At 37.7% G+C, this 144,179-nt stretch overlaps 2 long non-coding RNA genes and 2 pseudogenes across 2 annotated transcripts; 2 read left to right on the forward strand and 2 right to left on the reverse strand.

Moving 5' to 3' along the window:
* Positions 1-22,177: 22,177 nt before the first annotated feature.
* On the reverse strand, positions 22,178-22,676 carry LOC129053234 (testis-specific XK-related protein, Y-linked 2-like; annotated as a pseudogene).
* Positions 22,677-34,799: 12,123 nt separating this feature from the next.
* On the forward strand, positions 34,800-58,299 carry LOC129053235 (centriole and centriolar satellite protein OFD1-like; annotated as a pseudogene).
* Positions 58,300-58,839: 540 nt separating this feature from the next.
* Positions 58,840-78,178, forward strand: LOC129053173 (uncharacterized). The gene is made up of 3 exons (XR_010139070.1): positions 58,840-58,947; positions 59,670-59,814; positions 78,021-78,178. It is a non-coding gene; the product is annotated as an uncharacterized LOC129053173 (long non-coding RNA).
* LOC129053172 (uncharacterized) lies at positions 77,892-116,645 on the reverse strand. Its single transcript, XR_008518250.2, has 5 exons — positions 115,381-116,645; positions 112,890-112,979; positions 94,661-94,790; positions 80,017-80,160; positions 77,892-78,297 (listed from the first exon to the last, which is right to left on the reverse strand). It is a non-coding gene; the product is annotated as an uncharacterized LOC129053172 (long non-coding RNA).
* Between the last annotated feature and the right edge of the window lie 27,534 nt (positions 116,646-144,179).

Here is a 144,179-nt window from a genome sequence, read left to right on the forward strand (position 1 = left end):
CAGAATAGACAGCCCACACACAGGCCCAAGTCAACTGATTTTGTCAGAAATGTAAAAAATATTCTTTGGAAACCATAAGTCTGTTCCACAAGTGGCAAGAAAACAGCTGGAAACTATATGGAAACAAATGGACATAGACACGAATTTCATAGCTAAAAAAGTAGTCAGAAATAGCCACACATTAAGATTTTTCAATGCAAAGTTGTAATTGGAAAATATCTTCATGGGCTTGGGTTTGGTAATGAGTTATTAGCAAGTCCGTGTTAAAAAAAAGGTAATGGGGCTTTATTGAAAGCTGAAATGTCTACTCTGTGAAATACCCTTTTACAGTTGGGTATGGCAGTTCAAGCCTGTAATCTCAGCACTTTTGGAAGTCGAAGCAGCCAGGTCACCTGAGGTCAGGAGTTCCAGATCAGCATGGAAAACATGGTGAAAACCCATCTCTACTAAAAATACAAAAAATTAACTGGAATTTCTGGCAGCTGCTCAGGAGTCTGAGCCAGGAGAATCCCTTGAACTTGGGAGATAGGTGTTGCAGTGAGCCTAGATTGGGTCATTGCACTCCAGCCTTGGCAACAGAATGAAACTCTGCCTCAAAAAAAAAAAAAAAAAAAAAAAAAAATCTGGTTAAGAGAACCAAAAAACCAGCCACAGATAGAAAAATGTAGCAAACTTACCTGAAAAGTGACTTGTATGCACAAAGTTCACAGAAACTCTAAAACTGAAAAAAGCAACCTAATTCCAGGGTAAAAACCTGAGTAGATACATCACATAGAGATGGAAAACAGGCAGGCACACCAAACACTGCTTGCTGAAAGCCTGCTGCTTCTGCTGAAGGCTGAGACTCCAACCTGTCCCATGGGTAGCCGCAGTGGCTCCAAAGACCACCCTCACCTATCCCACCTCCGCCCTTCTTGCAGGGTCCAGGGGTCCCCAAGTTACTGGACATGCTCTCCCAGAAAGAGCCGGAGGCTGGATACTTTATTTCTTGGCTTTTCTTAAAGTTCTAGAGGCTGCCAAGTGTCCTTAGTTTGGAAGTTTTATTTTTATCCTAAGCACCTTGAGGCACTGACAAGCATTAGGAGAGTTGGTTTTTAACCCGCGCTTGTTTTCATAAAGAGATAAAAGAATTGGCTCTAATTGCTTTTTAGTAAGTTCTTTTAAAATGTTTGGTACAATGCATTGTTATTTTGCTTTCTTGGAGACACAAAACACAGAAAAAGTATTTAGTAAATACCAAATAGGGAGTCATCATAAATTCATGGATACTATTTGATTTGTTATTTATTCTGACTTCTTTTATTAATTATACTTTAAGTTCTAGGATACATGTGCAGATCAGGCAGATTTGTTACATTGGTGTACATGTGACACGGTGGTTTGCTGCACCCATCAACCCATCATCTAAGTTTTAAGCCCTGCATGCATTAGGTATTTGTCCTAATGATCTCCTTCCACTTGCCCCCTACTCCCTGACAGGCCCCATTGTGTGATATTTCCCTCCCTGTATTCCCATTGTTCAATTCCCACTTATGAGTGAGAACACATAGTGTTTGCTTTTCTGTTCCTGTGTTAGCTTGCTGAGAATGATGGTTTCCAGAATCATTCATGTCCCTGAAAAAGACATGAACTTATTCTTTTTAATGGCTGCATAGTATTCCATGGTGTATATGTGCTACATTTTCTTTATCCAGTCTATCATTGGTGGGCATTTGGGTTTGTTCCATGTCTTTTTCGTCTGCGAGTAGTGCCATAAGAAACATACATGTGCATGTTTCCTTATAGCAGAATGGTTTATAATCCTCTGGGTGTATACGACATAATGTGATTCCTGGGTCAAATGGTATTTCTGGTTGTAGATCCTTGAGGAATCACCACACTGTCTTCCAAAATGATTGAACTAATTTACATTCCCACCAGCAATATAGAGCATTCTTATTTCTTTACAACTTCAATAGCATCTGTTGTTTCCTCACTTTTTAATGGTCACCATCCTGACTGCTGTGAGGTGATATCTCATTGCAGTTTTAATGTGCATTTCTCTAATGACCAGTGATGCTGGCTTTTTTTATGTATGTTTGTTGGCTGATTAAATGCCTTCTTTTGAGAAGTGTCTGTTCATATGCTTTGCCCACTTTTTGATGGGGTTTGTCTGTTTTTTATTTTCTTGTAATTTTTTTTAAGTTTCTTGTAGATTTTGGATATTAGATCTTTGTCAGATGGATAGGTTGAAAAAATGTTCTCACATTCTGTATGTCACCTGCTCACTCTGACAATATTTTCCTTTGCTGTGGAGAAGCTCTTTAATTTAAGTAGGTCCCATTTGTCAATTTTGGATTCTGTTGCCATTGTTTTTGGTGTTTTTGTCATGAGGCCTTTGTCCATACCTATATCCTGAATGGTATTGTTTAGGTTTTCTTCTAGGGCTTTATGGTTTTAGATTTAAGGTTTAAGATTTTTTTAAAATTATACTTTAAGTTTTAGGGTACATGTGCACAATGTGCAGGTTAGTTACATATGTATACATGTGCCATGCTGGTGTGCTGCACCCACTAACTCGTCATTTAGCATTAGGTATATCTCCTAATGCTATCCCTTCCCCCTACCCTACCCCACAACTGTCCCCAGAGTGTGATGTTCCCCTTCCTGTGTCCATGTGTTCTCATTGTTCCATTCCCATCTATGAGTAAGAACATGTGGTGTTTGGTTTTTGTCCTTGCGATGGTTTACTGAGAATGATGATTTCCAATTTCATCCATGTCCCTACAAAGGACATGAACTCATCCTTTTTTATGGCTGCATAGTATTCCATGGTGTATATGTGCCACATTTTCTTAATTCAGTCTATCATTGTTGGACATTTGGGTTGGTTCCAAGTCTTTGCTATTGTGAATAGTGCCACAATAAACATACGTGTGCATGTGTCTTTATAGAAGCATGATTTATAGTCCTTTGGGTATATACCCAGTAATGGGATGGCTGGGTCAAATGGTATTTCTAGTTCTAGATCCCTGAGGAATCGCCACACTGACTTCCACAATGGTTGAACTAGTTTACAGTCCCACCAACAGTGTAAAAGTGTTCCTATTTCTCCAAATCCTCTCCAGCACCTGTTGTTTCCTGACTTTTTAATGATTGCCATTCTAACTGGTTTTGATTTGCCACTCATTGTGGTTTTGATTTGCATTTCTCTGATGGCCAGTGATGGTGAGCATTTTTTCATGTGTCTTTTGGCTGCATAAATGACTTCTTTTGAGAAGTGTCTGTTCATATCCTTTGTCCACTTTTTGATGGGGTTGTTTGTTTTTTTCTTGTAAATTTGTTGGAGTTCATTGGAGATTCTGGATATTAGCCCTCTGTCAGATGAGTAAGTTGTGAAAATTTTCTCCCATTTTGTAGGTTGCCTGTTCACTCTGATGGTAGTTTCTTTTGCTGTGCAGAAGCTCTTTAGTTTAATTAGATCCCCTTTGTCAATTTTGGCTTTTGTTGCTATTGCTTTTGGTGTTTTAGACATGAAGTCTTTGCCCATGCCTATGTCCTGAATGGTAATGCCTAGGTTTTCTTCTAGGGTTTTTATGGTTTTAGTTTTAATGTTTAAGTCTTTAATCCAACTTGAATTAATTTTTGTATAAGGTGTAAGGAAGGGATCCAGTTTCAGCTTTCTCCATATGGCTAGCCAGTTTTCCCAGCACCATTTATTAAATAGGGAATCCTTTCCCCATTGCTTGTTTTTCTCAGGTTTGTCAAAGATCAGATAGTTGTAGATATGCGACATTATTTCTGAGGGCTCTGTTCTGTCCCATTGATCTATGTCTCTGTTTTGGTAGCAGTACCATGCTGTTTTGGTTACTGTAGCATTGTAGTATAGTTTGAAGTCAGGTAGCGTGATGCCTCCAGCTTTGTTCTTTTGGCTTAACATTGACTTGGCGATGAGGACTCTTTTTTGGTTCCATATGAACTTTAAAGTAGTTTTTTCGAATTGTGTGAAGAAAGTCATTGGTAGCTTGATGGGGATGGCATTGCATCTATAAATTACCTTGGGTAGTATGGCCAATTTCACGATATTGATTCTTCCTACCCATGAGCATGGAATGTTCTTCCATTTGTTTGTATCCTCTTTTAATTTCATTGAGCAGTGGTTAGTAGTTCTCCTTGAAGAGGTCCTTCACGTCCCTTTTAAGTTGGATTCCTAATTATTTTATTCTCTTTGAAGCAATTGTGAATGGGAGTTCACTCATGATTTGGCTCTCTGTTTGTCTGTTATTGGTGTACAAGAATGCTTGTGATTTTTGTACATTGGTTTTGTATCCTGAGACTTTGCTGAAGTTGCTTATCAGCTTAAGGAGATTTTAGGCTGAGACAATGGGGTTTTCTAGATATACAATCATGTCGTCTGCAAACAGGGACAATTTGACTTCCTCTTTTCCTAATTGAATACAATTTATTTCCTTCTTCTGCCTAATTGCCATGGCCACAACTTCCAACACTATGTTGAATAGGAGTGGTGAGAGAGGGCATCCCTGTCTCATGCCAGTTTTCAAAGGGAATGCTTCCAGTTTTTGCCCATTCAGTATGATATTAGCTGTGGGTTTGTCATAGATAGCTCTTATCATTTTGAGATATGTCCCATCAATACCTAATTTATTGAGAGTTTTTAGCATGAAGTGTTGTTGAATTTTGTCAAAGGGCTTTTCTGCATCTATTGAGATAATCATATGGTTTTTGTCTTTGGTTCTGTGTATATGCTGGATTACATTTATTGATTTGTGTATATTGAACCAGCCTTGCATCCCAGGGATGAAGCCCACTTGATCATGGTGGATAAGCTTTTTGATGTGCTGCTGGATTCAGTTTGCTAATATTTTATTGAGGATTTTCGCATCAATATTCATCAAGGATAATGGTCTAAAATTCTCTTTTCCGGTTGTGTCTTTGCCCGGCTTTGGTATCAGGATGATGCTGGCCTCATAAAATGAGTTAGGGAGGATTCCCTCTTTTTCTATTGATTGGAATAGTTTCAGAAGGAATGGTACCATTTCCTCCTTGTACCTCTGGTAGTATTCAGCTGTGAATCCTTCTGGTCCTGGACTCTTTTTGGTTGGTAAGCTATTGATTATTGCCACAATTTCAGATCCTGTTATTGGTCTATTCAGAGATTCAACTTCTTCCTGGTTTAGTCTTGGGAGAGTGTATGTGTCAAGGAATTTACCCATTTCTTCTAGATTTTCTAGTTTATTTGCTTAGAGGTGTTTGTAGTATTCTCTGATGGTAGTTTGTATTTCTGTGGGATTGGTGGTGATTCATCTTGCATTAATTTTTGTATGAGGTATAGGAAAGGGATCCAGTTTCAGCTTTCTGCATATAGCTATCCAGTTTTCCCAGTACCAGGGAATCCTTCCCCCATTGCTTGCTTTTTTTAGGCCTGTCGAAGATCAGATCATTGTAGATGTGTGAATTACTTTAAGCAGTATGGTCATTTTCACGATATTGATTCTTCTTGTCCATGAACATAAATTTTTTTCCATATTTTTGTGTCCTCTGTTATTTCCTTGAGCAGCGGTTTGTAGCTCTCCATAAAGAAGTCCTTCCCATGCTTTGTAAGTTGCGTTTCTAGTAATTTTATTTTATTTGGAGCAATTGTGAATTTGAGTTTGCTCATGATTTGGCTCTCGTGTGTCTATTATTGGTTTATAGAAATGCTTGTGATTTTTGCACATTGATTTTTTAGCCTGACATTGCTGGTGTTCTTTACAAGCTTAAGAAACTTATACAATAGACAAGTTAAGGAGTATTGGAGCTGAGAAAACGGGATATTATAAATATACAGCTGTGTCATCTGCAAACAGGGATAATTTGATTTCTTTTATTTTTATTTGAATACCCTTTATTTCTTTCTCTTGCCTGATTGTCCTGGCCAGAACCTTCAATATTATGTTTAATAGGAGTGGTGAGAAAGGCCATGCTTGTCTGGTGCCTTTGTTTTATGTTTTCAAAGGGAATGTTTCCAGGTTTTGCCCATTCGGTATAATATTGCCTATGGGTTTGTCACAATCAGCTCTCATTAGTTTCTGATACATTCCATCAATACCCAGTTTATTGAGTGTTTTTAGCAAAAAGTGATGTTGAATTTTATCAAAGGCCTTTTCTGCATCTATAGAGATAATTATGTGTTTTTTGTCATCAGTTCTCTTTATGTGCTGGGTTATGTTTATTGATTTGCATATGTTGAAACCAGACTAGCCATCTAAGGATGGAGCTGACTTTATTTTGATGGATAAGCTTTTTGATGTGTTGCTGGATTCAGTTTGCCAGTATTTTATAGTGGATATTCACTTCAATGTTCATCAGGGATATGGGTCTGAAATTTCCTTTTTTTGTTGCATCTCTGACAGGCTTTGGTAGTAGGATGATGCTGGCCTCATAAAATGAGTTCAGGAGGAGTCCCTCTTTTTCTACTGTTTGGAATAGTTTCAGAAGGAAATGGCACCAGCTTTTCTTTGTATGTCTGGTCGAAGCCAGCTGTGAATCTCTCTGGTCTGATGATTTTTTGTTTGGTAGGCTATTAATTACTGCCTCAATTTTGGAATGTGTTAGTCTCTTCAGGGATTCTACTTTTTTTCTGATTTAGTCTTCGAAAGGTGTATGTGTCCAGGAATTAATTTATTTCTTCTAGATTTTTTAGTTTATTTGAGGTGTTTACAGTATTCTCTTATGGTAGTTTGTGTGTCTAGAGATCAGTGGTTACATCCCCATGGTCATTTTTTTACTGTGTCTAATTGATTCTTCTCTCTTTTTTCTTTATTAGTCTGGCTAGCAGTCTATCTATTTTGTTAATCTTTACAGCAACAACAAAAATGCTCTTGGATTCATGGATTTTTGGAAGGATTTTCCTGTTTCTATCACCTTCAGTTACGCTCTGAACTCAGTTATTTCTTTTTTGTGTCAGGTTTTGAATTTGTTTGTACTTGCTTCTCTAATTCTTTTCCTTTCTTTCTTTTTTTTTAAGGCGTCTCATCGTGTCACCCACGCTGGAGTAGAGTGGTGCCACCTCAGCTTACTGTGACTTTTATCTTTTGGGTTCAAGAGATTATCCCACTTCACCCTCCCGAGTATCTGGGATTAAAATTGTGTGCCATTTTGACAGGCTACTTTTTTGTATTTTCTGTAGAGATGGAGATTCGTCATGTTGGTTGGCTAGGCTGGTCTTGGAGTCATGAACTCAGGCTACCTGCCTGGCTCAACTTCCCAAGTGCTGAAATAATAGGCATGAGCTACCATGCCCATCCCTCTAGTTCTTTTCATTCTGATTTTAGGGTGTTGATTTAAATCTGTCCCACTTTCTGACGTGGGCATTTAGTGCTATTAATTTCCCTCTTAACACTGCTTTAGCTGTGTCCCGGAGATTCTGGTAGGTTGTGTCTTTGTTCTCATTGGTTTCAAGCAACTTCTTTCTTTCTTTCTTAATGTTGTTATTTACCCAGTGGTCATTCAAGAGCAGGTTTTACAGTTTCCATGTAGTTGTGCAGTTCTGAATGAGTTTCTCAATCCTGAGCTCTAATTTTATTCCACCCTGGTTTGAGAGATGGTTTGTTTTGATTTCTGTTCTTTTGCATTTGATGAGAAGTGTTTTACCTCCAATTATGTTCTCTATTTTAGAATAAGTGCTATATGGTGCTGAGAATAATGTGTATTATGTTGATTTGGGGTGGAGAGTTCTGTAGATATCTATTAGCTCTGCTTGATCAAGAGCTGAGTTCAAGTCCAGAGTATTCGTGTTAATATTCTGTCTCATTTATCTGTGTAATATTGATAGTGGGGTGTTAAAATCTCCCACTATTATTGTGTGGGAGTCTAGGCTGTGTAAGTCTCTAAGAACTTGCTTTATAAATCTGGGTGCTCCTGTACTAGGTTCATATATATTTAGGATCATTATCTGTTTACCATTATGCAACTACTTTCTTTGTCTTTTTTGATCTATGTTGGTTTACAGTTTGTCTTAGGAGAGACTAGAATTACAATCCCTGCTTTTTTTTTTTTTTTTTTTTTACTTTCCATTTGCTTGGAAAATATTCCTTCATCCTTTTAGTTTGAGCCTATATGTGTCTTCACTCATGAGATGGGTTTCCTGAATATAGCATAACAAAGTGTCTTTACTCTTCATCCAATTTGCCAGTCTGTGTACTTTAATTGGCAAACTTAGTTCATTTACATTGAAGGTTAATATTGTTATGTGTCAATTTGATCCTGGCATAGCAATGCTAGCTGGTCATTTTGCATACTAGTTGATCCACTTTTTTCATAGTGTTGTTGGTCTTTATATTTTGATATTTTTTTCAGTGGTGAGTACAGGTTTTTTCTTTCCATATTTAGTGTTTTCTTCAGGAGCGCTTCTAAGGCAGGCATGGTGGTGACGAAAACCATCTACATTTGATTGTCTGTAACAATTATATTTTTCTTTTACTTATGAAGATTTGTTTGCCTGAATATAAAATGCTAGGTTGAATTTTTTTTTTCTTTAAGGATGATGAATATTGGCCCCTACTCTCTTCTGGCTTGTAAGGTTTCTGCAGGGAGAGCCACTGTTATTCTGATGGGCTTCCTTTTGTAGGTAACCCTGACCTTTCTCTCTGGCTGTCCTTAAAGTTTTTTCTTTTTGTTCAACCTTGGAGAATCTGACAGATATAGGTCTTGATGTTGCTCTTCTCGAGGAGTGTCTTAGTGGTGTTATCTGTATTTCCTGAAATTGAATGTTGGCCTGTCTTGCTGGGTTGCGGAAGTTCTACTGGATAATGCTTTGAAGTGTGTTTTCAAACTTGGTTCCATTTTCCCCATCACTTACAGGTACACCAATCAATTGTAGGTTTGGCCTTTTGACATGGTCCCATATTTCTTGGAGGCTAGTTTGTTCCTTTTTATTCATTTTTCTCTAATCTTGTCTTCACACTTTATTTCATTAAGTTGATCTTCCTTCTCTAATATCCTTTCTTCATCTTCATCGATTCAGCTACTGATACCTGTTTTTGCTTCACAATGTTTCTTGCACTGTGTTTTTCATCTCCATGAGGTCATACATGTTCTCCTCTAAACTGGTTATTTTTGTTAGCAGTTCCTGTAACGACTTATCAAGGTTCTTAGCTTCCTTGAATTGGGTTAGAACATACTCCTTTAGCTTAGAGAATTTTGTTATTACCGACCTTCTCAACTTTACTTCTGTCAATTCATCAACCTCATTCTCCATCCACTTTTGTGCGCTTGCTGCAGAGTGCTTGGAATCATTTGGGGGAGAAGAGGCATTCTAGTATTTTTGAATTTTTAGCACTTTTGTGCTGGATATTCCTCATTTTTTGCGGATTTATCTACCTGGGATCTTTGATGCTGATGGTCTTTGGATTGGGTTTTTGTGTGTATGTACTTTTTGTTGATGTTGATGTGACTGATTTCTGTTTGTTACTTTTTCTTCTAACAGTCAGGCATCTCTTCTGCAAGTCTGCTAGAGTTTGCGGGCGATATACTTTAGATGCTGTTTGCCTGGGTGTCATCATCTGAAGTTGCAGAACAACAATAATTGGAAGATTTGTTCCCGAATTGTACCTGACTGGTGCCAGCCAGAGCTCTCCTGTAGAAGTATCTGTTGAGCCCTGCTGGGAGGTGTCTCCTAGTCAGGAGGCACATGAGTCAGGGGCACATTTGAAAAGGCAGTCTGTCCCTGAGCAGAGCTTGAGCACGCTTCTGGGAGATACCCTGCTCTCTTCAGAGCAGGCAGGCAAGAATGTTTAAGTCTGCTGAAGTTGCACTCACAGCCATCCCCTTTCTCACAGGTTCTGTCCCAGGGAGATGGGAGTTTTACATATAAGCCCCTGAATGGAGCTGCTGCCTTTCTTTCAGAGATGCCCTTCTTAGTGAGGAGGAATCTAGAGAGCCAATCTGGCCACATCTGCTTTGCTTGCTTCTGTGAGTTCCATGTAGGCCAAACTTCCTGGCAGCTTTCTTAACACTGTGAGGGGAAATCCTTATACTCAAGTCTCAGTAATGGTGATCAATCGCCTCGCCACCAAGCTTGATCATTCCAGGTTGACTTCAGACTTCTAGGTGGATAGTGAGAATTTGAAGCCAGTGGATCTCTGCTTGTCGTGCTGCATGGGAGTGGGACCTGATGAGTGAGACCACTTGGTTACCTGGCTTTAGCCCCCTTTGCAGGGGTGTGAATGGTTCTTTGTCACTGGGGTTCCAGGTGCCACTGCGGTACAAATTTTTTTTTTTGCAGCTATCTCAGCCTCTGCCCAAACAGGCACCCAATTTTGTGCTTGAAACCTAAGCCTGTGGTTGCATAGGCACACTAGGGAATCTCCTGGTCTGTCAGTTGCAAAACCTGTGAGAAATGTGCAGAATGTGGGCTTGATAGCACAGCCCCTGATGGCTTTCCTTGGCTGGGGAGGAAATCCCCAGCCCCTCACACTTCCTTGGTGAGGCAACACTCACCGTGTATCTGCTGCCATTTGTGGGCTGCACTCAATGTCTAACCAGTCCCAGTGAGATGAACTGGGTACCTTAGGTGGAAATGCAGAAATTACTGGTCTTTTGTTGGTCTCTCTGGGAGCTGCCAACAAGAACTGTTCCTTTTCAACCATCTTGGCAGATGCCCACTGGCTTTTATTCTTATTTAAAGTGTGCACTCTTGAAATTACCAGAAGTTTCACTTGTATTTTTTAAAAGCAAAAAGGAAAAGAACAGGGAGAATTATTTTAATAAATTAGTCTCTGTCTTCAAATGTCAATCAAAATCAGTGCCATGTTGTGAAAGGTGAAGGAAAAACTAATAGACCAAAAACATGTGATTTCACACTTTGGCTCACTTTGAAAAAGCAGATTTGAGAAGGAAAACCTGAGAGTTCTATTCTGTATCAAGTATTTAGCATTGCAAAGTATGTACTGAAATTGAAATCAATGTTTTTTTTCAGTTCCCAAAGAAACTAATTTGTACTGTAGAAATTCATGTTGCTGCTTTGACATCTGTGGGTGTTCAGTTAGGATGGTGGGGAAAATTACTGGATGCAAACCTGACTGAGGGGTTGGCATCAGCTCCAGTGATAAACTTGGATGAAGGCAGCCTTTTCCCTTTAGTTAAATATATTAGAGTAGAAACAAAGGAATGTGGGGTGTTTATGCAACTAGCTTGCTTAGTCATGAGGTCCTAAGACTATCCTTTGACTTTCCATGGGTGCTTAGTTGCTTTCTAATCAGAAGTCCACACTGACAATTACCCTTTAGTGGTGTAGACTCAAGCTTTTGTCAATTAGTCGTTACTGAATAAATGCAAGTCTCACTAGCTGGTCAGGGCCACAGTCAAAACTGTTTACAACACTCTGCCTGGAGTCTGTAAGCAGCCCAGATGCTCAGCTGGACTGGCAAAGCAGAGTATCTGTGTTTCAGAGTACTTTATTCCCCCATTATTGAGTCAGGGTCTGTGGGACAGACCCCTGCAGACACCTGTAAAGGAGTCACTTTGTTGAATGAGATCTCTACATAGCGAAGTATCACACTAATTCAGCACATTGTCTTATTAGCTACAGCTTACTAACTCATTGTAGAAATCATGAATTAAAAAACAGGATAAATGCCACAATATGTACTAGCATATATTTTTTTAAAAATTTTTACTAAGTAGGGCTCAGAGTACAATCAATTTTCTGTGGCAAAACACATGCATGCTTCTTTTGGAAGCAATTGTGGAATAATGAGAAAACAATAATAACAAAAAGCGCCAGTCTGAAGATGTCATGTACTGTATGATTGCATTTCTATGACATTATAGAAAAGTCTACAGAGAAGGTAAACAGACCTGTGATGTACAGTGGTTTGTAGGGGGCAGGGCATGAGTTGAAAAGGGGAATAGGTTGTTGGAAAGAGGTACAAATGGGCCAGTTAGAATTAGCCTCCCTCTGGTTGGTGAGATTGTGCTATGTGTTTGGAAGAGCCAGTAGTGTGTAGTACCAGCATGAATAAAAAGGCTCCTACTCTGCCAGGCGTGGTGGATCATGTCTGTAATCCCAGCACTTTGGGAGACTGAGGTGTGTGGATCATGAGGTTAGGAGATAGACACCATCCTGGTTAACATGATGGAGCCCCATCTCTACTAAAAAATACAAAAAGTTAAGCCAGGCATGGTGGTGGGTGACTGTAGTTCCAGTTACTCAGGAGGCTGAGGCAGGAGAATGGCATGAACCCATGAGGTGGAATTTGCAGTGAGCGGAGACTGCGCCACTGCACTCCTGGCTGGGTGACAGAGTGAGACTCTGTCTCAAAAAAAAAAAAAAAAGACTGCAACTCACTCTAGAAGAGAATGCTCTTCTTTCACTACACATTGAACTATTTCAGGACCAATTCTTAGGAAGCCTTTCTTGTATGGGGTAAAGAATCATAAAATAAAATTCACCAATCTAAACATTTGTAGGTGTATAGGTAAGTGGCATTAAGTATGTTTGTGTTATTGTGCAACCACCACCACCATTTCACATTCTCACCAGCAATGCACAAGGGTTCCATTTGCTCCACATACTCTCTAACTCTCCTTTTTTCCAAAAAAAAAAAAAAAAAAAAAGGCATTCTAGTGGGTATAAAGTGGTAATCTCATTGTGGTTTAGATATTTGTTTACCTAATGGCTGATGGTGTGGAACATATTTTTATGTGCTTATTGGCATTGAATTTGACAATGGTTTCCTGGGTATGACAGAGAATGCACAGAAAACAAAAGAAAAAATAGATAAATTAAACTTCATTAAAACTAAAATATTTCATGCTTCAAAAGACACTATCAGGTTAGTCAATAGAAAACCAACAGCATAGGACAAAATATTTGCAAGCCATATATAAGAATAAGGTCTACTATCCAGGATATAGAAAGAATTCTTACAACTCAAGAACAAAAAGACAAACAATTCAATTAAAAAAATAAATAGAGAAATTGAAAATACTTTTCTCCAAAGATACACAAAAAAACACATAAAAATTAGCTCAACATCACTCACCTCAGGGAAATGCAAATCAAAGCCACAATAAGATAGCACTTCACACTCATTATAATTATTACTATTTAAAAACCATAAACTAAAAAGTGTTGACATGGAAATGGAGAAACACAAAGGTAAAATCGTTCCTCTGCCTTGGAAAATAGTTTGGTATTTCTGCAAAAAGTTAAACATAGAATTATCATAGAAACCAGCAAATCCACTCCCAGGTACATTCACAAAACAACGTAAAGCAGGTATTAAAAAAAGTGTGCACATATATTGATAGCAGAATTATTCACAATAACTAAAACATGGAAAAAAAACAAATGTCCATCAACAAATAATAGAGAAAGAAAGCAGATTGCTAATTGTCAGGAGTCAGAAAGAGGACAGAAAGAGGACAGATTGGAAGTAGCTCCTTAATAGGTAGGGGATTTCCTTTTGGGATGATGAAAATAATTTGGAATTAAGAAGTGGTAGAACATGCACATTCCTGTGTCACTGAATTATACATTAAAAAACAGTTAACATTATTATGGGAATTATACCTCAATAAAAAAACAATCCTATCTCCAGTATTCCATCAGCAGGCTGAAGTCTCTTTCCATGGTGACCCCTTAGCCCGGGGTTCAAGTCCCTTCACAGTCCAGGACTGCTTGGGGCCTGGGCAGAAACATTCTGGACACATACTTCAGCCACCATGTCCACAAGCTCCTAGATCTGTTACTGGTGGAAAATATCTGATTTACTGGCAGCAAATCCATCTGCGTCTTTAGCAATGTCTGTTCTTGCCTCCTCAGGTGAAAGAATTCAACTGATGGGCATAAAGAAGGAAAAAAAAAAAAACCTGAGGCAAGTTTCACAGCAGGAGTGGACATTTACTAAAAAGCTTTAGAGCAGGAAAGAATGAAAAGTGCACTGGGAAGCGATACAAATGGGTGACTTGAAGAAGAAGTGTGGCCATTTCCCTTCATTCTGGGACTTTATAGGCTGGCCTAACTTGAGCATCTGGTGCCCCTTTTTCCATGATTCTTTCCTAAGCATCGGCTGCCAACAGGCACAGTGCCCTCCTTACCCTTGGGAAGTGAACATAGGCAGTGTGTTTGAGCATGTATATGCATGCCCATCTGAAGCTTCCTTCCTTTCTTTGGTGGAGTGATCCCAGAAAGTCATGCTGTGCCATTGTGTCTCTTAATGTGCATGCCTCAGTTCACTCACCCAGTATCTGAAATTTTATTGGAAGCCCTTGTTCCTCCTCCCTGGAGTGTGAGTTTAATTAACACTTTAATATTACCAGCTGTGTATCAGTAGGAACTTGTCTATCCCTGGCTCCCCTGCCAAATTATCATTTTTAGAGAAGCAATGTGATAACTGTCCAACCATTACCCAATGGCCTGACATTCCTGGCAGGTGGATGGCGAGAACCCTCTTCTGCCCCACCCATGCATGTTTAACTTCCTGTAACAGACCCATTGGCCATTTCCAGCTCCAGGTCACTTTTTCTCTGCTGCCTTTCCAGACTCCCAGTGATCAGTGATGCCTCCTCAGGGTTGTTCTGCATCTTGCTCAGGGTATCTTGCTCAGATCTGTATCTTGCTCAAGAACATTTCCTCAGGGTTCTTCTGTATCTTGCTCAATTGTAATCCAGACCTCAGCACATAATACCCATGGGTTGTTCCATTTCAATAAAGGAAAATTAACATTTTCTGAGCACCACCATGTGCAGGTGTCTTGCTCAGGTGAACTCACAGCAACGCTGCAAGGTATGAGTAGTCCCACATGTAGAGGAAAAGGCCGGGATCAGGTGACTGAGTGACTGACTTTCAATCACACAGCTTCCAAGTAACTTCAAGATTATTGATTTCATTTTTTAAATAATTTGTATGTCTTTATTGGTATTTTCAATTTTGAATCACTGTTCTCCTGGGTTCCCTTAGGTCTCTGAGAATAGTAAAATGAAGTAAATTGAAATATTGGATATTATTGAGCGTATTTGGATAACAAATTCTTAACCTCCACTATTCCTTAGTTTGTGGGTTATTTACTTGTTTAGCAACCCTCCAGAGCTATTTTTGTGGTCTGTGTTATTTGTGTTGTATATCCACTTAACTTGTGTTCTGTCACCCTTTTGATCATCTACTGTTCTCGACATATTTTTAAAAAACAATCCAAGAGAAAAAAGGAAAAGAAAGAAAAGAAAAACTGCCCAGACTTTGTATATGGACTCTTTGAGGAACTCTAGTGTTTAGCCCAAAGTCAGGGAAAAGTGAAAAGCTTTGGGGTCTTCTCCATGCATGCATCCAAAAATGGGCATGCTTACATCCTTCTAAATATACCAGTAGGAGTCTGAGTGTCGTGGTTCATATATGTAATCCCACCAATTTGGAAGGCTTAGGAGAACAAATCACTTGAGCCAGAAGTACGAGACCAGCCTTGACAACATGGTAAGATCTCTTCTGTTTAAAAAAATACAAAAATAAGCTGTTTCTGGTGGCCCATAATCTGAGATGCTGAGGGGGGAGGATAGGTGGAGTCCAGAGAGGTGAGATGCTCAGGAGGCTAACGTGGGAAGATCATTTGAACCCAAAGAAGTTGAGGCTGCAGTGGATCATGATCATGCCACAGGACTCCAACGTGGGCCACAGGGCAAGTTCTGTCCCTATTTAAAACCTAATCCAAAACAAACAACAACAAACTGTGAGAGTTTTTTGAAGCTGATTTTCCACATCAATTTTATTCCCAGACTCTTCCTTGCTGGCATTTTGTTTGTGTACTGCTTGACCTGACTCTTTTTCCTTGCTACAAGTGGCTCTGACCAGTATATTTCCTTTCCATAAATGCCTCCTGGGAGTCACCTTCTGCCCACAAGAAAGCTCTGAGGTGGGCTAAAGAAAAGCCTATGAGCTAATAATCTCCAAGGGAACCTGAGACATTTTAAATCACACAACCACAATTCTTTGAGATAAGCTCTCTATTTTCCCCATATGCATCAAAAAGCTATATCTAGAATTTAATCTTCTTCACAGTTGCCATGAAGCCATGGAGTAGGTGATGATGGGAAGTTAAAATGCCACATACTGTCTTGCCCAAACTCAGAGGTCAGGTCTTTCTTCATTAAACGATCCCCTGAGTTATGTTATTAGATTCCAGAGCTCCAAAAATCAAGTCTGAGGTCTTCTTCTCTTCCTTATATCTCTTCACTTTTAACCCAATGAACTCTAATGACAGCATAAAATAGAAACTTGATTAAATTTACCTTTCTTTTTAATGTTCAGAGAGGTTTTTTTGAGATGGAGTCTCACTCTCTCATACAGGCTAGAGTGCAGTGGTCCAATCTCGGTTCCCAGCAGCCTCTGCCTTCCAGGTTCAAGGGATTCTCTTGTCTCAGCTTCCTGAGTAGCTGGGATTACAGACATGCACCCCTGTGCCTGGCTAATGTTCTAATTTTTAGTAGAGAGGGGGTTTCACCATTTTGGCCAGGCTAGTCTCAAATTCTTGACCTGAAGTCATCCACCTGCCTCAGCCTCCTAAAGTGCTGGGATTACAAGCATGAGCCATCATGTCCAGACTGTTCTGTTAGATTTTATTTCAGGCTGCTTCCATCATTATCATGACAGCTATTCTGTCTTTCATATAATATGAAATAGTTAAGAAATATACGTTTTTGTTAGTAATTTTAATAGATATAAATTTATTATTTTCCAAATTATTAAGAGTTCAGTTAATTCATTTCACCACAGTATGGTAGTTGTTACAAAAAATTAAGTTCCATCTTGGGCCAGTTTAATCTCACAGTCTCTAACTCAACTATTTGAGTGTAAAAATTGACTCAATAATTAGACTATGTAATGTACAGCTCATTTATTATTATTGCATTAGTGGTATTTTATATAATTAAATGTAAAGGTGATATTTTAGGACATTATCATATTCATCTTGCAGAATTATACCCTCCTAAGAAGACAGAGTTACACTGGGTAGTTGTAGGCATTTCGCTACAGAGTTCAAAGCACACTCCTCAGATTTCACTGGGAAATGAAAAGTGAAATGTTATGATGGTTCTGGATAATATGGCCCTAACCAGTAAGGAGATGGCTTGTGTCTTCTGTGATAAAAAGGACAATAAATAATGAATTACTTGAGATTTCCCCACATGTTTGTTTCCTGCATTGTTTGAGTTTTAAATAATAAAAAGTCCAAATAATAACTGTCATAATAAATTTAAGTAATAAAAACATTTCAATAAATTTAAATATAAAATATTTATATGTGTTAGATGAATTAAATGGTCAGTGTACATTTCTCTATTCATGTAGCTTCAACAGGCTCTCAAGTACAGGGAAGAATATGCCAAGTTCCCACCTCTAAATGTCTTATAGCTAGGATGGATAGAAATGGAAGGAGTGAATAAAAAATTAACATAAGCTTATCTGCAACTCAACTGAAATCTTGTTTCATAAATAATCTATAGATGTGGTATTGAAACATTTAACACTGAAATTACAAAGTTGTATTTTTTACTATAATATTAAACACTTACAGAGAAGTTATTACATCTCAGAATTTTAGCTTAAAATGGTGGATATAATAGTAAATAACATTGAAATAGCTCCTCGCTGTACACAATAACAGTTAATAGTGAAGCAGAAAGGAAGAAGAATAGAAAGAAAAAGAAAAGAGATGTGTTTTATTCATCAAAAAGAAGAATAATTCTAGACCCTCAGTGAAAAATCAGTTGAATAGGGTGACACAGAAGCAGGAAATAAATGAAGATGTTGATACTATCATTTAGGGAATGATGAATGATGACCTCAACATTCGTAAGTGGTAGATAATAGAAAAGTTAATGTAGATAAAATATGAAAGAGATGAGGGAAAATAATATATTTGGAATACCTCAGTTTTTATGTTATATAGATGATGTATTTTTAGACAAAATAATGATGGAAGAGAGAGGCATGTAGAAAGTGTAAAGAAGTTCAGAGGAAGTTATCAATTTAGCTATCTTAATCTTGGGGTGCTTGTAAAAAAAGAAAAGCACAACATATAGGAATCCAGAGGTCATAACACTGATTGAATTCCTTAGAACTACAGGTTTAAAACAGAAGAGGCTTTTGTCTCAAAACAACATAAATAAAAAGCCGGGTGTGGTGGTGTGCATCTGTAGTCTCAGCGACTGTGGAGACTAATGCAGGAAGATTTCTTGAGCCCAGGAGTTTGAGGCTGTAGTCAGTCAAGGTCTCACTACTGCTCTCCAGGCTGGGTGAACATTTTCTTAAGGAAAGAAAAGAAAAAAGGAAAGGAAAAGGAAATGAGAAAGGGAAGGAAGAAGAGGTGTTCTGTGTAGTTACATTAGTGGTCTCACGAACAGACATCTGTGAGATAAAATGAAACAAAGGGCACTTAAAATTAAATAGAGAAATCAGAGGAAAGTTGAATCATATAATCCAAAGCAAAATAGTATTTCAGGAATGAGGGTGTGAATCAGTTGTGTAGATACACATGACTGCTTGAGTAATACGCAACAGACAAGTGAAATATGGGATTTAGTGACAAGTATAAGATATGATTCTGAAAAACAGGGTAAATGCCCGAAGAAAGGAGGGTTAAGAGAAATAAAATTAAACCTTGTCATGGCAAACTCTTTCCATGAGTCTTTCTATCATGGAAAATAAACAAATGAGTTGACAGTGCCATATCAAGGACTAAGAAAAGCAGCATGTTGATCTAGTAAAGAAAATGATCAAGCCTGGTTTGGTGGCTCACACCTGTACTTCCAGTACTTTGGGAAGCTAAGGTGGCGGGTCACTTGAGGTTTGTTCGAGCCCAGCCTTGGCAACAGAGTGAAACCCCATCACAATTCAAAATTCAAAATTTAGCCAAGCATTGGTAGTACATGCCTCTAACATCAGATACTCAGGATGCTGAGTCAGGAGAATCACCTGCATCTGGAAGGCTATGGTTGCAGTGAGCTGAGATTGTGCCAGAGACTCCGTCTCAAAAAAAATTAAACTAAAATAAAATAAAAAGTAAAGAAAATGATCCTGTAGGTAGAGTGAAGAAGTAATGGTACAGAGAGATAACAAATAATAAGTAAATCAGTGTTTTAAGAAGCTCTGAAATCCAAAGCACAGGTGAAGAGAGTCATAGATAGGAGCAGAAAAATAATACACACATCTACAGGAGCTTTGTTTTTGGTGGTGATTTCTCATGAAAAAGAAACACAAAAGAAAGTGTCAATAAGAAAGTTGTCTCCAGTGGTTGGTAGAAAAATAATGGAGAAAACAACAACAACAAAATAATGTAAATTATATAACATTAAGCTTTAGCGTTCTTCATCCCTTCCCATCATGATTGTTTCCCCAAGAAATAACAGAATCCAAATAGTCAAAACAGAAGAAAACATTAGCATATATTACTCTCTATGTATATTAAGCCAATTTTATTTTAATTGTAATTTGTTCTTTCAAAATTTTTATTTTAAATTAACAAATGTAAATATTTATGGGACACAAACTGATTTTTATAATGTATGTATATATTGCAAAAGAATTAAATTGGGCTAGTTACCATATCTATCATCTCACATAGTTATGATTACTTTCTTGTGGTAGGAATATATAAATTCTACTTTTTAAACAATCTGTTTATCTGAGATAGAATTCAACCTCTGCCTCCCTAGTTCAAGTTTTTCTCTTGCTCAGCCACTCGAGTAGCTAGGATGACATGCGCATGCCACCAAACCTGGCTAATTCTTGTATGTTCAGTAGAGGCAGTGTTTCATCATTTTGGCCAGGATGGTCTCAAACTCCTGGCCTCTAATGATCTTCCCACCATAGGCGTTCAAAGTGCTTGGATTTCAGACATGAGCCAACATGCCTGCCCTTTGTTTTTATTAATCAATTTTGAAGTTGACTTTTATTAACTGTGGTCACCATTCAGTGCAATGGATTTCCAGAATGCCTTCCTTTCTCACTGAAATATTTTACCCTTTGATGAACATCTCCCCTTTCTCTATCCACTCCTATCACCACCATCCACTCCAATCTCTGACTCTTTTCTTCTGTGTTTCTTTAAAGTGTCAGGGCCTTGCTGCATTGCCCAGGCTGGAGTACAGTGGCACAAGTATGGCTCACTGGGTCCTAAAACTTCTGACCCCAAGTGATCCAACCACCTCATCCTCCCAAAATGCTGGAGTTACAGGCATGAGCCACCACATCTGACATATTCACTGTTTGAATGAGTTCAACATTTTAGAGTTTATATATAATTGTGATCACCCTATACTTGTCTTTCTGTGCCTCTCTTATTACACTGAGCATAATATCTTCTATTTCCATTCACTTGGTCACAAATAAATAACAGGACTTCCTCCTGTTTTTAAGGCTGTATAGTATATCTCATTGTATGTATGTGCCACACTTTATCTGTTGATCTGTTGATGAGCACTTGGGTTGTTACTGTATCTTGGCTATTATGAATAACGCTGAGATGAATATAGGACTGCAGATATCTCTTTGATATACTAATTTTATATGCTTTGAGCACATATTTTGAAGTAGAGTAGCTGGATCATGTGGTAATTCTATTTTTAATTTAACTTTATTTTTGAAACCTCAATTCTATGACCCCAAAAGCACAGGCTACAAAAGCACAACAAAAAAACAATTGGATCACATTACATCAAACTAAAATGTTTCTGCACTGCAAAGGGAAAAAGGAAACAAATAACAGATTGAAGAGACAACTGAAACGCTTAGAGAAAATATCTGCAAACCATATATATGATAAACGGTGAATAATAAATACATACAAGGAACTCAAGCCACTTAACAACAACAACAACAAAAATTAAGCCTATGAAATATGTTCAAAGGACCTGAATTTACATTTCTCAAAAGAAGACATACAACTAGCCAACAACTCTAAATTTAATATTGATTAATTGATTGATTTGAGATGGATTCTCACTCTGTGATCCAGGCTGGAGTGCAGTGATATGATCTCAGCTCACTGAATCCTCCACCCACTGGTTTCCAGCAATTCTGCCTCAGCCTCCCTAGTAGCTGGGATTACAGGTATGTGCTACTTCTCCCAGCTAATTTCTGAACAACTGTATATTTAAAGATGCTCACCACCACCATCAGGGAAATGTAAATTAAAACCATCAACGAGACCTCCTTTCACACATGTTGGAATGGCCATTACTGTTAAGATGAAAAATGACAAGTGTTTTTGAGAATGCAGAGCACAGAGAATCCTTGTGCACTATTGGTAGGAATGTAAATATTAATTTAATGTAAATATATTAATATTATATTATTAACCTGATGATTTCTTTTTAATAGAACAGGTTTTGTGCTTTAAGATGCATTAATATGAATTGTTTTCTGTTCGCCAGTTTAATGAGAAAGACTTTAGTTACCTTAAATTAATATAAATAGGAGCATGCTCATAAGACTTCTCTTTCAGGTTCTCCTTAAGTACAGAATGAAAACTATAGGAAGTACTGTTTCTGAAAAGAAAATATTCGCTGATAATGTACATGCTAGATTACAAGCACTTGTTAAATTAAAGGCATACGTTCCAAAAATGTACTAGGTGAAAAATGCATTATGAGTTATTATTTTTTTTTTCTGCTCAGATTTTGGACACAGATGGATTTTTGATTTCGTTTTGTTTAAAAAGTTGTACAATTATATTGAAGAAAATAAAAATTACTAATGCATAGTAACAGGAGAAAAATCAATTTTATTAGAAACTACTTTCAAGACTTGCTGTTTATATTTTTATGAGTATCTTTATAAAGTCATATTCAGCCTCTTTACTCTTTGTTCTGTGAAAGTATATATGGATATTGCATACTTTTTATCGAAAATATCCAACCCTTCTCCATGAATGATAGTAATTCCTCAGCTGCTTATTTTTATTCTTTTAATTGAGTTTTCTCTAGATGTTTACACAATATCACAGTGCTTCTGGATGATTTTCTGTATGTCCTGGCAATACTTTCTCTGATCACCTTGGATGCAGACACTGACAGAAGAGGAGCATAAAGTCAATGGCTAATAGGTAGGTTATGATGAGCTATACGGCAATTAATGAGTCGCAAGACTTCAGTAAAATTTTCCCTCCAAAGAACTGAAATACCAATATTATTATCACATTTTCTAAAACCGGAAAGCTGCAGTGTTGGATTCTATGGCCCACCTCTGTCTCTTGTCAATTATTTTCTCATTTGACAGCTGCAGTTTCACTGATGACCAGCAGAGAAGTTGATGGCAGCATATAGTAGCATGATTAAGATATTATTAAGATAATAAGATCCATACTGTACCCACCATGCTGGAATTATTTTCTGTGTTGCTATGAAAATGAACTCCACTTTTCCAAAACTGCAGCCACGGTGCCAAAACTAATACAAAATATATGATTAATAGAAAGGGTAGGGTCCTCACTTTCAGAGATGCAGGGAAAAATTCCAGAGTCACTACACGTGAGATAATCACCAAGGAATGCCATATCATGACAAAGATGAATTTTATTACCCATAGCTTAATGGCAGCAAAGTCATTGCAGGTGTGGATTGCTAGTATGTTGCAGTGAATGGCCCCATACACAACTGATAAGAGAGAACATGTAATCAGCAATGCTATTAATGGTAAACATGAAAATGTTAGAGAATAATTTTTATTAGTAATGGCCACTTTCTCTTTTAAACTTGCCATGTTAACATATACGCCTTCCAACCCACCTCCTTCAGAAAATAATTTACTTAAAAGAAACAAACAAAAAAAAAGTGCTAACTTTCAATTATCAGGGATTTATTAAATTTATGCATACAAAATATATATTACTTCTGGGAAAAACAAATAATAAGAGAATACACATATACTCATATTTATAAACTTAAATACACATTCCCTCAAAGGAAATAACTGGAACAGATGAAATTGGATAGATACATTCATATCTGATGCTATAAGGTGTAACAGCACATACAAAGAATTCTCAATTAAGAAAAAATAAAATTACCTGAATTAGATCTTGAAAATGTAGTTTCTTTTTTGTAGAAAGTTAGAGTGTAAAGTAGGAAATTACAGTGTAAAATAGGAGGCAAATGTAATATAAACTGTGTTTTAGACTATGTTGATAACAGAAAATAGCAAATAAGCTGTGGAGTTAAAGTAAATCCTGGAAGTAGAACTTAACAGATTTTGCTAAGTGATGGAATACAAGGTACTAGAGAAGCAGAAAAACTGTAAGTTTTAGAAATTAAGTGGTATATGTGTACGTGCTTTTGTTTGTGTGTATTTATGTAATTTTATCAGAAAAACTTTTCATAAGCAAATTAATTTAATTTTGACATTGTTCTCCAAATAATTAGACTACTACGCACAAGAAAGAAAACCAAAATTATAAAGTAGTTGAATAACCAGTTTAAACAATTCTGTACTACATTCAGTTGAAAGAGTAAAAATTCATTTCACATATACAGGCGGATTAAAAAAAACACTCTTCATACATAACGAAATGAAGCCAGAAAACAAAAAGAGGCCAAATAGTCATCGCTCATCTAAAGTAATTACTCATTTTATAACACCATTTAGAAAATGAATATCAAGAGTCCATTTATTCCTTCAGGAATACCCAAAGAGAAACTCTAAAGCAATAACAGTCTGAACTGCATTTATGAGAAATAAGACTGAATAAAAATAAATGACCTAAAAATTAAATATTAGAAAGTAATTTTAGCTGGGTGTAGTGACTCATACTGTAATCCTAGCACTTTAGGAGGCTGAGGTGAGTAGATCACTTGAGCCCAACAAAACAACAATGACATCAACAACAACAACAACAGCAACAAGAAAACACACAAAAAAATGTTAGCCAGGCATGGAGGCACATGCCTGTAATCTCAACTATTCAGGAGGCAGAGGTGGGAGGATTGCTTGGACAAAGGAAGTAGGCATATAACTTTTTTGCCTTGGGACTTTTATATCCCTTTCCCCTGAGCCCAGCACTTTAGGAGGCTGATACTCAGGGTTAATCTTATAGACCAACCCAGGCAACAGATCAGAAACTATGATCTCAGCAGAACGGACTTCAGTTCCAGTCAATATTCCTGTTGATTGACTACAGTAACCTCAGGTACCAAATAAAAGACACAGGGCAGACCATGGAAGCTACAGGCCTTGAGTGCGCCCATTGCTGAACTGTGTGCTACGGGTGCAATCTGGCCCTGAGTCAGATTTGCTGGTCACATTACTCCAACCATGAAAGTCTGCTCATTAGTGTTTCCCCTAGTGCTACCAGGGCTGAAGCTGTCTTCGACTTAAAGACTTTAATTTCTTTCTTCTCCTTGCCCTGAATCTCTGGACAGGCTTACCATGGAAGAAAGCTTCCAAACAAAGCCAAACCATCTACATTGAATTAGGCACCTACATCACTGTGCAGACATTGATGCATAGTCACAAGGATTAGGATCGATGAGAGAAAGATGATGGCATCAAGTGGTCAAAATAAGGTGTCAGTGGTGACTGACCCAAAAGAGATGGGCATGGACACATTGCCTGACAAGGAACTCAAAATGGTTATTTTATGACAATGCAGTAGACTTCAGGAAAACACAAAGAATTCTGAAATTTATCAGATAAACTTACCTGAGAGATTAAAATAATGGGAGAAAAAACAAACAGAAATCTTGAAGAATAAAACACCACAAAATAAAAAATGCAATTGACAGCAATGACAACAGAAGTGGTCAAGCAGCAAAACTCAAACATAAGTCAATTCAAAGTATACAGTCAGAGGAGCAAATATAAATAAGATTCATGAGATTAATGGGATAACATCAAAACAGCAAAGGTATCAGACACTGGCATTCAAGAGTGTGGTAGAGCTGGGCACGATGGCTCATGCCTGTATTCCCAGCACTTTGGGAGGCCAAGGCGGGAGGATCAGATGTTGTCAAGAGCCTGAGAGCAGCCTGGCTACATGGTGAAACTGTTTCTCTATTAAAATACCAAAATTAGCCAGGTATATTGTTGGACATCTGTAATCCCAGCTACTCAGAAGGCTGAGTTTGGAGAATCACTCCAACTCAGGAGAATCTCTGGAACCCAGGACTTGGAAGTTGCAGTGAGTCACAATCACACCATCGCACTCCAACCTAAGAGACAAGAGCAAACCTCCATCTCAAAAAAAATGTATAAAAAAGAGTAGAAAGCTTGTTTAGAGAAATAATGAGAAACCTTTCCAAACTTAAATAAAAATATAAATATTCTGCCACAGGAATATCAAAGGTTTCCAATCATATTCAATTTCAATAAAAATATCTGCATGACTTAATATAACCTAACCAGCAAATATCAAAGACAAAGAGAGGATACAGAATTAAGCAGGAGAAAAAAAAGAAAATATTATATCAGGAATACAAGTATATAAGTAATATATGCATATATATAATACAAATGTTAATAGATCCAAAGACAGACAAAAAGTGCAAGATAATAATAGAAAACTTCAGCACCTTACTTTCTGCAAAGAATAGATAATGCAGACTGAATTCAATAAGTAAGCATTGGATTAAAATGCCCTGTAGGGCAAATGCTAAAAACAGCTACTGAACTATCCATCCAAGAGCTATAAAATAAACATTCTTCTCCACTGCATACATGGAAGATCTTCCAGGATACGTCATACATTAGGCAAAAAAAAAAATTACATCTTAACAAATTTGAAAAGATCAAAGTCTTATCAAGTATCTTTTCTGAAACCACTAAGTCATAAGTATATCAAAATTAAACAACATAATCCTGAACAACCAATGAGTCAATGAAGACAATAAGGAGAAAACACCGTGTTTCTTGAGTCAAAAATAGAAACACAACACCCCAAAACCTGTGGGATACAATCAAAGCAGTTTTAAGAGGGAAGTTATGGCAATAAATGCCTTCATCTAAAACAAGATATCAAATACACAACTTGATATTTCAATCAAGGAATTAGAAAAACAAAAAGCTAAACTTAAAAGTAAAAAAGCCCCTAATAAAGAAAATCAGAGCCAAAAAAGAGATACCATAACTGACACCAAGAAACAAATTAATGGAAAGAAATAGAATCAGCTTTAAAAAGTCACCTATTAAGGAAAAGCCCAGGACCTGATGTATTCACTGCTGCATTCTACCTACCACAAAAAGGAAACTACTGCCACTTTTTTTTTAACCTAGTCAAAACAAAAACATAAAAGTAAAAAGGAAGATGTGGGAACTGTTCCAACTCATTCCATGGGGATGGCATTAGGCTGATTACTAAACCAGACAAGGATACAAGAAAAAAGAGAAAACTATGGGCTAATATAACTGATAAACATAATGCAAAAATCCTCAACACAATACTGGGAAAATAACTTATAATGCACATTTAGGAAATCATTCACCATGATCAAGTGAGATTACAGGAATGCAAGAATGGTTTAATATACAAGAATTATTAAATGTCATAGATTACATCAACAAAATAAAGAACAAAATCTACACAGTCATTTCAATATATGAAAAAAATTAACAAAATTCAACATTTGTCACTATAAAATCTCTTAATAAATCATGCATAGAACAACTGTAACTCAACACCACAAATAACATAGACCCAAATAACCAGATAACACTATATATAATGAGCCCTTAGCTAATATCACACTCAATGAGAGTTAAAAGTTGAAAGCTTTACTGTGAAGATCTGAAAGAAGACCAGGATGTTCACTTTCACTACTTATATTAACATAAAACTGAAAGTCATTAGCCAGGTAAATTAGTCAAGAGAAAGTGAGAAAAGGCACCCAAATTGGAAAGGCAGAAGTAAAATTGACCAAATATGCTAATGACATAATATGGGAATCCTTAAACATACCACTGAAAAGTAGTTAGAACTAATTCTGAAAGTCAGTGATGTTTCAGTTTACGAAATCAACATATACAATTCCATAGCATTTCCATACACTAATAGCAAAATATATATAAAGAAAAACTTAAGAAAAATTCTCATTTACAATAGCTATGGGGGATAAAAAGGAGTAAATTTAACCAAGGGGGTAAAAAACATCTGCATTCTGAAAACTATGAAACATTAATAAAATGTTAAAATGACATAAATAAATGAAAATATATCTATGTTTCGACATTCATTGATTGGAAAAAGTAACAGGGTTAAAATGTTTATATGATCCAAAGCAGTGCAAAGATAGAATGCAATCTCTATCAAAACACCAATCACATTTTTCACAGAAATGGAAAAAATCCTAAATTAATACAAAAGCACACAGACACACGCACAAAAAACCTGAATAGTCAAAGCAATCGTGAAGATGGCAGTGCGGTTGGGGAGTGAACCCACAGAACTGGAGATGTCACAATGCTATAAACCGATACAATAGAATACAGTGAACAAAAATAAATTTACACCTGTATAGCCAACTGATATTCTGCAGAGGTGCCAAGAACACAAAACGAGAAAATGTCAGTCTCTTCAATAAGTGGTGCTGGGAAAACAAGAGGGCTACATGCAAAAGAATATAATTAGAACCCTATCTCTCACCACATACAAAAATTAACTCACACGGATTAAAAAGCCTACTGCAGTGGTGTGCCCCTGTAGTTTCAGCTACTCAGAAGTCTCAGACGGGAGGAGCACCTGAGCCTAGCTGTTCAAAGCTGTAGCATGAAACACTTATACCACTGTACTCCACACTAGGTAATATAGTGAGACCTCTCGTATAAGAATATATTTTTAAAAACATTTAAAAATAAAGACGTAATGAAAACACCAAACTGTCAAACTAGTAGAATAAATCACAAAACACATTTAATGACGTTGGTCTGGCAAGAATATTTTTCGGATAAGACTTCAAAAACACAAGCAAAAAACACACAAACAGAAAAGTGAGGTTACATTATACTAGAAAACTTCCATACAGCAAAAATGAAAATAAAATAAAATAAATCACCAGAGTGATAGACTGAGAGAAAATATTTGCAAACTGTACATCAGACAAGGAGTTAATCAAAATATACCAGGAACTAAAAAGGATTCAAAAGAACAAGAGAATAATAACCCGATTAAAAATAAGTATCTTCTGTTTTCAAAAGAATATACACACAGAGCTAACAGGTATGTGTGTGTGTGTGCGCGCGCGCGCATGTCTGTGGCTGTGTGTATATATATGTATATGATTACTCTCTCTCTCTATATATATATACACACGTACACACACACACATAAATATGCGTATAGTAATCTTAACATTTCTCATGATCACAGAATTGCAAACTCTACCTTCCAGGTTCAAGCGATTCCACTGCCTCAGCCTCTAAAGTAGCTGGAATTAGAGGCGCGTGCCACTCACCCAGCTAGTTTTCTATTTTTAGTAGAGATGGGGTTTCACCATATTAGCTAAGCTGACCTGGAACTGCCAACCTCAGGTGATCTGCCCGACTCAGCCTTTCAAGGTGCTGGGATTAGAGGTGTGAGCCACCATGCTCAGTCTATTGCAAGAAACTTAAGAAATTTATAAAATTTCATAAATTGACCTTGTAAAAAAGAATAAGTTGGCCAGGCACGATGGCACAGACCTGTAATCCCAACCCTTTCGGAGGCCAAAGTGGGTGGATCACGAGGTCAGGAGCTTCATACCAGCTGGACCAGTATAGTGAAACCCCATCTCTACTAAAAACACAAAAATTATCTAGGCATGGTGGTGTGCACCTGTAGTCCCAGCTACTCGGGAGGCTGAGGCAAGAAAATCCCCTGAACCTGGGAGCTGGAAGCTGTAGGGGGGTGAGATAACACCACTGCACTCCAGCCTGGGTGACAGAGCGAGACTCTGTCTCCAAACAACAACAAATATAGCAACAAAATGAGGTCTGTTTTTACTACATGGAGATTTGTTAGTTCTGATATTGTCAGGAGTTTTATTTACTGATCTCAGACTGCTGTGCTAGCAAACAGCGAGACTCCATGGGGTAGGACCCTCCGAGCCAGGTGCGGGATATAATCTCCTGGTGCCATTTTTTAAGCCCGTCAGAAAAGTGCAGTATTAGGGTGGGAGTGACCCAATTTTCCAGGTGCCGTCTGTCACCGCTTTCTTTGACTAGGATAGGGACCTCTGACCCCTTGCACTTCTCGAGTGAGGCAATGCCTCACCCTGCTTCAGCTCACACACGGTGTGCTGCACCCACTGTTCTGTGCCCACTGACTGGCACTCCCTACTGAGATGAACCCAGTACCTCAGATGGAAATGCAGAAATCACCCGTCTTCTCCATCGCTCACGCTGGGAGCTGTAGACCGGAGCTGTTCCTATTCGGCCATCTTGGCTGCCAGTCCAGTACTTTTCAAAAAGCAACATTAGGAGATAATGTCGGCTGAGCACGGTGACTCAAGTCTGTAATCACAGCACTTTGGGAGGCCGACGTGTGCAGATCACAAGTTCAGGAGTTTGAGACCATCTTGGCCAACATGGTGAAACCCCATCTCTACAAAATACAGAGATATATATATATATATATATATATATATATATATTTAACCAGTCGTGGTGGCACACCTGTAGTCCCAGCTTCTAGGGAGGCTAAGCCTGAGGAATCACTTGAACACAGGAGGCGGAGGTTGCAGTGAGCCGAGATCTTGTCCCTGCACTCCAGCCTGGATACAGAGCTAGACTCCATCTCAAAAATAAATAAATAAATAAAACAAAAGAGAGAGAAAGATAACATCAATCAGGCACAATATCTAATCTTAAAGATTACCAGAAAAATGAAACAGATGCATAAATAACTTGAGAATACATGAAATACATTAAAGTTACACAAATTTGCTATGCATTTATATATACATATATGCATATATGTATATGGAATATTGCTTGTACTTTAGGACACATTACATGTTATAACAATTAAAATATGATTCACGTTTTATATTTAAAAATATAAACATCATTGATATATCATTATGAAAATGTCTTACCTAAACTGGTGTATGTTACAAACAAGTAAATATATTTCTGTAAATAAAATCCCTATGATCTGAATCTTTTCTTCTAAGGACGTTAAGTACTCCTCTTAGTAACTGATCACTCTGGCTCAAGTTGTTACATTTCTGTGAAAAAGAAGTATTCATTGGTGTAATAGAATCAAGATTACAAAACAGCTTCTATCTGAATTAAAAGAGTCTCGTTCTTATAAAGAGCAAACGTCTCACAAAGAAAATTATTAAATACAATTCCTCTTTGAGAGAGAAAATAAAGAGCTGTGGTAAATTTTATTGTAGATTTTTTATGCTGCTATAATTAAAACAACAACAACAACAACAACAACAACACTTCCACAACTTCAACAGAATAATTTAAGACATTTAGTTATTTACATTATCACTAATTTTAATTTTATGTTACAGTTTCTTACTAAAATACTTTTCAATGTAACCAGGAGAAAAGTAAATTAAAAAAAAATAAACTTTAGTGATTTCCTAAATAATTGTGAATATTCAATACACAAAATAATTTAATCTTGTTTTTCAGAGGGCTGAGAAATCACTATTCATTACCATAAAATAATTTTTAAAACTCACAGGTGTTATAATGTGTAAGCATGCATTTGTGTATGGCAGATACATCAAATAGAGTCACATAAATTTGCTGATTTGAATTTGCAGACAACAGAATTTACTTCTAAGTATGTAATTACTCCAAAAAACAAAACAAAACTAACAGCTGTGCAATTACCTGACTAGAAACTGATAGAGCAGGAGCATCTTCATCTTTTTTTTTATTTTATTATTATTATACATTAAGTTTTAGGGTACATGTGCCCAATGTGCAGGTTTGTTACATATGGATCCATGTGCCATGTTGGTGTGCTGCACCCATTAACTCGTCGTTTAGCATTAGGTGTATCTCCTAATGCTATCCCTCCCCCCTCCCACCACCCCACAACAGTCCCCAGAGTGTGATGTTCCCCTTCCTGTGTCCATGTGTTCTCATTGTTCAATTCCCACCCATGAGTGAGAACACGCAATGTTTGGTTTTTTGTCCTTGCGATAGTTTACTGAGAATGATGCTTTCCAGTTTCATCCATGTCCAGCAGCTTCATCTTGAACAAATACTGCCACATTAACTTCCAGCTCTCTTTTTAACCTCGTGCATTTCAAGGAAATCACTTTTCTACTTACTAAAAGTAATAAGCACATTCCTTTCCCTTCAGGTGCACTAAGATAGGGAAGCTAGAAGCAGACATGGGGGATATGCCTACAACTCCAGAAAGATGTATGAAAACAGGCACAGAATGCTCTCTGTCAGAAAACCACAACAAAGAGACACAGAGGCAGTCAAAGCCTCTGATAAGCTCTGTGAGGCTGAATCATGAAAAACTCTTAGTCTGTTAACAGAGTGTGGCTCTGACTTAACCTGGCCAGCCCCCTCTCTCACACTGACTAAAAATAAACCTGTCCCTGTTGTCTGTCAAGCCACCCTTCAGGTTTCTCTCCTTTCTTTAATCCTTACAGTGGTTGCTGAAACCCTGGACCGGTATTGGTGGCAGAGGCTCCCTTACATCCCAGGAAGCTGTGGGCAATGGCAGCTTATCCTAAGTTAACTCCTGGGTCCTGAGAGTCTCTGGCCACCTGCCCCATCTTTTCTCTCATTTTACTCTCCAAGTGATTTGTGTGAGGACAACTGACCTGAAGGAAACTGCAAGGCTCAGGCCAGGGCTCTAAATCCCTCAAGTCTCAGGAATCCATCTCTAACACTGGCTCCCTCTTTCCTCTTCTCTCTCTCTTCCTCTCTCTCTCTCCCTCTCTCACTCTCTCTCTCTCTCTTACTCTCTCTTCCTCATGTGACTCCAGTCTGGCAGTCCCTTTGCCAATTCCAACTGGAACAGGCAACACTAATTCAGCCACCTGGTAAGATTTAACCATTTCCTGCTTTGCTCCTGGTAGCAGAGAAAGTCCAGACTGCTGTCCACTTCCTCGAAGGACCAATGGGACTAAGCTCGAGCAAACCCTGGGGACACACAGTGCTTTCTCAGCATAACTGTCCTCTTTCAGAAGGAGGATTCCAGGTCTCTGTCTATTGTCTGAGGACATCTAGAACAAAACAGAGCTGTTTCAAAATACCTTTATAGCAAATGCAGCTTCCAAGAAACGTCAATAATTAAGTATGTGAATGTACAAATATATCATTCAGTTGTACCCATAGGAAAGGTTTAGTATTACTGATATTTACAAGAAAAACAGACAAACAAAAAAACTTAACAGGTTTTACATTAAGGTCAAAAATTGCCAAAAGTTACATTATAACATGTAATTGAAAGTGCTAAACATAAATTTTCATGCAAGGTGTACAAAAACAGTAAAAATTTAAAAATTGTAAGAAGACTTAAAAATGTACATTTTGATTAAAAAGTTAAAAATAGGTTTGGGCAGACACTGAGCTAGCTTGAAGAGTTTTTTTTTTTCTTACCCCAGGGGCACTTGAAATGTCAGAAAGAAAGAACCATTCACTCCCTTGAAAGGGGGTGAAGCCATGGAACCAAGTGGTCTAGCTCAGTGGATGTTACCCCCGTAGAGCCCAGCAAGCTAAAATCCACTGCCTTGAAATTCTCGCTGCCAGCACAGTAGTCTGAAGTCAACCTGGAATGCTTGAGATTGGTGGGGACAGGGATGTCTACCATTACTGAGGCTTTAGTAGGTGGTTTTTCCCTTCACAGTGTAAAGAAAGCCACTGGGAAGTCACGGCAGCTCAGCAAAGCTGCTGTAGCCAGACTGCCTACCTAGATTTCTCCTCTTTGTTCAGAGCATCTCTGAAAGAATGGCAGCAGCCCCAGTTTGGGGGTTATAAATAAAACTTCCATCTCCCTGAAACAGAGCCCCTGGGGGAAAGTGTGGCTGTAGGCGCAGCTTCAGCAGACTTAAACCTTCCTGCCTGCTGGCTCTGAAGAGAGCTGCAGATTTCCAAAAGACTGCCTTCTCAAGTGGGTCCATGAAGCTCATGCCTCTTGACTGGGAGACTCCTCCTGGCAGGGATCAACAAACACATCATAGAGGAGTGCTCTGGCTGGCACCTGGCAGGTGCCCCTCTGGGATGAAGCTTTCAGAGGAAGGAACAGGCAGCAATCTTTGCTTTTCTGCATCCTCTGATAGTGACACACAGGCAAAAATGGTTGGAAGTAGACCTCCAGCAAAGTCCAGCACACCTGCAGCAGAAGGGCCTGATTGATAGAAGGAAAACTAACAACAGAAAGGCATAGTGTCAACATCTACTAAAAGGATTTCCTCTCTATATAGGAATATATATATATATATATAAAATATATTCAGGTTTTATTTATATATATATATATATATACACATATATGTGTGTGTATATATATATATATATAGATAGATAGATAGATATTCAAAGGTCACCAACATCAAAGAACAAAGGTACATAAATGAACAAAGATGAAAAAAGAAATCACAAAAAGGCTGAAAATTCCTAAAACAAGAACACCTCTTCTCCTCCAAAGGATCACAACTCCTCACCAGCAAGAAAACAAAAGTGAGTAGAGAATGAGTTTGAGGAATTGACAGAAGTAGGTTTCAGAAAGTGGGTAACAACAAACTCTTCCGAGCAAGAAAGAATGTTCTAACCCAATGCCAGGAGGCTAAGAACCTCAAAAAAAGGTCAGGGGAACTGCTAACTGTAATAACGAGTTGAAGGAAAAACATAAATAACACAATGGAGCTGAAAAACACAGCACAAAGACTGCATGAAGCATACACAAGTATCAACAGCCAAATCAATGAGGTGGAAGAAAGGATATCAAAGACTGAAGATCAATTTAATGGAATGAAGCATGAAGAAAAGTTTAGAGAAAAAGGAATAAAAAGGAACAAACAACGTCTCCAAGAAATATGAGACTATGTGAAAAGACTAAACCTACTTTGTTCATTTGTTTGTTAGTTTGTTTGAGATGGAGTCTTGCTCTATCGCCCAAGCTGGAGTGCAGGGGTGAGATCTCGGCTCACTGCAACCTGCTCCTTCTAGATTCAAGGGATTCTCCTACTTCAGCCTCCTGAGTAGCTGGGATTAAAGGCATGCATCATCATGCCGGTGTAAGTTTTGTAACTTTAGGAGAGACAGAGTTTCACTATATTGCCACAGCTGGTCTTTAATTCCTGGCCCCAAGTGATCTGCAGACCTCAGCCTCTCAAAGTGCTGAGATTAGAGTCATGAGCTACCATGCTCAGCCCAATTTCAACTTGTTGTATAAAATTTCTGTGACATCATCCACCTTCCCTTCACCCACAAAACGACTATTATTTAGAATTCCAATATATAATGCAAATAAAGCAACTGTCATGACCGACATATCTGCATTGGTATTAGTGTGTATTCATGGTCTGCTTGATTTTTTTATTGCTTTAAATAGGGGCCTTTGAAGAATCTCCAAGGAACATTTGTCCCAGAGACCCTGAGGAGGTGGCTACTCAGAATTAGATGATAGATTACATTGGGAAATTGAGGGCAAAAAGAGAACCTGGGATAGTTTCCAAATGTCTAGCTGAGGGGAACAAACAGTATGTGGCCTCTCTTCTAAGATGCCCTGATCCCAATCTGCAAAACCTGTGAGTACGTTAGGGTTCATGGCAAAGATAAATTAAAGTGGCTCATCAGTTGACCTTCAGATAGGAAGATTGCCCAGGATCATCCAGCTTGATCAATGCCATTAAAATGGCCTTAAATGTAGAAGATGAAAGCAAAAGAGGAAAGTCAGGGGGAAGTCACAGAAGAATGGAAAAACAATGTGATGTTGATGGCTTTGAAAACAGAGGATGGGGCTATAGCTAAGGAATACAGGAGGCCCGTAGAAGCTAGAAAGTGCAAGGAAACAAATTCTCCTCTAGAGCATCCAAGAGGAACACAGTCCTGTGCACACTTAGATTGTAGCCCAACAAGTACCTGTGTTGCACTCTTATGCTACAGAAGTGTAAGATGATACACTTATCTTCTATTAAATCACTAAATTTTTAATAATTTGTTACAGTGGCAGTAGGAAACTAACATAAGCCAAAGCCAGAAAAACCTGCAGATATGAGAGAAAAGGAAGGAAACTCCAGGAAGTGTCAGCAAATGAGTAGAAGGCACATTCTCTTAAGAGACTGGGGACAAAGGGAGTTCATCTGCCAGGGGCATGCATTTCAAAGCACTGTAGATAAGTTGTTGCATAGAGGCAATGAGGCATCAAGGTGAAGATATCTGCAGCAATATGGAAATGAGAGTGTGAGAAAGGGGTGGTTCCTCTCCACTGTGTATCCCCACCACTAATACAGAAATTGGTACTCAGCAAGTGTTCAATGCTTGCAGAATGGTACTGGAGGGTAGTGGCACGGCCTGCAGCATAGACAATATTGAAATGCAAGAATGACAGACATGGCAAGATTTCAGTGCTAAGTAGACTCAACAGTGCAAGGAGCCTTCTGAAACTTCCCATGCCGATGTCTCAGGGGTTTCAGAGGCTCCATGATGAAGTTTATGTTCAGATCGTCGACAGCAACTTTGTGAGAAGTTACTGGAGTTTTTTAAGTTACCTATGAGGAAATCCTGCATAACAAGAAACTGGGCTTGTTGGCTGAGAGAGAGCCAGGATCCTTATTTGTGATGGAAACAACAGCTGTCTCTGATAGGTAGGGCAACCTGGTCTTTGACAGGGAGAAGTCTAAAGAAATCAACTTGGTGATATGACGAGATCTCTCAATACCTTAAATTTAAGGAGTCTACATACACTAACTACTAATCAACATGAGCATGGGACCAGACGTCAGTGAGTCTAGAATCAAAAGGCTAAAAGGCCTCCAGTGAGTGGAAGTATGACACAAACACACACACACACACACACACACACACACACACAAACACACATATATATATAATCAGGCTTTGAGGTTGATCGTAACTTAGTCTACCTCAGCAATTAAATCAATAACTTGAATGAAGACAACTTATCACATTCAAAAATAACACCAAGGGTTTATTTATTAGAATTCATTAGAAGGCAGAAGTTAGGATTCAAAATGATCTCTGTGGCTAAGGAAGTTGGGTGAAATTAACAAGATAGAAGTTAAGCGAATAGGAAAGAAAGCCCTGTACTTTGGATTAGAAATCAACTGTACAACCATAGGACAAGGGAAACCTAGATTAAGAAGAGTTCACCTACATCAAGTAAAGTGTTAACTTACTGCAAGCTCTGTAAGATGTAAAAGTCTGAGAGTTTGGTCAAAAAGCTAATGCAGTTCTAGCTGGTATTAAGAGCAAGATCGGGGAGAATGTTCATGCCCTCTTAGGGGAAGATAGTGAGTTCTGGGAATCATATCATCTTTGTGGAAGAAACTCATTTCTGGAAATCTATTGTAAATTAATCCATAACTCTGACCTGTGTGTGTTATAGGTGAGGGGAGGGCAAGACTTATGCTAGGGAAAGCTCTGGAAAGAAGACAAAAGCAACTGAAGGAACTGAGGATGTTTAAATGGTGCTGAGAGGAACTTTTTGGGGTGGAAGGGGAACAGGGTTTGGCATAGTACTATCTTTAAATACAATAAGCTGTCTAATGGAAAAGGTTGCCAAATGAGTTTCCTCTCATGAGTGAAATCTAATCAACTGGTATTGACTGCCATGAACTGGGGCTGAGAAATTTTCTGAGACTAAGTGTGGAAAGAAAAGGGGAAGAATGCTGTGTAGAAAAGAATGTAGGAAAGAATGCTGTGATCAATTATCCTTGTCTCCTATGGATTTCGGGATGTGCAGTGCCTACATGAGGCTGAACTCGACAGACTTATTCCAAACCATCACATAGGTCAAGCCCAGGGCTGCTCATTTGAAGTCACTGAAAACTACAATCTAATGGGTGGCTAGAACACCACCAGTGTCAGAGTGAGAGGATGCTTAATGAACTTGGAAGTCCCTGCCCTTAGTTTAATTTGCAGGAAAATGCACAATAAAACTCACGGACTCTCGTTCCAAACACATCCCTTTTTGTAGCTGGCCTCTGTAGAGACTCTATAGAAGAGCTTCTGGAAAAACTGTTCATTCCTGCCAACAGCAGTGTTTTCAGTCATCCCATAGACCTGGGGTCACTGATCTGTCATGGTACATGTCTATTGCAATAAGGAGGGGCAGTTTGAACACTGTTGATAGGTCTCTAATGTGACATTTTTCTATTAATATTATAAGCAATTATCTCACCTTTGGGAGAAGTTATGCTAGTTTTTGAAGAACATTTTATCTAATTGTATTCATATATTCAACCGTGTGATCAAAAGTGGGAGTGGGGTCTTCAGACACAATCTTTTTATTTGCTTGTTTGCTGTTCTTGCCCATGCTAGAGTGCAATGGCACGATCTCACTAACTGCAACCTGCGCTTTCCCAGATCAAGTGATTCTTCAGCTTCAGACTCCCAGAGAGCTTGGATTACAGATGTACGCCACCACACCTCGCTAATTTTTTGTGTTGTTAGTGAAAACCAGGTTTCACCATGTTAGCCAGGCTTGTCTGGAACTCCTGACCTCAGGTGATCCTTGAGCCTCGGCCTCCCAAAGTGCTGGGATTACAGGCATGAGCCACCATGCCTGGCAGATTATTATTACTTTTTATACAGTGGACTGGTGATACTACCTAACAACATTTAAAAGCTATCAACCTATTTTTAGAACACTGCTTTCATCATTTCATTATCCCATTCTAAAGCCTGGATGCGTCTCAACTACAGGAACATGTACTGGTATTCAAAGCAGACTCCCACATTGGGTCATGTCTTTTCTCAGCCCTATTGTTCCACCTCCACTAGAGTTTAGTCGTTTATTTTTTTTTTTCTTCCCGAAATCCACTTTGTCTGTATCCACTTCAGAGCTACTATTATTTCTCTTGTCTTGCCTGGAATGTTCTCCCTGATACTGCCCGCAACCCCTACCTATTTTTTAAAATCCAACTAAGTCTCTCCTCCTCAATTATTTCCACCAAAAACCTACAGGTTCTCCACTTCCTAAGAAGTCCTGTCACTCATACTGCCTCTTAAAGACTTTAAGTTTCTCACAGCCAGTCATGAAAATTCGTTTTACACTTCTTCATTGCTGTGTACAAAGCTGAAACTGATCAAATTTTATCCTCACAGGACTTAGATACCTTTTCAGGCTTATATTCCCAACATACAACTCTGGACTCAGGGTAGATTACTTACTGACCCCAGAAGGTCCTGGATTTTTGTTTTTTTTTGTTTGTTTGTTTTTTATTACTTTATTTTATTACTTTTATTACTTTATTTATTACTTTATTACTTTTTATTACTTTACTTATTTATATATATACATATATATGAGTATATATATATATATATATATCTGAGCTCTTGCTCAATTATCTGGCTGTAACATGTTCATTATTGCTTCTGAGAGGGTTGGCTCCTTTTCTTTTTAATTACATGTAAGCATCATGAGGTCAGGCTCGCCTTTCCTCACAATACACAATGGTGGCTACTGAAAAACATTTAGCTCGTGGGTCTCGACCCTGAGCCATCTTGCTTCCAAGAGGTAATCCGGCAATGTCTGGGGACCCTTTTGGTTGTCTCGCTTGGAAGAGAAGATACTATTGACAAAATAGAGACCAAGGATACAGCTAAATCTACAAAGCACACGACAGCCTCCCAAAACAAAGAATCTGCTGGCTCCAAAAGGCAACAGTGGCTCCATTAAGAAACCCTGGGTCAATTGAATATTTGACTGTTAACCACCAAAGCAAAGACCCCAAGAGGGCAGAAACTTGCAGCTGGAAGTTCTCAGTGAATGGATGAGCCGGTCAGGGCGTGGTAGATCTGATTGGGCTACCCGAGGGAGGAGTGGAGATACAGCACCAACCTGCGCCGTCAGGCAGGGCCAGTGAAGTCCCACAGGGATCCAAAATGCGTGTTTCGACTCACTCCATCCTCTACCTGAAGCGACAGGCCAAGGAGGGAAAGGCAATCTCAGTCCCGCTGTGAAGACCGGCACCCCGCTGCTTCAGCCGAGTTCCCCGGGGGCAGATTTTTGGATACCCTGGATGTGCTCCCTCGAGATGTGGGTGGAGATTCTGGCCGGTGCTAGGCAACCAATGCATGTGCCATGTATCTTCAGACCAAGAAGACTGTACTAAGTAGGTCCCCAAGAGGAGCAGGATGCGATGTGACGGCTGTAATCTCACGTTGTTTTTCAGTCGTTCACCTCCCCTCTACCCCCGAAGTAATCTGTAACCATTTTGTCTTCTAATCCAACTTGCTCCCCATGTCTGTTGAGTCAAGATGAGCTGCGCAAAAAGCTACACCAAACGTTGATGAATGTGGGTGTACTGGGCACACTCAAACTATCGGATTTAGGTTTATCTGTTCCATAAGTTTTAGAAGTCTAACCTGTAATAGGTAGTTCACATTTATATTCATCCAATGTTTGGGTTTCAAAACTCTGCCCTGAAATATTACAGTCTCTTTGAAACCATTGAGAAAATGTTGCATTTGAGTCAACTTAAAGGAGAATGTTCAAATAATTAATTGAGCTGCCAATAAGATAGGAGCAGAAAGCATTTATATAATGAACACATTTTAGTAAGAATAGGCCTCTTTTATAAATCTGGCCTACAGTTTCCTAAACTAACAAGTGGGTTTGTAATGCGTTTTGATGTGGGACATTGGCGACATATAGAAAAAAACTAGTGTTCTGTTTTAATAGTCTAATCGGGAAATTAACACTTTCATCTTTAAACTATATTGATATGCCTGAATATTTCATTTGAGCAGCAAATATTTGTTAGTATACTTTATATTTGGATTAACAGCTAGGAATAGGATTAGCTCAATGTGTTTTCACTGCAATATGCATTTCATAAGCATATTTTACATTTAAAATGTGTAGATATATCCTGTGCATATATCCTTTTTAAATTTAAGTTATATGGTGTGAGCATTTCTCTGTTTCCTTAAAAGTTTCTTGAAATCCTCATTTTTAGTGGCAACAGTCTTATCTTTGGATATTTTTGTGACATACATAGCAGTCCCTTGTTGTTAAATATTTTGGTTATATTTTGCAACAGTCCACAGAGGTGCGATGAACTGGCAGAATTTTTTCCTATACTTCATATCCCAAGCATAAGCTGCTGAAATGGACTTCTAGGGAAGTGAAGTTAAGAGTCTGCAAATGGGTCTGGCTAATCACCAATTTCACTTGGAAGCTGAGGAAAGAAACATTTTTGTAGAACACACTGACCTTCTTGTGTCATGGGGTAAGACTTGTGTAGGGGAAGATTCCTAACTTCTGGCTATGGATCTAGAAACATTATGGAAATAAAAGGAAGTTTTCCAATGAATGTAACACATCTGTGTATATCTCTACTGAGACAATCCTACTGAAATTATTTTACCTTGTTTGACTTCCTTCCTTCCTTCTTTCATTTCTTCCTTCCTTTCTTCCTTTCTCCTTTCCTCCCTTTCTCCCTCCCTCCCTTAATTCCTTCTTCTATCCTTCATTCCTTCCTTCCTTCCTTAATTGTTTTCTTTTCTTTCTTTCTTCCTCCCTTGCAAGACACAAATTCAAAACCACCTAATTCATGAGTTGATGCACCCTGTATTGAATGAAGAATTGCACCCTCAGTCCATTTCAGTGCAAGGGAACTCCCTGTTACTAGGAACCCCTAACTCTTTAGTGGCTGATCACTAACAAAGATATGGCTATGAGTCTTCACTTTCTGTTTTCTTTCCAGAAATTTGTTAGCAAAAGAAAAGATAATGTATTTCCTTTTCTGTTTTTGAACTTTTTATTAACAGTTTTTTTTTCAGCTGACTGTAACATGCTGCATTATAGACAATTGCTTTTATACTAGGTCCACTTCTCGTTTCTCTTTGAATTTCCATTGTACCTGCACACAATACATTTGTTATGTAACAAGTGATTACTAAATTTGAAATTAATTTATTGGTATCACATTTAGTCTTTTGTAAAATTGCGATCTACAATCTCTAAATGTTTAAGAGCTCAAATTGATTTATCTATTTTCCATGTTGTTTGATAAGACTCTGCCAATCTGTTGAATGTCTGCTCTGAATTTGGCACTGTGATAGACACACAACAGATGTTTCGTGTGTTACAGATGAGGAACCAGACTGTGGAGAGTTGAATCAAATAACTTAAGTGATGTAATCCTTAAAAATCTTTAAAGTTTCCAAATAATAAAGTGACTGTCATTTTATTTTTTAGTACATTTCTAATTATTTTAACTATATTTCTTCACCATTATGGTTAAACATTTGTCCCAGTTTATTATTTTAAAGGTAGATGAAGCAAACTTTCCCTGTGAATGTGCGTGTGTGTGTGTGTGTGTGTAGACTGTTTTTTAATGCAGGTTTTAGTTCACGGCTAGGTTGATGGAGAAGTACAAAGAATTCCTATACACCCACTGCTCCTACACATGCACCGTCTTTCCCACTGTCAACATCGTTCATCAAAGTGGTACATTTGCTAGAATTGATAAACCTTCCGGGACAAGTCATTATTGCCAAAGTCTATAGTTTACATTAAATTTCACTCTTGGTGGTGTGTATATGCTTTTACTTTCTTTAGGTTGTCTATAGTTATCTAAGAGTTTCATATTCCAAAGTTTTAAGGACACAAGAAGCTTAGTATTATAATTATTTTATTTGATATGGAGTATTACTCTGTTGCTCATCCTGGAGTGCAGTGTCATGATTCCGGGCTGCAAACTTCACCTCCTGGGTTCCAGCGATTCTCCAGCCTCAGCGTCCAAAGTATCTGGGATTACAGGTGCTTGCCCAAGAACCTGGCTAATTTTTGTATTTCTAGTAGAGGCGGGGTTTCACTGTGTTGGCCAGGTTTGTCTCGAACTCCACATCTCAAGTGATCCATTTGCCTCAGCCTCCAAAATGCTGAGATTACATATGTGAGCCACAATGCGTAGCCTTAGTGCAGTATTTGAATTCAAATTTTAAATACGCTGAGTTTCTTCATACACAACCAAATTTTACTTATCGGCCTTATGAATGTATTTATTTACATATTTATTTTTTAGAAGTAGGGTCTCACTCTGTTACCAAGTCTGAAGGGCATTGGCATAATCTCAGCTTACTGAAACATCTGCCCCTCCTGGGTTCAAGCAATTATGCTAACTGCAACCTTTCAAGCAGCTGAGATTACTGGCACACACCACCACATTCTGCTGATTTTTTTTTTTTTTTATAGAGTCTGGGTTACTCTTGGTGGGCAGTGTTGTTTTCAATCCTGAGCTCATGTCATCTGCCCTCTTAGTCTGCCCAAGTGCTGTAATTACAACTATGAGACACTGTACCTTGTCTGGAATTCTTTTTTGATGTATCTTTCTCTAACTTTCTAATAATTATATACTCCTACTTATTGTGTACTTAGCAATTGTATAATTCTTACAATAGGAATTAATCCCACTCAAACAACTTAATGGTTTCTACTAACATAAAATACCAATGTAAAATATTTTCTTTAAAGGAAATTCAGTTGAAAACATATTCGTGTTCTTAGAGTAGACATAATTATTCATATATACTATAGCAGAAATATATATAAATACTTGCCCAAAATGTCTGTTTAACAGAATTTTAAGTGCACTGTAGTCATGATTGCAAGGACAGTGAAAATTTAGCTTATTTACATTTTTAAACACTACTTTTAAAAAATTGTAATTGAATAACATTTGATGTAAAACACTTAGAGATTAATTACATGATCAAGAAAGATATTTTATTATTTTAACTCAATGTTTTTGTAATTTATCTAACAGTGTAAGAAAGAGCTTGTATTTTGCTTTGTTAGCATAGTTGTAATCTTATTTTTTCTGAAGGAAGTTTCTTAATCTCTTATTCATAAATATATTATAATGTATCATTTAAACACTGCCATAAAACTATGTCTAATTAGTAACCTTTTATTTTCTTAAGGTATTTACTATGCAGGATTGATTGCACTCAATAAAATTCAGCCTACTTCCAGTTTCTAGAAATCACTGGTATGATTACTTAGTTTATATATTCTGCTTCGGTTTGTTAATTATAACTGAATAGCTTTATAAAGGTAAAATATTTTCTTTTAACAGGTCTCAGGATTTGATAAAGAAAATCAAAAATATAGGAGCCTACATATTTGTAAGCTATAGCAAGATTTTTCTATGTACTTTTCCTTATAAAATAATAAAGCTAATTTTGAGGGAGAACAGTAAGAAATTTAATTAGATTTAAATTACATGTTTTTCCTTGCTGACCATATCTTACTTTTTTAAACAATAGTTCACCTGTTCTGTAGGTCATTATTCCCATATTTTCATTTTTGTAATAACTTTCAGATAGTCAAATAAGAAAACTTCACACAGTATCAATGGCCCTACAGACACACTGAAAGATACTGTTTGTAAAAATATCTACTGTTGGGAATATTTCTAAAAAAAAAAAAAATCTTCAAAAAGCTGACTTTTAGGCCAAGTGTCTTTGTATACTAGGTATGCCTCTCAAGTACAATTGATAGAGTATTAAATGTGTTAATATGTCATTAAAGAAGAAAATATGTGTTTAGTAATGTGTAATATAACTTTTGTTATATATAAGCACCATCCACTGTAACTCTTTGTGATGGTGGAAATGTCTTTATCTATACTTTTTAATGTGGTAGCTGCTAGTCTCATGCGGCTATTGAGCAACTGAATGGTAGCTAGTGTAACTGAATAACTCAATTTTTAGTTTACATTTAATTAGCTACATGTGCTTAGTGACTACCAAAATGAACAACATGATTCTAAGGTATATAGGTAGTATCTATTGCTTAATTTTTACTTCAAAAGAAAAGGAGATATTACAGAACAATCTGTGGGCCAGGACAACTGCCTCATGCTTGTAATCTCAGGACTTTGGGAGGCAGAAGCAGGAGGATCACTGAAGGTCTGGAGTTAGAAATCAGCATGGTAAACACAGGGAAACCCTATCTCTACTAAAAATTCAAAAATTTGTGAGGCATGGTGGCAAGTGCCTTTTATCCCAGCTACTCTGGAGGCTGAGGCAAGATAATCACTTCAACCCAGGAGGGGAAGTTTGCAGTGAGCTCAGATCACATGACTGCACTCCAGCCTGGGTAACCTAGCTAGGTGCCATTTTACTCCCCACCAAGGAAAGAAAGAAGAAGAAGAAGAGAGAGAGAGAAAGGAAGGAAGGAAGGAAGGAAGGAGGAACTGTGGTAACACTTCTCACGCTGTGGCACCAAATTTGGGGGTCTGTCCCTTGCAGACCCCTGAACCCACAACGGATGAATAAAGTACACTGAAACATACATATTCTGCTTTGCCAGTCCAGCTGAAGCTGAGTGTCCGAGCCACTTACAGACTCCAGTAGAGTTTTGTGAACAGTGGCAACTGTGGCCCTGACCAGCAAATGAAACTCACACTTATCAGTAAAGATTAATTGACAAAGACTTGAGTCAACATCACTGGGGCAAAATTGACATTGTGGACTTCCCTAAGCACTTAAGCACCCATGGTACCTCAAAGGTTAGTCTTCAGACCACATGAGTAAACAAGCTAGCTAGATAACTTCCCCACATTCCTTTGTCAGTACTTTAATTTATTTAACTAAAGGTAAAGAAAGTCACTTTCAACCATATCTATTACTGAGGTTATGCAAACTCTCTGGCCTTCCAAGATGGTTTGTGGCTATTACTCTAACTATGTTTAATATTTTTTCCCACCAGACTGACTGAGCCCCCCAACATGAAAGAATCGATACATTTACTATATTACATTATCTTTAAAAATAGTTTTTCCATCTTTACAGAGTCTCTTTAAATGCATCTCCTTCAGAAAGATATCTGGGTGACAACCCTTACCAGCTTTACCTAGCATCCCAGTAAAATTTCTGGGAGTCAGAAAAATGATGAGTAGTGCTAGTCATACTAGTGCCAAAATTTGGATAGAACCTTTAGCTAACAATAAAATAACTTCTGGTAAATTAAAATTATTTTAAAGAGTGATGGCTTCTAATTAAACAACAGAAAACTTATAGGAAGATATATTGTATTTAACGGTTTTCTGCCCCCTGAGTCAGAGACCTGTGATCTTATCCTATTTTAGTATATCTACCCTCAGGGGATGCTAAGCTGTTGAATACTAACAGTACTTTCCTCCTAGATTCTAGTCACCCGTTCTTCCCAATCTTAATATTTCATTTGGCAGCCAAAGATACGCAGACAATGAAATGCACAAAATTTCGATGAAGAAAGAAAATTTGGACATTGACGCTTTGCTTTCTGAAAGTTAAAATTCTTATCTATAATTGGCAAAAGAATAGACACATACATCAATGGGAACAGACACAGAGAATCCAGAAATAGATTCACACAAATATTGTCAATTATTTTTTTTAACAATGGTGCAAAGGCAATTCAATAGAGGAAAGATAGTCTTTTGGATATGTGGCTCTGAAACAATTGAATATTCATGTGCATGAAAATGAACCATAGATCTAAATGTAAATTGCAAAACTATAAAATTTCCAAATAAAAACAAGAGAAAGTCTATGTGATCCTGAATTTCATGATGTGATATAACACCAAAAGCAAGATATATAAAAGAAAAATATAGATAAGTTAGACTTAATTGAAATTAAAACATCTCTGTGGAAGACACTGTTAAGAGAATGAAAAGACCCAGTGTCAAACCCATAAAGCTTTACATCACCAAGAATAAACATTAATGTTTGCCGTTGTTGGTCTGCTGATCCCTGGATAGAATGCAGACTTTGTCAAAACAATCTAACTGTAATGCCCTCACTGAAGAGGATAGGGATGGGGATAAGGTGCTGAGCTGACTAATGGTTTTAGTTTCAAGAAACCAAAAATTTCAAAAATAATTCATGCTTCTCGTTTAAAACAAAGTTTCAGATTATTCGGAAGGATATAAAGTGAAAGCAAACTAGCAATTTGTGCCCATGTCTAATCTGACTCTCCACTGATAATTAGAATTTTAATAATTTTGTTTCTTGGTTATTTTTGTAGAATTGTCTGAGTTTAAAACTCTATGTATTTCTAATTAAAACACATAATCAAATAAAATTATATTATAGATCATTTTGGCAATTTGCTTTTTCTATCAACCAATATATCTATCTGTAGCAGTATATTGAGACTAATTATTTTTAAAGTAAATATTTAACCCCCTATTAATGGAGATTTAGTTGTCTTATTGTATGCTTTTTTCCAATAGAGGCAACCAATATGCAGTGTGCACGCTGTGTGTGCTTATAAAAGTACAGCTGTGTGAATTCATAGAATTGGAATGAGTAGATTAAAAGACACTTGCATTTTGAATATATATAAGCACTGACACATTCCTCTCCCAAGTGAATGAGCACAGCTATACTTCCACTCCATTCCCAACACTAGCATTATCAAAAGTTTAATCTTAATGGTGTTATAGGGAAAATAATGGTTTCTTTGCTTTATTAATTTGCGTTTATGATTTTGTTCATGTTTACTCAACATCTGATAATCTTGCTTATCTTTGTTTGACATGTTATTTTTTCTGCAATCTGTCCATTTTTTTCCACATTTTTCCATTTTGTTTTCTTTTGTTTTAACTGATTTGTAAGAGCTCTTTAACGATATGACAATTTCATAACTTTAGTTCTGCTTATGCCTCCATATTATTGCAACTATTTTTTGAGTATATTATTTTTCTTTATTTTATGCCATATGTAAATTTTTAAATTTTATGTAGTGAGATTGATGAATATTTCTCCTTATTGCTTCCAGGTTTTGTATCATGCTTGGAAAGGACTTTTCGAAGATTTATTCTTAAAAGCTATTACCAGGCAAAGCTGCTCATTCTTGCGATCCCAGCCCAGGCAGGAGGATCACTTGAGGCCATGAGTTTGAGATCAGCCTGGGCAGGCAACACAGGAAGACCCTGTCTCTACAAAATAAATGACTAAATAAATAAATAAATAAATAAATTAGCTGGGTGTGGTGGATGTTGGTAAATGCCTGAGCGTTTTCAATATACAGAAAACTTGAAACAATTCTAGTCAACACTTACATACCTCTCACCTAAATTTCACTATTACATTTGTGTTATATATGCTTCATCATTTTTATCTGTCCATCTATTCATCTATCTTACTTTTTTTTTGTATTTCAAAGTAAATTGATGACACATATGCTTTCCCCTAAGTATACTCTTTACTTTTGAACCAGAAATCTGGCCTCTTACATACCTAAGCATACTTCTGTGTCCTAATTTTATGTGTTACTTTTTAATAGCTGACAACCTTCAGCTTATTAATGATCAATTGGCAGATGCTTATTCTCAGCATATAAAGTTTGAGTCTTTAGAAACAAAGCTAAATGAATATAAGAGGGAAATAGAAAACCAACTTCTGGCAGAAATGTGTCAAAAGGTAATCTGTATCTTGTTGCAGTTAACAAGAGTCATGTTCTTGTTTGTCACCTAAAGATTTAATCTTAGGTATGTTAAAAAATACTTGGAACTTTTAATAAAAAATGGAGTGCTTCAGTGTTGTGCATATCATTTTTTTCTGATGAGATTTGTTTATGACTTTGGATTGAGTTCTACAAATACAGTAAATGATATAAAACTATAGATTAAATAAATATAATACATTTGGACAGAGCATTAGTGTGGAGGCTAGCTGTAAAGGGAGAATCTGTTACTGTTCTTATAGTATAATGACTGGCGCTTTTATTTTTTGTAATAAATTTGCAATTGAATTCTTCATGGAAGTGATAAGAGTATGAGAAGGAATTAGCTATGTTCTGAAGTTATTTCGAGAAAGCTTGTCAAGCAGAATCTGAAGCCTTCATTCTTTGAGAAAAGAGTATCCTTGAAAGAAATCAAAAGCACCAAGAGGTGGTATTTAGAAAAATTTTTACTGGGTGGCTATTTTCTACAGCTGTTACTGGATTTACTCAAGATCCAGGAATGAGATGTTTCAATTGATGGAACAAGGCCCCTGAAGAGCAGTAGGGACTTTGGCCAAGAGTGCAAAAAATAAATAAATAAATAAAAAGAACGATGGACCTTGAGAAGGATACACAAATTTGTGCCCTTTGAGGCTGGTGGAGAGACAAGAATTGAAGAGGTGACCAGTCAAGTTGGAATTATGAGAAACATAGTTCCACTCACTCTAAAATTTTCTATAGCATTTCTGGAAATAGGGCTTGCTTCAGCTATAAAAAAGCTTCATCTTCTCAGGCAAATTAAGGAGATAGATTAAGGATTTCAGAAGCAACTTGGAGGTACAGAGTAGCTCATATGGATAAGGTAAGAACAGCTCTTTAAAGGAGAGTGCACTGATTACCTGTACTGATGGCCCAGTTGTAGTTTGGGTAACCTGGAATTGAGAGAGACAAAACCACATGTTTGTAGGTGAGTTTTCTGTTCTACCTCTGGGGAGGAATTTTAAGGGTCTCTTTCTGCTGCCCCTTTCAGTGAGGGTGGAAAGATGGAGATGCGCAGGAAGTGGAGCTTTGCAGAGCATAATTCATTTTCCTTGAGAAATGCAGCTTGTTCAGTTGGAGATTCTGTGTAGTAAAAGTAAGCAGAGAAGAGGGCAAGTGGCTGGTAACCTAGGGGGAAAGGGAGGTTTGAGCGGTAGTCTCAGTGATCAAGAACTAGATCTGGAGAGACTGGTAGGTGGAAGAATAAAGATCGTCCAGGAGTGCAGATTTGCAGAGTGAGGTTTCAGGTGGAGAAAGGAAATCAAAGGCAGTATGCTGCCATTGGATGGAGACATGAAAATGTGCAAGGGTAAAGATCCCTGGGGCGAAGGAGTCACCAGGGCCCCAAGGGTCATCCATGTGGCCATTTGATCTCATCACTGGGAAAATAACTGCAAAGGATTTGAAGAGGATGAGGAGTTACAGGGAGTTTATGTTGGCTTCTCCTTTAAGATATCTTATTCCTTTTCTAAGTGTGTGCCTTAGACGTGACAGTATTTACAGCAGTATTTCAAACATACATCTAAAACAGTTGCTGCTAGATGTTAAAAGTAGGAAAGATTCCCCCTAGTGCCCACTCTTCCTTGGAGCTTCTCAGTGAGACATAGCTGTTTAATGCTAAGGGCACCCACTCTAAAATTTTCTATAGCATTTCTGGAAATAGGGCTTTCTTCAGCTATAAAATTGAATGTTGGATGCATAGATCTTTGAGATGATTACATTGTGTTTAGACTAATAACTTCATCTTCAAGATAGATGACTGACTAGAATTCTGTTTATTCAAATGTGAGTATCTGAAGGATTTGAGGAAGATTGTCATTCTCATAAAACCCAACTTGACTGTGTTTCCTCACCTGGAATATCAATCTCCTTCTCTCCTTGATAAAACCATAGTGTCATTCAAGGCCCAGCTTGGATGTCACTGTTGTGATGCCTTCTCTGACTCCCACTGAGCAACTCATTTATGTCTCATTCCTACATGCAGTCATAATTTACCTCAGTTATAAAATTATCCTATCTTAGTTTGATTGCTTCTCCCTGACTATACTGTGAGGTCTTCAGAGAGGAGGACTGTATCTGTCTACATCTTTATATCCGGTTACCAGTATGCTGCTTGATATATGATATGTATTTAGTAAATTTTTGCTCTGTGAAGACATAAGTGGAAGGTTGGCTCATTCATTTACAAGTTCATATGAGCTTGCTAACCTGAGTCACAATGACTCATGAACTAAAACACTCAGAAAGCACCACCACAAAAAATGATGGGGATTTTATTCTTTTGGAGTTTTATTTCTAAATGTATATTTTATTTATTTTTTTCCTTGAAAAACTTACCAAATTTTAGTTAAGGTGGCCAGGCATGGTGGCTCATGCCTGTAGTTTTAGCACTTTGAGGGGCTGAGATGGTGATCTCCTTTGAGCCCAGCGGTAGAAATGGTACCCAGCGGTACCAGCGGTGATCTCATTTGAACACCAGCCTGGGCAGCATGGCACAACACCATCCCTACAAAAAAATTAGCTGAACTTGGTGGTGCGTGTTTGTAGTCTCAGCTACCTAGAAGGCTGAGATAGGAGGATCCGTGTCTGGGAGGTAGAGGTTGCAGTTATCCGAGATCACAACACTGGACCCAAACCTGGGCAACAGAGCAGAATCCAGTCCCCCCAAAAAATTACACAAGGGATTGCAAGATGTTAATTAAGTAGCATAAATTACACAAGGGGTGTTAAAATATATGGAAATGTAGTTTAACAGAAATTGAGAGAGTAAATATTTATGCAGCTGGAATAGATAGTTGAGGAATACACTGAAGTGGATTTTTGTTTTGTTTTGTTTTGAGAAGTAGTTTTAATCTTTTGCCCAGGCTGGAGTGCAATGGCACTACTGTGGCCACTGCAACCTCTTCCTCCCAGTTTCAAGTGATTCTTCTGTTTCAGCCTCCCAAGTAGCTGGGATTAGAGGTGCCCACCACTGTACCCAGTTAATTTTTGGAATTTCCGTAGAGGTGTGGTTTCACGATATTGGCCAGGCTAGTCTCAAATTTTGACCTCAGGTGATCAGCCTGTTTTGGCCTCGCAAAGGGCTAGGATTACAGGAGTGAATCAGCATGCCCAGCTGAGTTGGAATAATTTGAAGGTAAAATTGTTATTCTCAATTTCTGTACATTGGTTTTTGGAATTTAGGAAGCACTATATTTATTTAAATTTGTTATGTTTTCATTAACTTGCTGCCTAAAACTTAATGCCTTTTGTTTTGAGACAGATCTTGCTCTGTCACCCAGTGGAGTGTGGTGGCATAATCTCGGCTCACTGCAAATTCCGCCTGTCAAGTTGAAGCAATTCCCTTCCTCAACCTCTTGAGTAGCTGGGATTACAGGCACCCACCACCATACCCAGCTAAGTTTTGTATTTTTAGTAGAGATGGGGTTTTACCATCTGGGCCAGGCTGATTTTAAACTCCTGATGTTGTGACCTACCTGCCTCAGCCTCCCAAAATGCTGAGATTACAAGCATGAGCCACCACAGCCAGCCAAAATTAATGCGTTTTACTGACTGAAAGAAGAAAATTCATGCTCAAAGCCTTCTTTTACTAAAAGATATGGATTTGCTAAGAGAAGGAAAAGCAGAGCTGAAACAGAGAGTTGAAGATTTTGGATTGTATGTATGCATGATTATTTTGGACATTCAGAATGAAGAGATTAAAAAGAATTACTAAATATATGTGCAAGTGTTCTAATGTTTATTGCCAGGTGGAATTCTTTTTTATAAAGGTGATATCACACAGCATTAGAAGTTACACATTAAGAGAAACAAACACTACGGCTGTGCTTTTGAAATATTGAACATTAAGATGACAGGCAGAATTAGATGCTATCACCAGGCTGCAGTAACATCAAACAGAAAATTTGGAGAAGCTGTTAATACTTGAACAGGTCATATGTTTTAAAATTAACTTCAGTCCTCCAGGTTTGATAGTTTTTTGTGTTTATGTATTAGACCTGGATTTCAAATATCTAGGCCTGCGGCTTTTACCAGCTCTGTGTGCAAAAAAAAGGAAGTATAGTGGTTTGACTTGACTTGTATTGGATGAAACTATTTCTCAATGCTATTCACTTTTTCTAAGTGCTCACAAATGTTTCATCCTTCATATATTACCTGGGATTGACAGCAAGCTCACTCGTCTATATTTTGCACAAGAAGCCTTCTTTTCCATTGGGAATGTGCTGTTAAATGACATTCCATAGATACTTTAGGAATTTTAGCTCATTAAAGAATTAGTCTCCATTTTATTTAATGTTGTTTTCTCACTTCTATAGGTTTGATTTTTTTATTTCAGCTAGCTGTGTACCTTACTCTCATTTTGGCAATAATGAAAAGGTAAATTAATCGAGAGAGAGAAAAAAAAGAGAAACAACATTTGGGCAGAGAGAGCGTGTCACTTTTTTTACCCTCATTTACTCTACTTCTTTTCTATTCTTTCAGCATATGTACTAAATTCAATGTAGTTTACCTCTTCATGGCTTTCCAGATAACCAGCAGAGGGAGCTGATACCTGGAGCCTTCAGCTGTTCTTAGACTAGTCAGTGTTTTGCAGTGCTTCTCAGGATGGCTGGATCTCATCACTGTGAATCCACCTCCCTGGCTTGGGAATTGGTACAATTGGTGATTTGAAGTCTCACTATGAAGATCATTTTATTCTTAAGCACTTAAAAGCCCTGAATGACCCATCTATCTGTTGCCCTCTCTTTGGGAACTTGATGAGTATTCAATCAATTGTTGTTTGTTTGGTTTTTTTCTGTTTGTTTTCTTTGTAAGTTTTGTTGTTGGTGGTGGTGGTGGTGGTGTTGTTTTGGTTTTAAGAGACAGAGTCTTGCTATGTTGTCCAGGCTGGTCTGATACTCTTGGGCTCAAGTGATTCTCTTGCCTCAGCATTCTGCAAAGCTAGAATTATAGTTGAAGGCCACCAAACTTAGCTAAAGCTGATAGATTATTAAGCAAGAAAAACAAATATTGTACCTTAAATATCTATGAGATTATTAATTAAATTCCAGAGTTACAAACAGCATTATAAAAGATTCAGATACATAAGTACACTTTTTTTTCGAGATGGAGATTTGGTATTGTTGCTGAGTGCAATGGTGCAATCTCACTTCACTGCGAAATCTGCCTCCCGAGTTCAAGCGATTCTCCTTCCTCAGTCTCTTGAGTAGCTGGGATTATAGGCATGTGACAACGTGCCTGGCTAATTTTGTATTTTTAGTAAAGATGGGGTTTCACCCTGTTGTCCAGGCTGTTCTTGAACTCCTATCATTAGGTGATCCACCTGCCTTGGCCTCCCAAAGTGCTGGGATTACAGGCATGAGCCACACAGCTCCCAGCCCATAAGTGCAGTTTTATTACTTTGTAACTAATAGTATCATTCTTTCATCCCAGCATTGATTTGGACCATTTATCACCTTTAACTATTGTTTAAGTGTTAATTATCTTCTATGAGAAACCACTTCTTCCTTGAGACTCTCCCACTCCCCTCAGTAAGAGACCCTCCCACTCTTCTCACTCATATGTCACAGCCCCCTGCTTCTGCTAGTTTCAACACACTGTAACTAGGTCAGTTCATAAAATACACTGAGGACTTTTGGCTGTTTTCTTCTACTTCCCAGTAGTAACTGTCATGTAGCAGTTTTAGTTGGTTGAACTAAAAACATGTCATGTGATGTTTTTCCTAAATTTGTTAACTCAGCTTTTATAGTTTATTTACTTTATGTATTTTACTGATTTCAGAACCCAGAAACTCCAGGAAGAAAAACATAAAAGCATGACTGAGGATTTAGGAGATGGGAACAGAATACAAAGTGTCTTGAGGGGACCTATGACTGAAAGCTGAAGAACAAACTTCTTAAGTAATTGCTTGGCACATTTGTGGAAGTAATATGTTTAAATTTCTTTGGTAGAAACATAACAAAAGCTACGGAAGTAGTCTCTGATTAACATCTTATGCAAACTTTAGTGTTTGAAAAAATACATGTGTTTATCAATAGCCAATACTTTCCTGCATTTGAGTTAGGGTCGTTTTTAAAAGATAAGGTATAGAAAAGCACATCCTCTGTTGTTCTTACTCATGGCTTCTCAAACATGTATCGAGGGTTGTGATTTGCTTTAAATTTCACGCTATGTTGTGACTTGCTCAGGTTGCATAGTTGATAAGCTGTAAAGTTTGAATTATCATTGCTTTTCCTCTACCCCACTCATACTGCCACAAAGATGGGGATATCTAACAATGTATAAATTAAACTTAGTGGTCTGACTGTTTGTCAGTGAACATGTGCCTTGTATTCCTTGATGATTCTGCAAAGCCAGAATCAAAAGAAAAGAGCTAAAATTAACTATGTAATTGATAGGGAAAGGGAAACATGCACAAGTATGGTTACTTTGTCTTTTCTTTACTTTGACCTTGTGTATCAGTAAGTAATACCCCTGTGCTAAGACACTATGTTCATGTGGTAAATTTTCAGTGCATTCAAAAGCATCTTACACATAAAACATGCTCAGTTAATATTTGCTGTTAATGTGTCAGGAGGAAATGACTCAACTCAAGTGTTCTGGGCAATTTATTGGCCTCTTTTTATTGCCTTCCTCATAATTGATCATTGATACTCCATTACACAGAACTTGCAAAGGTTTCTTGAGGTTATTCTATAAACAAGTTATATTTTTTAAAAATAGAATAGTTTTTTTTATAGATTCTGAATTCCCAATATATTCTCAATATATTTTGATAAATCTGTAGTTGTCAAGAAGTTGGCAGCAGCTTATTGCCTCTGGTACATGTTACTACTAACCATGAGAAACTTTATTTTTTACATGTGAAAATGATGTATTTTACCCAATTTTTTTGTCGGTTTCTATGTTAAAATAGCTAACGAAGTTTCTGTAGTTACTGAATTTTTAGGAATACATGTATTAAAGTATGTTTGTTAATTTTATAGAGTTGTGGAGCTAGTGAACTATTTGGTATCATTGTGACAGCTTCCATGGCCTGCGTGGTGTCTTTCTGGCATTTGGAATTCTCGTATGACTTTGGCAAGAGTTGGAGTCTGGGGACTGGTCACAACAGGAGTGTTTCTTCATCCTTTTGGAATCAAAAGACAGCTTATAAAAGCAGGAAAAGAAGAGTAAAACTGTGAAAATGTGCCTTTGGGTATCGCTCATTCAGATATAATGCTCTTAGCACCTGCTTCCCCGGACTGTGCTTGGTCCCTGGGCACAAAATTCCTTACGTTTGTTTGGGCTGGGCAGATAGTACAGGTGGGCAGATAGTACAGGTGGGTTGAAAGTGGCTAATTATCATTTGGGATTGAGTCTGTTGTGTGCTGTGTAACTTTAATTTTCTTCCTCACTTTTCAGGTCAGTTGACACCAACTGGGAAGTGATGCTTTCAGTAACCTGATGACAACACAACCCTCCATTTTGTATGATTATGCTTTACAATATCAAGGCAGGATTTTACTGGACATTTTATGTTTGACATTCATGTCCCTGGCTTTACTACTGAGGGACTTTGATGTTCACACAATGTCGTGTTCAGTGCCCTCAGGTGCACTTGTACCATAGATAAGCTCATATATTGATGTTCATCTTTCTGGAAAGATAACTCAGAAACTTATATTTAATCATTCTGATTCTCAGGTATCAACTTGAACTAACGGATGACCGCATCATTAGAACTAATGGACTGATTGAAGATAAAAGGAAGAATAAAAGTAATGTTTGGATGGGGTAAGAAGCTGTAGTTTTCAGTTGTGATACAGGTTATTAGCTTCCCAGTTTGGGTCTGCTTTATATTCTAAAAAAAAAATACACTACACTTCATTGTCTCTTCAATAGTTCATTTTTTTTGTAATTTTAATTATGTAAAAATTTAAAAAAATTGTTTTCACTCACTTTTGAGAAAGAATTATCTTTAATATTTTATATAATCAGAAAGGCCAGTGATTTTTTTCTGTATATTTTATTAAACTTTATTTGAATATATTTTGATAAATCTGTAATTATCAAGAAGTTGGCAGCAACTTATTGCCTCTGATACCTATTACTTTTACCCTTGAGATACATTCTTTTTCACTTAGAAAAATTTTAACTTCTCTGTCTCCTGTGACATAGCTTCTTATTTTGTTGGCTTCTAATGTATTTCTTTATTTATAATATTTTTACTGTATATATAACCTCCTGAAATCTTGTATATATTGCCCTTGAGACTGGAAGGTGAGTGATTTCTCAGTCTTCAGATATTTTATATTTCAATATAATCCTAGGAAATTGCCTGTAATGAGAGGTGACGTTTTGGTGGACTTTTCAATTAGACTGTTGGGAGTATACCAAGGGTGGTTATTTGATGTTGTCCAGACACCCAGTGTGTGGCTTCCCCTTTTATTACTATCTTGTGGAGACTTACACTTCTTTTATACATTAGTACCATCATCTATGTAACAAATTATGCTTTGATAATACATCTACATAGATTCAAGTTAAATACAATGAAAATGACACAATAATACCTACAATACAGTAACTATATTATCTTTTGCAATATAGTAACAAATAGATCTTCAACTTCAAGGAAGTTAAAATCTCTCTGATTAGCATGTGTAGATTGTGGAATTTCAACACATAGATGACAGTTATAGCTTCACATCACCTGTTAGGTAACAGGGCTTATTTCTTACTCGCCTGTGAAAGTTTTGTCCCCTACACAGGCTATTTCACAATATAAAATAATGGTCATTAGGTCTGACATACTGGCCATAGATATTAAATAGCTTTGGTATTCACTAGGAAAACATTATGGTGTTTAAAGGGCTCTTTCTTTCAGGAAAACCTGTTTACTTGCAAGAGGAGAACACAGTTACTAATTCAAAAAGGAGGAACTCAATGAATCTGTAAATTTTATGTAAGAACTTGAGGTCATTGTTCAGCATATTTTTTGAAATAGATTTTAGACAATATATAAAATTCTAGTCATACATAATTTATCCAAAGTCTTCCTCTTGATGTTTAAACTGCCATTTCTATGGCGAAGAAGGGGATGACTAAAGTTAATTCAATAGTTCTTAACTTCAATCAACACCATATAGGAAAGTGTAGATAGTGCTTTGATTCTTAGAGTCCTTCTTGCATCCTATTTGTGCATCTAATTTCTTGTGTGCCTTTGGGCAGGTCCTTTGACTGCATATTCCTCAGCTGTAAACTGTAGGATATTTTCCGCACTATAGGGTTGTTGAGGGAATTCAGTGATCCTAGTTCATAGCAGGTGGCCAATATTATCATCGGTCTGTTACTACATCAACCTTTTTCTCTCTTTCCATCAGCAGCAGCTAAAAATGTCTGTCATTACAGTGTTATCTCACAGATTAAAACGAAATGCATTGCATTTATCACACCCCATTGGTTCCTTAGTTTTCTGTTTATTCTTGTGCTTGCTGTCTGAAGAAGAAGCTGGAACTTTAGGCACTTAAAACATTTTAAATATAAAGTTTATTTTGCAAGTTCAACTTACATGAGAACTTTGTAGGCCTTCATATGCAAATATGAGATATAGTATGCTAAGAAAAGAAAAGCACTACGCAAAATGTTATTTTTGTTTGTTCTTTGGTTTTTGAGACTCAGTCTCATTCTGTCATTCAGCCTAGAGTGCACTGGTGTGATCTCAGCTCACTGCAATCATCACCTCCCAGGCATAAGTAATTCTTGTGTCTTCACCTCCCAAAAAGCTGGGATTATAGCCATGCCCCACCACACCAAGCAAATGATGTATTTCTTTTTTTACTTTCTTTCTTTTTTATTTTTTAAGATGGAGTCTCAGTCTGTTACCCAAGCTTGAGTGTAATGATGTGAACTGGGCTCACTGCAACCACTGCCTTGGGGTTCAGATGATTCTCTTGCTTCAGCCTCCTGGGTAGTTGGTATTACAGACACCTGCTGCCATGCCCAACTAATATTTGTTGTTTTAGTAGAGATGGGGTTTCAACATGTTGGCTAGGCGGGTCTCAAATTTTTGACCTCAAGTGATCTACCCATCATGGTCTCACAGTCTGCTGAGATTACATGTCTGAGCTGCAGTAGTGCCCTGCTGTATTTTTAGTAGAGATGGGGTTTTTCCATGTTGTACATGGTGTTCTGTAACTTCTGAGTTCAAGCAATCCTCTCATCTTGGCTTCCCAAAGTGCTGGAGTTACAGGCGGGACCCACCATGCCTGGCCATTTTTACCTTACCTTTTCATATTTAAAACAAAGGTATATTGCTGTTATGAGTGATTGTTGTTAGGTACTTCGCTGCTTCTGAAAAATGGGGTGATAATCTTAGAAGGACCTGCTTCATGCGATGTGGTCCATAAAACTTCCTCTGCCCCAATTTTAGGGCAGAAGACAATTTCTGTTACTGCAGTTTGGCCATTTTTGCAGAGATTCAGGCATCTGTTTAGTGACCTTAGTTAAATTGTGACATTATGCCTAAAGGAGCCTGCAAGCTTTTACTTTTGCAGCACTATGAAGTCATCATTCAATTGTAAAATTTCCTTTTTAAATTTCAGGTTGACTTAATGTCTGTCAAAGCAGTCTTTAGCAATAACAAAACAAATATATGCTGAATGAAAATGTTCAAGAGATGAGTGACTATTTACTACTAAAAGAAGAAAAATTGGAAGAGAATAAAAATGAAAACATACATCTCTTAAACCATATGTCCACCCCCTAGGTTCAAGCAATTCTCCTGCCTTTGCCTCCCAAGTAGCTCAGACTACAGGAATGCACCACCCACACCCAGCAAATTTTTGTGTACTTAATAGAGACAGGGTTTCACCATATTGGCCAAGCTGGTCTCAATCTTTTGGCCAAAATGATCCACTAGCCTCGACCTCACAAATTGCCGGGATTACAAGTTCAATCCACTGTGCATGGCTTGCATGTTTTAGTGATTCATACTGCATCGGTATTATAAAACTATGCTTTGTCCTTGTAAGGGCAGGCTTAGATTGGGAAGATTTATAAAATTACAATTTCTGGATTAAACTCTGCTAACCTACCTCTAGGTGGTATCAAGACATTTTTTGCCCTCTACCTGCTGATTGGGTTTGGCCAGTGGGGACACCAGCCTACACATACAGTAGCGCTGGACTTGCTGCTTTTTCTCAAGGCCAAGTGATGTCATAATTCCTGCGATGACATCTTTCAAGTTCTCTGCACCATCCGCCTCTCTCCATTGCTGATAATTTCTCCCTCCTTTAATTCTCCATTCCCAAGGAGTGCTAAGAGTGTGGTCTTGCTACTATCCATAGGAACTCTGCCATCTTTTGTGAGTACACTGAATAAGTCACTCTTTATTAAAAAGTTCTTAGATGACTTTGATTGTGGGGCCCATCAGTTTCTGCCTGGATCCCAACTGCTGCTGACAGATGCACAGATTACATTGAATCTCGAGTCTGTCATCGAAAGGTAGACCAGATAGCTCCTTCTGTGCATGGTAGAGATGAGAAACAGGCTTTCAGATTAATTTGAGAATGTGAGTTCTTTTTTTCTCTACCATTGTGCATTCCACAAGCAATGAATGAATTCCTGTTTTCCCTCCAACAAATCATTTGTCATGTTTTAAAAGAGGTTTAGCCATTCCAGCAAATATAGATGGGCCATGCTATCTCACTGTTGTAATTTTCAGTCCCTTAAAGATATATGAGTTTGAGCATCTTTTTGTTTGCTTTCTATCAGTGTATTTTCATTGGTGTGTTCAGCTCTTTACTCATTGTTAATTGGGTAATATATCTTATTTTTCAGTTTCAAGATTTGTGTATTTTCAGTGCAAGTTCTTGATTAGATCTGTATTTTGCAGATATTTCTTTTCAGTCTGTTGCTTATCTTTCTATTTCCTGAACAAGATTTTACTCAGAGTACAAAGTATTAATATAAGAAAACTAAAATTATTAATTTTTTTTTACCATTACTGATCAGCTTTGGTGTCATTTGTTAAAGCTTATGACCAAAACCGAGATCACATAAATTTCTTTCTGTACTTTCTTTTAGAATTTGCATAGTTTTACATTTCCAGTTAATGGCTTCTTCACCATAGAAAAAAAAAAAAAAAAAAAGAGGAGAGGGGGAATTGCTGGCAAGATGGCTGAAGAAAAACAGCTCCAGACTGCAGCTCCCAGGGAGATCGACACAGAAGGTGAGGGATTCCTGCATTTCCAACTGAGGTACACCGTTCATCTCATAGGGACTGGTTGGACAGTGCCTGCAGCCCATGGAGTGCGAGCTGAAGCAGGGTAGGTCATCACCTCTCCCGGGAAGCCCAAGGGGTCAGGAAATCTTCTTATTTACCAAAGGGAAGTTGTGAGGGACTTAGCCTGAGGAACCATGCACCCGGTTACTAATATGTGCTTCTCCCATGGTCTTGACAACCTGCAGACCAGGAGATTCCCTTTGGTACCTACCCCATGAGGGCCATGGGTTTCAAGCACAAAACTGGGTGGTTGTTAGAAAAAACACTGAACTAGTTATAGGAGTGTATTGTTGTTGTTGTCATTGTTTTTAATACCCCAGTGCTGCCTGGAATGCCAAGGAGACAGAACTGTTCACTCATCTGAAAGGCGGTGCTAAGGCCAAGAAGCCAAGTGGTTTGGCTCGGCAGGTGCCACCCCCGACGGTGGCAATCCAACTAAGGTTCACCAGATCGAAATTCTCACTGCCAGTGCAGCAGCATTCTGAGATCTACCTGGGACACTGGAGCTTGGTGGGGGGATGGGCATATGCCATTGCTGAGGCTTGAGTAGGCTGATTTACCCTCATGGTGTAAACAAAGCCTCAGGGAAGTTTGAACTGCAGCTCAGCAAGACTGATGTGGCCAGACTGCCAGATTTCTCCTCTCTGGGTAGGGCATTTTTGAAACAAATGACAGTAGCCCCAGTCAGGGGCTTATAAATAAAACCCCCATCTCCCCGGGACAGAGCACCTGGGGGAAAAGGAAGTCATGGACACAGCTTCAGCAAACTTCAACATCCGTGCCTGATGGCTCTGAAGGAGCAGCTCACCTCCCATCACAGGGTACCAGCTCTGCTAATGGTCAGACTGCCTTCTCAAGTGTATCCCTGACCTCTGTGTATCCTGACTGGGAGACATCTCCTGGCAGGGGCTGACAGACACCTTGTACAGCCAGATGCACTGGCTGGCATCTGACAGATGCCCCTTGGGGATGAAGCTTCCAGAGAAAGAATAGACAGCAATCAATGAGACAGAAAATTAACAAGAATATTCAGGACTTGAACTCAGCTGTGGACTAAGTAAACCTAATAGATATCTACAGAACTATCCACCACCAAATCAACAGAATATACATTCTTCTCAGTGCCACATAATACGTATTCAAAAATTGACCACATAATTGGAAGTACAACACTCCTCAGCAAATGCAAAAGAATGGAAATTATAACAAAGAGCCTCCCAGACCACAGTGCAATGAAATTAGAACCCAGGATTCAGAAACTCACCCAAACATTCACAACTACATAGAAACTGAACACTTAGGAGCAGGCTGCAAATCATTGCTGGGTAAATAACGAAATAAGGTAAAGATAAAGATATTCTTTGAAACCAATGAGAATGAAGACACAATGTGTCACAAACTCTGGGACATATTTAAAGCAGTGTTTACAGAAAAATTGATAGCACTAAATGCCCAAAAGAGAAAGCAGGAAAGGTCTAAAATTGACACCCTAACATCAAAATTAAAAGAACTAGTTTAGCAACAACAAATGAATTCAAAACCTAGCAGAAGACATAGAATAACTAAGATCAGAGCAGAACTGAAAGAGATAGAGACATAAAAACCTTTCAAAAATCAATAAATCTGTAAGCTGGTGTTTTGAAAAGATCAACAATATAGATAGACCACTAGCCAGACTAATAAATAAGAAAAGAGAAAAATCAAATAGATGCAATAAAAAATGATATAGGGAATATCACTGCCGATCATCGGATAATACTATAAACAGCTCTATGCAAATACACCAGGAAATCTAAAAGAAATGGATAAATTCCTTTTCTTTATGTGTTTCTTTAAACACACCCTCCCAAGTTTAAACCAGGAGGAAGTTAAATCCATGAATAGTCTATTAACAGTTCTGAAATTGAGGCAGTAACTGATAGCCTATCAACAAAGAAAATCCAGGACCAGACAGATTCATAGCTAAATTTTATCAGACATACCAAGAGGCGCTAGTACCATTCCTTCTAATATTATTACAAACAATACAAAAAGCGGAAATCCTTCATAAATCATTTTATGAGGCTAGCATCATCCTGATACTAAAACCTGGCAGAGACACACCAAAAAGAGGAAATTTCAGGCCAGTATCCCTGAAGAACATTGATGTGAAAATCCTCAATAAAATACTAGCAAACTCAATCCAGCAGCACATCATAAAGCTTATCCACCATGACCATATCAGCTTTACCCCTGGGATGCAAAGCTGGTTCAACATATGCAAATCAATAAACATAATGCATCACATAAACAGAACCAATGACAAAAACCACATGATTATGTCAATAGATGCAGAAAAGGCATTCGTCAAAATTCAACACCACTTTATGGTAAAAACTCTCAATAAAGTAGAAATGTATGGAACATATCTCAAAATAATAAGAGTGATTTATGCCAAACCCACTGCCAATATACTGATGGGCAAAAACCAGAAGAATTCCCTTTGAAAACTGGTACAAGATAAGGATGCACTCTCTCTCCACTCTTATTCAACCTAGTATTGAAGCTTCTGACCAGGGTAATTGGGAAGAAAAAGACATAAAAGGCATTGAAATCACAAGAGAGGAAGTCAAATTGTCTGTTTGCAGATGACATGATTGTTTACTTAGAAAACCCATCATCTCAGCATAAAATCTCCTTAAGCTGGTAAGCAACTTCAGCTAAGCCTCAGGTTAAAAATCAATGTGCAAAAATCACAAGCATTCCTACACACAATAACAGAAAACAGAAAGACAAATCATGAGTAAACTCCCATTCACAATTACTACTAAGAGAATAAAATACCTCGGAATAAAACTAACAAGGGAAGTGAAGAACATATTCAAGGAGAACTTCAAACCACAGCTCAAGGAAATAAGAGAGGATACAAAGAAATGAAAAAAAGCTTCCATGCTCATGGATAGGAAGAATCAATATTGGAAAAATGGCCATACCGCCCAAAGTAATTTATAGATTCAATGCTATCATCATCAAGTTATCATTAATTTTCTTCACAGAATTGGAAAAAAAGCTACTTTGAAGTTCATATGGAACCAAAAAAGAGCCTGCATAGATAAGACAATCTTAAGCAAAAAGAATAAATCTGGAGGCATCACGCTACCTGTCTTCAAACAATATCACAAGGCTACAGTAAGCAAAACAGCATGGTACTTGTACCAAAACAGATATAGACCAATGAAACATAACAGTAGCCTCAGAAATAATACCACACAATCTACTGCCATCTGATCTTTGACAATCCTGAAACAAGCAAGAAATGGGAAAAAGATTTTCCCTTTAATAAAGTGTGTTGGGAAAACACGCTAGCCATATGCCGATAACTGAAACTGGACCCCTTCCGTACACCTTATGTAAAATCAACTAGAGATGGATTAAAGACTTAAATGTAAGAATTAAAATCATAAAATTCCTAGACAAAAACCTCGGCAATACCATTCAGGACACAGGCATGTGCAAAGACTTCATGTTTAAACACCAAAAGCCATGGCAATAAAAGCCAAAATTGACTAATAGGACCTAATTAAACTAAAGAGCTTCTGCACAGCAAAATAAACTATCATCAGTGTGAACAGACAACCTACAGAATGGGTGAAAATTCTTGCAATCTGTCTATCTGAAACAAGGCTAATGTTCAGAATCTACAAGGAAATTAAACAAGTTTAGAAGAAAAAAGAAAAAAACCTCATCCAACAGCGGGCAAAAGATACGAACAGACACTTCTCAAAGGAAGACTTTGATGCAGGAAACAAACATGTGAACAAATGCTCATCATCCCTCGTTATTAGAGAAATACAAATCAAAACCAAAGTGAGATACCATCTCATACCAGTTAGAATGGCAATCAGTACAAATTCAGAAAACAGCAGATGCTGAAGAGGACATAGAGAAATAGGATGCTTTCACAGTGTGGCTGGGAGTGTTAGTTATTTAACCATTGTGGAAGACAGTGTGGCGATTTTTCAAGGAGCCAGAACTAGAAAAACCACTGGACCCAGCAGTCCCATTACTGGGCATATAACCAAAGTACTATAAATCATTCTACTATATGGACACACACACGTGTATGTTTATCACAGCTCTATTCACAGTAGCAAGGACTTGGGACGAACCCAAATGTGCATCAGTGATAGACTGGATAAAGAAAATGTGGCACATATACTCCACGGAATAGTATGCAGCCATAAAAATGGATGAGTTCATGTCTTTTGCAGGGACGTGAATGAAGCTGGAAACCATCATTCTCAGCAAACTGTCACAGAAATAGAAAATCAAACACCGCATGTTCTCATTTTTAAGTGGAAGTTGAACAATGAGAACATATGGACACAGGGAGAAAAACATCACATGGTGGCAGGTGGTGGGATAGTGTAGAGATAACATTAGGAGAAATTTAGGTAACGAGTTGATGGGTGTAGCACACCACCGTGGCATGGTCATTTGCATTTCTCTAATGACCAGTGATGATGGGCCTTTTTTCATATGTCCCTTGGCTGCATAAATGACTTATTTTGAGAAGCGTGAACAGACATACAGGTGGCCAACAAACTTTTTTTAAAAGCTCAATATTATTGATTATTAAAGAAATGCCAATCAAAAGAAAAATGAGATACCATCTCATACCTATCAGAATGGCTATTATCATAAAGTAAAAGAATAACTGATGCACTTTTGTCTGCTTTCAATTGTGGGGACACAGACTCTTGGGTGTCTCAGGAATTTTATGTGTAATCTCTCAATCTATTCACCCAGTGCCCATCCTTATCTAATTTTCCAAGGCTTTGTCCAGCTAAGACTTTAAAGTCAGAGCTTGTGCTATCTAACTATAGAAAAGCTAATAATGTGCTGTTTCTAAAGATAAAAAGAATTTCATTGTTTGTTAGATAATTGATAAGATCACTCTCAATTTATAAATCAAGGAAATAATGGTTACTGAAAGGAAAGTCTGTGTTTGTGATCATAAGAAAAGAAAAAATCTCAGCGCTGAAGACAAATGACACAATTTTTGAAATTACAGAAGAATTTATTAGACAGACTATTACCTTGATATCTTCCCTGTGTGTTATTAGTTCCAAGTTTTGTTAGGTTTAAATACTTACATGTTATGTAGTCCGTCAGTATATTTAAATGACAAAAAAGTCCTAGCACACATCATGACAATTCATATAAATATTTGTAAATCTCCTTAGTGGTACAGTGTAAAGTAAATAAAGTAAGCTTAGATATTTAAGCAGATGATTTATTAATATTTAAATATTGAAATGCTGTGAAGGTATGTAATTATGTCACAGTTTTGGTATGCGACTTGGGGCATTTGTTTATCCATGTACCCCATTAACTTAATGACTTCCCTTATTACTTCCTGCTGGATGATAAATTTTGGGCCCATGGAGGCTGAGGGACAAACTGTTACCTTTATTGGAAACTCTAGTCCAGCAGGAAAGTTTTCATTTCAGAATATTATTGCCTGTCAGATAGTTTCTTTTCTCATCTAAGGAAACTTCAGGAGTATGCTACTTAGCTGCTCCTCAGGTGGAGCTGGACAGGACTAATTTTACCACACAGAATAACATGGCTATGAGAAAAGCTAATCTATGAAACACTTGATGGAGCAAAACTGATATATTTTACTGTTCATCTTTTTATGTGCTGTGCTTGTTTTCCATATGCATGTCTTTCTGCTGAAGTGTGTGTTCAACTATTTCTCCATTTTGTAATTGGATTGTTTGTCTTTTTTTGTTGCATAAGTATGCAACATATATTGTGTTGCATGTATTGTGGATAATATATATTGTGGATAACAGTCTTCATATATTGTGGATAACAGTCTGTTGTTACATACATAACATACAAACCTTCCTTTCTGTAACATGTCATTTCACTTTCTTGATAGTATCTTTTGATACACAAATATGTTAATTTTGAGAAAATTCTTTAGTTGCCTGCGCTTTTGGTATCAGATCTAAGAAACCACTGCTAAATCGAAGGTTATGAAGAATTATCCCTATGTTTTCTTCTACAGTTTATGTTTTTACCTCTAATATGTAGTCTTTGAACCATTTTGAGTTAATTTTCTTTTGTGTTGTGAGAAAATAGAACAATTTCTTTGTTTGTGGTAGTCAGTTGTATAACACAATTTGTTCAATTTACTGATTTTGGCTACATGTCAAAAATCAATTGACCATAGAGGTATTGTTGGATTTAAAATTCTGTTCCATTGACCTCTGTGTGTGTCCTTATTCCAGTATTATGCTGTTTTGATTACTGCTGCTTAGCAGTAATATTTGAAATTGAGAAATGTGAGCCTCCAAGTTGGTTTTTGTTTTCAAGAACAATTTGGCTATTCAGGATCTCATGAAATTTATATGAATGTTAGAATTGTCTTGCCCATTTCTACCAAAAGGACTTTGGTGTTTTCATAGGAATCACAATGAATTTGTAGATTGCTTTGTGCAGTATTGTTACATAAAAAATCATCTTCTAATCCAGAAACATTGAGTGTCTTTACATTTATTTAGGGTTTCTGGAATTTATTTCAGCAGTATTTTGTAATTTTTCATGTCTAATTCTTCCACCTTGGTTAAATTTAGTCTTGAAAACAATATGATCATTGATTTTTTGTTCTGGCTTTTCTGTTGCCCAGCTGGGAATGTGGTTGTGCAATCATATACCTCACTGCAGCTTCAAATAGTTTGGCTTGAGCAATCATCCCGCCTTGGCCTCCCAAAGTGCTAGAATTAGACTTGTAAGTCACCACACTCAGCCTGTTTTTTTGTCTTTTTTCTTTTTGTTTCAAAAGTTGAAAAAGATGATTTACTTTATAATCAATGAAAATATAGTACTTTGAATTTCCCAAAAGGCATAATGCACAAGAACTCTAATTTGCATAGTTGACTTACTGACCATCTTGGTAAAGTTCAATTACTTCTTAAGAAATTGTACCCGGTAATCTTCTAAAATCATCTTTAAATAAACTTCTTAAATTGTAACAATAAAAAAATGACAAGACACATTTAAGCAATACTGGAAGTTTATCAAAGGACTTAAGACATTTCAACGCATATTTTTTTCTCTCTCTTTCTTTTTCTTTCTTTCTTTCTTTCCTTCTCTCTCTCTCTCTCTTTCTTTCTTTCTTGACGGTGTCTCATTTTTTGTTGAAGGTGGACTGCAATTGTTCTATCATGGCTCACTGCAGTCTGCAGCCTCTCAGTCCTGGGCTCCTTTGATCTTTCTGCCTTAGCCTCAGCCAGAATACCTGGCAAATTTTTTTTTTTTTTTTTTTTTTGGAGACAATGATTTGCCATGTTGCCTGGGCTCATCTCAAACCTCTGGGCTCAAGTGATGTGCCTGCCTTGAATTATAGGCATTAATAAAACATTTATTGTGTTAGAGTCAGTAAGAGTAAACCAATGTTTTGGCAAAGTTTTGAACCTACATATAATGCAATTATTTGCATAACTCTGGTAATGCTATGGGCAGCTACAACATCAAAATAGTTTCATTAACAAACAACCAAATACATAAAAACTCTTAGCCCAATTGTTTAATTGTAAAACATGTTTATTTTTTCTAGTTTTCAGCATTTTCTAGATCATTGTTCATTTTAAAAGTCATATCCATAGGATAACGAAAAGCACCTATGAATTACCGTATTTGTTTATTTCTCAGTTTGTGAAAATATCCTTAATTTGTTGACATTGCAAACGAATTTCAACTCTGTTATGAAAAAACAGAAGACAACCTTGTTAGCAATTAATTTGATAGTTACATTGCATACAAGGAATGTGCTATCCATTAAAAACTACAAACTCAACTACTGGTCTTAAACACTCAAAAGAGTTACCAGTTGGTTTTAATTTATTTTATTATATCAGTCTATTGTATTTATAAACAATCCACTGTATTTACATACAATCTAGAAAGTTTACAGCCATCAGAAGTTCTAGTGCAGTTTCAGGTGAAATGGGAATTTAAAAATCCCTATGGAGCTGTAGATGTACTAATATGTGTAGGTAAAATATGTGCACTCTCTTCGCAGTACTTTTGAAGGGATGTCTCTCACATTGACCTCAATGGTTTTCTTCTCAGCAAAATGACTTGGGCCACTCAACAAGGGTTTCATTATTGCTGATATTTATGCATGTTCTTTTATAAAAGATTTATGACTCAAAGGATATTTACTTGACATCATGGGGTTAGGGCTTTCAAAACCACTGGAGGTTTTCTCTTCATCCATTATGTTTTAAAGTAATTCTACTTTGATTTCTCAGAAACTTGAAGAGTTTCTTTTTAGCCCCACAGCCACTAAAGCTAGGTCCCAACGTAGCAGCACAGCCTCAACTCCAAGGCTGTCCCTCCCCCAGCTGCCTGCATCTATGGCTTCCCAGGGCAGTGGGAAATGTTTCACCTTCCTGTTTTTTTGAGAAATGAAATTGTTGTCTTAACTTCATTTTTATATGGTTTATTGCTAGTGAATAGAAATAGATTTTGTGGCCAGGTGCAATGGCTTATGCCTGTAATCTCAACACTTTAGGAAGCCAAGGTGGGCACATCATCTAAGGTCAGGAGTTCGAGACCAGCCTGACAGCATGGAGAAATCCAGTCTCTAGTAGAAATACAAAATTAGCCGGGCGTGGTGGGGCCTGTCTGAATCCCAGATACTCAGGAGGCTGATGTGAGAGAACCACTCAAACCCAGGAGATAGAGTTTGTGGTGAGCCGAGATAGTGCCATTGTATTCCAGCGTAAGCAACAAGAGCAAAATGCCATCAAAAATATAAGATTTTTTGTGTTGATATTTTGTCCTGTTACTTTGCTTAATTTGTTTGCTAGATTTCATAATTTCTGGTTGGTTCCTCACGGTTTTCTGCGTATGAGATCTGTCGGTAGTTTTACTTTTCTCTTTTACATATGAATGGCTGTGTGTGTGTGTGTGTGTGTGTGTGTGTGTGTACATATATAATTGTTCCACTGGAACTTCTAGTACAGGGTTTAATACAGTCGAGTGTCAGTGATGTGTTCCTCATCTTAAAGCTTTGGTTCCCATAAATTTAGATAATGATTGTTATGAGATTTTCATAAAGACATTTTATCATGTGAAAAAAATGTGAACCACAGTTTATTGGATTTTTAATTGTTAAATATGTTTTAATTGTTAAACACGTTAAATATGTTGACTGTCTTTAAGTACTTTTGGTAAAAGTTGAGACAAACGTGGTGTATTCCATCATTTGATTTACATAATATATTGAGAAGGGATGGCATTAGAATGGGAAAAAACCATCGCTTTTCTGAGAAAAGATCTTAAACATTGTGGTGTATAATGTCTTCGCTATGTAACAAATTCCATGTACTGTTATTTGATTAAATATTATGATGTCTATAGTTATCAGATTTAGTAACATTAATTTTTTGTCCTAGTGATATCATAAGTTTAATTCAATACTCATTTAGGGTTAGAAATGGGTATGACTTCTTGTACTTTTATGGGTATAAGGGGTTTGAGATTAGTGTCATAGAGGATGTATTTACAATTTTTTAAGCATAATGGTGTAACCTTAAGGATAGGATAGAAACGGAAGATTATGATACGGTTTACAATTGCAGAAAAGTTCAGGATTAGATTGAGGGTTAGGGTTGGACTTGAGATAAGATTTAATGCTGTGGTAGGATTAGGGTTGTAGTTACAGTTATGATTAGGGTTATGGGTTAGGGTTAGGGTTGAGTTTAGGGTTAGGGTTCATAATCAGGGTTATAGTTTAGGTTTGGGGTTACATTATGCTTAGGTTTAGGGTAAAAAGATAGGCTTACGTTTAAGTTAGGAAATAGGGTCTTGACCAGGGTTAGGGTTAGTTCTAAGGGTTAGCTTGAGGGTAAAGGTTAGAGCATTAGTGTTGGGTTTCTGTGTTTGGGTTAGTGTTTAGCATCAGGATAGGGCTTTGGGTTATGTTTAGCGTTAGGCTTCAGGGTTCAGGGTTAGGGTTCAGGGTTACTGTTAAGGTTAGTGTTCAACATTTATGGTTAGATGTTAGTGTTAGTGTTGGGCGTACAGTTAGAGCTTTGTATTTAGGTTTAGCATGACTGTTAGGGCTGGGTTTGTATTGAGGTTGAGCTTGGTGGTCATGATTAGGGTTATTAGCATTAGTATTAAGATTTTTCAATAGTTAGGGGCTAAGATTAGGTTTAGGTATAGTGTTTAGGTTTAATTAGGATTACAGGTTTTGGTTTAGGGCTAGGGTTAGTGTTAAGGTTTAGGGTTTATGACTTAGGGTTAAGGTTATGATTAGGTTCAGTGTTTAGGGTAAGAGTTATTTTTAGGTTTAGTGCCAAGGTTAAGATTATATTAGAATAATGTTAGCTTTACTGTTAGGATAAGGGCATTAGGGTTAGTGTTTAATGTGAGTGTTAGAGTTATGGAATGTAGTTAAAATTACCTTCAGTGTTTTTGGGAATTAGTGTTTTATAGTTAGAATTAGGATTAGGTTTATGTGGTAGTATAAGGGTTTGCATTAGGGTTTGGTTTAGGGTCAGGTTTAGGATTCAGGATGAGGGTGAAAAGTAGGGTAAGTGTTATGTTCAGTGTTAGGGTTATGATTAAAAGGTTTGGTTTAGTGTTAAAATTTAGGGTTAGGGTTTAGTGTTCATTTATGGTTTAACACTGGGTACCTGCTTGTGGTTCAGTTAGGGTTAAAATGATGTTTAAATTGTTTGTCTAAAAATTAGGATTAGGGTTAGTGTTAGGGTTAGAGCAGGGCTTGGGATTAGGTGTTAGTGTTAGAGTTAGGGTTTACGGTTTGGCTAATGTTTGGGGTATTGTTTAGGGTTAGTGTTATAATTAGGGTTGGGATTTGGGCTTAGAATTCTCTGTTTAATGTAAGGTAAGGTTTATGTTTATGTTTGGTGTTCGTGTAGGGGTAGGGTTAAGTTAAGGGCAAAATGGTTAGGATTAGTGGTAAGGGTTATGTTTAGTGTCAGGGTTAGGGTTAGGCTTACTGGTAGGGCATACATTTGGGTTTGGTGTTATGGTTGAAGTTAGGGTTAGAATTTGGGATAGGGATTAGGCATAGGGTTTCAGTTAGTGTTAGGGTTTAGGATTAATGTTAGGGATTAGCATCGGCGTTAGTGTTACAGTTAGGGACTAAGGTTAATTTAGCTTTTAGGGTTAGGGTCTTGGCTTATGGTTAGGGTTATGGGTTATGATTAGAGTTTATAGTTTAGGATTAGGATTATGTTTAGGTTTTAGGCTTTAGGTTTACAGTTATCATTTAGGCTTATTTTTAGCAATGGGTTTAGAGTTAGGTTAGTTTTAGTGTTAAAGTTCAAGTTTTATGCGTTTATAATTAGGATTATTGTTATTGATAGGGTTATGTGTTGAGCTTATGGTTAGATTCACTTTTTCAGTGTTTCATTGTTAGGATTAGGATTACTTATAAAAATAAGAGATTGGCTTTGGGTTAAGGTTAAGGTTTCAAGGTTAGTTTTAGGGTTAAGTGTTAAGGTTAGTATTTAGGGTAAGGATTAAATTTAGGTTATCAGATAGAGTAAGTTTTAGGTTTAGGATTATAGGGTATGGGTTAAAATTCAGGGTTAGGGTTAGCCTCAGGATATAGAATTAGTCTTAGGGGTTAGTGTTAGTGTTAGAGTTAGAGTTTAGTGTTAGTGTTCGTGTTTTCATTGCGCTTTTGGTTGTAGGTCTGTTGGTGTTATAGATAGGGCACAGTGTTAGAATTAGGATTAAGTTTAGAATTACTGTTTAACGTTATTGTTAGGGTTAGGGTAAGTGTAGGTTAAGCTTTAGGGTTATAGTTGTGGTTAGTGTTTGAATTCATATTAAGCAGTTAAGGTTAAGTTTATGTTTAGTATTATGATTACAGTCAGGGTTACAATTATTGGTTAGAATTAGTGTTAGGATTGGCATCAGGGTACAGATTGGGGTAACACAATAGGGTTAGAGTTTATGTTAGTAATTAGGCTTAGGGTTAAGGGTTAGGGTTAGGTGTAGGGTTAGGTTTGGGCTAAAGATTAATGTTAGGATTAGGGTTTGGGTTTTACGTAACAGCTAGGTTTAGGTTTGGGGTAGGTGTAGGGTTAGGGTTGTAATAAGATTTTTAGGGTTCAGGTTAGAGATTAGTATTAGACTTAATGTGAGTGTTATGTTCATGTTCAGAAGGCAAGTTTAGGAGCTAGAAGTTAGGATTATGTGATAGGGGTTGTGGTTAGTGTTAGAGACTTTTAAAGTTTAGAGAGATGGTTTTTGTTTATGGTTAGTGTTTTTGTCTTACGGTTAGGGTTTTGGGATTAGGGTTTTAGACTTAGGGTTTAAGTTCAGGTTTATGTAATGTTTGGGGTACCTTTGTGTTAGGGTTATTATCAAGGTCAGAGTAAAATTCAGGTTTCGCTGTTAGAGTGAGATTTTGAGTTGGGATTTGATTTGGGGTTTTGGTTTTAGTGAGTAGTTAGGCGTAGGGTTGATGTTGGCATCAAGTTTGTGGCTTAGGTTTGCTGTTAGTGTTAGGGATTCTGGGTTAGGATTAGGGAGAGGGGCTGAATTAAAGTTAATGTGATGATTAAGTATAAGGTTAGGGAAGGCACTGGGCAGCTAGGTACTATATTATGTCATCACTGTGGTTTGCAGAAGGGAGGACTGAACATTGTACCCAGAACTTATTGGGTCTGAGTTCAGGGCCATCTTAATTGCTCATTGTACAGTCTAGTAGATTTGGAGCAGGAAGGAAGCTGCCTTCTGAGGCCACAGCTTTTCTAAATATCGACCAAGAGCTGACCAAATCCACAGTAGCTTGTTTTTGAGAGTGACAAATGTTTCAATGTAGTCTCTGCAAGGCCCAAAGGAAGGGAACATAGTGACAGCTTACACCAGAGAAACATTTTGGTAAACCTTAGAGGAAATAGTGGAAATAATTAAATGCTGGTGGCCAAGAACTGTGTGTACCAGCCACAAGTGGAGACTAAGTTGGCACATTCTCCCGCACCAGCAAGAAAAAGCACCTTGCAGACTCTGACTCCAGTCTCTGGTGCAGGGGTTGTGTGAGATCTGGAATGACAGCAGAATTTAAAATCAGCTGAATTCCAAGTTGTTTGGCCTATTAAATCCTGGAAGGGCTATTGAGATTGATGGTTGTGGCAGTTCCTTTCTCAAAGAGGGAGACTGAGGCCTGTAAGTGGTGAGCCTGGTTCATGTGGCTTGAGATGACTGGACTAAATGTTGTGTCCACTTCTGTACTTTACATTCTTTGTTGTAACACATATCAGCTGTGCTCCTCCTTCCAGGCCTGTGACCATTAGGAGCCAACAGGATCAGGCTCCAAGGCTATGAAGTTCTCCTGTGTCTGGGAGCTGAGACCAGGTTGGCTCCAGGCAGGTGCCCAGTAAGGACTGAATTATAGGGGACCTATGAGAAGACAGGGCACAGTCCCCCAAATCACAAATCAGCTCTCCTTGCTGAAACAGCTAGATTGTGAAAAAATCCACACTACAAACATGGGCTCACTTTTCCTTTCACCACTGGAGTTGAGACCGGGCAGAGGCTGCCACAGCCACTATGTCCCCTGGCACTTACCTATCCTCTCCACATGGCTATCCTGACCCTTTCTCTTGCTCCTCCAACTCTTATGCCTCCTGCCCATTTTAACCTCAGTGAAATGCAAGTCAAAACCACAGTAAAGTACCACTTCACATCCATTATAATTGCAAAAAACAAACAAACGAAAAGGTAACAATTGAAATGTTTCAAATGGAAGTGGGAAAATATGAAAGTAAAATGCTGCAGCTGCTGTGGAAAATAGTTTGGTAGTTCATCAAAAGCTAAATATATAATTACCATAGAACCCACAAAATCCACTCCAAGCTACATACACAAAATGTAAAACAGATATTCAAACAAAAACATGTATATGTATGTTCATAGCAGCATGCACAGTAACTAAAATATGGAAACAAACCAAATAAATGTCCACCAACAAAAAATAGGAAGCAAAATATAGTATGTCCATACAATGGCATAATACTCAGCTGTAAAAAGGATTACAATATTAATGCTACAATGTGAAGAAAATTCAAAATCATTTTGGTTTAAGAAGCTGAACACAAAACTCACATACTGCATGATTTTATTTATATAAATATTTGGAATAAGTAAATCCATAGAGACAAAAAGTAGATTACTGGTTGCTAGGTATCAGAAAGAGGACAGATTGGATATTAGCTACTTAATAGGTAGGATATTTCTTTTTGGGATAATGAAAATAATTTGGAACTAAAAGGTGATAGTTGCACAGAAATGTGCATGTACTAAGGATCACTAAAGAATTCATTAAGAAACAGTCAATTTTATATTATGTGAAGGAATTTCACCTCACTAAAAAGACAAAATTTCTTCTTCAGCATTCTCTCAGTAATTTGAGCTCTCTTTCCACAGAATGCTCTTAGCATAGGGTTCTGGTCCCTCCACAGTCCAGAACTGCCTCGGCTAGGACAGCCACACACTAGCACCTACTCCAGTCACACTGTCCACCAGCTCCTCGACTTGTTACTAGTAGAAGGTATCTTCGTTACTGGCATCAAATCTATCATGGTCTGCACTAACCTCAACTCTTGCCTCCTCACAAGAAAGAATGTGACTGAGGGGAATAAAGTAGCAAAAGAGGCTGAGAAAGATTTCACAGCAAACATGGATGTTTATTTAAAATTTTTAGTTAGAAAAAATGGAAAGTGCACTTGGAAGAGATCCGAATGAGTGACTTGAATATGTACTATATATATATGACTTGCAAATATTTTGTCCCATGCTGTTAGATTTCTTTCCACTGTACTGTGTCCTTTGATGCACAAAAGCGTTTAGTTTTGATGAAGTTCAATTGATCTATTTTTTTCTTTTGTGTTCATTCATCAATATAGCTGAGAAATCATTTACAAATCCACAGCCAATAAGCACAAGAAAAGATATTCAAAATCACTAGCCACTTAATACATGAATATCTAAACCACAATGAGATTACCACTTTATCCCCATTAGAATGTCTATTTTTTTTTTTTTAAGGAAAAGTTTGAGACTGTGGAGAAACTGGAACCCTTATCCATTGCTGAAGAGATTGTGAAATGGTGGTGATGGTTGCACAATGTGAGCATAGTTAATGCTACTGAACTATACACTCAATAATGTTTGAAATGGTAAATTTGTTTATGTTTGTTTTACCACATGCAACAAAAGCTTCCTCAGAAGTCATCCTAAAATAGTTACATGTGTGATGAAAGAAGAGAATTCTCTGTTATGAGTAGGAGGCTATTTATTTATTCATGGTGGTATACACACTCCTAGCTCTTCTACACGAACAGCATGATCTCATCAAGCAGAATGAGTCCCTTCTCACCTGGCCCATTTGCGCTTCTTTCCATCATTGCATTCTGCTAATCAACTCACTATCTACCCACTACAAACCACTGTAAATTGCAGGTCTGTTTACCATCTCTGTAGACATTTCTTCTCTGTAATGTAATAGAACTGAAATCATACAATATATCATCTCTTCAGACTAGCTTTTATCACTTAGCTTTATGTATGCCTGATACATCCATGGCTTTGCATGACTTCATAAAGCACTCCTTTCTTTTGATGAATAGTATTTCCTTTTATGAATTTTCTTGGCTTGGTTAATATTGAAGGGCATCCTGATTCCTTAAAGTATTTGGCCATTGTCAAGAGAGCAGTTATACATAAATGCCTGTGGTTATTGTTTAGGGGTAAGTTTCTAAATCAGTTGTCTAAATACCTAAGTGTACAATTGTTAGCCTATATGATGAGACCATGTTTACCTTTGGAAAAAAGCTGCCAAGCTGGCAGAGGAAAACAATCATATTTTAATGTTGGTGTACAGTTATGCATTCCATCAGCAACGAATGAGATTTTCTGATGCAGTTTTGACTATATTTAAAAAGAAATTCAGACACAGTATAGCTGTTTAGTGCTCTCACACTTATTTTAATTTGCCTTCCCTGGATGACAAGTGTTCTTGAACATCATTTTGTAGTTATTGTTTGTTCATTAAGCTATGATTGCTGCCGAAAAGCATGCATGTATTGTGCCAAAGGAAACCAATTGTAAAAAACATACTGTAAGCTCTACTTGGTAAAAACTAAGAAAATTATGCTGGTCCTCAGAGTCATTTATCCTGCTATTTTTTCTAATCTTATAGTTACTACAATAAAATAGTGAACTGTAGCTAATAAGACATTGTGGTGTATTAGTTTGATGCTTTGCTGTGTAGAGATTCCTTTCAATCAAGTGATTTCTTCATGGATGTCAAGGGAGCAACAGGAATTTCTAGAGTACAAACTGTTTCTGTTGGAATTCACAAAAAGCTCTGATTTCAATTTCAGTATATATCTTGCAATGCTGAATCATTGACAAAGATTAGAACTACAAAGATTCTGGTTCTTAAATCTGCTTCTGAAAAGTAAGCCAAAATTTGAAATTCCATGTGTTTGGTCGGTTAGTTTTCATCTTTCACAAAACATTCCACTACATCAGAATCAAATTTGAAGACTGGGATTCATTCAATAACAGTTTATTGTTATTCCTTTTTGCATTTAGAAATCACAAGTAAAATGTCTGATAATTTCAGTGGTACGCATTTTAAAAAATAAAAGCCAGAAAGAAAGACAGATGAAATTAATTCCATGAATTTATAATAACTTGCTATTTGGTTTTTCTTACTACTGTTACTGTGTTATCTGTCTTGAGAAGATCAAAATAATAATGCATTGTACCAAGCATTCCAAAATAACTGCCAAAAAAAAGCAATTGAATCCTTTTTTTTTTTTTTTTTTTTTTTTTTTTTTTTACGGAGTCTCACTCTGTTCCCACGGCTGGAGTGTTATGATCTCAACTCTGGTAACCTCAGCTTCCTGGGCTCACACAATTATCCTGTCTCAGCCTCCTGAGTATCTTGGATTACAGGAGCCCACCACCACTCCTGGTTAATTTTTCATATTTTTATTAGAGAGGTTTTTTCACCATGTTGACCAGGATGGTCTAAAATACCTGACCTAAGGACACCCACCTGGCTTAGCCTCCCAAAGTGCTGGGATTCCAGGTGTGAGCCACCATGCCTGGCCAAGTTAATTATTTCATCTCTTTATAGAGACAAGTGTAGGTTGAAAACCATCTTTTCTAATACTTATCAGTGCCTCAAAATTGTTAGGATAAAAATAAAACTTCCAATCAAAGGATACTTATTGACATTCAGAATTTTAAGAAAAGCTGAGAAATAAAACATCCAGCTTCTGGCTTTTTCCTGGAGATCATGCCCAATGTCTGGGGAACACTTGGACCCTGGAGGAAGGGTAGAGCTGGGGTAAATAGTCTTTGGAGGAATTGCCACTATGGCAGCCACTTTTGCTCCTCAGGAAATGGCTTGGAGCCTCAGGCTTCAGCAGAAGTAACAGGGGCTCAGCAAGCAGTATTTTGTGTGCCTGTTTTCCATCTCCATATCTTCTTTGGTGAGGTATGTTTTCAGGTCTTTACCAATTAATTGGGTCATCTTAATTCTTTGTATATTGTGCATGAAATTCACTTTTCAGATGTGTTTCCTAAATTTTTCTCTGCCTGTGGCTTGTATTTTTGTTCTCTTAACCTGACCATATGTTTTTTTCTTTATTACTTTTTTGTTTTTTTGCTTTTTTTGAGATGAAGTCTCAATGTCACCCAGGCTGTGGTGCAAAGGTGTGATTTTGGCCCACTGCAACTTATGCCTCCTGAGTTCAAGGGAGTCTTCTGTCTCAGCTTCCTGAATAGCTTGGATTGCATGAGCCTACAAACAAGCCCACTTTTTTTTGTTTTGTTTTGTATTTCTAGTAGTGACAGTGTGGCAGTCGGTTACTATGGGATGAAACGAAGGGGGATAAATTCAGAAATGAAGACAAAGACAAAAAAGATCTGTTTTAAAAGACGAGTCACGAGGCTTATTGCTTCTAGTGAGCAAAGACCCTGAGCTTCTACAGGCCTTTGTAATTATTAGTCATAATCAACAGGGAAGAAAGGCAATTGTTGTTCAGCTGCTTCATTTATCACAGGCTCACATATTTGCTTTCTTTATACTACAGGCTTCAAATGTTCCTATATGTAACAACAAGGACTACTGCACTTGGGGAATGACTGACCTCAGCATTCCTTCTGGTACCAGACGTGGTGTGTCAGTTTGCCAACATCTTGCTTTCACGAGAACAGTTTACTGCCTGCTTACAGCCCCTCCAGTCGTTACTGAGTTGGTCATGACCCTCATTCTTTTGGCCTCCAATATTTTTTCCTTTTTGTTTTTGCATTAGTTGAATAAAGGTAATTGCAGGCTATGCAGATCTCAATTGCTGTTTGGTGGTCAAGCTGATTTTACAGACAATCAACATAAAAGAGACATAATAACATTACTCTGATAATCACAAAAAAGATATTGAGATGTTGTTTCAAGGAGGTCCAAACGTTAAGGCTCTCTAAACCTTGCTGGAATTCTGCCCAAGATTTTAAAGATGGCTAAAATGTTTCAGTATGCTTATTCAACTTAAGGATTTCACTTTGTAAATCATTAATATCAAAAGCAACATTGGGTGTGAAAACCCCTGTAAATGGGCCTTTACAAGATTCCATGGATATTCCCTTTGGTTTTATTCCAAATTGGTTACACAAATATGATTTTGGTTAAAATTACAATACAATTGCTGATGTAACTACAAGCTTTGTACTTGTTTTCGGAGCCACAGAACTGTAGTCTTTAACATTGATACTTCCGTTTGTATCTCACTGCTAAGTTTAGTTTTATGCCCAGTCAGCTGTACACATCCAATTTTCTACATATTGAGCTGCTTGAATGGAACTGTGCATTGCTACTAAGGACCACACAACAGATGTTATTAATGTACCTAAGAAGACTTTCACAAAAATTATCATGCCTAAGGCTCTACAAGCACAATGCATAAGCTGAATAAGAAAAATGTTTACAAAATGTAAACCAGAGGTGGCTACCCAAGTCTCAGACAGATTTACAGGAATCCATAATCTGGAATGGTGACCTAGCATTATTAGAGGGGTATATGCTGTATGTTTGTGTTGTGCTATGATTAATGGAATGATACAGCTGAGATGAATCATAAGTCAATTTGGCATTGTTTACCTGGAGTTTTTTTTTTTTTTCTGCTTGAAAAACATGTTTTAAAAACACAAAGTGTAAATTGAGTGGTAATATTTTCTACCAAAGTAACATTAAAACTGTGTTCAGCACAATTAATATAATTAAATAGTGTTCTGACACAAATACTGCCACTCATAGAGGGAGTGCTGCCCTCCCTATTGACCCCTGAATTGGAACTCTCTTTCCTTGATAATGCCGTTGAGGCAAAGATGAAAGATGAGCTCAAGCCTTTTCCATGCCAGGCAAGCTGTGCTGCAGATTGGGATTGAATTCCAGGGTGATGTAGTGAAGAGATGCTAAAGTTTCTTCACCAGTGTCATCGAAGTTTATACAATGAGGTAGGATTTTCATCTCTCCCATCTAAATGACCACAGGGTCCCCAGTCAATAATGTCTCCCATTAGCATGGACTGATGTCTAGCTAGGAGGCCAAGACACTGGGTCCAAGGATGGGGGTAAGAATTATCAAAGGAAGCCCATTCTGCATAATTAATAAAACTTGAGTGATGGGGCTGGGAGTGATTAGTAGCTATACCAGTAATGTTAATAGAGCTAAGGCGTAATAAGTACATAATTTTTCCATAGTAACTCAATCATGCTTGGGATTAAATTGCAAGGCCACTGCAGTTGACTGATGTGCCCTGGGTGAGGCATAAAGAAGTCTCTGCAATGGAGCAGCATAATTGATAATCATTGTTCTGAGAATCTAATTGCTCTGTGTCGGGGAGTTAGGTGTTCTGGTGCCCACACTCCATGATCATGATAGATCACAGGGGGACTGTCAATCCAAATTACAGTCCATAATACTTAGGGATTGGAAACATATGTCCAATATGTTTTTGTCTCTGCACAGGGAAAACAAACCACACAGGGTGTTACAGGTAGCATGGCCATAAACGTGAAGGCAGGGGTTTTTACCTGAACCTGGTGCTCCAGCACTTTCAACTGACTCACAGCTTGTAATGGAGGAGTTGCATCCATAGTTGGGATAAATGGTTCTCTCCAGTCTCCCTTTCCATGGTCACAAACACCTTGAGGGCACCCACACATTTTATCCATCTCCTGAAAAAACACAAGCATACCCTCGTCCTTACATCAGTAAATCTACTGAGCCTTTTCATCATCCTTCTTCTGGGTATTTTCATAATAACTTTTGGTATACTTTCCTTTTTCCCTCTAACATTTACCAGTGTCCTTCTGCTGCAGTCTTACTATCGGTGACAAAAGTCAAAAAATTAAAGTAAATAAGTTTAAAAAAATTAAAGTAAATAAGTAAAAGTAAATGTAATTTTGTTTGAGGTGGTATCTGGTCTCTTATTTTTGCTTTCTGTTTTTCCAGCACATGTTGTAATGTTTGATTTGCCCACTGTATAATTCCTTATCCTTGAGGAGTGTAAGGAATTCCTGATTTATGAGTGATTGAACATAGCTATAATTTTTTTAAAAAATGATAACTAACATAAGCGGGTCCATTGTCAGTTTTTTATTTTATTTGTTTAGGGACCCTATATGAGCAAATGATGAGAGACAATGTCATTATACATGACCATCTCTCTGACCTGTTTTGCATGTAGCATTCAGCAAATGAGAATAAGTGTCTATAATCACATGAACAAAGGAGAGCTTGCCAATGGCAGCTTCATGAGTAACATCCATCTGTCAGATTTCATTTGGAGCTAAGCCTCATGAGTTACAACCTTCTATGGGTGCAACTCCAGGTACTTGCTGGAAGGTAGGACAGGCTTATACAGGCTGCAGCCTGGCTGTGAGGCAAATGAAATACACAAATAAAGGCAGAGGAGGTTTGAAGCAGTAATGCATGAGAAGCTTGAGCTTGTTGAAATACAGAACAAATCAATCTATCTGCTCTATGATTACCTAGAAACAGTAGTGTAGAGAGTTGTGTGGGAAATCAAATATGAGAAATATAAAAAGGAGCAGCACAAGAGCAAAGGGCTTGTTGAAGTCTTAGGAACAAGTTAAACAGCTGTTGTTCTAGGATGCTTTAAATAGTGGCAATCGTAATGTGACTGGCTACATTACAACATAAGCTGAATCACAGACAGTGTTAATAGGAGATGAAGCAGTGAGTTGTAAAACCGGAATAACTGCCATTAGTTTTGAGCATTGAGCTGAAACTCCAGGAATTTTTATTCTTTGAGTAGGCTTAGGCCCATAAGTAGCGGTGCAACCTTTGGAAGAGCCATCAGTAAAATAGGTCTGGCGGTTTGAAATGTGTTTGTGATGAGTAATCACAGGGAAGATGAAAGGTTGAGCTTTTAAAATTGCAAAATTTTGTCTGATGGATAATGTTTATCTATTATTCCTACAAAGTCTGCAAGAGCAATTTGCCACACAGTCAACATTTCCCACGCTGCAGCCTGTTGTTGGGAATCCAGTTTTTTCCCTTCATAGTTTTAGACTTGCTCTAAAGAGAAAAATATTTTTTTCTAGATCATATCTCTTAAGCATTTTGCATGTATGCCTACCCATTGTTATAAGTTGAGTAATTAAAGAAAGATAAACTTGCAGACACTTTTACTGTCTGATTGATTTCTTTTTTTAAAGCTGTCTATTACAATTACAGATTTTTCTATGAACTGGCATAAAAGTCCTGTTGGAGAATGGGGGTAGAAAGAATAAAGAGAACCAAAGATTTTGTGGCTGTAGCAGGGAGGCATGTGTTTGCTGAAGCATTTGCTCTACAAGCTGTAACTCAACTTCTGTCTCCTTAGTCAGTTGCCGAGGAGAATATAATGAATAATCTCCATGGAGTGTCTGAGTGTTTGAGTTGATAACTATCAATACCTCATACTGGACACAGACAATTTATGTCCCCTAATAATTTTTGGAAATCATTCATGATTTGTAATCTCTCCCTGGGGAGGACTAGTTTCTGAGGTCAAACCTTTATTTCAGTAACAATAGTGCCTAAGTATTGGTATTGGGAGGTCGTTTATACCTTTCTTGAGCTATTTTGAGATTCCATTTAGGCAAACCCTGTTTTTTTCTCTGAACAATTGGTGTAATTGTTCCATAGGAGCACCCAAAAGAATGTCATCCATATAAAGAATGATGAAGGCAGTAGGAAATATATTATGAGGCTCCTTTAATGACTGTCCTACAAAATGCTGACGTAGCATAGGAATGATGAGCATGCTTTGGGGTAAAACTCTCTCACTGGTAATGAGAGAGGCTATTTTTGATTGCTAGAAGGCACAGAGAAAACAAATCAAGGCTTATCCATCTCATGTAAGAGTATAGTAAGGAAAGAATTTTTAAGATCTACTGCTATGAGAGGCCAGTCCCTTGGAATGGCTGTCAGGAAGGGGAGACCTTGTTGTAATGCACCCATTTATTTAATCTGTGCATTAGTTGCTCTCAAATCATGTAGTGATTTGCTGGGAAAATGATCTCTTCTCTGTATACTAAAGGTTTGCTGAAACTTTTCACTTGTGTTCCCACTACTTAATCTTTTAAATTAAGTATTTGTGTGTGTGTATTCCAACTAAGTTTTCAAAGAGCCATGTCTTTCTTCCTGTTGGGAATAAAGATTCTACTATCTGTTTACCTTACTTTGTCTTTCACCCTCCCTTTATCTAGATTTTTTTCACTTAATATTTTTAGACTGGTTGTAGTAAACACATTGTTCATCTTCAAATCGTTCTGTTGCCTGAAAAGCTGCCAAATTTTCTGACAAATATAGAATTGGGTTTAGGAGTAATGCAGCATCTTTCCACATAAAATGAAACACCTCTGTTAGATTTTGGAATGCCTCTATATATCTATCAGAGTAATCAGAGAACTTGACTGGATATAAATTTGTTTTTTTTTCAAAATCTTGCAATAAAAAGTAAACCTGAAACTTAGTAGTACCACGTTTATTTGACATTTTCTGCAGGGCCTACAGTGAAGGTGCAGGGTTACTGGGTGGCACAGGGAGCGAAACTGATGATAGAGCTATTGGAAAGTGTGTAAAAGAAGGACAGGTAGGGTATTTAGAAGTTGCATTTAACGGCTACCCAGAGGTTTGTCTCTCTGATTTTGGGAAATTATCTTCTGTAGCCTTGCTTGACATGACTACCAAAAGGCCAGAATCAATTTTACAATGCTTACAGTGGTCTGGGTTATCTCCCAAGGTAAACAAAGCTTGTACATCAGAAACTCATACTAATGGATATTTCATCTGAAGAAAACATCTGATAATTAGATACTTTCAGATAAAATTTTATCTCAGAAGGCCAGGAGTTTTTGTCTTAGAGCTAGTGTAATTTCCATATCTTTGTGCAGTATAATATGAGCCTTGTTTTTTCCCTCTGAGTCTTGAGGGCAAAGAAATTCCAGCGTTTCAGAATGCACTGGAGAAAGTGCAGACTGAAGAGAGTTTGCTACCAAATGAAAAATAAGAAAGATGAAATGTGCCTTATTTATTTTTTGTCAATTTGACCCTGGGTGGGGAAAAAGATACAAAGTGTCTTCCTTGTTATTTCTTACCTCCCAACTCCTTTGTGTCAGGTGAACAACATAGGTGCCCTTCAGGGATGCCAACATAAGCTTCACCTATGTTTTCAGGGAAGGTAGCTGGCAGGAGTAGGCCTGTTTACTGGTGTACAACCCTAGCTCTCCATTGCTGATTCCTTGTTTGTCTCCTAAGCCCATTCAACCAAAAGAACTTCCAGGTACCTGGGAAGCCTGTGAGAGATTATACAGTAGCTGGATTGAAGAAAGAGTCTTTAATAGAGTTTGAGTCTTTATACTCTCTCTGGCTTCCCTTACTGTGGTCCAACAAAACATTGGCATCGCTGAGAATAAAATGGATTGACTTGGAAATGTAACATTCTCTTCTTGTTAACATATCAATGTAGCTGGTGCCTCAAAAAAAAAAAAAAAATGCCTTTCCTTCTTTTATAAAAGCATCAGCCCTGAGGTTATAATTTGTCTCTCAAGAGCAGATTCTTTTGACTGTTGAAAGTGAGAGTCTTACAACTAAGAGCAAGATGTGGAAGAGAAAGTTGGAAACTATACGTTTTAGGCAAAGTGCTGACACCGCTCTACACAGAGAAAAACTCCATTTTACTAGGTGGAACTGTAGAATCTGAAATATTAAGTGAAAACACTGATTCCAAACACTTTTTTGTCAAAAGTTAGAAAAGGAGGGTTAAGGCTTGATAAAAATTTCCCACAGTATGCCTCTTAAATTAATAAGACAGTAGAGAAAGAAGAAGAAGAAGAAGAAAGAAGAAGACGAAGAAGAAGAAGAAGAAGAAGAAGAAGAAGAAGAAGAAGAAGAAGAAGAAGAAGGAGAAGAAGAAGAAGAAGAAGGAGAAGAAGAAGAAGAAGAAGAAGGAACAAGAAGAAGAAGAAGAAAAAGAAGACATGCAGGAGAATGTATTCACTTGGGGTAAAATAACTTTTCTTACAGTGTTATAAACGTCTATCATTGATTGCCAAAAAGGTTTTCACCAGCTTAAAATTTAGACTAATATCTTCAATTTTGTTTGTTTCCAAGACACCACCAAAACAGCAATATTTAGTAATATTCCTGATTACTAAATCACCAACTGACTTCACCCAATAAGATTGTATCTCCAGGTTGCAACATTGCATACTAAGAAGAAATAAGAGACATGATTGACATAAAAAGAAAAACAAGAAAATTAAATAGAAAATTCTGGAATTCCTGATGCCAACACCCTGAGGGGCTGTCATTGACTGGCCTAACTTAAGAAGGCTTTAGGTAACACTGAGATGTAGCCTTGGCCAGAAACTTTCAATTGCCTTAAGATAGCTTCCAAGTCTCTTCATGCATAAGCTGCTTCGTGAAGAATAATGAGTTGGAACAGAAGCAACCTTTTCATCAACTGATGGTGTTGGGGGATTGTCAGTTTTCTCCCACCAGCCTGTCACCTGAGTCTTATAAGGCTGGAAGCCATCCTATTGATTTGAACTGGCTGACCGAGTCTCAGTGTTGTTTGCTCTTGAGTACAAAAAAGAAAAAAATTAGGACCAAATCCTCAAAAACAAAAGTAAAGGAAAGAATTTGAAGAAGTGCTCCTATACTCTTACTCACTCTTCAATATATTGCTTTCTTAGACCATGTACCAAATATATATAAATTGAAAATGGGGCTTTTGTCTCTTTCCCACTCATTTTTTTTTGTGGACTGATTTTCTGCTTTGCCTGGACATATGAAACATGCTATTTGTCTCTGAATCTCTCTGTTGCCTGTGGGGCTTCCTGTTGCTCAGCAGTACTTAACGTTTGGCTTGGGAATGACATAACATGTTGCCATGCAAAATCAAAATTTGGGTAAGATTTTGGAAAGCTTCTTTATATTCAACTGGGTTATCAGAATACTTTTCTAGGTCCCAATCTATTTGTCTAAAGTCTTGTAATTAAAAGAGAACCAGGAACTTAAAGGCACAATTTTTATTGGGCATTTTCTTTAGTGGTAGTGGTTTAATGGAGTCTTGGATGGGAGAATTGAAGAAGCTGAGGATTATAAAGCGACTGGAAGAGTCACTGGATATGGGACATAAAAAGAGCTGGAGCAACTGGAAGTTTCTTCTGAGGGTTTCCCAGGGGTTTGTTTCTCTGACTTTTGAGAATTGATCACTAGACACAAGTCTGATGTGCTTAGAGGGCATGGTCAACATTACAATGTTTACAAATATCTGGGTTGTTTTATAATACCTAACCTTGTTTTTAATATGACTAGATTCTCCCTTAGATACCTAACATTGTTTTTAATATGAATAGACTCATCCTTACAGACACTCTTTCCCTGAGTCTGGACTGAGTCAAACGCCCCAGGACTGGCTAAGCACCATCTGCCAGTGGTTGTAGAACTCCTGATCACCACCTTTCTGGTCTAGGAAGAGCAATATCCAGTGAGTCAGTGGGCTAGACAGGGGATCAATCCCAATATTCAGTGACTGTTACAAGATGGCATACTCACACCATGTCAGTCGGCCTGGAATACTCCATTTTTGCCAGTCCAGAAACCCAGAAAAAATGATTACCGGCCAGTACAGGACTTAAGGGAAGTTAACAAATGTACAGTTACCATCCATCCAACTGTGCCTAATCCTTATACTCTACTCAGCCTGCTGCTGCCAGAACATACAGTATACACTGTCCTTGACCTAAAGGATGCCTTCTTTGCTATTCCTCTGGCCCCAAGAGCCTACCAATCTTTGCTTTTGAATGGACAGATCCTGGCTTGGGAGACACTACCCAATTGACCTGGACTTGGTTGCCTCAATGTTTTAAAATTTCTCCTACTCTTTTTGGGGAAGCTTTCCAGCAGGATCTTATACCATTCTGAGCCAGTCACCCAACTGTACATAGATGATCTTTTATTAGCTACTGAACCTGCTGACAGCTGCCTGCAACATAGTAGGGACCTACTTTACCTCCTTCAGGAACTCGGATATCGGGTCTGCAAGGAAGGTCCAGCTTTGTCTTCCTAGAGTGTCCTACCTGAGTTACAAGATAAACCAAGGAAAAAGGGCACTCACCAGTGCCCAGAAGGAAGCTATCCTATGAATCCCCACTCCCACCACCAAGAGACAGGTACATGAGTTCCTGGGGGCCATGGAATACTGTCACCTATGGATATTAGGGTTCATGGAGACTGCCAAGCACCTGTAAACTCCTACAGGAGGGAATGGCCCACTAATTTGGACTGACAGAGAGGAACAAGCTCTTTAAAACCTGAAAAAGGCATTAACTGAGGCCCCTGCTCTAGCCCTTCCAAATATCTCAAAGCCATTTCATCTTTTTGTCCATGAAAACTAGGGAGTTGCTAAAGGGATACTCACTCAGATCTTGGGGCCATAGTGATGTCCAGTTACCTATTTGTCCAAGAGAATAGACCCCGTGACCTCCGTGTGGCCCAGTGGCCTGGGAGACATAGCAGCCACAGCAAGCCTAGTTCAGGAGGCTGATAAACTGACTTTAGGTCAAAACTTAACCCTTACAGCTCCTCATGCCATAGAAACTTTGCTGCAAAGTGCTCTGGCAAATGGATGTCAAACGCTCATATTTGACAGTATCAGAGCTTACTATTAGATCAGCCTTGTTTAACTTTCTCTCCCACAAAGTGTTTAAATCCAGTAACTTTACTCGCAGATCCAGACTTCACCAAACATGTCCATGACTGCCCACAACTGTTAGAGACCACAGAAACCGGCTGACCTGATCTCCAAGATGTGCTCTTAAAGGAGGCAGACACCACCATGGTTACAGACAGTAGCAGCCTCCTTGAGCAGGGAGTTCAAAAGACTGGTGCGGCCACCACCATGGAGATGGATATTCTGTGGGCCCAAGCTCTACCAGCTGGCACCTCAGCTCAGAGAGCTGAGTTAGTTGCCCTCACACAGGCTCTCCGATTAGGTAAGGACAAATGTATTAACATTTACACTAACAGTAGATAAGCTTTCGCTACTGTATATGTGCCTGGAGCCATCTATCAAGAGTGCAGGCTACTCACCTCAGCAGGAAAGATGATCAAAAACAAAGAAGAAATTCTAGCCCTGCTTGAATCCATATGGCTCCCTCAGCAAGTGGCTGTAATTCATTGCAAAGGACATCAAAGAGAAGACACGGCCATTGCCTGTGGTAATCAGAGAGTGGACTCTTTGGCCGTGGAAGCTGGATGGCTTCCAGCCATGTCTTTAACCTTACTGCCTGAAGTGTCCTTTCCACAGCCTGACTTATGCAATCATACTGTATACTCAGCAGAAGAAGTAAAACTAGCTTCAGATCTCTAGGCCAATAAAAACCAGGAAGGTTGGTGGATTCTTCCTGACTCCAGAATTTTTGTAGCCTGAGCTCTCGGGAAACATTTAATCAGTCGTCTACATTCTACCACCCATTTGAGAGATGCAAAACCGGCCCAGCTCCTGAGGAGCTATTTCAAGATCCCTCACCTCCAGAACTTAGCGGATCAAGCAGCTCTCTGGTGTATGGCTTGTGCTCAGGTAAACACCAGGCAAGGTCCTAAACCCAGCTCAGGCCACTGCCTCTGGAGAAACTCATCAGGAAAAAAGTGAGAAATTGACTTTACAGAAATAAAACCACACTGGGCTGAGTACAAATACCTTCTGATACTAGCAGACATTTTCTCCAGATGGACTGAGGCATTTGCCACAGAAAATGAGACTGCCACAATGGCAGTTAGGTTTTTACTCAATGAAATCATCCCTCAACATGGGCTGCCTGCTGCCATAGGGTCTGATAATGAACTGGCCTTCACCTCGTCTATTGCTCATTCAGTAATGCATTAAACATTCAATGGAAACTCCATTGTGCCTATTGACCCCAGAGCTCTGGGCAGGTAGAATGCATGAACCACACCCTAAAAAGTACTCTTATGAAATTGATCTTAGAGACAGGTGAGAATTGGGTAAGACTCCTTCCTTTAGCCTTTCTTAGAGTAAGATGCACTCCTTACTGGGCTGGTTTTTCACCTTTTGAAATCATGTATGGGAGGGCGCCACCTATCTTGCCTAAGCTAAGGGATATGCATTTAGAAGAAATATCACAAGCTAATTTATTACTCCTGCAGTCTCTCCAACAGATATGAGATATCATCCAGCCACTTGTCTGGGGAGTTCATCCCAATCCAGTTCCTGACCAGATGGGGCCCTACCACTCATTCCAGCCAGTGACCTGGTGTGTGTTAAGAAGTTCCAAAAAGTAGGACTCACTTCTGCTTGGAAAGGACTCATACTGTAGTCACCATGCCAACGGCTCTGAAGGTGGACAGCATTCCTGCTTGGATTCATCACTCCAGCTTCAAAAAGACCAACAAAACCCAGCAGGAAATGTGCATCCCCAAGCCTGGGCCATGCCCCTTAAAACTGTGTCTAAGTTGAGTGAAGCTATTAGATTAATTCTTTTTTTTTTTTTTTTACCTCTCCTGTTTGTTTCCACCTGTTACGCCCTCTGCACCTTCCTATTCCTTTCTTCTCACTTCTTTCATGCCAGGACATATATTTGCAAACATTACTTGGAAGGCAGGAACCTCCAAGGAGGTCTCTTTTGCAGTTGATTTATGTGCTTTGTTCCCAGAACCTGCCCTACCCATGAGGAAAAATGCAAGCTGCCAGTCGTGGGAGCAGAGAACGTCGACCTTGCTGCAGGATTTTGGACACTCCAGGAGCCAGACTGGATGTGGGAGCTGCAAAGGTACACTTTTACTTCTCTCCTGGAAATCATCCTGACTCTAGTTTTTGAGATACTTACCAGTTTTTCTGCCCTGACTGTACATGTGTAACTTTAGCCACTTACTCTGGGGAATCAACCTGATCTTCAACTCTTTCCATAGCTCATGTTTCCCATCCTAGACTGTGTACCAGAAAAAAATTGTAATACTCTAACTATGACCGCCCATAACCCTAATTCAGCTCAGTGGTATTATGGCATGTCATGGAGATTTAGGCTTTATATCCCGGGATTTGATGTTGGAACTATGTTCACCATCCAGAAGAAAATCCTGGTCTCATGGAGCCCTCCTAAGCCAATGGGGCTTTTAACTGATCTAGGTGACCCTATGTACCAAAAACACCAAGACAAGGTCGATTTAACTGTTCTGCCACCATTCCTAGTTCCTAAACCCCAGCTGCAATGACTACATCTCCAACCCAGCCTGATGTCCATTCTAGGCAGGGTACATCACCTCCTTAATCTCAGCCAGCCTAAACTAGCTCAAGATTGTTGGCTATGTCTAAAGGCCAAACCCCTTATTATGTGGGATTAGGAGTAGAAGTCATGCTTAAAAGTGGCTCTCTTTCTTGACATGCACGACCCTGTGCCCTCACACTAGGAGATATGTCTGGGAACATTTCTTGCCTAATTAGTACCAGATATAACTTATCTGCTTCTCCATTTCAGGCTACTTGTAATCAGTCCCTGCTTACTTCCTAAAGTACCTCAGTCCCCTACCAGGCACCTAATAATACCTGGTTAGCCTGCACTTCAGGTCTCACTCACTGCGTCAATGGGACTGAACCAGGACCTCTCCTGTGTGTGTTAGTTCATGTGCTTCCCTAGATATACGTGTACAGTGGGCCAGAAGGACAACTTCTCATCGCTTCCCCTGAATTGCCTCCCAGGTTTCACTGAGGCCTCCTGCTCCTAGTACCCCTCCTGGCTAGCCTTAGCGTAGCCGGATCAGCAGCCATTGCTATGGCTGCCCTGCTTAAGGGAGAAACTGGACTAGTGTCCCTGTCTCAACAGGTAGATGCTGATTTAAGCAACCTCCAGTCAGCCATAGATATACTGCATACCAGATACAGTCTCTGGCTGAAGTAGTTCTTCAAAATCGCCAGGGCTTAGATCTGCCATTCCTCTCCCAAGAAGGTTTATGCACAGCTCTTGGAGAAAGTTGTTTCTCCTATGCCAATCAGTCTGGGGTCATAAAGGATATTCTCCAAAGGGTTCAAGAAAATCTAGATAGATATCAACAAGAATGAGAAAATAACATCCCCTGGTATCAAAGCATGTTTAATTGGAATCCACGGCTAACTACTCTAGTCGCTGGGTTAGCTGGACTCTTCTCCTCCTGCTGTTAGGCTTAATATTCAGGCCATGTATATTAAACTGGTTTCTTAACTTTGTAAAGCAATGCATAGCTTCTGTCAAACTTATGTAACTTAAAACCCAATATGACCGACCCCCTTGTATAAATGAGGAATCAATGATTTGACTCCCCAAAAACACAAGTGGGGAATGTAACACCTAACCTTGTTTTTAATATGAATAGACTCACCCTTAGCTGAGAAAAGCGGATGAATGCCATTTGGCTCCTTCATTTACAAGACATCAAGGGCTCCTTACCCACCCCTTTTCCTCAAGGACTTTAACTTATGCAAGATTCTCAATGTATCAAAGAGTGCAATTAACTGATAAGGTGCTGAGGCAAGCGATGTCTGCAGTCCCCAGCAATTTGCTCAGAGATGGTACAATAAGGCCCCCACGTTTGTCCGGTAGATAACGCCCAGGGCCCCCTCACCTATCACCTTCTGGTGAATTTAAAGCCCCTGCACCTGGAACTGTTTGTTTTCCTGTAACCATTTGTCTTTTTAACTTTTTTGTCTGTTTTTTCTTCTGTAAGATTGTTGCAGCTAGAATCCCCACTCCTCTCTCTAAACTGAAGTATAAAAGAAAATCTAACCCCTTCTTTGGGGCTGAGAGAATTTCATGCATTATCCATCTCTTGATTGCTGGCTGATAAAGGAGTCTTGAATCCATCTCAAAGTGTGGTGATTTCTCTCTAACTTGCTCAGTTACAACAGTTTGCAGGACAAAGAAAGCTGGCACATATTGGACCTCAGACAATTTGCCTTCTCACTTGCAGACAACATCTAGATATTGGATAATATTCAGAGAGAAATTATGTAGATAGGATGGATTCTTGTTAAAACTACTTTAAGCAAAGAAACAGACTGAAATACCAGGCTGCAGGCAGATTTTTTAAAAAACCTGCACAAACCTGCAGTCCACTCATATAAAGGAACAAAGCCTATCAAAGAAACCCTTTTGTATTTTTTTTGGCCTAAAACATGCCTACAGTTTTCTGATAAAAGATGAAGAAGATTCTGCATAAAAACATTTCTCTTCCACAAAAAATCTCTATTTCTTCTACCCAGAGGGCTTCAGTGTGTTCTGATGAACACTTTTGTAGTCATGTGGATTCACCACTATATATATGTCTGCTATTGTGAGGTATCATCAGAGTTTTTCCTCTCACTGCAAATAATAATAATAATAATTATTATGACTGTACATGCTAAAAGTGAAATCTGATTGACAGCTTAAGCAAAAAATTATTCACAGCACAGATAGGAGACAGAATGGGTTTTTCACTATGAGGCAGTTTCTGATGTTTTTATGAATTAAGAAAACAGTATGCTTACTAGTCCTGAAGAAGTACTAGTTGGCTTGGCTCAGAACCTTGACCTGGACTGAAAGGTAGCTGAAATAAAAATTTATAGAAATTTTTATTTCTATAATAAAGTGGAAAGCATATCCAGAAAAAAAAAAAGAAGAAGAAAATAAAACTATTCAACAGAGGACACTGAAGCCCACTGGGTAAAAGGAATAGAGACTATTTTCTGGAAGTATGTGATTTATTTAAAAAAGAAAAATGTTTTTATGCAGACTCTTCTTCTTTTATCAGATTATCTGTTGGTACATTTTAGGCAAAAAAACAAACAAACAAACAAAAAAAAACTACGAAAATATTTACTTGTTAAGCTTTGTTCCTTTATATCAGTAGACAGCAGGTTTGTGCAGGTTTTTAAAAAATCTGCCTGCAGCCTGGTATTTTAGTCTGTTTCTTTGTTTAAAGTAGTTTTAGCAAGAATCCATCCTATCTACATAACCTTTTTCTCTCAATACTATCTAACATCTAGATATTCTCTGCAAGTGAGAAGGCAAATTGTCTGAGGTACTTTCTTTGTCCTGCAAACAACCCAGATATTTGTAAGCATTGTAATGTTGACCATGACGTCTTAGCACATCAGACTTGTCTATAGTGAACATTTCTCAAAAGTCAGAGAAACAAACGCCCAGGAAAGCCTCAGAAGAAACTTCCAGATGTTCCAGCTTTTCTTCTATCCCCTATTCAGAGGCTCCTCTAGTCACTTTATCATCCTCAGCTTCTCCAATTCTCCCAAACAACCCTCCATTAAATTGCTACCCCTAAAGAAAATGCCCAATAAACATGGTACTTCTAAATTCCTGGTTCTCTTTTAATTACAAGACTTTGAACAAATAGATTGGGACAGAGAAAAGTACTTTGATAACCTGGATGAATACAGAGAGGCTTTCCAAAATGTTATCCAAGTTTTTGATTTTGCATGGCAATATGTTGTCATTCCTAAGCCAAATCTTAAGTACTGCTGAGAAACAGGAAGCCCCACAGGCAACAGAGAGTTTCAGAGACAAATGACATATTTCATATAGCCATGCAAAGAAGAAAACCTGTCCCCCCAAAAAAAAGTGGAAAAGAGACAGAAGCCCCATTTCCAATAAGAAGGGAGACATTGCTCTTAAAAACCCTAACTAAAGGCCTACTGATTTAATGGATGAGTAGAAACAAAGACTTTCCGATGTACATATTAAAAAGCTTTCAAGAAACTGGAATCACATCTCTCAATTAATCTAAACTGGCCATATTGAAATAAAAAGAAAATCAAAATATTTCAGACTTCATGAAAAGGCTGAAAGGCTGAGAGAGGATTCTGTGGATTTTGTGAAACAATCCTATCTCCTGATTTAAATAAAATACAGATAATCTTAAAAGAAGAGTTTATTACTCAACCTTTACATCAGAAGGTAACTTCAAATGCAGGCTATGTTGTGGGATACCACATAGAAAAATTGTGGAGTGGCATTCCCGGTCTTTTACAGCAGGGACCACAAAGAGGCCCAGGAAAGGAGGAAAAAAACAGGAGTCAGACAAAGCACTAGTGACTGAATTACAGGTCTACAAAATTCAGGAGTTTTGAGCTGGACCTTCTAACTTCTTCAAGTTTGGCCATCCAGGACTCTTCAGGAAGAACTGCAGAGAAAACAAAAGGATGCCACCTCAACCCTGTCCAGCCAGTGGTGGCGACAACTGGAAGGTGAAATGTCTGCAGAGACATAGATTGCTTTCCAAGGCCAGATTTTAGATGATCCGTTAAGACTTATTGTGTCCCAGGGCTCAATTCAGATTTCATTTTTTGTATTCTCACCAATGAACCACGTGTAGCAAATTCTTATTGTGAGATATCACAAAGAGTTATTTGTCTCATGGCTGAAAACTTGAGGAAGGTGCACACAAATTGAAGTTAGAAACAAAGTGTAAGAAGGAAATTAAAATAGCTCTCCACAGTGGAAACCAAAATTAGTTGCCCACTGTGATGCTGGTGTTTGGGGTCCTCATGTATGGGGAAATGGAAGAGTGTGATGACTGATCTGGAAAAAGCTTTACTCAGCTTGGCCCATGACCTTGACCCACAACTAACAAGTGCTAATATAAAAGCTTGGCCCACGACATTGACCCATGACGAATCAGAGACTGACATGATAATTTATACCAGTTCCGGTTGTATTCCAAAGCATGTCCAGGAAAGAAAACGGCCCACTAAAACTTATTGTCCCCCACCGTGTACTTCCCCCACCCGAAAAAAAAGCGACTATATTTGGTAGTCCATTGCTTATACAAAAGACCAGGGTGTTTTGATGTTGCTGTTGTTTTTCAGTTAGTTTCTTTGTGAGCATATCTTTGTGCACAAAGAACAAAGATATGTTTATGTCGGACTGCATTTCTTCATATCAGTGGGCTGAAGGTTTGTGCAAGTTTACTAATATGTGTCTGTAGGATTTTTTTTGCAAGCTGGATCTTTGTTTCTAGAAGTTATACCAATGGCCCCTTCTAACTACCTAACTATTCTCTGCTGTTAGGGAGAGGCCCACCCTAAATACCTAACTAACTGCTGTTAGGGAGGCCCACCCTAAATACCTAACTCACTGCTGTTAGGGAGAATCGATCTTTCCAGCTACTTACCTTTAGGGAGGGGGGTTGTACAATGAAATACAACAGCTGGAACTCCACCTGAGGTCAGGATAATATTTCCAGAAACAGGATGTTTTCATAAGTGGTTTCATTTGCAGTACCATTTGGAGTTTGATTTTCTCTACGTCAGAAGAAAAAATTTGGGTTATCAAAATATATGTGTTAAAATGAGATTAGCTGAGGTAATAAACACCTTAAAAATTCTGAGGCTGTGGACATGTCCTGATAACTGAGGGCTATAGTTATGCCAGAGAAGTTGTGAGTTCATGGGACTTTGCTTTGCTTAACTTCCTTATTCTTAACCCCACAAACACAAACACCCCTTGATTATGAGTCCACAATGTACTCTCTTTACCTGGCAAAATTTGTAGAATAATTGCCTACAACAAAAGTATTGTTACATGTTTCACAATATTAATGTTTTTATGTTTTCTACTTAGCTGCAGCTGGAGATTTCTGAGTGGATCACAGGAATTAACAGGGATAGTATAAAATATAGGCAAATTCTAAAGACAACTAATGAGACTAGAAGATAATGGCCAATGTAAGATTTGAGATAAAATTTTCTCTTTTCCTTGTTCATTTCTATAAAAAACAAATATAATAGGCCTGAGTTGATAGCAAAATAGTCTATAATGTAATAGTTAAATTAATTATTGGCATAAAATGCAGGCCAAATAATTATTCTTAAATAGCCTTTGTACATTGGCTTTGATGAAACTCTTTTTCATGAGGAACCTCTTATAAGACCTCTTAAAGCCAAGCACAACCATGGGTTTTACTTCCAAATACCTATGAGTTGGGTAACCTTTTCACATCTTGAAGTCCAAAAAAAAAAAAAAAATGGGATTTCTGGGCATGTTAAAAAGTGACCTTCTTTGGTATTTGGAGTTTTCTAAAGACTGTTGCAGGGCCTAAAAAGGCCTCTCTTTTATAGCTTATTTATAATGACTTCTAGCCCTTTCCCACCTTCTGGCTTTGGGAAATACTGCTTCTGGATAGAAAAAAATAGTGAAATCCTTAAAGTAAATATGGATGCATACAGTGCTTGTAGCCCAGCAACATTTTTGTCAACATCCCACGCTTGTTATTTAATACTGGTTTCCACTTATGGGAGACAAAGAGTTTGTCATGCAGCCATTCAGATGGATGCTTCTATATGGGCTAAAATATCTCTACCTAGTAATAAAGTGGAAATTTCAGGAATTATTAAATTGATATGACCAAATAGAAGGCTATTTCAACCATAACTAATGGGCTGAGAAAATATTATATAAAGATCTTTGCTGACACATCCCTCATTGTCACATTATAGGAAGAGGGAAAGCCTAGATTGGAAAGCAGAACAAACAGACCTGCTCCAGTTTCCAGAAGGAAGTCTACTTTCCTCCCTTCCACCTCCAGAATCACCCAAGGATTTTGAAGAGTATGGAACCTGAAGAGTATGACAGATGTTAGAGCTGGAGAATTGGTCTCCAGGAACTGTCAGTCCTGCTGGACCCTTTGTGAGACTGGTCCTGGGCTTAGTGATGTATGCCTCTTAAATTAGCACACGCTTCAGTGGTCACCACCATAAGTTGGGCAGTGTTGAGGTGGCTTCCTATTGTTGTCTCAGCATGTCTTGCTAAAGAGTCCTGTCTTGCCACACAGTTAGCAGTTAGCAGGTGCCACCCTGGGACCTGCATTTTTAGAAAACTGTATTGTGTTAGCTAGAGTCTCTGTTCTTTTCTTGTCTTTACTCTTCTTCTTTTATGCCTCCTCATGTTTCCTATAGTAAAATCTGAAGTAGACACATTCAGGACCTTCTTTAGGGTGTTACTGAGATGATAAAGCTAGCTTGACTTAGGGAGACAGCAAGGCAAGTGTCCCTGGAAACCCAACAGTCTACATGTTTGTGTCTCATTTATGCATAACACATAAACAGCCTGAAAAAAAAAAAATCACGTTGCAGACACCAATGAGATAACTAACAAAGGGGGTTGTATCTTGAGATTCATATCTTCACAGACAGAAGAACCTTCAGTCAATTCAGGTAAAAATCTTGAAGAAAACTCTGGCTCACTGTGATAAGAAAACCAACCCTGGCACAAAAATACCCTTGTCTTTTGCATAATCATTTGGCTCCCAGGAAGTAGTTTCTTGTCCATTTTTTGGCATAAACACAGTGGGTCCTGGTGGGTTCTGGTTAGTACATTTTTTTTTTCTTTTGGACAGTGAGCCTGTCCTTTATAAATTACTATTTTAGTTCCTGATTAAGTTGGGGCCAAATTCTTGAGCCAAGCTTTTACACAAGCCCCTAGTAGGTCATGGGATGAGCTCAGCAGCTTCTATAAATTATGATTAAACCTCCTGATTATTTCTAGGGAAATTTCTTGGGTTAAGCTTTCCATTATTCTCAGGCCAAGACCCTGGGCCCAGCTGAATCACATGGTCTTCAGAACAGTGCATTGACTTAAAACATTTCTTTCTCTTGCTAGTTCATAATAACACTGAACCCCCAACCTCATAGTGGGAAACAGATTTGTGCCCTTGTTTTCACTGGCAGAGAGCTTTCTTCTTGTGCTTATTTAATTTTTTTTGCTTTAATCTCAACTTTGTTTCTGAGCTTCTTAATTTTTTTTTTTTTTTTTTGAAGTAAGACAAAGATCACAGACAAAGGGATACCTTTACATCTTGTTGCATTTGTGAGCTTATAACATATATTAATGCATGGGCTGAGAAGAAAATAATTCATCAGAAGGGTAAAAATAGAATTTAAACTTTCACATTTATTTCAAAAATATTTCAAAAATATCTTCTTTGTTTCAACTTTTTTTTTTTTTTTTTCATAAAGAGCCTGGCAGTCACATGATATTTAAAGGAGATCCTAGGGAAACTGAAGTTTCAGCTTGAGGCTACATCTCAGTGTTACCTGATTGCCCTTAGACTAATTCTGGTCTGTGACCGCTCATCAGGCCTTTGGCTCAAGGACTTCCCATTTTTATCTATTAAATTTACAATTTTGCTTTGCACAGCTATAAAGCCTTTCATATTTTTTTGTATGCAATGCTGTTGGCACGTTTCCAGCCTAGTTGTATACAGACTTGCTTACTACACTCACTCAGTGTGTTAGTAATTATGAATGTAATTTGAAAAGGTTGATTTTTGTGATTTCCCTGAAACAAGTGGAACTCAAGATTTCAGTATAAATTTTTACGTATAAACGGCCTTTTTGTCCCTCAATAATAGACATTCATGGCGCTGTATGAGAGGAATTTAACCCCAAGTAAGTACCTTTTCCTTTATTAGGAATTTTTACAATTATATTGTTTTCCTCCACATAAAAGTTCCATCATGAGACAAGTTAATTTTTGCCTGTTGGGAGGCATGCAGTAGAGACAAGGTATCAAAACTCAAATCTCTCTTCCTAACTTATGAATAAAAAGAATTTTGAGTCAGAATTCTTAACCTAGCATTTCTAACCTTACATTGTCCCCTAGTGAAATGAGATTTCTTGTCTACCTGGAGCCTTGGCAATTCATTGTCCAAAACTTACATGTTTCAAATTATTTTCCCATTTATATTCTGCTATCAGTGGTTAGGCCCCATGTCCTATGTGTAAACAGGCAGACTCCACTATTAATTGTTGGGAGAAAGACAATGTTACAGGGCATATTTTAGCTTCTTTGCTCTCTCTACCTAATGAAGGACCATTCAGCCGTTCAGTTTCTACAGTTTTGAGCCACCTGTTCTGTGTTGCACTAATTTTGGATTTAAAATGTTTGAAAGTCAATATCTCTCATTCTCTGAGATTCTGATGTTTCACTGAGAACATAGTTAGAAAAACCAAAGTTAGTAGGAAGACACTTCCTCTATTAAAATAACTTGAACAGGTTTTACTACTATGTAACATCTCCAAGGCCTCTGGGGTGAATTGCAAGCCTTTGGGTCTCAGTGGGTCTAGGGCAGAAGCATGGCAGAAAAGCAGGGATTTGCACAGGTGAGTGTCACTAGTGCTGCTGACAAGCTCCTCCAAATTTATGAGTAAAGGCTATACTTCCATTTATGGGCAGCACCTGTGACCATTTGGGGGCACCAATGAGAGAGGAAAAAGATGTAAATGTATACCTTAACTCTTTCTATTTATGCTGGGTAACACCAAAAGGAGGAAGGCATCTGAGTGATGCCTTGTTCCTCTCTGTTTCTAGATGGCAACAAAGCATCTGTAGACTGCACTCCCCGTGTGTGCACTTGGAAGCACTGGGACTCCATTGACCCTGAGTCTCTAAATTTAAAAACAATAATAATAATAATAATCAATTGACAACAAGGTGGCCATATTCCTGACAGGAGGCCTGGCCTTCCCAAAGAAGCATAATTTCAATAATATCTAACAACTAGGTCTTTTTGCTCTTCAAAAATAAAACCTAGATTTTGTAAACATTGTAAAATTTCCCCTGCCACTTTGGGAACCATGCAAGGTAAGTCTACCAAAGTTAAAAAGCCAAATCTCTAGAGAACGGTCAAATGCAATTTCTGAGCACCCAATCTGCCTCCTTTAACTGAGACTCAGAATAGCCGTATAATAATCCCTATGGTTGTACATTCTCAGGAAGCGTCCAACTTTGCTGTTGCCAATATAACAAATGTGCAATGAACACGGTGCTACTAAGGTTTAAATTTCCATCTCATTGCAGTAAATGTACACATAAAGCCAGACTTAGGACAGTTCCCTTATAGACATACACAGGCTTTCCATAATTTAAACCACATTTTTCATCTTCTCTGCAGAAATGCAGTGCAACTTTTAAGCCACATTTTAACTACTGCTGAAAAACAGGCAGCACCACAGGCAGCATTATAGGCAACAAAGGAGTTTGAATATGAACAACCGACATCCCATAGTCAATCAAAAATAAACACATTTGAAAGATGAAAATGGATTAAAAAAGACAGAATTAGTATTTTCAATAGAAATAAAAACACTGCTGTTTGACAATCCTAATTGAAGCCTTAGTAAATGCATAGATCAATGGAAAAGAGAACACTTTCTACTGTGCATATTAGCAGACTTCCAATGAACGAGAATAAAACTTGTTAATTACTCTAAACTGTCCTTGTTGAACCACAAACCAGAAAAAAATCTCTCAGGCTCTTTGGAAAGGCTGAGAGAAGCTTTAGCAAAACATATCTCTCTATCTTCTAATTCAATCAAGAGTTAGACAATGTTAAAATACTAGTTTATTTCTCAGCCATCCGCTAATATCAGAAAAAACTACAGAAGTAGGCCTTGGGATCCAATAGCACTTTGGAAACCTCCTGGAGTGGCTTTTTGATCTTTTAAAACAAGAACTGGATAAAGGAGACCTAGGAAGTAGAGAGAAGACACAAGAGAATGAAAAAGGCATTACTTGCCATTTCACAGGCCTACAAGAGCCAGAATCCCCAACACCTGCTGATTTCTACTAGTGTGACAAGCCAGGGCACTTTAAAAGGAATTGCCCAGGCAGAAAAAGAATATACCTTAATGTTGTTCAGTCTGTGAGGGAGATAAGTGAAAGTAGAAATGTCCCCAGAGACATAGGTCACCAGGTCCAGCATGTGTATCCCAGATTGTTCAGCAGGAATAATGGGTCCCAAGCTCGACCAGCCATTGTGACCTAGAGGATTCAAGTAATTCCTGAGGCAAAATGGAAATTAAACACAACAACAGCAAAAAGTACAACAACATTTTTCTAAATTCTAGAGCCTGTTTCTCTCTTCTTTCCAACCCAGGGCTCTCCTCCTCCAACAGTGAAAAGTGTTACCTAGATTGCCTTCTACAGACAGAAATAGAAGTGTCCCCAGAAACTTCTGAGCCCACTGGTCAGTGTCTCATTTCCACATAAGATAAAAAGCAGCCTGGAAAAAAAACATTCAAGCTGCAGGCACCAATAAATGAACTGGAACAGAGAGTTGTGTCTGAAGACATGCCCGCAGCTGCACAGATAGAAGAAACTCCAGCTCACTCAGAAACTTGCAGAAACTTCAAGCTTACTCAAATGGGAAAACAAGGCCTGCAATAGAAATGGCTTTGTCTATTTTATAATCAGTGGGCTCCCAGAAATGTTTCTTTTCCTTTTGTGAACACAAACTGAGGGGGAGAGTGGGAGCAAGTGCCTTCCAGGGGACACTTTTCTTTTCTCCTTGGATTGTGAGCCCCACTTCTCTGAATCATTACTTCAGCTTCAGATTAGTTCTGGACAAAATCCTGGGCCATGGTTTCACTTCAGCTTCTGAAGAGTTGCTTGCTAAGCAGAGTAGCCTCTACGAATATTGACTTTTGCCACTAATAGGTACTGAGCTAAGGTCTCAGGCTAAGCTTTCTGATTGGGCTGGGATCTAAGGCCCCAGGCAGAACTAAGTCACACATTTTTTAAGAGAGCCTACAGACTAAGTCCATTTCTTATGACTCACAACACACAAAAACCCTGAACCCAAGTTTCATGTTGGTTAACCCATTTTGACCACATCACTGCTGTCATTGAGCTGTTTTCTTTTGCTTATTAAACTTTCTCTTCAACCTTCGTGCTCTTTAGTCTTCTAAAACGTGTCTGTGATTCTTATTCTTCTAAAACATAGAAAAGAAACCCCCGGTATTAACTTAGATAAGTAGAGACTGTTATGTGTTTGTGCACTGGTGAAATAACAACAATTGCAAGATTGTGATGGGCTTCCTGGGAACACACTAATGCTCTGCTAAACTATCTGGCAAAAATTTAAAAAAAAAGACAAAACATTGATGCTCAAAATCTAATGCTCAGCTCTCTCAGACTTCAGTACAGTACCTGAGTCTAGTCTTATTAGAAGAGACCAACGCACAAGGTCAGGAATCCATCCCATTTTTCTTGACAGTTAAGAAGATTCTTGGACATTACCTGATTTTTCAGATGGCAGGTACTTCGGTACAGAGAAGTAGCTATCTTTTATACCATGTCATAGAAGAAACTAAAGCAAATAAAATTCAGTGCTTAACTTAAGAACCTGGTACTCAAAAAAATTTAACCAGCTAAACAAACCTTACTTAAAGCGCAAGCCCTAGGTTTTTCCATAGTAAAGGCATATAATCTCCATGTATCAGGAAGAGAGAAAATAGACCTTGAAATCTGAGATGAGGCCCGAGGTCCAGCTCAACAGCCAGTGGTTTACCTAAGCAAGAAATTTAGCTTGGTTTCTAAAAAAATGGACAGCCTACCTCTCAGCAGTTGCGTCAGTGACATTTTTGGTGTCAGAAGTCACCAATTTATCTATGAAAATAACATACCTGTTTGCACACCACACTGCATAGCAGGAATGCTGTTTCCTTAAAAACTCTCTTGTGAACTGACAATCACCTACTCAAATATCAAGCTTTGCTGCTAAAGAGATCTGCAGCCCATTTGAAAGCCTGTCCTTGCCTGAACCCAGCGACTTTCTATTGGGGAAACTTGAGAAGATGAACATGATTGTGAACAGGTAGTGGAATAAACCCGTGAAATAAATTATACACATCATGGTTTATATTCTCTGTAAAGTAAAATTAATAAAAAATATTAAAAAGCAACCAGCATAATTAAAAGTGGAGATTTATGCTATAGGTATATTCAAAAGACATTTATATTTTTCTCCTCATAAATCTTGCTTACTTGAAAAAGTTTTTTCTCTCAGTCCACTAAATTACCTTTCTCCACTCTATCTTGACATTTTTGGTGCATGCATAAAAGGTTCTTTGATAAAAGCAGGTGGCCAGGGACTTCTTGAGGCTAACAGAAAAAGCACCACATATCATCTTTTATGAGAAATCTATATTTCTTATGTAGCCCTTGGAATCAGAAGTGAATAATACCTCTCAAAATCTCTCTCTTATCTGTCTCTTTTTTCGAGCTATGCTTTCTCTTTTCTTTGTTTCTTTTTTTTTTTTTTTTTTAGAAGTCTCACTCTGTCACCAGGCTGGTACAACCTTGCATCATTGCAACCCCTGCCTCCTGGGTTCAAATGATACTCCTGTCTCAGCCTCCTGAGTATCTGAGACTGAAAATTGCACACAATCATGCCCAGCTAATTTCTGTATTTTTAGTAGAGATGGGGTTTAACCGTGTTGGTCAGGGGGTTGTCTCAATGTCTTGACCTCCTGATCCCCCAACCTGGGCTTCCTAAAGTGCTGGGATAACAGGTGAGAGCCACCATGTCTGGCCTCAGCAAGGCTTTTTTATTAGGCCCTGGAAACTATTCATAGCGCAGTTCTTAAAGGGCCTCAGCAAGAGGTCAATAATCCAATTGGAAAACTGATAAAATAAAATTTTATAACTCCTGGAACTTCTGTTTCTCTGTATTGTTACGTATGTGTTATGTGTATTTTTTTAATCTGATTAATTAACTTAGTGAAGAATATGTACTTGAACTAAATATTTTGCTGAACCAGAAAATAAAGGCTTTTGTGCTTTTCAGTTCAAGTGATTTTAACTTATGAAAATCAAAAACCAGCTAAGGCCTGAAGATGTATAAAAATAAACACTCCCTTAACAATGCTGTAATAAATCAGAATTTATCTGCACCCAGCCCATAATTGTATAAGTTCACAAGGTTTTACATTCAGTTATTATTGTTAAAAAGTATTATTATACTGTGTAATTGAGAATATGGAATATAAATTTAATCACTAGGTATGGTAGAAGAGTAAAATGTGTTTGTAGTAAAAATAAATTATAGAAAGGCATGGGTGAACTCCCATTCACAATTGCTTCAAAGAGAATAAAATACCTAGGAATCCAACTTACAAGGGATGTGAAAGACCTCTTCAAGGAGAACTACAAACCACTGCTCAAGGAAATAAAAGAGGATACAAACAAATGGAAGAACATTCCATGCTCATGGGTAGGAAGAATCAATATTATGAAAATGGCCATCCTTCCCAAGGTAATTTACAGATTCAATGCCATCCCCATCAAGCTACCAATGCCTTTCTTCACAGAATTGGAAAAAACTACTTTAAAGTTCATATGGAACCAAAAAAGAGCCCGCATCGCCAAGTCAATCCTAAGCCAAAAGAACAAAGCTGGAGGCATCACACTACCTGACTTCAAACTATACTACAAGGCTACAGTAACCAAAACAGCATGGTACTGGTACCAAAACAGAGATATAGATCAATGGAACAGAACAGAGCTGTCAGAAATAATGCCACATATCTACAAGTATCTGATCTTTGACAAACCTGACAAAAACAAGAAATGGGGAAAGGATTCCCTATTTAATAAATGGTGCTGGGAAAACTGGCTAGCCATATGTAGAAAGCTGAAACTGGATCCCTTCCTTACACCTTATACAAAAATCAATTCAAGATGGATTAAAGATTTAAATGTTAGACCTAAAACCATAAAAACCCTAGAAGAAAACCTAGGCATTACCATTCAGGACATAGGCATGGGCAAGGACTTCATGTCTAAAACACCAAAAGCAATGGCAACAAAAGCCAAAATTGACAAATGGGATCTAATTAAACTCAAAAGCTTCTGCACAGCAAAAGAAACTACCATCAGAGTGAACAGGCAACCTACAAAATGGGAGAAAATTTTCGCAACCTACTCATCTGACAAAGGGCTAATATCCAGAATCTACAATGAACTCCAACAAATTTACAAGAAAAAAACAAACAACCCCATCAAAAAGTGGGCGAAGGACATGAACAGACACTTCTCAAAAGAAGACATTTATGCAGCCAAAAAACACATGAAAAAATGCTCACCATCACTGGCCATCAGAGAAATGCAAATCAAAACCACAATGAGATACCATCTCACACCAGTTAGAATGGCAATCATTAAAAAGTCAGGAAACAACAGGTGCTGGAGAGGATGTGGAGAAATAGGAACACTTTTACACTGTTGGTGGGACTGTAAACTAGTTCAACCCTTGTGGAAGTCAGTGTGGCGATTCCTCAGGGATCTAGAACTAGAAATTCCATTCGACCCAGCCATCCCATTACTGGGTATATACCCAAAGGACTATAAATCATGCTGCTATAAAGACACATGCACACGTATGTTTATTGCGGCATTATTCACAATAGCAAAGACTTGGAACCAACCCAAATGTCCAACAATGATAGACTGGATTAAGAAAATGTGGCACATATACACCATGGAATACTATGCAGCCATAAAAAATGATGAGTTCACGTCCTTTGTAGGGACATGGATGAAATTGGAAATCATCATTCTCAGTAAACTATCGCAAGAACAAAAAACCGAACACCGCATATTCTCACTCATAGGTGAGAATTGAACAATGAGAACACATGGACACAGGAAGGGGAACATCACACTCTGGGGACTGTTGTGGGGTGGGGGGAGGGGGGAGGGATAGCATTGGGAGATATACCTAATGCTAGATGACGATTTGGTGGGTGCAGCGCACCAGCATGGCACATGTATACATATGTAACTTACCTGCACATTGCGCACATGTACCATAAAACCTAAAGTATAATAATAATAATAATAATAATAATAATAAAAGAAAAAAAAAGAAGAAAAAAAAAAGAAAGGCATGGAAATGTACATTTTGCCTAGAGTTAAAGGATTTCCTTTAATTTACTAAAATAAATCTAAACGTTTACACAAGTTGTGGAAAAAAACTGTAAAAAATTTGATATTGCCAAGAAAACTCTGTAACCTAGTAACTAGATTCAAAAGGGTATTATGTCTATTTCTTCAATTAAGCACTGAAATGAAAACACAACAAAAATTTCTGGAAACACTAATCTTTCTTTAGCAAATTTGGAAAAGGTTGTTAAAATGTTGTAATAACTTTGTGAAAATCTCACTTCATGCTCAAACTTTCTAAGGTGAAATATAATTTTACATATGGTTTCATTGAGCTTAGGGTTAATATTAGGAGGAGACTAATTCAAGAGTAAAATTTGTCTTTCTGAAAGAGTTTATTACATAATAGTGAAGGCTGATAAAATGTTTCTGCCCTTTCAAACATTTCTCCCTATTGTATTTTGGCAAAACAAATGACTTAAGGAAATCTGGAATTGTGTTTCATAATATTAAGTGTCTTAATCCTCTAAAATATTTGGCAGGCTTCCCAGAATAAAATTTTAATTTCAAGGATGAATTTTCTGAAACCTATATTTTCAGTGCTTCAGAGAGCCCCTGGAGCATAAAAGAAAAAGTTAAACAGATTTATAAAATATATTTAAATACATGTGATTTTGACAGTAATATTTTATTTTTCAGCATATATTTCAGTGAGTCATATTAACACAAGTCTCAAAACCACATGGTGTTCTTAATGTTCTTAATCTCTGAATATGTGCTATCAATTTTAATTAAAATTATTATGTTAAGCTATTGTAAACCACAGAAATAACCAAATGCCTTGTCTATTCTGTTTCTAACCACCCTAGATATGTCATTTACAGACATTTAATCTCTCTCAAGAATAACAGTTTATAATTAGCTATAGAACTTTTCCAGGTCTTCTCAACTACAGGTTTTTTATAACAGAAAAATGAACAGAACTTAGGAATAGCTAAACTGTTTATAAATGTCAAGCAGGACAAATGTTAAAATAGACTAAAGCAACAGAGAATGAAGCAATCTCTACCTTTTGTTTGGAAAATTTCTGATTGTTGTTTTGTTTTTTAAATTCAAGAACACTTTCTTTTAAACTAGCTACAGTTTTTAACACTATGATTTGATATACTCTTGCTAACAAAACTTGGAACATGCTTTTTTTTCTCTGTGTCTGGTTCCTCTAAAATTCGGAAACTATGTGTGATTATTCTTAACTTACAGCAATATAATTGTTTGAATCAGTGCAACCAAAAATGTATTTTCATTTGCAACAAACCCAATAGGAAAATCTGGTTGATTTTCTAAGGCTTTGACTGGAAGAGGGTGTATTCTTTAATGAATCAAATTTGACCTCTAGAAACAATAAAAGCCCCTTGGGAAATCTAGCCTTATACAGTGTTTACACAATCTCAATACAGGTTTTCCAATCACTTTGTAAGTAAAAAAAAAAAAAAAAAAAAGCCACTTTGTTTCAGGCCCAGGAACTTCATGTGCTTGGAGCCTCAAAAAATAGGGGAGTTTACCCAAATAATATGTATCCAAGCGTACAAACCTATGGGTGGGCTCAGCTTTATAATATCTTATTTAAGATTCCTTGTAAAATAAAGTTTCATAGAAAGCCAATGAGGAAAGCGCATCTAAAGTTATTTCTTGCACCACTATACAAAAATAGTCTGGCTAAGTGTAAGATAAGTCTGTTTTGCAAACAACTCCCTTTTATCATGATTCATTTTTAACAAAAATCAGAGAAGAAATATATATGTTTCACAGTCTAACACACCTCTGTCACTAAATTCTCATCTCATCTTACAATTTTAATGAAGCTTTTTTTTTCTTTGAGCCAGCTGGTGATGTCCAGCTACAGTTCTTGGAAAACAGAAAGATATGCGTAATAGAGAAATCTAGAACAATATTCTAATTTTGTGCAAGCGTTCCACAAATATTTTCAGGTAATTAAAAAAATAGGATACCTCTAACAGAGAATTTTTGTTTTGAAAAATAAAGTCAAGAAAGGTAAGTAAACCCAAGTCTCACGTAACCAAATCTTAACAAGTATAAATATAGCCACCTGTTATCCAAGCACGTCAGCAGCCTTGAGGTATTTAAGGTATTCTCACTCTCCTTGTCTGGTTGTGATGTGTTTTCTAATAATCCAAACTGTTTTTTAGCCTAAAGTCTATCACGCTTTAATATGTAATGCAAATAAAATGATGCATTAACATGCCTTTCTTCTACAAACACTTAAACCAACTGTCAGTAGAATCCTACCTACTGTTTTCTACACGACACTCTTCTCCAGCAGCAAGTAGCCAGAAAGACCAATGCCCAATCTCCTAAGAGCAGTTAGAGTTTTCATTTCTGTGGGAGGACAAAGACAACTTAGCTAGCTTTTCCTGTGTAAAGAGCAAGGAAAGGGTCCCTGGAAGACCCCAAGTCTACAGGTAAGGGCCTGATTCCAATATAATATTATAATCAGACCAAAAAAAAAAAAAGGTGTGGGCACCAGTAACAGATCTAACACAGAAGGTTATGCCTGATAACATGGCTGCAGTGACACAGAAAGTAGAACCTGCCATCCGTTCAGATAAAAGCTTTTACAAAACTCCCACTCACTCAGTTGGGGAAACAATGCCTGGCAGAGAAATGCTGTTCTCTGTATACTCAGAGGGCTTCCAAACAATAAAGTTTCTTTTTTTTTTTTTCCTGTGGACATAAATCCAGTGGGATCTAGTGGGTACCAGCTGGATTCTTTCTTTTTGTTTTTGACTGTTTACTCAACCCATATGAATCATCACTTCTGTCCCTGATTGGTCCTAAGCCAGCATCCCAGGCCAAGGTTTTACTTTATCTCATGATAGGACCTGGGCCAAGCTAAGCAGTCATTACAAATTATCACTTCAGACAGCTCCCAGGCAAAGTTCCTGGGCTAAGCTAACAGGTCTTGGGCCTGGGCAAAGTTAAGTCACACATTCTCCAAGATAACTTGCAAACTAAGCATATATCTTTATTTTTTAGGCCACAAAAACCTTACACTCCAGTAGATAACTTATTCAAGCTTATAGCTCTGCTGACAGAGAGCTTATTTTGCCTCTTATTTAAACTTTTGCTCCAAACACTTTCCTGTGTTTACAGTCATTTATCTTAAATGTAAAATAAAAGACTCATGGTGTTATCTCAAATGAAAGAAAGGCTGTTACATCTTGATGCATTGTTAAAACCACAATATTATCTGAACCTATGACATGTTTTTGCAGCTTTCTTTTGATATCAGGGTCTGCTTGAGTAATAAATTTTTCTCTTAAGATTAACTCTGTCTTAACCAATAGGGAGACAGAAAAATGTGTTTCACTAGAGCATCTCTCAGGATTTTTGAAATGGCTAATTTTTATGTGGTTTCAACATATTATGAGTAGTTTAGAGTAATTAAGAAGTTTTGTTCTGTTTCTTCATAAGCCTTCATGTATGCTCTCTATATAAACTCCTCTGTTGGATCACTAAGTTTCCAGTCAAGTTTTCAGCAATGCATTCTTTCCTATTAGGAATAAGTATTCTGTTAGTGGTTCAACATTTTTTTTTTCCTTTACACTCTCCATTTTTCAAGATTTTAAAAAAGACATGTGGGTCATCCATGGATAATTCTACTCTCTGTAAAGCTGCCTGCTTTAGGGCAACGGTTATGGTTTAGTTTAGGAGTAATGTATCATCTCTTCAGATATGATTAAACACTTGAGTTAGATTTTGAAATGCCTCTGTATATCAATCAGGTTCATCAGAGGACACTTGCTTAGGTTTTCCATTATTTTTCTAAGTCTCTGCAATGAGTAGAAAACTTTTACTCTACTAGTATCACATCTATGGAGTATTTCCTGCAGGGGCCACAGAAAAGTTGGGGGTTTCTTCAGTGGCAAAATAAGACAAGCTGGTAAAATTGCTATTGGAGGTTTTAAATAAGGGTTGTAGTTAGGGTGTTTGGAAGTTATATTTGAGTGTTTGTCAGGGGTTTGTCTCTGACTTTAATGAATTATCTCTTTGAAACTTGCCTGATATGACTGCCAAGAGGGCAGAGTCAGTTTTACAATGCTCATAAAGATCTGGATTTTCTCCCAAGTCAAAGTAAGCTTGTAAAAAAAAAAAAATCAAACTCTTTTCTTCGCTATGTGAAGAAAAGATGTAACTGTTGAATAGTACTAAAATGAACACTTCCTTCAGAAAGCTAGGCCTGTCTGTCCTGGAGCTGGTAAGATTGTCATGCCCTTCAGCAATAAATAAACAAATAAATACATAAGCCACTTTCTTTTTCAGAGTCTCAGAGTCAATTAAATGTCTGTATTCTAGAATGTAATCTAGAGAGGTGCACACTGCAGATTGTTTGTGAATTTTCTAAAGAAATATATAGAGAAAGCATCCCATACTCCTTTTTCCCCCTTTTGAAGTAGCCTTAACTGAATAAAAATATAGAAAGGATGTTCCTTGATTTTGCATTCCTCTTGTCTTCCCTGAGTCTGGTGACTGACATAGGTGTCCCCCATGGAGGCAAGCCAAACCCTTGCCCACAGTTCAAGAGGAGCTATACAGCAGGATGAGTAATGTTTACCTTCATTACTAAAGCCCTCCACTGGTGACTCTGTTGGTTTCCTAAGCCTACTCAACCCAGAAGATTCCCAAAGTAACTTGGGAACCTAAAAAAAAGACTATACAGTTACTGGATTTGAGCAAGACCATTATATAGAGTAAGACTTTTAATACTATTTCTGGCTTCTTTTGATATGGCCCCAGAAAAACATTGAAATTCCAGGAAATGAGATCGATTGACTTTGAAACATAAAAATCTCTTTTAGTTTAAATGTCAGTGCTGCTGGAAGAAGGTGTGACTCAAAACATGTAAAGCTAGTATGGCTGGCTTTCATAAGACAGCACTTAGCTAGATTATGTCTCTAAAAGGCACCTTCTTTCCAATTATTGAAAGTGGAAATTTTCTGTTTTCAGATAGGGCAGAGAGTCTTATTACTGTTAGAAAGACATAGGAGAGAGAGGAATTAAAAAATCAAAAGTTTTGTGCAAAGTACTGACAAGGCTTCCCACAGAGAAAAACCTCATCTCACTAGGTTGCATTTTAAGATCTAAAACATTACATGAAATTGACGAATCCTAGGTTTATATAGTCAAAAGTTAGAAAAAGAAAGTTAACACTCTATTGCCTGTCCCACAGTATATGTCTGGGCAGAAAAAAATGATGTGTCTCAAAAAGAATCTTTTTAGATACATACAGCAGTGCTGAGCTTTTTGAAGAGAAATAAGCACCCAAAAAGAGAAATTTTATTTAAATGTATGCCATTCCATACAGTGTGTGAATATCTATCACCAGGGGACAAAAAGACCCTTACCAAATAAAAATTTTTAGACTACAATTTTGGATTCCTCTTGTTTTGCAACTGTTTGAATTACATTTCTAATTACTATGACATCCACTGACCTTTCCCAGTAAGATTATATCTCCAGGTTGCAACATTGTATACAAAGAAGAAATAGGAGACACACTAGGCACACAATGACAAAAAAGAAATGCAACAGCAAAGTCTGGAGTTTTTGATGTCACCACTCTGATGGGCTGTCAGAAATTGGAATTACTTTTGGGCCTTCACATAACACCATAACGCAGTCTTAACCAGAAACCTTCAGTTACCTTAGATATCCTTTCAGTCCCACGTGATGCTTAGATCCTCTGTAAAAGAAAACAGTTAGAAAAGAGGCAACACTTTCAACAGCGGAGGGTGAAAAGAGACTGCCAACATGTCTCCCCTGGCGTGATCTTGGCTAACTGCAAGCTCTGCCTCCTGGGTTTATGCCATTCTCCTGCCTTAGCCTACAGAGTAGCTGGGACTACAGTTGCCCACCACTACACCTGGCTAATTTTTCGTATTATTAGTAGACATGGGGTTTCACCATGTTAGAAAGGATGATCTGGATCTTGATCTCCTCTTAATTTGCCCACCTTGACCTCCCAAAGTGCTGGGATTACAGGCATGAGTCCACATGCCCATCCCCTACTGACATTTTTAATTAAACCTTTTCTGGGTCCATGAACCAAAAACAAATCTTGCAGTCCCCTAATGCACCACAATGTATCAGTCTCTCATTTTGAGGTGTCACACAGAAATTTTTTTAACCTCAACAAAATTAAAAAATATGAATGCAAAAGGTGAGATTATAGGAAAGTTTAATACATTAACTTCTGGCAGAGTAGGTTTAGTTGCCCACTTTGACGAAGAGTCTGATATCTTTATGGAAGAAAGAAAATGAACTAACTAGTCTTGAAGAAAGCACTACTCATCTTTTCTGAGACCTTGAGCCTGGAACTATTAAGAGCTGAAATAATGAATCAGCATGGGTCAGGAACTTGGCCCTGAGCCACACAAGAGGTAAAGTGAAAGCATGGCTGGGACCTTGGCCTAGGACCAGAGGTTAAATTGATAATTTAAAGAAACTTGGCTCAGAGTCTAAAGCATGTTTACTAATATAAGGTACCCTTTGTAACACACTAGAGGCCAATGTGTACATGTCCAGGAAAAGAGAGAGGGTATTTCCTGGAAGCCCTGTGGTTATACAAAAAACATAGCATTTTTAATGTAGGGTCATTTTTTTTTGTGTTTTTGTTTTTGTTTTTTTTTTTTTTATCTGAGTAGCTGTGGGCATGTCTTAAGCACACACACACACATACAAAGTTGGATTTTTTTTATTTATTTTCATGGGCCACAGGATTGTGCAGGATTCTTAAATTTGTGTCTGCAGCCTGCTTTTTCAGGCTGTTTCTCTGCTTGTCAAAATTTTACCAGTAATCCACAATTACGTAGCTTTTCTTTCTCAATACTATTGAAGACCTAGATATTTTCTGAGGGTGGGAAGGCAAATTGTTTGAAGTTTCCTATGTGCAAAGCATTTTTGCCCTGTGAAACAACCCACATTTTTGTAACTATTGTAAAATTGTTCATGCCTTCTTAGCAGTTATATCAGAAAAGCCCACAGTAAACAACTACCAAACATCGGAGAAACATTCTCCCTGGAAACTCTCAAAAGCAAATTTTGCTGCCCCACCTTTTCTCATATTCTTGATCTAGAGAATCTTTTAGTCACATCATCATCAGCTCTTCCAATTTTAACATCCAACCCTCCAAGTCCATTACTACCCCTATAGGAAATGCCCAATGAATGAGGTGCCAGTAAAGTGCAAGTTTCTTTCTCATTACATTACCTTAAACAAATAAAGTAAGACCTGAGGAAATTTTCTGATACCTCAATTTATATATAGAGACATTCTAATATCTAGCTTTTTTTTTCATCTTCCATAGGAAGATGTTACGTTATTCCTAAGCCAAAATCTTACTGCTTCTGTGAAATAGCCCTGCAGGCAACAGAAATATGCTATGGCAAACAGCATTTGTTCTATAGCCTGTCATAATAAATGCAAAGCAGTCAAAGAGAGAATGAGGGAAGAAAAGACAAGATCCTAATTTCCAGTAGCAACACAGAGCCCTTTGAAAACCTTAATTTGAGCCCTAGTGATTCCATAGATAAGTAAAGAAAAAAAAAAAAAAGAAAGAAGAAAGCAGGGCTTTGGCCCTTAAAAGAGCCCAGATCTATACCTTTCCCAAGCCAGGGCTGTGACAACATCTTTGGATCTCTGCAGTTTCTGTCATTTCTACATATCTGGATTCCACTGCATTCTTCAGTGCCTGCAGAAAAGAAAGCTTGTGGTATGGCTGATTCACCTAAAAATTTGCAGGGAGCTGCCACCGGTACCAGCACCTGACCTGCTTACCCCATCCCAGGTAATGTGCTTAGCTGTGTGAAGTGGCTGGACTCAACCATCACTCACTCATACGTCTGCCTCCATTCTGTGCCAGGCACATCTATAGTGAAATGAAAACTAAGCCCATAGTTCGAGCTGAGTGCAGCCTGCAAGATGGGTATGTAAAATTAGAAAGCAGGCTCAAGAGAAACTTGCACAAAGGTGCCATGATCCACAGAGATTCTTGGCTGGTGAAGTGACACCCTAGAGATCCTGCGACAAGGATGACATTCATCAGCAGTGGCCATTGGATTATTCAATTATGCCTATGTAAATGGAGCCTCCATAAAAACTTACAGGACAGGATTCAGAGTGCTTCTGGGTAGCTGAACACGTACAGTATTCTAGAAAATTGGATGCACATTACAACAGATAATGATAATTTTAAATTTCATAGAGTGTAGGGGGCTTTTATTTGTTTTGAAAGAAGTTTCTGCCTTAGTAATATGTCCATAATTTTAACTTGTTTGCTAGAACATACTCTAAGTTAACCTAAATCTAAATCTGCACATTATAAACTTTAGAACTTGGATATTTCCACAAAAATGATTCCATAATTCACTAATAGGGTACAAGTTTTATTTTAGGGAGATAAATATTCTTTTGTCAACTGGGTAACAACTAGACATTTATAATAGAAAAGAAAATCAAGCGATATCTCAACAAAAATTCTAATCATATGTTCAGTTTAGGAGAATGATCAGTGAATTTTGTGTCAAAAATATTTATTCTAAAAGATAAGTTTTTTAATTTATGATTTTGTGTCTCTGAAGTATTTGTGCTACTATAAAGTCAAAGGCACAATCTCTGATAGTTCTGTGCCTTTCTTTGTGGGAGGGAAGCTGAGGCTGCCTCATACCCCAGTAGACTCTGTATTCTAGGATATAAAAATAAGAAAAATAAACATTATTACAGAATTCTCTGTCATCCACTTCTAATAAAACACAATTCTGGTTATATATATAGTAGTAGCCATAGATACAAATTAGGGCAGTCTAGTACCCACCAGTCTGCTTTTGTATTTGGTCTCACGTGTGCATAAAATAATCACATATGGGCAAATAAGCTGTTTTATTACTTATTTAATGTTACAGTGCTTAAAAAGGCCTTGATAATTTAAATACATAGCTTGGATCTTTCCAGTTCTCTTTCTAAGCCTTAGCTATGATTGAAATTGTTTTGGGCAATGAAGATAGCAAATCATTATGCATTTGGTTCAGCTTAGTTCTTGTGACCTGAGCAGACAGACTGACAATTAAAACTCATCAATTTTATTCTGCACATACTTAAACAAGAATTCTTTTTTTTTGAGATGGAGTCTCATTCTGTCACCCAGTGTCACCCAGACTGGAGTGCAGTGGTGCGATCTTGGCTCACCGCAAGCTCTGCCTCCCAGGTTCATGCCATTCTCCTGCCTTAGCCTCCCAAGTAGCAGGGACTACAGGCTCCCACTACCATGCCCAGCTAGTTTTTTTGTATATTTTTATATACAAAATATACAAAAAAATATTGTATACAAAATATACAAAAAAATGGAGACGGGGTTTCACAGTGTTTAGCCAGGATGGTCTCGATCTCCTGACCTCATGATCCACCCACCTCGGCCTCCCAAAATGCAGGGATTACAGGCATGAGTCACCATGCCCAGCCACTTTAACATGGATCCTATCCCTTGTGCCGAGCCCCATATCTTCCTCAGCACCTCCAACTCCATCTTAATGTTACAGTGAACAAGGGTCTTACATTCTTCTAGTGCATCTCGATTATATGAGGCAAGCTCCTTAATTTGAATCACAACCCCTTGGGTTAAAGTTCCAGTCAAAAACACGTGAGAGACCAGCCCTTTGGTACATGCCTCCCATGCTGTCAGCTTTTGCCCAGCAATTAACATTTCATTGGCAGATGCTTCACCCATCATTTTTGGAAACATAGCAGTAGAACAGCCATCTGGACTCTGTCCAAAGGCTGTATAAGGGGTTTGGAACCAAGCCGTTTCATTAGCCCACACAAGATCACAAAGAGGCAGTATGGATTCACCTAGTCCAATGGAAGGGCCATTGACTGATACAACAATAGGCTTTTTAAATTGAATAAAAGTAGTCACAAAATTCTTGATGGTGTCCACAATCTCAAGTCTTGCTCTCTTTCTGTTATTCCTTAAGTGCTTCGCAAAGTACCCCAAATCAAGGCCACAGCAAAAAAAAATTTCCAGCTGCACTGAACAGCACAAGCTTGCTGGCATCCACAACATCCCTACTCAGAGCATTAACCATTTCTTTAATTACCTCTGTATTCACTGCACTTTTTTCTGTCGATTGAGTTGATAGTGATATTTGGGTGAATCCATCCTCTTTCTTCACTAGAATGTGTCTGTATGTGCTGGCATTTTCTGTCAGCCTTATGGTGAAGTACATCTTCTTGATAAAAGGCTGGTCTCTGCCATCATCAGTAACATTTATTTGCCCTAATTTCACTCTTGGAACTGATGTATGCATGTCTGTTATTCTATTGGCTGATAATGGGTCTATTAATGCCACTATACCTTTTTTGGTAGCTGAGCCTGTGGCCAAAAAGCAGTTAAGTGAGCCAGACATCTGAGACATTAGTGGGTGTATCTGGATCCTGTTCTCTATTCCAGCCTGTTCTGCACCAGAGCCTGATAAATTCCTGATGAGCTTCCCTTCTGTCACCTTGAAGACCACGGTGTCCTGTAGATCTACCATAAAAGCTTCCAGTTTCTCAAGCTCCTGAAAGCCACTCACAGTTTTCTGTTGTTAAAGGGGCTGTGAGGTGCAAACATCTTCACAGTTGAGTTTACTGGCTCCATATTCTTGTGTCAAAGAGAAGTGAAGCTGTCTTTCTCCTAACGTTCTTGCTGGCAGCAAATAACTGGCTGTTTTTGGATTTGTGGTGTTTGCCAGCCACTAGCATTTTAGGAGAGTTCTTAGAAAACTTGGGGTTGGTAGATCTGGAAGTTCCTGTAGCATTGTTTGAAGAAATTCTACTTGCTCTTGTCCATGTATTTTTTTTTCTGTTTTTCAGTCTGTTATCTGTTAAAATCATATGTTTTTCACAGTTCATGAGGCGCTGCTTTGGTTCCCAAGTGTCATCCTGTTTGTCACAACCTTTCCATTTAACCAAATACGCTATATTCACATTTTTTCCTTGTCTTTTGTCAACAATAGTTTCAACCTCAAACTCCTGGGAAGCCATGAAGAAAGACACAGGATTGGAGCAGGTGCTGTGACAGCTTTATTTCTGTTGCGTCTCTAGTAGCCACTTCTTTCTGCCTCCAGTGCTTCATCAGGTTCTGAGTATGGATGAGTCTCTTCTACTTCGTTGCCACTGGCATAGTGAAAATTGTGTGAAATAGCAGCTATGCTATGTGCCCTATGCTCTTCGCACTTTCTCCCTGGTGGGACAGCTAGGGCCTTATCTCATGGTTCATGATAGCTGACTCAGTAGCCTCAGAAAACAGTAGCTAAATCCACAGCCCCTACTCTCTGGTGTAGTACAGAAAGCCTTCTTCCTGCCTGTTACTCTTTTGTGTTTGTTTGTTTGCTTGTTTTGTCTAGTTGTGGTTGCTATGATGATTATATTGAACATTCTAATGTTATAACATTTTTAAAGCTACACTAGCTTACCTTTAGTAACATACAAAACCTTTACTCCTGTATAACTTAACTCCATTATTTCAGTTATTGAGTTCTCAAAATCATACCTTGATGCATTGTATGTCAAAAACACAAATTAGTGGTAGTGTTGTGGGAAGTCAGGGACCCCGAACAGTGGGACTGGCTGCAGCTATGGCAGAAAAACCTATATTGTGAAGATTTCATGGACATTTGTTAGTTCCCCAAATTAATACTTTTATAATTTCTTACACCTGTCTTTACTGCAACCTCTGAACATAAATTGTGAAGATTTCATGGACATTTATCACTTCCCTTATCAATACTCTTGTGATTTCTTATGCTTGTCTTTACTTTAATCTCTTAATCTCATCATCTTTGTAAGCTGAGGATCTATGTTGCCTCAAAACCCTGTGAGGATTTCATTAACTGCACAAAGTGTTTGTAAAGCATTTGTGTTTAAACAATATGAAATCTGGGCACCTTGAAAAAAGAACAGGATAAGAGCGATGTTCAGGGAACAAGGGAGATAACCATCAGATCTGACTGTCTGAGAGCCAGGCAGAACATAGCCATGTTTCTCTCCTTACAAAAGCAAATAGGAGAAATATCACTGATTTTTTTTTTTTTTTTTTTTTTTTTTTTCTCAGCAAGGAACAGCCCTAAGAAAGACAATGTGTTCCTAAGGGGAGGACTCTGAAATGGCTGTTCTGGGAATGTCTGTCTTATATGGTTGCAGATAAGGGATGAAATAAACCCCAGTCGGCCATAGTGCTCCCAGGCCTATTAGGATGAGGAAATTCCTGCCTAGTAAATTTTAGTCATACCGGTTGTCTGCTCTCAAACCCTGTCTCCTGATAAGACGTTATCCATAACAATGTGTGCCCAAAACTTCATTAGCAATTTTAATTCTGCCCCAGTACTCTGCCCCCATTAGCCTTGTGATATTTTATTGCCTTGTGAAACATGTGATCTCTGTGACCCACACCCTATTTTTACACTCCCTCCCATTTGAAAATCACTAATAAAAACTTGCTGGTTTTGCAGCTTGAGGAGGATTACAGAACCTGCCGACATGTGATGTCTTCCCCAGACATTCTGCTTTAAAATTTCTCTCTTTTGTACTCTTTCCTTTTGTTTGTTAGACTGGCTGACACTTAGGGAAAATAGAAAAGAAACTACATTGAATTATCAGTGGTGGTTCCCCCAATAGTGGTAGTTTTTTTTAATTAAATATATTAGTGTTTTCTTGAAGTGTAGTTTACTGGTTGAAAGTGTCAGCTTTTATCTGGGAATGTTATAATTTGTCCCACATATTTGATGGACAATTTATTGGATCATAAGGTTTAGGTTTGACAGTTTTTTCTGACATCACTTGGAATATATTAGCTACTGTTTTCTATCATCTTAGTTTTCAGAAAAGAAATCCACTGGTTATTCAGTGGTTATTCAGATAAGAAATCCACTGGTTATTTTTGAGGGTCCCTTTTACATGACTAGCTACTTCCCTTGCTTCCCTTGAAAATCCTCAAGTTTCTCTTTGTATTTGTTTTAGACAGTTCAATTATCAGGTAAGTTTGAGTTTGTTTCTTTGAGTTTCTGTTACTTGGAATGTGTTGGGATTCTTGGGTGCTTATTTATTGTCTTAAATTGTTACCTTCTTTACGACTATTTTGTTAAATAATCTGCTTGATTCTTTGCCTATTCGTTTGAATTTCCAAATTGCATAAGTATGGCTGCTTGATGGTGTCCCTCAGGTTTCTAGGCTGCATGAAGCTACATTGACCCTTTCCAGCCTGTATTGGTAACCAGTACATGGTTGACTGCCCCCAAGGGTGTGTATTACAGTGTTGCAAGGCTAAGGCATCCCAGAGCTGAATTCTAATACTTCAATCATTGCAGTCTCACTAATGCACCCCAATGTAGCAGTCTCTAATTGTGAGGTATTGCACAGAGCTATTTGTCTCATGGCCAAGAAAATTAAGGAGAATGGATGCAAACAGGTTGAAGCAAAACTTTTCTAACACTGCATATTCTCACTCATAGGTGGGAATTGAACAATGAGAACACATGGACACAGGAAGGGGAACATCACACTTCGGGGACTGTTGTGGGGTGGGGGGAGGGGGTGGGATAGCATTGGGAGATACCCCTAATGCTAGATGACGAGTTGGTGGGTGCAGCGCACCAGCATGGCACAGGTATACATATGTAACTTACCTGCACGTTGCGCACATGTACCATAGAGCCTAAAGTATACTACTACTACTACTACTACTACTAATAAAAAATCCCATCTTTCCAGACAAAATAGTTGGATAAAAAGAAATGAATCCAATAAAGCATTGTCTCTTAAAAAAAAAAAAAAAAAAACTTTTCTAAGTGAAAGTAAAAACTCTTCACAGTAGAGGTGGAATGCAAATGGTTTACCTACTATGAGACTGGGCTTTTTAGTTTCTAAAGACAGGGAAGTAAAATCATGTGCTTAGTGGTCTTGGAGTGTTATTTGGCTTGGCTCTGAACATTTTTCTTGGATTCATCTGGAACTGAAGTTATGATTTATAGAAGCTACTAGGCTCAGCCTTGGAACTTGGCCCTGGACCAAGAAGGAAGTGACAGCTTGGCCTGAGTCCTTGGCTTGGGACCAATCACAGGCTGAAGTAATGTCTCATGGCCACAATAATTAAGGAGACTGCATGATGCAAAGTTCAATTAGGAACAAAAGATTAACAAGCAAAAAAGAAAGCTTTTGACAGTGAAGAGGGTATTTAAGAGAACTTCCAACTATAAAGCTGGGTCAGGGCTTTCTATGAACTGGAAAGAACAAAATGTTCTGAGGTGTCTGTGGCCTGTCTTGAATAAAGCACCACTTAGCTAGTTTCAGTACCTGGCCTGGGAAAAATGAGAGGCTAAAGTAAAAGCTTTGTCTGGAACATTGGGCCAAGAAAAAGCAGAAGCTGAAGGGATAATTCATAAATGCTTGGCTCACATATCCAAAATAGAAAGAAAAGATATTACATCAGAGCCCACTGGAGCCTACCATGTGTCATGCTCACAAATGGAGGAGTGTGTATTTTCTTGAAGTCTGCTGATTATATGAATGACAAAGGCATTTATTCATTTGGCCTTGTTCCCTTATCTGTATAGCTGTGAATATATTTTAAGCAAAAATGACAAAGTCATTTTCATATTCTGCCTTGTTGTCTTATTAGTGCAGTTGTGGATATATGTTTAGGCTATCATCCTCTTCAATATTTTTTATCAGTGTCTGCATCCTAAGTTTTCAGGCTGTTCCTCTGTATGAAAGAGTTTTTCCAAAAACTGCTTCTAGCTTCCTCACTTCTTTTTTCTCTCACACTTCATGAAGGTAATTTTGTATATTTTGTAGATTAAACAACATTTATGTTAAGGGCTTTTCTGTGCAGTTTTTCACTTTTGTTATGGAATCTATCAAAGTTCACATTAGAGTACATTTGAAATTTTTGTGTTAGCCATGTTCAATCTGTACTTTCTTCTTTTAAAATGAAGGTTTTTAGTAAAGGAATACATTGTTTTAATTCTTAGAATTCAAAATTTGAAACTCTAGTCCTGGGTTTTCTTTTTAGTAGCTGTAAGTTTGTAAAATATCTTTGACGTTTGTCTGCTTTCTGCTATAAAACTCCTAAAACCTTTGGAATCTCCAAAGTGCTGTCTTTTAATATGATAATGTTGATGTAGAGCTGCATGCTGGGGCTTTTCAATGAAAAGACAAAGGCATGATTTATGGTAGGAACTCTCAGATGCACTCTGCATCATTCTGAAATGGGAGAGATGCTGCAGGTAATGGCAGCAGCAGCCCATTTAGAGAGGCTGCTGCAAAGATTTCAGGTGCAATGAGGGAGGTGAAGCCAGGGCTGTGTACTCTGTGAAACTCATGGGAACCAAGAAAAGGCAGAAACCACACGCACATCCAAGTTGAATTATAAGGAGCCCCAGCTACTCAGGCACAGTGGCAGCTGCCCCACCACAGCTGTAGACTCAAGCGTGTATCTGCTTTCTGAGGCTTGGGAAGCCATCCTTCCAACAAATTCCCTGAAGTTCCTGCTCCCATTGCCTGGCTTCTCCAAGCTCCCAGTGCCCACTCTGACATTGTGCAAATGTGCCATCATCCACAGTTTCTTGGCTGGTGAAGCAATACCCTAGAGATCCTGTGACAAATTTCATTCATCACCAGTGGCCAGTGGATTATTCAATTATGCCTATATAATGGATCTTCCATAGAAATCAACAGGAAAGGATTCAGAAAGCTTCTGGTAGCTGAACATGTAGAGTATTCTAGAAAATTGTGTGTACATAAAAACAGACACCAATAATTTTAAACATCATGCTGAGTGTAGGAGTCTTTTCTTTATTTTGAAAGAAGTTTCTGTCTTTAATAATGTGTCCAGAATTTTAACTTGTTAACTAGAACATACTCTATGTTAATCTATATCTGCAAAGGATAAACATTAAAACAAGGATATTTCCACAAAAATGATTCCATAATTCACTAATAGAGTGCAACATGTTTTACTTTAGAGAGATAAAGTTTTCTTCATGTTAACTGAGTAAGAACTAGACATTTATAAAATAAAATAAAAGTTGTATCTCAACATAAATTCTAACCATATGTTTAGTTTAGGATAATGATCATCAGTGAATTTTGTGTCAGAAATATTTATCCTAAAAGAAAAGTCTTTTAGTTTAGAATTTTGTTTCTCTGAGTTACATGTGCCACTATAAAGTCAAAGGCCCCATCAGTGATAATTCTGTTTCTTTTTTTTTTTTTGTGGGAGGGAGTAGAGGCTGCCTCATATCCCAGGAGCCTCTGCATTCTAGGGTAAAAATAAATAAGAAAAACAATTATTATTACACAAATTTCTGTCATCCAAGTCTAATAAAACACAATTCTCGTCTTATATATTATAGTAGACATAGATAAAATGTAGATCTTGCAAGAACAGTTTAGTGCTCACCGGTCTACTTTTATATTTGGGCTTGTGTATGAATAAAATAATCACATTTAGGTAATGAAGCTGTTTTATTACTTATTTTAAAGTTACAGTGCTTAAAAATGTTTTGATAATTTAAATACATAGCTTGGACATTTCCAGTTCTCTGAATTCCCATTTGTGTATTGTTTTGTGTCAACAATAGTTTCAAACTCAAACTCCTGGGAAGCCGTGAAGAAAGACACAGAATTGGAGCAGTTGCTGTGCCAACTTTGTTTGAGTTGTCTCCACATAGGTACTTGTTTCTGCCTCCAGTGCTTCACCAGTTTCTGTGTATGGATGAGCCCCTTCCACCTTGTTGCCAATGGTGTAGCGAAAGTTGTGTAAAATAGGAGCTGTGCTCTCTGCCTGAAAGTCTCCACACTTACTCCCTGATGTGACAGCTTGGGCTCTGTTTCATGGTGCCATGATAGGTGGCTCAGTAGCCTCAGCTCCTGCTCTCTGTTGTAGTAAAGAAAGCTTTCTACTTGCCTTTTACTCCTTCTCTTTTTTTAATTGTCATTGATAGTATGAGTACATTGAATATTCTAAAGTTATTCCACTTTTAATGTTATGCTGGCTTACCTTCAATAACATACAAATCCCTTACCTCTGTATAGCTTTACCCCAAATATTTCACTTATTGAGTTCTCAAAATCATACCTTTAGGCATTGTATATCAAAAACACAACTTACTTCTTAAATATATTAGTGTTTTAAATTATATGGAAAACAAATTGTGGAGGCGCACATTGTTAATTTTTTATGTTTTGTAATTGTTAATGTATTTATATTTACTTTAATATATATTCATTTTTGCTACTGTTTAATGTCTGTTCATTTTACCATGAAGGACCTCATAAGGCATTTTTTAAAAGGTAATCTACTGGTAAAAGTGTGAGCTTTTATCTGGAAATGTCATAATTTCTCCCGCACTTGTGAATGACAATTTTTTGAACATAAGATTTCTCTTCAAAAGTTTTTTCTTACATCATTTGGTATATGTTAATCTATTGCTTTCTGTCTTCTGAGTTTTCAGATAAGAAATATACTGATTATTGTTGAGGGTTGTTTGAACATGGCTAGCCACTTCTCTTGCTGCTTTCAAGATTTTCTCTGTCTTTCTTTTAGAGAGTTTAGTTATCATAGAATTTGAGTTTGTTTCTTTGAGTTTCTCTTACTTGGAGTTTTTTGATCTTGGCATTCTTTGCCACTGTTGTTTCTAAATAGTCTCCCTGATTCTTTGTCTCATCCTTTGCACTTCCATTGTGTGTAAATATGGCTGCTTGATAGTGTCCCACAGCATTCTAGGCTGTGTTCTCATTTCTTTATTTTTTTCTTTCCTTTCATAACTTAATAAATAATGTTAACTGCCCTTTCTTTACTATGCTGATATTTTATTCTTCCCCTTGCTCATATCTGCTTTTAAATATCTGTAGTGAATTTTTTTTTTTTTTTACTTTTATCTCTAGACATTTTTAGGTTATAAAATAACTTTGCTGTTTTTATTAAGAATTTTTCTTCATATTTTTTCAGCTTCATTTATTATATTATCTTAATATGAAGCTTAATTGTTAACTATTATGTTTTAGTAAGACTGCCATTTGGGCTGTCTAAAAAACTTTTTTTTTGTAATTTTTTTATGTTCTTAAAATGAACCATACTTCTCCATTTCATTCTGTCATTTGTGATTTTGCTGGTGCTGAAACAGAAAATTTAAATTTTAAAGTGCTGTAACACTGAAAATAACATTTTCTTCTTTTATGGTTTGGTAAGATTTTGTTTATTCTTTTATAGGCTTTTTCTCTCCTGTAAATCAGCCTTACTGAGATTCTTCTTGGATCTCTTTTGAGCCTCATTGTTTTGGGGCACATATTGTTAAAACCACAATTCATTCTACATATATATATATATATACACACATGCATATATGTGTGTGTGTGTTTGTGTGTGTGTGTGTGTGTTTAGTTTTGAATATTTTTGTCCACAAATGTCTAACCTCTTAAGAGAAAAAGAAGAACAATTAGGAAAACATGTCCCGACTTTTTAATCTTCTGAAAGTTTGTTGTGTAGAGGGACAAAGAGACAGAATAATGTTTGGGGTATAAAACAATGACTATTCACCTCTGTTGGGATGTCCATAAGCAGAAGCAGCAATTGGTGAACAAGTCCTCCTGCAATTTGGAGGACAGGGTCCTTTCTGTTTACCATGGCTCTTGTAAGCTGCTCCAGAAATATTTGCTAGGAAGCATCCCTCAGTGGTAGTTAATAAAGAATAAAGTTAATAAAGCAGTTAATAAAGAATAAAGTTAATAAAGAATAAGTAGCTGCTATTGATCTGTGCTATAAAATTGATAAAATTTAATCTTTGTTTACTATACAAATTTTTTTGGAAGCTGTAAACTTCAGGTAGACTCTCAAATTCTACAGTAACTGCATCATATTAATCCTGCCACTGCACCTATTGTATAGTTGAAGAGACGGATATAGAATGCTCCGCAGTATGTTGCAACACTTTCCCAGAATCTACTATCATCTTACTTTGGTCTATTTGTCTTTGCACCTAAATTATGCCTTGCATAGAAGTCACCGAGTGACTCCTTCATTTAAGGGTACACTGTCACCAGTGTGTGACTTTTTAAGAAAGAGCTCACATTTAAAGTTGTTACAAGTAAAATATTACATACTCTGACATTGACTTACTTGTTTTCCATATGTCTTTCTCTTACTTGATCCTCAATTTTTTTTGCTCATTTAAAATATTTGGTTAATTTTTTAAAACCTTCATTGTATTTTTTGTATTACAATTAGCTATATTTGGGACTTCAATTATTATTGAAAACTTAAAATAACCTAGTATGAACAATACTAACTTGTGTGAATAATCTAATGTTTAAGGTCAACAATATAAAAATATGCTCCTCTTGTAGTTTTCCATCCTTCTCAATTTATATTATTGTCTCTGATTATATGTATGCACACTGAGTGTTCATTAATAGTTGTTTGCCAGGGTTTAATAGTAATATCATTTTCTTTTAGAGAAGCATTAGTCATAGTTTCCTTTAGTTTTTCTTTATCTAGATATTTTTGCTTGAATGTCATTTTACCAGCTATATATTTCAGGCTTGATAGTATTTTTTTTTTCTGCTAAAATTTGTATATCACACCACCTTCTGACTTCCGTGGTTACTACTGAACCATCACCTGTTAATTTTAATCAAGACCTTCTTGCACATAGCAAGATGCTGTTCCCTTTCTGTTTTTACAATTTTCTGTGTATTGGCTCCTGATTGCCTATAATGTTTTCTGATGTGGCTATCATTAACTATACTGTGGTTAAAGATTTTTGTTCTCTTTCAAATTTTAGATACAGATTTTTAAGTTCAGGAAATGTACAGCTATTTTTGCCTTAAAATTTTTTGGCCTCTGTTTTTCTTCTTTTATCAGATGCCCATATTGCATGCACCAGTATACCTCATGGTGTTCTATTTACTCTTTAGTTTTTTTTTCAGTTAATTTTTTTTATTTTACTTCTCAAAGTGGGTTATTTCAGTTTTTATTCCTTCAGATTGACTGAATATTTACCTGCTCAAATCTGCTTTTAAACACCTTTATGGTCGACTTTATTTCAGTCATTATCTCCATTTTTTTATGGTTTCTTTTATAATTTGTCTCACTGATGCTCTCATGTTGTTCTTTCATCATTTGTCAGTCATTTCTATTTAGCGTTACTTAAAACTGCTGTTTTATTTGTCTTTAAAATTTGGGACACATTTAATTCCTGCATTTAGTTTACATTGGTCATAATTTTCTCTTGGTTTTTGTGTTTTTGCTTTTCAGAAAACTATATTTTAAATGTTATAATGTGCTAACACTGAATGCTAACTCTATATTTGAACTGTCATAGCATGCTAACTCTGAATGCTTTTCTTTATTTCTGAAAAGCAAAGTGTTTTGTTAGTTATTAAAATGAATAAGAGCAATGTAAAAACTATCACTTTTAAACACTGGGTATGTATTAACACTTCCTTTAACTCTCAGAGGGATTTTTGCTAATTCGGTCTTATCCTTCGGTTTCTTCTCACTTTGAGCTATAGATAAACTTGGGGGTTAATACATAGTGTTTTACTTTTTTTTTAGGATGTTTCCATAGTAAGCATATGCATGACTTTCCAAGTGCTTCAGTGTATTAAACCACTTTTGAATATTCAGATATTTGCAAATACAAATCTCTCCAACATTTCTTCCTGTTTATAGTTTGCCTATTGTGTAAAATAACTATATTTTTTATTCTCCAAAACTTAAATATTTGTGACAAGTTCCTGTCATTTCTAACAGAGAGCGATTTTTGAGTTAGGCAAAAGAGAAATACATAATTATTTTATAAAATTTCATGTATCCTCCAGAAATCCTGGGAAAAAAACACAATAATTTAGCACATAAGAGTTTCTTTGCTTTTTCCAGAAGCAGGAACCAGGTCTTCACTTTGACAACGTGGATTTCAATTCTGAAGGCTTCATCCATGACTTGGAGGTGATATGGCAATTCACAAAGAAAAAAAAAAAAACTAAAAAACTTTGCACTTTTATAATTGTTTTTCTTGATTAAATGTTTACTTGGTTGATATAAACTATTTATTTTCAGGTCCAGGCTGTTTTTGATTTTTTTTTTCTTTGGAATGATTTGAAACTATCAGCCCTGCAGTTTTGCTTTTATTTTTATCTATGAAGCACTGAGTGTTTTCTAATTTGAGAGATTATTTTTATTTATGAGATTTATGTTTTCTCTCTTGTTTAAAATACTTAAATTGAATGTTACACTTCCAATTTGGAATCCCAAATGTTAGGCTTTTGTTTTAGTTTTTATGTTATAAATTTTTTGTTTTTTTAAATTAATTGAAATGGTCAATTTCATATAAAATGTATGAGGCAAGATTCTCTGTTATAAAATTCATTTTGGTTTTATGTAAAACAAATATACAATAAGTGGCTTAAAAAGTGACTTTCAAGTAAATATCTAAATAAAACAATAAAAAAATTATGTAAGCATGCAGCAAAGTCAACAACTGGCATGATTCCTGGTGGAAGCCTGTTTAAATTGTTTTTAAAAAGCCAGCTACCTGTGGCTGCAGCAGACAGTAGAAGGGAAACAATTATAGTGGATGAGCTCATAGAAGTAACCAACAGTCCATGTGATTGGCTAGGGTTTTTATGGGTTTGTAGATTTTACTTTAAATGTCATCCTAAGCTTGGTTCATGATTGGAAGTCAAAGTTTTGAGGCTGTTACATTACTAGTATCTATTGCTGAGGGGTTAGAAATGCTGCTAAATATCCTAAAATCTTGAGTCTCAGGCGCCTTTGAGAAAGTAACAGTGTTGAACCATTTCTGGAGAAAATTATTTTAAAAAACACACACTTAGAATTCTTTGATATTATATTTTGAAGATTTCTTAACTCCAACTTTGTTTTCCATAAAGCAGAAGGATTTGAACAAGCCTGTGTAAAATTGAATTGATTCAACTTAGGGTAAGCGTTAGTAAAGTAAGGTCAGTTAATTTAATCAATGATTAGAAACTAAACGATATATTTTCTATTTTTCTGCTTTTCCTTTCTATTACTTTTTCAATCTTTCTGCAAAACATTAATATCAAAAAATAAAGCCCTAGTCAGCCTCAATTTTGGAGGTACCAAGGGAGAAAACTCAATCCGTGGCATTTGGGATAAAGCTAGTATTGGCTAGAGGTGAAAGTCATAAATAATACACATGCACACATGTGCATTGGAACACTATATTATGGATACACATTGTGCATTCAGCATGTCTTATGACATGAAAGTTCCTAGGATATTACAATAAGCATGCTAAATGAAAACCAAGTTTTCAAGGACTATAGCTGGGGTTAAGGATTTTCACTTTTGCTGAAGTTGTTGAGTAGAACTAATGCTCAAGTAACTTCTACGGTTTAAAAAAAATATTTGATAGAAGTTTGCATAGTGGGCATCTTTGATCAGAATTATTTGTGCTTTGCCTCTTGTTCCAACATAATAAAAAGTGCATGAACAAAAATACATATTAGACAATAAGAGAAAATAAAGATCAGTGAATGAGGAAATTGATGTAATAGGAAAAAATATTTGAAAATGTTAAGATAAATCCAAAAGTAGTTGAATTTCTGTGATGTAAAATCCTTTTAGTTTGAATCAAAAATTTGTTTCAGAACTTTAGCAAGTAGCAGCAACATGGTAGTTATCCACACTTACACTGCATACTTTGTTCCCACTTAGCGCCTAACCTGTAAGCTCTGTTCTTGATGGTAGAGCCTTGTCTACAAGGCAGAACTCCTACCCATACAGGGCTTGCATTTTCTCCAAATGCCATTCAATACCTAAAATGAAAAGGCAAGTTTTGTTGTTGTTGTTGTTGTTGTTGTTTTTACTTAATATGCTAAGAGAGAGCTCTGCAGTTTAGACACATTCTTGGAAGAATGCAGAGTGTGAAGTCAAGGCATTGGCAGATATTAAGCAGTCTACAGAAGCTGGCATTATTTGTAGAAACCAAGTTGTTCAGGCCAGTCTTGTAGTGAAAGTGGAATATTTATGGAAGTCTGTGATTGGCCTCCTGATTTTTCAAAGTGCTGGCACTGCTTTATATTATTACTATTGTCATTACTTGTAAAAGCTTTTTCACTGAGGTAGTTAGGCTTTATAGATTACTTAAATTTAAACCTGATTTTAATGGCTACATTTTACAATATAGAACCAGTATTTACTAAGTCTTTGTGAAAGTTTAAATTGTCATTTTCTAAGAAGACGTAATACACTTTTATTTTAAAAGATAGAGTATTTACTAATTTGTAGTCATTTATTAAGTAACTACTTTGATTTACGTTCTAGAGCTTTGGCAGTAAGTGAATAGAAAAATAAGTACTTTAAAACTGTTTGTTTTACAGAGATCTGTATGGGTCACTGAAACACACACTCACACGTATATGTATGTCAGGATTTTTTGTATGGTATTAGTTTATGATATCACCATCAAATAAGCTGACTTAATAAAAGAAGGTTTACAGTTACAGTATTTATTCAAAGAATGCTTTTTGAGATACAAACTATTTAATTTGCCATCCTTTTATATATTTATATATATACACATATATATGTATGTGTGTGTATATATATATATATATAAAAATATGTACTTACATACATGATCACAATAGGCTGCCTGCAAGCTGGAGAACAAGGAGAGTAAGTTGGAGTCCCAAAACTGAAGAACTTGGAGTCTGGTGGTCAAGAGCAAGAAGTATCCAGCGTGGGAGACAGATACAAGCTTTGGAAGCTATGCCCATCTTACTTTTGGATGTGTTTCTGTCTGCTTGATACTTGCTAGAAGCTTATTAGATTGTGCCCAACAGATTAATATAGATCTTCCCATTGAGTCAAATGTTAATCTTTTTTTTGGGAAACACCCAAGAAACACCCCCAGGATTCATACGCTGTATCACTCAATCCAATGAATGAGACACTCAGTATTAACCATCAAAGTCCACCTCTTTTCAACTTGAATCAATACACATCTCCTGCTATAATACATAATCTTCAAATGCAGACAAAAATGAGGTCATAATTATGCCTAACATAATACAATTAAACCTAACATAATACAATTATCCTCTTACAACCAGGAATGCAACAATCCCCAAATCAACCTCTATTTCATGACGTCTACAATACACGAATTTTGATAAGAACTCAGTAAATCTTATGTAATATGATAAAGGAAAATAAAAGAAGAAGATAATTTCTTAGTATATGTGTATATCTGCACAAACTTTTTTTTTTTTTTTTAACAAAAGAAGGAGGAAATACTTAAGATAAATACAGCCCTTCAGGTCACTCAATAAGTGGGCCAGGGTGATGTATTCAAATGAAAAATATGCTGTCTCAAAAATCCGAATAGGCTTAGTTGGTATTGTGCCTCTTTCTTGGTTATAAGAGGGTTATACAACAACTTGTTCTTTACCCTACAAAAGATATTTTGACAGGCTTCACAATACTGGACCCCTATGAATATTATGGAGGTAGAAAGTCTCTGAATTTTAGTGATATTAATTTTCTATCCTCTGGTACATAAATGTCTCACCAATAATTCAAGTGTGCTTGCTACTTCTTGCTCACTCATTAAATTAGCCTAATATCATCAGTGTGATGGACCTATGTTCTATCTTATAGAAATGAAAAGAAATCAAGATCTCTCTCAATAAGATTATAACAGGAAGCCAGAGAGTTAGTATATTCCTGAGTGAGGATAGTGAATGTGAATTGATGGCCTTGCCAGTTGAAGGCAAATTGCCTCTGGCGATCCATATAGACAGTAATAAAGAAAAGGGCATTGGCCAAGTGAATGGCTGCATACCACGTACCAGGAGATGTATTAATTTGCTCAAACAATAAACCACATCTAGTACATCAGCTGCAAGTTGACTGACAACTCGGTTAAGTTATGATACTCCAATGTAATTCTCCAAGATCCACCTGTGTTCTGCACAGGCCAAATAAGAGAGTTGAATGAGGATGTGCTGGTAATTATCACCCCAGCAACTTTGAAATACTTTGCGGTGGTACCCATCTTCACAGTCTTCTCAGGGTTTTGGTATTTTTTTCTTATTTACTATTTTTCTAAGTAGGGGCAGCTCTAGTGGCTTCCATTTGACATTTCGTATTGGAGTATCCCTCACCCTACAAGTCAGGGAAATGTGGGATTCTGCCAGGTGCCAAGTATGTCTATGCCATTTATACATTTTAGCACTGGGAAAATGCCATGGAATGACTCTAGGGACTCACTAAACACTGTGTAAATCTGACCTAATAAGCTAAAGCTCTGTTAACTACCTGACCTCCCTGAGCTCCTACTTCAACTGTAGGACCACGATAATGTTTTGGGTCCTTGAAACCCATATCATCACAGAGCTAGTGTCCAGTAGTTTCTGAAAAGTCTGATTATTTCCCTTTCCCTAATGCACAGTCACCTTGATGAAAACCTGAAGGTCTCCTTGGGGAAAGATGGTGTAAAGATTCACTGTATAAATAGTTATGTAGTGGGTTTCTTGGTCCAGGGAACCCAGCTTCCCCTTCATTCTATGGGTTCTGGGTCTTTAAACTGGCTCTCATCTGGAAATTCATGGAGGGGCTGCACTTCTCTGTTTTCATCATTCAAAATAGTCTTTTGTACTTTTGACCAAAAGATTTTTGTAAGTATAACCTAAGTATGAATGCAGTAGCTTTCCATCAATATCAGTTCCATGAACACCATGATTAATTAACCAATGATAGAGCTCTACAGGAGTCACATTATTCTGACTGCCACCATCCTTGGCTGTGCCCACATTGCCTTTGATGGTTGAGTGCTACTGCTTGGCCCCTGTCACATCGGGATCCAATTTTTCTCATCATATTTAAATTTTATAGTTGTGTCATTGTGGTTTCCCCCATTAGATCTGACAGAAGAGAAAAGCAATTACGGGGCTATTCAAAGATGCAGGTGCTGACCACCCAATCTATTTCACAAGGCATTGGTCAAGGATATGTGTTCTGGACCCTAGCAGACTGGATGAGTAAGTCTAAAGGATGAGTCTACTTCAAAATCCCAATCTCCTGAAGCTTTTGGATCTTCTCCTCTCCATTAAACAAATGTAGGCCAGGCATTTCCAGCTCACTCACAGCAGGCCATCTTTTAATCCACATTTCAGCTAACTAAGTGCGTAAACTATTGGAATTTTTTTTTTCTTTTTAACTCCCCAAGCTGCCATATTAAACACAAAGTCACTACCTTGATGGCCCTAATCAGTAAATTCAGCATGATACAACTCTATGTTCCTTACACCATAATCCCATACAATTAATATCCATCCCCATGCCTGTTCTCCAGATTTATGTTCATATAAATGAGATAACTCAACAGTTTATTTGTGTGTGTGTGTGTGTGTGTGTGTGTGTGTGTCTAGTACACTACCTGATGGGTCACACTCTACCTCACCTCTAGGAGCCCACCACAGCATTCTAGCCTGGTTTAGAAATAAAGAGGTGTTCAGGATGGCTTCTGAGAAGAATCAATATTATCTTTCCTGGCAACTGTCCCAGGGAAGGCCATAACTGTTGCCTCGGCCAGTGCAGGGTTTATCTCAGACTGAGTTGGAAAGACTGATGGCAGCATGGATCAGAAAGATGATGTTGACCCTTCTGGAGATGAGAAAGCTTTTCTTTTTGGCAAAAAGCTTCATCAGAGTTTACACACTCAGTATCCCCAGCTTCATCAGGGTCCTCCGACACATCCTTTCACAGTTGCAGGGTCCCATTCTATTCAATCAATCCCTCACTATAACAGTAGACACTTTTGAGGATGTGCATGCATCTTTCATTGAAGGTCAGTCACTTACATGTTTAAAACCTGTAATTTTGGCTCTTTCTCTACAGGTGATAAGACTCTCACTCCATACAAAATTAGCAGATTTGGGGCTTCTGAAGCTGGGAGACAGAGTTTCTGAATACATCATTACCTCTGATCATTGTGTCTACTGAACTTAAGAGCTACCAAGCAGCTTCATTGTGATTCTTGGTTCTCCACATATAGTCAAAATTATTATACAGTGAGTAAACAAAACTCCTTGCCTCTCACAACTGGTGAATCAGGAGTGTCAAATGCATTTACTTTGCATGACTCTATGAACGGTTTCCACCAAGGATTATCAGTGTTCTCCATACAATTAGAAGTAGAATCCTTAGCATTTTTGCATCAAATTATACATAGCAGGCAACCCCAGAAACTCCAAAACCAATGAAACAACTTCCTTTTCAATATTCTGTTTTTCTAGAACCACTTCTGGTACCAAAATCTGTATTTACTCAGGATTCTCTAACAGGAACAGTACTTTAGGAGAGTTTATTAAGTACTAACTTACACCATTGCAATGTCACATAACAGACTGTCAGAAAGCTGAGGAGCAACAAGATCCAGTCCAAGTCCCAAAACTGAACAACTTGGAGTCCAACATGTGGGGCAGAGAGCATGCAGCACAGGGCAAAGATATAGGCTGCAAGGCTAAGCCCATCTCATCTATTCATGTTTTTCTGCCTGTTTTATATTCACTGGAAGTTAATGAATTATGCCCACAAGATTAAGGGTGGTTCTGCCTTCTCCAGCCCACTGACCCAAGTGTTAATCTCTTTTAGGCAACACTCAGACACATGCCAAATTAATACTCTGTATATCTCAATCCAGTTAAGTTGACACTCAGTATTAGCCATCACAGGCTCATGACAATAAACTTGCTGGCCCCCAAAGAGGCCCTACTGGGGCTCCACCTTCAAGCCAGTGATGGCCTGAAGTCTGGGTCTCAGGATGATGGACAATAATGGGAACCAATGGTGCATTTTGAAATGCACGCATTGTTGCCAAATAATCCAATCAGCAAGCACTTTGTTTCCTTTGAAGCACATAATATTCCTGGACTCAGCAAGATTTGAGGACTTTTCAGACCACCGACTGTGGAGAGGAGCTACCCACTCAAGTGCCATCTCTTTGTTGTGAGCTGAGGAGACGTCAGGACTGTCAGTGGTGGGATGGAGCTACCCACCACAGTCTCTGCTGGAGAGATAATGGGATGACCAGCTAGAGAAGGGAGATACCCACTCGAAGGTCTTCTATTGGCTGAAGTTTTAGCCGATGTTAGGACCACCAAGTGTGAAGAGGACCTACCCACTCCAAAGTCTTCTCTCTGTGGAGAGCTTAACACCTCATAAGATGATCAGCTGGATGGAGAAGCTGCCAAGTCCAGGGTTTCTTTCCTGTTGAGAGCTGGACAGTAATCCTTGACACCTTGCCTGTGGAAAGGAGCTGCCTGCGCTAAGCCATCTCTCTGCTGAGAGCTGGACACTCATCAGAACATCCAGCCTGTGGAGAGGAGTTACCCAATGGGGATCTGTTTTGAGTTCCGTTCCTGAGTAAATCTTATCTATACATTTCTCACCCTCCACGTGTTCATCTACCTCATTCTTCCTGGATGCAGAACAACTATTTGAGAATCGCTGAATGGTGGAGCTGAAAGAACTGTAACAAAAATTGGGATAAAAAGATGTCTCTTGATCATCACATTCTGAAAGACAAAAATAAGAGGACAGCTGTGGCTCTTCAGGATGCACAGACCTAGGGTCTCTCAGACAGGGCTGTGACTCCCTTTTTAGGGCTTTGCTGTTTTTGGCATCCTGAAACTTCTGGGAACCTCTACATTCCCCAATATCAGCTGTGGAAGCTGCTTGCAGTATGCCTGGTCTAGCTGCTGTGTCTCAGTGAGATGGCACTTCTGTTGGCACCTGAAATTTCCTGCTTTGCCACTGCTGGCAGGCCTGGCTGTGTATATTGGCTGGACCCCACACTTGATCACACCCCACTTGCCACTCTACCTCATGTTTGCCCTTGGCAGGTGTGAAATCCTGGCCCATAACGCAAGCTGAGTGTAGCCTGTCTGGCAGAGTGGGTAGAGCAAGCTTAGCAGGCATGAACAAAACTCAGGCAAAGGCACCACTGGCCACAGAGGTTTTCAACTCTCAAGGTGACTCTCCCAAAATCCCATGAAAAAAGGAGCATAGCTAGTTGTGTTTAAATGCATTACTTCTATTGGATCTTGAAATAGTTAAAATTGAGTCTCCTACAATTTGGCATTTTTAATCCTTATTTGAAAATCATTTTGTTTCAAAATCCTTTAGAAATTAAAGTTGAAAGGTTGGTATTTGCATTGAACCACCCTATCCCACTTACTTACACAGACATATATTCTGTGAGAATATAATTCTGTAACTCATAGCATTGGGCTTCAGGTTAGCATTCTTTCAGTAGATTATAAAGCTTACTAATGGAACAGAATTTCTGATCCCTGGACTTTGACATTTTGTACTCACATAATTTCTTTTTGTGAGGAGCTTTCGCTGTGCCTTGTAGGATGATGCGCAGCATTTCTAGCCTCTTCCATTAAGTGCAATTGTAAACTCCTTTTTCCATGGAAGCAATATCCAAATATGTTTCTGTCTTGTGGAAACAAAGTTGATGGCTATCTTTATCATATATGTTAAGCCCATAATACTTTTCCTTTTGCAGGATAGTGTTAAAAACACAGGTGAAATGGGTGTTGAAGAGCTGATATAAAAAGGCCAAATTCGGGTAAGAAAAGAGTTACTGGTCTTCCTTCTTCATGTCAAAAAGCTCAACAGCTCTAATTGTGAAGGAAAAGGAAATCTAAATGGCAATGAGATACCGTCTTAGGCCAGTGGAAATGGTGACTACTAAAAACCCATGAAACAACAGATGGTAGCAAAATAGTGCAGTAATACAATTGTTTTTACATTGTTGTTCAGAATATAAATTGGTACAGACTATGTGGAAAAGTGTGTGGCATTTCATCAAGTGTCTAGAATGAGAAATACCTTTGGACTCAGCAATTTCATTACTGTGTATATAGCACCTCCCCCAAAAAAATGAGTCATTCTATCACAAGGACATGTGCGTGTGTATTTATATTACAACTTATTCTTTTTAAAGGCTGCATAGTATTCCATGGTGTATATGTGCCACATTTTCTTTATCCACTCTATCATTGATGGGAATTTGGGTTTGTTCCATGTCTTTTTTGTATGTGAATAGTGCTGTAATAAATATACATGTGCATGTTTCCTTATCGTAGAATGATGTATAATCCTCTGGGTATATACCACGTAATGTGATTCCTGGTTCAAATGGTATTTCTGGTTATAGATCCTTGGGGAATCACCACATTTTCCTCCACAATGATTGAACTAATTTACACTCCCACCAGCAGTATAGAGCATTCCTATTTCTCCACGTCTTGCCAGCATCTATCATTTCCTGACTTTTTAATGGTCACCATTCTGACACACAGATATCATGGAGATGGTATCTCATTGTGGTTTTGATGTGCATTTCTCCAATGACCAGTGATGCTGATCTTTTTTTACATATGTTTCTTAGCTGATTTAATGTCTCCTTTTGAGAAGTGTCTGTTCAAATCCTTTGCCCACTTTTTGATGGGGTATTTCATTTCCTTGTAAATTTTTTTAATGTTACTTGTAGATTTGGGATATTAGACCTTTGTCAGATAGATAGGGTAAAAAAATTTTCTCACATTCTGTATGTTGCCTGTTCACTCTGATGATAGTTTCTTTTGCTGTGGAGAAGCTCTTTAGATTAATTAGGTCCCATACATTAATTTTGGATTTTGTTCCTATTGTTTTTGGTGTTTTTGTCATTATGTCTTTCCCACATCTATATCCCGAATGGTATTGTCTAGGTTTTCTTCTAGGGTTTTTATGATTTTAGGTTTTATGTTTAAGTCTTTTAATTCATCTTGAGTTAATTTTTGTAAGTGATGTAAGAAAGGGATCTGGTTTCAGATTTCTGCATATGGGTAGCCAGTTTTCCCAGTACCAAGGAATCCTTCCCCAGTTGCTTGGTTCTGTCAGGCTTGTTGAAGATCAGATTGTTGTAGATGTGTGAATTACTTTAAGCAATATGGTCATTTTCATGCTATTGACTCTTTTTATCCATGAACATGAATTTTTTCCATATTTTGTGTCCTCTTTTATTTCCTTGAGCAGTGATTTGTAGTTCTCCATAAAGAAGTTCTTAACATGCCTTGTAAGTTGTATTCTTAGTTATTTTACTTTCTTTGGAGCAATTGTGAATTTGAGTTACTCATGATTTGGCTATCTGTTCATCTATTATTTGTCTATAGAAATACTTGTAATTTTTGCACATTGATTTTGTAGCCTGAGATTGCTAGAGTTGCTTATAAGCTTAAGCAAACTTATACAAAAGACAAGTTTCTTGTCTACTTTTAAGAAGTTTTAGAGCTGAGACAATGGGGTATTCAAAATATACAACTATGTCATCTCCAAACAGGGACAATTTGATTTCCTTTATTTTTATTTGAATACCTTTTATTTCTTTCTCTTGCCTGATTGTCCTGGGCAGAGCTTTCAATACTATGGTGAATACTATGGAGTAGTGAGAGAGGCCATCCTAGACTTGTGCCTTGTGTTTTGTGTTTTCAAAGGGAATGTTTCCAGCTTTTGCCCATTCAGTATAATATTGCCTATGGGTTTGTCAAAAATAATTCTCGTAAGTTTCTGATACATCTCATCAATACCTAGTTTATTGGGGGTTTTAGAAGGAAGGGATGTTGAATTTTATCAAAGGCCTTTTCTGCATCGATAGAGATAATTATGTGGTTTTTCCCATTGGTTCTCTTTATGTGATGGATTACATTTATTGATTTGCATATGTTGAAACCAGCCTTGCAACCCAAGGATGGAGCTGACTTGATTGTGATGGATAAGATTTTGATATGTTGCTACATTCAGTTTGCCAGTACATTATTGTGGACATTCACATCGATATTCATCAGAGATATTGGCCTAATTTTTTGGGGGGTGGTCTCTGACAGGCTTTGGTATTAAGATGATGCTAGCCTCATAAAATAAGTTCAGGAGAGGTCCCTCTTTTTGCATAGTTTGGAAAAACAGTTTCAGAAGAAAATGGCACCAGCTTTTCTTTGAACAACTGGTGGAAGTCAGCTGTGAATCTGTCTGGTCTGGGCATTTTTGTTTGGTAGGCTACTAATTACTTCCTCAATTTTAGAATTTGTTGGTCTCTTCAGGGCTTCTGCTTTTTCTTGGTTTAGTCTTGGAAAGGTGTACGTGTCCAGGAAGTTATTTATTTCTTCTAGATTTTTTTAGTTTATTTGCATAGAGGTGTTTACAGTATTCTGGTAGCTTTTATTTCTGTGGAATCAGTGGTTATATCCCCATTATCCTTTTTTACCATGTCTAATTGATTCTTCTCTCTTTTTTTCTTTATTGTTCTGACTAGCACTCTATTTTGTTAAACTTTACAAAAAAATAAGAAAGCTCCTGGATTCATGGATTTTTGAAGGATTTTTCTGACTCTATCACCTTCAATTATTGTCTAATCTCAGTTATTTCTTTTTTGTGTCACCATTTGAATTTGTTTGTTCTTGCTTCTCTTGTTCTTTTTCTTTCCCTCTTTCTTTTTTTTTTTCTGAGAAGGTGACTTTCTCTGTCACCCATGCTGGAGGGGAGTTGTGTGAACTCAGTTCACTGTGACATTTATCTTTTGGGTTCAAGAAATTATCCCATTTCAGCCTCCCAATTATCTGGGATTATAGGTGTGTGCCACCAGGCCAGGTTTTGTTTTGTTTTGTTTTGTTTGTATTTTCTGTAGAGAGAGAGTTTTACCATGTTGGTTGGCCAGGTTGCCCTTGAACTCTTGAACTCAGGTGACCTTCCTGGCCCACCTTCTGAAAGTGCTGAAATATGAGGCAAGAGCCACCATGTCCATCCCTCTTGTTCTTTTCATTGTGATTTTAGGGTGTGGATTTTAGGTCCTTCCCACTTTTTGATATGAACATTTTGTGCTGTCAATTTCCCTCTTAACACTTCTTTAGCTGTGTCCTAGAGATTCCAGTAGGTTGTGTCTTTGTTCTCATTGATTTCAAACAACTTATTTCTTTCTTTCCTAATTTTCTTATTTATCCAGTGGTCATTCAGGAGCAGGTTTTACAGTTTTCTTGTAGTTGTGCAGTTTTTAATGAGATTGTGAATCCTGAGTTCTAATCTTATTCCACTTTGGCATAAGGGACTGTTTTGATTTCTGTTCTTTGAACTTGCTGAAGAGTGTTTTACCCCCAATTACGTGGTTGATTTTAGAATAAGTGCTATGTGGTGCTGAGAAGAATGTATATTCTGTTGATTTGGAGTGGAGAGTTCTGTAGATGTCTATTAGCTCTGCTTAGTCAAAAGCTGAGTTCAAGTCCTGAGTATTCTTGTTAATATTCTGTCTCATTTATCTGCATAATATATCTGACTGTTAAAATATCCTGTTATGATTGGGTAACAGTCTAAGTCTGTGTAGGTCTCTAAGTATTTGCTTTATAAATCTGAGTGCTCCTGTATTAGGTTCATATATTTTTAGGATCATTAGTTCTTCATGTTGCATTGATCCCTTTATCATTATGTAATTCCCTTCTTTGTCTTTTTTGATCTATATTGGTTTAAAGTTTGTCTTAGGATAGACTAGTATTGCAACCCCTGTTTTTTTTTATTTTATTTTTGACTTTCTACTTATTTTGGGTGTATGTGTGTCTTCATCCATGAGATGGGTCTCCTGAATGTAGCACACCAGAGGGTCTTGACCCTTTATCCAATTTGCTAGTCTGTGTACTTTTACAAATTTAGTTCATTTACATTTAAGGTTAATATTGTCATGTGTAAATTTGACCCTGCATTGGCAATGTTAGCTGGTTATTTTGTATATTAGTTGATCCACTTTCTTCATGGTGTTGTTGGTCTTTATATTTTGCTATTTTTTTCAGTGGTGAGTACAGTTTTTTCTTTCCATATTTAGTGCTTACTTCAGGAGTTCTTCTAAAGCAGACATGGTGGTGACATAAACCATCTATAATTGGTTGTGTGTAACAATTTTATTTTTCTTTTGCTTAGGAAGATTTGTTTGGCTGAATATAAAATTCTAGGTTGAATTTTTTTTTTTTCTTAAGGATGTTGAACGTTGGCCCCATTCTCTTCTGGCTTGTAGGGTTTCTGCAGAAAGATCCACTTTTAGTCTGATGGGCTTCTCTTTCTAGGTAACCTCATCTTTCTCTCTGGTTGTCTTTAACATTTTTTTTCTTTTTGTTCAACCTTGGAGAATCTGATAGTTTGTGTCTTGATGTTGCTCTTCTCGAAGAGTATCTTAGTGGTGTTATCTCTATCTCCTGAATTTGAATGTTGGTCTGTCTTGTTAGGTTGGGGAACTTCTCCTGGATAATACCTTGAAGTGTAGTTTCAAACTTGGTTCCATTTTCCCCCTCACTTCAGATACACCAATCAGTTGTAGGTTTTGTCTTTTGACATAGTCCCATATTTCTTGGAGGCTTTGTTTGTTCCTTTTCAATCATTTTACTCCAATCTTGTCTTCATGCTTTATTTCTGAAGGGGTGGACTGCCAGTCCACACTTGTGGGTGTTTCTCGTTAGGTGGAATGAGAGACAGAGAAAAGAAAAAAGGCACAAAGACAAAGTATAGAGAAAGAAAAGTGGGTCCAGGCGACCAGCGCTCAGCATATGGAAGACCCGTGCCAACACTGCTCTCTGAGTTCCCTCAGTATTTATTAATCATTATCTCTACCAACTCAAAAGGGGGATTGTAGGGATGAGCAGGAGATAGATGCCTTCCTCTTATCACAACTGCAAAGAGGCCTTCCTTTTTTACTAATCCCCCTCAGCACAGACTCCTTATGGATGTCGGGCTGGAGGATGATCAGGTCTTTCCCTTCCCATGGGGCTATATCTCAGGCTTCACTTGGTGAGAAATGTTGGTCGATACCTAGTTTTCCTAGGCAGAGGTCCTTGTGGACTTCCACAGTGTATTGTGTCCCTGGGTATTTGAGATTAGAGAATGGTGATGACTTTTAACAAGCATACTGCCTTCAAGCACTTGTTTAACAAAGCACATCCTGCATAGCCCTAAATCCATTAAACCTTGAGTCAACACAGCACATGTCTCTGTGAGCACAGTGTTGGGGCTAGGGTTACAGATTAACAGCATCTCAAGGCAGAAGAATTTCTCTTAGTACAGAACAAAATGGAGTCTCTTATGTCTACTTCTTTCTACATAGACACAGTAACAGTCTGATTTCTCTTTCTTTTCCCCACAATTTCATTAAGTTGATCTATAATCTGTGATATCTTTTCTTCTTTTTCATTGATTCAGCCAATGATAATTGTTTTTGCTTCATAATGTTTCTTACGCTGTGTTTATGAGCTCCATTAGGTCATACATGTTCTTCTCTAAACTGATTGTTTTAGTTAGCAGTTCCTGTAACATTTTATCAAGATTCTTAGCTTCCTTGCATTGGGTTAGAATGTACTCCTTTACCACAGAGAATTTTGTTATTATGGACCATCTGAAGCCTACTTCTGCCAACTCATCAACCTCATTCTCCATCCACTTTTGTGCCCTTGCTGGAGAGGAGTTGCAATCATTTTGAGGAGAAGAAGTATTCTAATTTTCTGAATTTTCAGCACTTTTGTGATGGTTATTCCTATTTTTCACAGATTTATCTACCTGGGATATTTTATGCTGATGGTCTTTGGATTGGGTTTTTGTATAAGTGTCCTTTTTGTTGATGTTGATGTTGATCAGTCAGGCATCTCTTCTGCAGGTCTGCTGGAGTTTGCAAGAGGTCTACTTCAGATGCTGTTTTACTGGGTATGACCATCTGAAGCTTCAGAACAGCAATAAGTGGGAGATTTTGCCTTGAGTGGGACCTGAGTGGTGCCAGCCAGAGCTCTTCTGTATGAAGTGTCTGTTGAAACATGCTGGGATGTGTTCTCTAGTCAGGAGGCACAGGGGTAAGGGGCACACTTGAAAAAGAAATCTGTCCCTGAGCAGGGCTTGAACACTATTCTTGGAGATACACTGCTCTCTTCAGAACAGGCAGGCAGGAATGTTTAAGTCTGCTGCAGTTTCACTCACAGCCATCCCTTTTCCCATGTGGTTTGTCCCAGGGAGATGGGAGTTTTAAGTATAAGCCCCTGACTGGGGCTGCTGCCATTCTTTCAGAAATGACATAACCAGCGGCATGGAATCTAGAGAGCCAGTCTGGCCACAGCTGCTTTGCATGCTTCTGCAAACTTCCTGGAAGTTTTCTTAACACTGTTAGGGGAAATCCTTATAAGTAAGTCTCAGTAATGGTGATCGACCCTCTCCCCACCAAGCTTGATCATTCATGGTTGACTTCAGGCTTCTATGCAGGTAGTGAGAATTTGAAACCAGTAGATCTCAGCTTGCTATGTTTGATGTAAGTGGGACCTGATGAGTGAGACCACTTGGTTCCCTGGCTTCAGACCCCTTTCCAGGGGTGTGAATGGTTTTGTCCCAGTAGGGTTCCAGGTGCCACTGGGGTACAAAAAAATCTTTTGCATCTAGCTCACTATGTGCCAAAGCAGCCACCCAGTTTTGTGCTTGAAACCCAGGGTTGTGGTTGTGTAGGCACACTAGGGAATCTCCTGGTGTGTGTGTGGGTTGCAAAAACCATGTGAAAAGTGCAGGATATGGGCTTGATAGCACAGCCCCTGATGGCTTTCCTTGGCTATGAGAGGAAGTTTCCAGCCCCTTGCACTTCCTGGGTGAGGCAAAAATCACCCTGCTTCTGCTTGCCTTCTGTGGGCCTCACTCAATGTCTAACCAGTTCCAGTGAGATGAACTGGGTACCTCAGGTGGAAATGCTGAAATCGCTGGTGTTTTGTGTTGATCTCACTGGGAGCTGCAGACCAGAGCTTTTCTTTTTCAACCATCTTGCCAGATGCCCACTGACTTTTATTCTTATTTAAAGTGTGCACTGTTGAAGTTTCCAGAAATTTCACTTGTAATGTGTAAAAGCAACAAGGGAAAGAACAGTGAAAAATATTTTAATAAGTTAGTCTCTGTCTTCAAATATCAATCAAAAGAAGTGCCATGTTGTGAAACGTGAAGAAAAACTAACAGACCAATGCATGTGATTTTACACTTTGTCTTATTTTTGACAAGCAGATTTAAGAAAGTAAACCTCCAAAGTTCTAATCTGTATCAAGTATTAAGCAATGAAAATATGTACTGAAATTGAAATCAATGGCTTTTTCAATTCCCACAGAAACTAATTTGTACTCCAGAAATTCTTGTTGCTGCTTTGACATCTGTGTGGATTCAGTAAGGATGGTGGGGAAAATTATCAGATGCAAACCTTCTTGGAAGGCTTTGGGGGTTGGCATAAGCTCCATTAATAAACTTGGCTAAAGGCAGCCTTTTCTGTTCAGTTAAATAAGTTAGAGTAGAAACAAAGGAATGTGGGGTGTTTATCTAACTAGCTTGCTTACTCATGTGGTCCTAAGACTAGTCTTTGACTTACCACAGTGATTAATTGCTTTCTAATTGGGAAATCCACACTGTTATTTACACTTTAGTGGTGTTAACTTAAGCCTTGGTCAATTAATCTTTACTTAATAAATGTGAGTCTCACTAGCTGGTAAGGGCCAAAGTCAAAACTGTTTACAGCACTCTTCCTGGAGTCTGTAAGCAGCCCGATGCTCAGCTGGACTGGCAAAGCAGAATATTTGTGTGTCAGTTTACTTTATTCATCCATTTATTCATTGTAGAAATCATGAATTAAAAAATAACAGTATAAATGTGACAATATGTACTAGCATTTTTTTTTTAGTTTTTACTAAGTAGAGCTTAGTGTGTGATTGGTTTTCTGTGGCACAAGACATGCATGCTTATTTTGGCAGCAATTATGAAATAACAAGAAAACATTAATAACAAAAAGCACCAGTCTGAAGAGATCACATATTGTATGATCGCATTTCTATGACATTATAGAAAAGTCTACAGAGAAGGTAAGTGAATCTGTGATGTACAGTGGCTTGTAGGGGGGCAGAGAATAAGTTGAATGGGAGAATAGGATGTTGGAAAGGGGTACAAATAGACCAGTTAGAATTGGACTGCTTGTGATTGGTGAGGTCATGCTTTGTGTGTGGAAGAGCCAGGAGTGTGTGGTACCAGCATGAATTAAAAGGCTCCTACTTAGCCAGGTGTGGTGGCTCAAGCCTCTATTCCCAGCACTTTGGGAGGCCAAGGTGGGTGGATCATTAGGTCTGGAGATCGAGACCATCATGGCTAACAGGGTGACATCCCGTCTCTTCTAAAAAATACAAAAAAATTAGCCAGGTATGGTGGTGGGCGCCTTTAGTCCCAGCTACTTGGGAGGCTGATGTAAGAGAATGGTATGAACATGGGAGGTGGAGCTTGCAGTGGGCAGAGACCGCAGCACTTTCCTCCAGCCTGAGCCACAGAGCAAGACTCTATTTCAAAGTAAATAAATAAATAAAAGCTTCTACTCCTTCTGGGAGAGACGGGTCTTCTTTCATTCACATGGAACTATTTCAGGACCAGTTCTCAGGAAGAATTTGTTGTATGTAGTAAAAGAAACATAACATAAAATATACCAATCTAAACATTTGTAGGTGTATAGGCAAGTGGCATTAAGTATGTTTGTGTTATTGTGCAACCATCACCACCATTTCACATTCTCACCAGCAATGCACAAGAGTTCCATTTTCTCCACATACTCTCCAACTTTCCCTTTTCCAAAAAAAAAAAAAAAAAAATCACTTTCTAGTGGGTAAAAAGTGGTAATATCATTGTGGTTTAGATATTCGTTTACCTAATGGCTAGTGATGTCAAACATATTTTTAAGTGCTTATTGGCATTGAATCCATCAATAGTTTCCTGGGTATGACAGAGAATGTACAGAAAACAAAA

The sequence above is a fragment of the Pongo abelii genome, chromosome Y (assembly GCF_028885655.2).
Source record: "Pongo abelii isolate AG06213 chromosome Y, NHGRI_mPonAbe1-v2.0_pri, whole genome shotgun sequence".
Taxonomy (NCBI): domain Eukaryota; kingdom Metazoa; phylum Chordata; class Mammalia; order Primates; family Hominidae; genus Pongo; species Pongo abelii.